This window comes from Microchirus variegatus (genome assembly GCF_963457635.1).
Source record: "Microchirus variegatus genome assembly, chromosome: 6".
Taxonomy (NCBI): domain Eukaryota; kingdom Metazoa; phylum Chordata; class Actinopteri; order Pleuronectiformes; family Soleidae; genus Microchirus; species Microchirus variegatus.
The window spans coordinates 6,761,250-6,905,428 of NC_139807.1; the positions used below are offsets into that span (position 1 = coordinate 6,761,250).

Here is a 144,179-nt window from a genome sequence, read left to right on the forward strand (position 1 = left end):
GGTGACTCTACATTTATTTCCAAAAATAGCTTAGTAATTGTCCAGAAAGGCTTCAGACAAGTAACTCCCTGACATTAGTTTACACTATTACTCTAATTTTGGTCTGACATGCATACTCAACTGTGATGCTTAGTAGTGCTCAATTATTGCATATTGGGCCTTTTAAAATGGGAATTCCACTTTTCTAAATCGTCATTTTCACACACACGTGATTGAAAAGCCAACCTCTCTACCGCAAAATAATCAGAGGCACATTTCACCTTTCCACAGTTTATTTCCTTTTAAAATAATTCATACAAATGCATACAGTCACAAACATATCTTTGTCAGGTTGTCAGTTTTGACCAAAAATAATGATATTTACTGTAGAATATATAATATGTATACTGTATATTGCTACGCCTACTATACCATAAAAGGGACCAAGGTAGGCAACAGTGGACTGTTTGTCACTATCAGGGATGGAATTTCAAGGAGCACTTTGTCGCTGGAGAAAAAACAAACAAAACAAAACAAAACAGTGTGCTGTTGTTAATTGTGGCACTCATTGGTTTGAGTAAGGAATGCTTTGAGTTTATATTAGACTGAAGTACAACTGAAGAGTTTCTCCTCCACACAATGATAGGCATCTGGTGAGGAAAAGATGAAGCATAACGTCCAAAATATTTGCACATTCCTTTCAGTGTTTTGGAGGTTCTGGACAAAATCCCCTGTTTGGTATCTGGCTATAGAGAACTCGACACTAGCTTGGGCTTGTGAAATTTCCATCCCTGATCGCTACACTGACTACCTCACCATGAAGACGACCAGGTAGGCAACAGTGGACTGTTATAACTACTCAGCTGCTGGTAGAAGGGGGTTGAGAATGCACCGTCACTCAGCTGGGCCCGCGAACACCAACAACACAGGAGCTGGAATCGGTAATAAATATTCATCATGGGAGAGACCGTCAGGTGTTTTACCTCTGATGTAACAGTTTCATTTGGTTGTCGCATTGTGGGAATGTAACCAGTAAAAGTTTGGCTCAATTCGCTACCTTAAAGTTCCAGTGAGGACATTTAGGAGGGTTAAATGGCAAAATATTGAACATACTAGCCATAAGTATGTTTATGTAAGTGTGTAATCATTTCATGTTTTCCTTTTGTATCTTTAGCATAAGCATTTTGTGCACTTTAAGAAATTGCCTTGCATTTAGTAGGCCACCATTTTGCAACGCCAAACAGGCCGCCCCTTTACACCTGGCATTAAGATTTCTGTGATCAGAGCGCAATCAGATAGCATCTGACCACTTGTTAGTACAGGTGTAAATACACCCGGGGCACATTGAGGATAGTTATCCGATCTGCCAAACCTCATTAGGAGATGGTCGGAGACACTTTGTGACCACATTGAACAGAAGTTTAAATGCAACGATCTAGCATCTCTGCTAACGTGATAGAGCCGACAAAACTGTGCTGTCTCTTCTGCTTTTGGCGGGGACGCTTGTTACTACCACGTGTACCAAGTGCTATCTGATCGCCACAGACAAGTGTACTTTTCTCATTAAAGCACAAGCTCACTGTGCTAATGAAGAAAGGTGACATCCTTTTCTATTGCACAAAGGCCTCTGTATTCCCTCACACGCTTGGGAAAGTGGGGGTGAACGAAGGAGCCCTTCATTTTTTCCAATCTGAAGTCGCACCATTCAGTGCCTCTAATAATTCTTACACACTGGACCTTTAAGTCAGAGAGTTATTCTTTTTTAACTTGTGTATTTTTAGATGGTAGTATTTGTAATGTTGAGTGCTAGTCACCACCCCTCCTCCCAGTGCTGCTTTTTTTTTTTGTTTAGACACAGATACAACCAAGTCACATTGACACAGGCAGGCAGAACACCATATGTACACATAGACAGAAGCCACAGTGGGTGGCTAAACGGTATACTCAAGAGGGAGCCATCGTGAAATGTTAAAGGGATACTACTGGAACAATTCATACATTCTGACATGCTATCATTAAATATCTTTTATTGTGCGTTTATGATGTCACTCACGGTTTTGTAAAACCATAGTATTTTGTTTGCACAAAGTAGGTTGTTTCTCTTTTAGAGAGCTGTTTAAACGGACAAGCCATGAAGCTCTGTTTTAAAATTATTCTTAAAATAAAGATGATATTGGAGAAGATCAAAACATATAAAAACAAAATTTGATCAAACATCAAGCACACACTATTCCTCATCTGTCCATTTGCATTAACTGTCTTCAAGAGGATGTGAATGTTTTATCCAAAGCTAGACGGACAACTTTTGTGAAATACTTATTTAGCAGCAAGAAGCAAAGCACTGATCCGTCAGTGCTGTGCGTCATTTGTAAACCTCGCTGTAATGAAGTGTTCATGCTCCATTAGCCGAGCAGTTACTGTGTGATTGTGGAAGTACTGGATCATCGCACAAGAAGAAGACAAAGATAAGTACATTTTAGAAGAATCACCTCATGGACGAGCGGCGTTGCCATACAGAGTAATTAACTCAACCAGTCTGTTTTGCAATTTAGAAATTGTGACTGGTGATGAAGTCGCTCGAGCCAAGCATACCATTTTGCCACCTGCCTGCAGCCTTTCCTCCCACAACCCCTTCAATTTGGGAGAAACATTTACATAATGTCCAAGAGCAAAATCACATGCTCCTTTTAAACATGACAAACAAAAGCAGACATTAGATGAACTTAAGATCTTGCTTAAGTTCTTTGTCTAATGTAGTGGAACACAAAAGGCAAGGTCGAAAACAAAAGCACTAGGTGGCATAGCACAAACAAAAGGTGAAAGAAAATACGGGGGGAAACCAACCGCGGAAACTTAATTTCCTGAGCTGGTGTGCAAAAAGCTGCCTCTTTTTTCTGGGATGGGAGCTAGTTAATGTGGGGACAAAAAAATTAAACGTGTTTCAGTTCTCACACCAGTTTGGCTACATAGAGTGATCGCAACTCTTGTTTTTGTGTGAGACTGGGATACAAATGTCAGTAACTTCTTGCTGCAAGTCTAAAAACTGTACACAGACAGGTTACATTGATTTCATAACCTACTATTTGCTCGTACATCAAACTAAGAGAAAGACACAGGAAAGGAGAGAAAGACATGAACGGCTCTCTTCTAACTTTGGACACACTACAGTCTAAGACAGCAGAATTTGATTTCTTTTTTTTTAAAATATTTCCAAATCAAGAAATACGTCTTTTTTTCTTGTTATAGTTTTTCTTAAACTTCTGGCAGAGGAAAATACTTAAAAATCTAGTCATGTTGTTGTGTGAAGAACAAACTGTGGACCTTGAGTTTTACAGTCTTTTTTGGGACTTCTGGGCAGAGCAGAGGACAAACTGTCTTGTGCTTTAGTTACAGCATTTGACAGCTGTCCGCTCCTCATCCTCTTTAACATCATCTTCATCTTCTTCCTCTTTGTAGAGTGGTGAATGGTTTGTTTTGGGACCTCAACAATCTGTAAATCTGATAACTTGTCACTAGGGAACTCACTGCTTTGTCACCGGTTGCCATGTCGAACTCCTCCAGTTACCAGACAACATGGGCAAGCTTTTATGTGTGTGTGTGTGTGTGTGTGTGTATGTGTGGGGCTACAGCTGGTCGTTCGGATGCTGCTCTCTGTCCCCCTCTGGTGGCTTTACTATGTTTTGTCCAGGAGACGGGGCATGAGGAGGGTGTATGATAGCGGGTGGGAGGGTGTGTGTGATGGGCACAGCGCTGGGCACAATGCCTTCAACCGGAGGTGGGAGGCCACCGGCTGGCAAGCTCACAACTCCTGCAGGATACCTGAAGGAGAGAGGCTGAGAGTTAGACTGAGAGCTAGACTGAGATAAGTTACAAACATTTTCTGAAAATGTCACAGTCACAGAGTGTGCTGTATCACAGATGGTCCTTAGTAACATTAGTATGAGTCTTGTATGAGACCAGTAGTCCTCGTGGAGACCAAAACCTGTTCCTAAAGAGGCAGAACCTCATATCTAAGTTATGCTTAGGGCTTACATTTGAATTGTGGTTTGGTTAAAGTTAGGGTTAGGCATGGACTAGTTATGGTTAAGGTTTGGGACAAGGTCTTGTCCAAATGAATGTAAGTCAATGTGCAAACCTATGTGTATACTTATGTTTATATTCTTTGTGAGGTCCAAAAAACTTACAAACCTATCTTTGAGAGGACATTTTGACAACTTTTCTTTTAGGGTTAAGACCTGGTTTTAGGGTTAGGTACTTAGTTGTGATGGTTAAGGTTAGAGTAAGGGGCTCAGGATATGAAATGTTTTTCTGTCTTTTCCTGTTATCTGATGTTATCTAATTTGTCATAGGGTTTATATAATAAAGAAAGGAAGTAAAATTCAATTAACTAAAAATAATTTTGACTGCCAGCCAACTGAATTACAAAGACAAAATCCCTGGTGGCATTCAGCCATGGCAAAATCGTCTGATGTGCAAATATTAAACGGCACTAGAAAGTTATTAAGTAAAGTTTTTTAATAAATTTATATAGCACTTTTCACAGAAATCAAGTGCTGTACAATCACAAATAAAATACTACAGCAAGGAAAAATAAGAGCACATAAGACAGTTGTCATACACAAATTAAAATCAACCCTAAGTAAATACCTTGTCAAAAAAGCTACGTTTTCAACTCCTTCTTAAAAGAATCAACAGAGTCCATACAGCAAAGGGACAAGGGAATTGTGTTCCATAACCCTGGATGCTGCTGCCTGGAAAGAATGGTCTCCGCGAGTCTTAAAATGGGTACGGGGGGTTATCAAGAGTCTTTGTTCTGATGACCTCAGGGGACGTGCTGGGGAGTGCGGCATAAGGAGATTGAAAATATAAGGTGGGGCTTGGCCCTGCAAAGCACTAAATTGATTGGCAGCCAGTGAAAACAAAGGGAAGCTAAAACACTGATGTCATTTGAAAGTTGTGTTATCTTTTATTTGTCTTACCTATAAGCCCCGTTTAGCTCTGGGTGGACAGACGATGGGTCGACTCCTGTCCAGTGGTTGTTCTGGGAGAGAAACTCTTTGTTCACACAGTTTTTCAGACTGTCTGGAATACGACCTAAAAAGAAGAAAAAGTAAGAGTTTGCTGAAGTTTTAAAGTGAGTCCAGTATTCTTGTAACACGGGGAAGGAAGTAGTTATTGTTACTGCACTACATTTCAGAAACAGTTTTTTTTCCCTCCACAAAAGCCCACTTTCTACAGAGACAGAACAGGTAGGCATGATTAAACAGGCCACTGGTAAACAGACCGAGCCACTGGGGAAACCACGAGCCAGAGAATGGAAATAGCAGAAAGAGTGGGATAGGAAGGAGTTACGAGAACAGAGACTGTGACAGGCCCTTAATCTTTGTTTGTTAAAAGTACTAAGATGGATGGTTGACTGTAGCACAACAGCTAAAACATGTCACCAGAGACCTGTGTTTACATATTTCAGTGTGTGTGTGTATGCATTACCTGTAATAGCCCTTCGAATCTCCCTGGCTGCTTCCTCTCTCATTTCCAGTGAAGCCTGTTCACTGTACCAGGCAGCATGAGGCGTACAGATCAGATTGGGGGCATCCTTCAGTGCGCCCTGACTGAAACTGATTAAACCAACAATGAATAAAATCACTGTATATTATATTTTCAGTCATTCAGCAAGTCTCTTTTACAATGTCTATCTTGTATTTTAATCAAGGAACAGTCCAAACCCATTTTGTCAATACGCCAATTAGTTCTACGAGCAGTTAATGTTTATGGTCATTCCGTGTGCGGTTATTGTTATGGTGCATGGCTATGCAAATTAAGTCCGTTAATCAAATAGGAAATTAATGATTCATGTATCTTGATGATCATATAATCTTTCCATGATTTATTGTTAAGCTCTCCATTGTGACAACATTTTATGATGACCCAAAAAACAAACAAAAATTTTTTCTATATGGGGCCAAATAATAATATTTTGGATATATGAATTTGCCATTTCTGAGAGATCAGTGTTTGATAAATGAATAACATTTGAATTCATGTTATTTAAAGCATAAACTGGAGCTTCACTGTATGGTAAAAAAAAAAAATGCTATTATGGTCTTTTTCATGAAAAATAAATCAAATCAAATCATGATGATTTAACATTTTTTGTTGTCCATGGGTCACTGAATTCCTGAAGTATTGCAGAATATATCATCGTAATGCTGTTTCGTCAGGGACTTCATCTTAGTCATATTGTTATTTCTATTATCCTGTGATTCATCGTACAGCCCAAGCATGAACACATCACTTCATTATGAGGCTGGAAGAATGAACAAGAACTAAATGCTGGCTCACTTGGCAGAGAAAACCTAATCTCCTGCTCCCATAAACATTTCCCTAATCACATCAGTCCCGTTTGTTAAAAAAGAGTGAGGTCATTCATTACCTGAAGGGTTCTGTCTCATGAACGTCCAGAGCGGCTCCACGTATCCTTCCCTCCTTCAGAGCCTGAGCCAGAGCCTTCTCGTCTACCAAACCTCCCCTGGCTGTGTTTACCAGGAATGCCCCCTGACGCATCTATAACACACACATATGAGGTGACTCACTCGTTCAGTCCAGTAGAAAAACATGGTCTCAGAACATGGTATATTCTACTCGATTAATAGATTAATAACAGATTGCTAGATAAATTGTCAAGTATTTTGACAAAAGATTAATCAGTTTTTCTGCTTTTTCAGCTTCTTTTACATGAATATTTTCTGGTTTCTTTGCTACATACGACAAAGAAATAATTAAAACAGATATTCGAGGATATAATTTCCATGTTTGATCAACATTTTTTGACATTTTATGGACCAAACAATTACGTTAGTTGCAGCTCTAAAGTATATACACACACATTGTTCCTAATTTTCTGCACCTTGTGCAAATATTTCCAAACATAACGATAAATATTTAATATTTTATTCTTCCTTCCTCCTGTAAGTTGCCTCAGTGTTGTAACTGTGTAGACATAACCTCATTTATCTGTATGTCCCATGGTATCCACTTCTGTAATATTCATGGCCCTGGGTTATTATAGTGGTTTATGATGGAATCAATAAATAAATCATGTATGTGTGCAGTGTGTGCTCCCCCACCTGTTTGATGGTGAAGTCGTTGATCAGGTGGTGGTTGTGTTCGTTCAGGCTGCAGTGTAGAGAGACGCAGTCCGAGTGGAAGAGCAGGTCCTGGAGGAGGAAACACAGTAAATCCAGTATGTTACCATCTTGTGTTTGCACTAACCCTGGTAGAAACACTGCTATAATGCAGATTAAAAGGTGTTGTAATGGTGCGTTCGCTTGCAATCGGAAGTTGGAATATCCGCCTTGAGGCGGGCCCTTCAACTTTTCCAACTCAAGTCAGATCAACCTCTTAAACTTCATCACATGCTTCCCTGATGGTACCACCTGAGAAAACATTAAGCCCTCAAAGTAAGTGATAAAATACAGTAGTGCAAATAAGACGAGCAAAGTCAGCTACAGACTTTTCACAGGAAACAAATTTATTCCCAATCAGATACATTTTCTCTCTCATCCTCCTCTTACTCCCAAGATGGATCGAGAGATAAGGAATAAGCCAGAGGGGTGACGTCACTCCCAGTTCCGACATCAGATAAATGGAATGCACCATAATATTCACTTGTATCAGCCATTTTCAGTCACATAGATTTATTGATGACTGATCAGCTTCTTCACTGGTTGTCACTGCTTCACCAGGCTCCTCTTCCCATATGTTAGATGCAACTAGGATTTTGTGGCCATGTGGACATGTCATGGTTATTCTGACCAATATCCCTCAAGATTAAATATTATGGCAACATCACTATGCTTTATTCTCTTAAAATGACTCTAAAACACTTTGAAATCACCTAACATGATGGTCAGAAACTGAAAAGAGTTGTATTGGTCATCAACTTGGTATAGCAGAAAACATGCTGTCCTTCACTGATTGTATAGTAAAAAATAATGAAATTAAATGTAAAACGCATGGTGTGGCTTGAGGGCAAAGATGTGGCCTCCATGAAATAAGGTCCTTGTCTAAAACATAAAACAAGGCTTAATCTGATGCTACAAAAAGCAAACATTATTGAATTTAAAAGCATCTATACACTTATACTAACACACTTATTGGTGGTAGATTAAATTTCTCCCAATCCACTCTGCTAAATGCTGCACACTAGACCTTTAAATAAGATCATTTAAATACAAGATAACAGTATTTTCCCCGTTGCACATGAAATATTAGTGGTTTTTCCCCATTCATAGTTATCCAAAGTGAAAATGTTGTATTTTTGATTGTTCCATTCCCAGCTTTGACAGTGAGATTGATTGCTGATTTCAAAAGACATTTCCCCAGCGTGTTACCTGTAGTGTGGTGACCCTCTGTAGTCCAAGGGATCTTTCTACTCCGTCAGCCAAATAAGGGTCATAGAAAATCACATTAAAGCCAAAGGCTTTGGCTCGCAGAGCTACAGCCTGCCCCACTCGACCTAGAAACACATGAATACGCATTCAGGCAAATTGCAACTCACATGAAACCTCCATTCAGATGGAACATAAAAACACAGTACTTCACATTTGTACATGTAATATTCCTCTTTTCTTGATTTTACATAATGCTGTGGCTACTCACGTCTGCTCATTATGAGTGGAAAATTTCTCTGACCGTACGGGGGGAAAGATTAGCATTCTACCTCGGGGTTTAATCCGCTTATAGTTTATTGGCACTAGCTCCTCAGGAGGCCAATTTAGCTGAGCTAAGGAGGAAAACTTCTCAAAATTAAAATGCCAAAGAGAGGAAAATGGCTCGATGAAAAACTTTCCACAGCAGGGACTTGTCTGACAAGGCTGAATATCAAACCGAACCAGGGAAAATCAACTACACAATAACCACATTTTTATTTATTTATTTATATTGCTCACCAAGTCCTATGAGTCCCAGCGTCTCTCCTCTGATCCTTGCCGCACCCGACGCCACCTCACGGATCTGCTCCACACTCTGAACCCGCGTGCCTTCCCTCAGAGCCTGGCATGAACATCAAACATCAGTTAATGACATTGCAAAAAATGACCACATTAACATGATCCAGGTGCACTTCACAATTCATAATAATATGACCCTGCAATAAACAACCAGAGTCTAAATCCTTTTGGATATTTTGACCATCATTTTAAAAAACTCCAACTGATTTGAGGAACAAGTCATTTTTACTGTACCTTCTACACCTTACATCAACGTCTTTCAAATACAGCAACATTCTAAAGGAAACGAAACGTTTCAATTTTGCTGATTTTGCCAGTGGACAATTATTATGATTAAGTGTCGAGGAACCAAAACTTGTGATAGGCAAAATGTGCATCTCTAAAAAAGCTATACATTTCAGAATGAAGTGGCTCATTCAAGCCCCAGTTGAGTCGATTCCCCCTTTCATCAGCCGCACAGAGACACACAAACCTGATGCAGCCACGTGGTGCGTCGGTACAAGGTGAGGATGTGGCACAGAGTGGAGTCCGCCGTCTCCTCCACTGACGCTGCTGGCATATTACATACAGCGATGCCTGTGCAACCAGAGAGAGCAGATAAGGATGAGTAATTGCTTTTGGGGCAATTTTAGGGAGCGGGATGAAGTCTGGCAAAAGCTATTTGGGTGCAGGAGAGCAGGCTGAAGCAAGACGTCAGCACTTTTCTTTACAAACACGGCTGGCAACTTTTAAATGGCAGAACATCTTGGTGGAAGGAGATAGCGGATGTTGGTAAAGAAAAAAGAAAGTCAGAGATTTTTACTTGTATGTACAAACAGTACTTTTTCTCTCTACTAATTAATATTTTTTTAGGCAGAAATCAGCCTTTAGACAAGGGCCTGGTTTATGTCGGATGTCATCTTGTGCTGGCATGTTTTAACTGCCCAAACAGACCAACCAGCCACAGAGATGGATCTGCATTTAGCCACTAGGCAGACAAAGAAGAATAACATGCTTCGTAGCATATATATTTGTTTTTCCATTAGAGTTTTTCCATTAGAGTATTTCTAAAATTTTGAAAGTGCATATGAGCTGTAATTCTCATTATGTCTAATTCTCTGACATATCCATCTTGTCTGAAGTGAACTAGTCATGTGTCAAGGTCAAGACAATAATGTAATGTACTTTATTTCTATAGTCCTTTACAACAACCCACAGGTGACCAAAGTGCTTTACAAAATAAAAGCATTACAGACACGCAGCATTAAAACAGACAGCAAAAAAACGAATTCATGAAACATAAACCAAAGCATGAAAATACCAATTAAAAGCACAATAATTAAAATAATAAAAAAATAATACAACTTTTTGCATTTATCTAAAAATGATATGTTGACACACATTTTAGCTTTAACAAATATAAATAGATGAATTGTTCTGAGAATAATAATAGTATTTTTGTATGTCGAACTGTTTGTGGGTGTTCTCACCAAGCTCCCCTGCAGATTTGATGTCAATGTTGTCGTAGCCGCTCCCGATGCGGACGATTATGCGTAGAGCTTTAAACTTCTCCAGGTCTTCTTTCATCAGAGTGATAGTGTGGTACATCAACGCTCCTACAGCCTCATTCAACACCTGAACACACAAACAAACACACATACTCCTTTAGTGCTTCACCTGAACATGTACTTATACATACTGTATAATCCATACTTACTAAAAGAAGATAAGAACTTCATCTGAACAGAGTAGAGGCCAAATAACCAGCTGGTGTTTGCGTAGGTGTGAGCACAAAGTGTTGATTTGTGGAAGCCAAAGTTCACCGAGTCCACCCTCAACAAAGTATTTCCATCAAGGTTTCTTCTTCTTAAAAATATAAATATATATATATATTTATATTCCTGCCTGCCTACACAGAATAACGACATTTCCTGAATATTACCATGGCAACTTAGCAGGAAACGAGATAAGGTGAAAAGAATTGGCTAATATTAGAAGCAGAAGCTCCTTCTCGTGGGATTCTCTGTGCCTTCTCATCAGGAATGACGCTTTGACGGTGAAATATTACAAATCAAAGGGGCAGATAATCTGATCGTAATGCTATAAAGCAGGAATATGTGACTCTGGGGGAAGGGGTGAAAAACCGTTAAAGGATCAATCGGCAGCTTTTAATTGATTCTCAATTCAGCTTTCGTTTCAATCTTTTATCCCTGTATCGTGAGAGTGGGTGAGCGTGAGAGCATGCGGTTCAATTACAATAAAGAAAGCCCTTTTAATTACACAATGAGGTGGCTGCTGCTTACTGGAGAGCCAGACAGAGAGAGAGAGAGAGAGAGAGATGGGATATGAGTGAGGGAGAGCCATCTGTTTCTCCCACACTGTGGCCTACTGAGCGCGCTCACAGAGCGAATGTGCCTGGCAGTCACCCAGAACGAGACATAACCCTGCCAGACATACAAACCCAGTTACATTCCATAGTGGCTGTGGCAAGATCTGACCCACATTTTAAACTGTGCTCTCTGTACGCTGTACTTTGCTTATTTCAACTCTCGGGTTTGACCTCTCTTTGTTTTTGTTTCCTTTGTTTTGATTCCGGGGATCAGTTAAATTATAACCGTTCTGATAAATCTCTTTTCTTAAGTGATAACGCTGCGTTTATGTGACGAAGGAGGAAAGACTAGGTTTTCCCAGCAGGGAAACCAATGATTAATCATTTTGTGTCAACTATTTGTGTTATTTTAAACTATTAAATAAAGCTCTCAGTTTTGTTTTTTTTAAGCCTCTTAAATGTAAATATGTCCTGGTTGCTTTGCTCCATAGAAGAAAGAAATCATTAGAACTGAATCATATTTGTTTGTGGACAAAACAAGACAATTGTGAAGTTTTGAGATGTGGGAACCACTGTCAACATTTTTTATATTTATATCAAGAATAATCAAGAAAAGAATCTACAGATTCATCGATTACGGAAATAATCATTAGTTAGCGGCCCTGTTTTCCAGTCCAGGTATAATTGCTGTTAGAAGAGGTACTAAAATAGTACATGTTTCTTTAAATTTACTGAATAAGTTGACGATTATTAACTGAAAGCTGATCGCGTTTTGTGACACATAATCGTGTGTGTGTGTGTGTGTGTATGTGTACATATATATATATATATATATATATATATATATATATATATATATATATATATATATTTATACATACATATATTTTTTTTCTTTTAATAACATTAGGGCACGGTACCTTCTCGTGGATCTCCTGCGTGGACTGAGCGTCACAGAAGGCCACCGTTGCTACGTCTTTGAGGATAGGCATCTCCACAGTGCAGTCGCGCCCGTCCAGCAGCGCCACCAGGGGGCGCGGGTGCATGGGTCCATTCATGATGGGTGGCCTGATGCCTAGACACAGAAGAAAAGAGAGTAAGTGAACACAAATGCGTTTATTTCAAGGAAGCACCGACTTGACTGCACTCACTCTTTCAGAAATAAGGAAACGTGAACAAAGATCCCTTTTCTGCTGTGCATATATTATTAAACCTGTTTGCTTAGACACACAATCTACACATTATCTAAACATAACTACACTATATGGACAAAAGTATTTAGCCACAACTGTTAACCCTTAGAACACAGAGAATTTAGGCTGCTTTTTTCCATTACTATATTAAAACGTATATACAGTGTCTTATATAATTTTTTTTCAGCACAACCTATAGACAATCAGATTAAGTTATTTTTTTCACCAACTGTGGAAAAGCACCTGAACAAGTACTCAAAATCTTTTAAAATTGTATTGAATTTGTGAAATTCAATTCAAAAATTGCTCGTCTTGTTTTTATGAACAAAACAAAATATATAATATTTGTGACTTATGCACAATTATCACTACTTTTTGAAAAAAATAAATATGTGATATAAAATGAATTATAACTTTGACTCAACAACACATAAGAAAGTCTGTATATGCATTATGTATTATTATTATTTATTATTATATATCTGAGGAAGTTTGCCTGCTCTTCCAAAAAAAAAAAAAAAACGTCCCTGCAGAACTCATGATAATTAGTAGTCATGATAATTGTTATTTGTTTTGTTTGTATTATTTTTAATGAATGTAAAGTGCTTGCCCTGGTGAATAAATAGAGAGTGGCTCTTGGGAGCTCGAGAAATGGGCCAGTTGCTTTCTGAGTATGCAGAAGCTCGAGATAATGTGTCAGTTACTCAATTATCCGGTAGTGGGTGCAGTGTTGTGTTTCATAACTAAAAACCCTTTAAAAACATTACTGCATGGCGTTAACGTTAGTAAAGGGCTTTCGGAGGTGCAGTCATTTACAGTAGACGATGAGATCTGTCAGGAGAGAAATTTGAGAAACTGTCAATAACTCGGTGAATATGAGCTCCTTATAATCTTTACACAGACCATTTGTTTAGTAAATCATCTCTTCAGTAAGCCTGAAGATGAGGCCATAAAGAAGCATTTATCTTAAACTTTATGTCCACAATGTGGGAAAATTGCCTTTGGCTGCTAATGAAAATGTGACATAAATTACACATACAAGGGAAATAAAGCAGTAAAATTTGAGTGCTTTGAGTTCAATTCACTTCTGTTCAGACATGTAATCATTTAGCAATTTATTTGCACTTGGAACTAACACTTTTGTGGATTGTGGAAGACTAAAATTGTCAATATGTTATAATATAATATATATAACAATATAATATATTGTAGAAGACCTGGAACTAGGGCTTGAGACATTAACTCCAAAAGAAAATGTTTACTTCTATGGGTTTTATCTCTTGTTAAGGGAAACTGACTGTGGGAATGAAGACACCTGAAAGTCTCAGATTTAGAGGGAAATCTGAGATGTTGTGATTCTGTTTGACAAGTAAAGTTCTGACACTCGCCTACAGAAACTCTGCAGAATATGCCTCTTTCTGATTCTGCTGATGCTGCGTCGACTCAGCTGCTCTCGACTGTTTTCTCATCTGAGATGTGCCGGCCCACTCTCACAGTTTTCTCAAAAATATATTCCTCCTCAAACTTTGCAGCTTAAGCCTCCACATGGAGCCCGTTGTTCCGACTTCACGGTCTGACATCATGAGAAAGTAGCCAGATTGTTAAACCAGTTATTGAAACTCGGCTTTCTATTTGTCTGTACAATATTTTGAATTCCACTCATCCCTGAAAAAATCAGACTTGTGAACAGATGTTTGGCTGCTTCAACCTCACAGATTAGTTTGAAACAGTATGGGCAGGGTCACATAGCATTGCTCTTCTCCTATAGGAGCTATCATCAGATATTAAATAGTAATATTCTCTGTTGGAATCAGAATCATACAGTATACAACCATTTAACTCAGTAATCTCTTCTCTTCAGTAATCTTTTTCCTGGTATTTCACCTACTTTATGCCACTGAACATGGATGCTAATCGAAGCCACATAACCACTTGTAAATGCAAAGCACAGTAAGTGCTTGAGCTTCTTCTGCAATCAACAGATTTGCCCTTGTTTTGTTTGTTGATTGTGGCCTCATTTACAGCGATATTCAAACCTGACATTTAGCATTGATGTAGGTTTATGTGCTGGAAGTGTGTGATTTTTAGTTGTTGTTATTATTATTCTGCCTCTGGTTGGTGTTCATGAACAGAAACTATGAAACGTGATTTGTTGCCGTTGCCTCCGCCTGTCTGTCACCACAGACATGAGAACAAAAAGAAAAATGCTATATTTAGAAACAGAGTCATGTGGAGCTGATCAGCTTTATATATCGGAATTCATTTGAATCTCGCAGACATTTGTCTATTTTTTTAAAGTTATGCACTGAAGTTTCAACATTTCTTGTTTTTCCGTCCATTTGCTAGAGTGAAAAAATTCGGTCTCTATCTGTTGTTACTGAGCAGATCCCACAAGTAGAACTTTGTGAATATTATGAATAACAACTTATATTAAAAGTTCCCTGGGCTACATGCAGCTGGTTGATCCCCCTCCTCCTCCTCCTCACGTATGAGACACAGTTTCACAAAGTTAAAAAACATTCTGCTCACTAGTCTCGAAACTGTGGTGATTTTCCTTTTCCACAGACTCGGTGGTTTCCTCTGGTTGTTGACTGAGCGTGTGTGCATGCATGGGGAAATAATGTACATAGTGATCGCATGGATTTCTGCTCCACTCTGCTGCACGCAATGTCTGGCATTTGTTTTTTGACAAAATACTTATTAAGCATTTAGCTTTTACATCGTTTTACTGTATATGTCATTTAGATTTGAGGAACTGTTTTAAATAGACTTAGAGGAACTTAAATTTGAGTCTAAATTTAAAAAGTAATTTTTCTTTACAGTTATATTTCAAGCCAGTCTGTACATAAGTGGTAATATAATGGGAAATCATACACACCATGTTCTCAAAGTCCTTTTTTTCTGCCCTGATATTCCTCACAACACGAAACATCACTGACAACTTGTCTCATTTCAGCCCTACTGTATGACGTTTGAAGCACTTCCTCTGTTAATAATCAAAGAGTGGATGAAGCTACAGTAAAGCAAATCTGGCTCATGACTTATCAAAGATCCATCACTCAGTTTCTGCACTGTCTTCTTATCCCAGTCGTCAGATTGCACCATGAAACTTGATCTGATCAAGCAGCCATAGAAGCACAGAGGGAAATCCACTAAGGTGAAACTCAAATCCGGCCCACAATGCCTTATCTGGCCTGGTAAAACATTAGCTTACTGTAATAGAATTTGTCCGGAGGCCACTGCACTTAGACATCAATACAAAATCAATGGTGCATAGCTGAGAAATTGGAATTCAACGAGAACAAAAAAAGAAAAAGAAAAAAAAAGGGAACAGCAAGGCTCCAACACAGCTGTCATTGTACCTCAGATGTGACTACGCTGCATTATACATTTTTTTTTTGTTTTGTTTTGCAAAATTTTGTGCAAGTCAGAGATGTTGCGAGTAATGTGAAGACAATTAAATGTGGTTTTCGCTTGGAATAAAATGTTGAACTCAGTCGGTGGAGTCAGTGGTGCGGCACTTTTTTTTTTTTTTTTTTTTGGGAAAGAAGCAGAGATTCCCCAACATTTCCACAGCACACACTTGGTCAGAGTGAGGGAGGAAATAGCTCTCATTCCAGCTCCAAGCATGACCTTGGAAGGACCAGCACACACTGCTGAGTAGTGCTGTACAATAAAACACTCAGTCTGTTCTCCCTCTGTCGCTCCCACACACATGCACACACACAGGTTTTTGGACAGCTATCTTTTCGAGGACTCTACATTGACTTCCATTTGTTTCTGGATTGCGCAACCAAAGCATTATTCCCTAACCTTAAAAATTCAATTAAAATCTTAGCTACAAACTGAACCAGTTACTCAGAATTGAGTCTCATGAGGACCTAGTCCTAAGAGTGTAAATGCCAGAAAAGGCTTATTTTAGTCACTGTAAATATGAATCCATTCTCTTTTCTCATTCTCAAATTGCACAATTTCAAATGGCTGTTATCGCTCACTCATTAAATTCTTCATTACATTAAATAATTGCTTTCAGCTCAGCTCAGAAACTCTAAAAACTCGCCTCCATCTCGTCCATCTCTATCCCTCCCTTTCTCATAATATACAATACTCCAGTGCAGTCACTCTCTCTCTTTTTACCCCCGTAGCCCCAGGGTTGGGTGACTGCTGGGAGCTCTCACAGTGCAAACAGCTCTTGTCACGGCCAATAGGGACTCGGCTCTATTCAGACTACAATTTACTACTGTATATTTTTTTTAAATATATATTTTCTATGAATAACACAGCTGTAGTTTACAGCTTTTCAACATAAAAGAACGTCTGTCACAGTGGAATTCACACAGTGCTGATTAAGCTTATCAGCTCCAAAATGACTCTCATTGTGTTTCTTAGTATAGCAAGTTTTTTTGTTTTGTTTACATGTTTCTGATTACAGATTACGTCACAACTGGGGGGTGTGGATGGAGCAAACGGCAGAGTAAAGTGAGACGACTTCTTACAGCAGATGTTTGAATGAAAACAGAGAAGCATCCATGAATCTATGAAAAGTAGATTTTTCTGCTAAAAATAAACCTGGACAATCAGTAGGACTTCACTATTTAATTACTAGCAATATAAAGCAGTCTCTGAACAGCTGCCTGACTATTGGCGCTTTTCCATGATACAGTTCTAGCACTGCTCGGCTCTACTCGACTTTGGTATTAGAACTAGTCACGAGCAAATCAGTTATTTTCGATGTGCTGAGTCATTACAATCAGTTAATTAAAAAGATTTGTTTACCGAATCGTTCAGTACACCCTGCATGAACGAAGCACTGAATTAAAATACAGCTGATCCGGTTGTGATTCAGCTCACGATGTATGTGCCTGCGTGTTCAATCGCTGCTGCTGCTGTTTCCGTCTCCATGCAGCTCCAATTACATTTCCTAGATGCAGTCAAGTCGTGCTACGTTAAAAGACAGAGTTACAGCAAATAATTTACCAAAGTAAACAACAGAAACAACATCACAAGACAAACTCACTCTCTTCTTATTCCTCTTCCTAAAAAAACAGATACTGTTTTGGTAATTACTCAGAAATCAACAGGATGTGATACAGGTTTCGCATTGGAGCTTTAAATTAGGCCTCTAAATACAAGCTTACTTTATTGATGATTGATTTGGATTTATTTCATTTTTCAGAGGACTTTAGAACTTTACTAATCATTAATATGTTTGCTGTAATTAGAAACTTAATTACTCAAATTACTCAAAACTAAAAAACAATTATTTTCATGACCTCTTGCGGCCCGCTTGCAGTATCTTCCCTGCCCACTAGGGCTCTGCAGCCCACACTTTGAGAATCACAGTTCGGAGGGATTTGAAGGGCTGCAGCAGCAATGCAGTAGCAATAAATTTTCCTCTGTGATTATTTTTCAATATAAAACTGACCCTTCTGTATAACAGCGCCTCTCCCTGGGACACTAACGGACATGACCTGGTATGGAAATCTGTAATCAGACCAAAAATGACTTCACTGTTTCTGTTTGACTGGTACTTGGAGCTGGAAAAGATGCCTCTGCCAAACAGTGACTGCTGGGACTGCAGTTTTAGAGCCAGTGGGAAATCCCTGCAGCCTGCCTGCATCCAGCTGTCACCAACCAGCTCACAGCAGGAACAGCTGGATTTCCTTCTCAGAGGAACGAGGCAATGTTTTCAGACTGGTCAGTAGAGAGAGAAATCGGCAATAATCATGCGTTTTCTCTGTGTGTTTGTGTGTGGGTTTTTTTTTATACTCATCAGAGACAGACAGTTGCCTGCCAAAATATGCTGCAGGTCCCGACACTGCATTTTTTTTTATTTTTCATAACATCTGTGGGTCCAGTTTGTTGTAACACAATTGTTAGTGCATTTATCTACAGCTCAAATCAGTAATTCAAACAATTACAGACAAATAATGGAGCCATTTTCTGTGGCTCGCAGATGTATTAATTGTGATATTTATTCAATTGTCAAGAGACCACATAGCTGATTAATGAATTATTTAAAACACAATTGAGATCACTAAGTCAATCAAAGTAATACTTTTAGAGCTTCTAAAATGTTCGTTTTTTTAATATAAAATAAATTATTTGTGGCTCAGGAAAACAATTAGCCAGTTAGTCCAATCCTGCAAATAACAGTTTGTTTTTGAATAAAAAAGATGCATAAACGCTCATTCTCACTTTCACAGCCAGAGCAACACAGGCCATTCAGATATAAAGTACGAGGATCAAAGCAAATTGGTCTATTCAAATCGCAGTTCAAACACACAAAACGTTTTCAGTCAGTGCCAAACATACCCACTCAACTAACAGCTGCTGAACCTTTTTTTTTCTCCTCCTCTGTTTTTGTTGTTGTTGTTGTTGTGGAATAAGCTCAGACTTCCTGATTTAAATCTGGTTTCAGTCCCTTTTCTCGACTGAACTGAAAATGAACCCCGGTGATATGACGCACTGCATTTTCAGCTCCAGTGTTTGTGTTTCGCACCGCGGAGGATGGAGGACAGAGGAGGAGAGAGGAAGGAGAGCCGTGCTGTCGGCACCTGTGATCAGTCAGCCGCGTGGAACTCTCAAACAAGCAGCCACCGAAGCCTTGGCACGGCGGATGATTTATAATGTTCCTGGCTGTTGTGGCAGGCAGCAACATGACGTGGTTAAAAAAGCCCCGATATCCGTCTCTCGCTCCCTCAATGTTGCTTTTCTCGTCCTTTCATCTCGTCGTTGCTTCATTTTTAGATCTCCATCTCTCATTTCAGTCTCACTTCTTCTTCTCTATAAGCATTAACTTTTTTCCCTCTCCTGTCCCGTCCTATTCCACTTAAAAAAAACAACAACAACGTTTTATTCTGCTATCATCAAAATACAAAATGTCTTGGCTTAAAAAGCAGCTAAATGTGCAGATGCACACATTTCCCTCTGTGTTCTTGTATTTATTGCCTCTTAAGGACCTTTCTGGCATAGACACAGACTTTGTCAGGACCTAATGTAATGAGGCAGAACCTCATTTCTAAGACACTGGTCAAGTTTAGTGCTACGGTTTAGGTTTAGGCCTTAACTGGTAATAGCTAAAGTTAAGGGTAAGGCTTTAATAAGGCTGTAGAGTCCTTAAAACAGGGGTGTCCAAACTTTTTTTTTTTTTTTTTTTTTAATGAGGGCAATATTTGATCATGTGAAGATTTCCATATACATTCAATGCTTTGTAATATTTTTTTCATTGTCACAATTTTCATTTTTAAATGGCAATGTAACCAAATCTAAGCCACACATTTCGCCTTCCTTTCATCTCCAGACTCAGATAACATAATAACGTAATAGGAGGTGAATGCATGTATCTGTCTGTCACAACTGGGTTTCAAACTCGTGACTGATTTTCTGCTCCACTGCCTCACGGGCCATAAATATTGCATTATTAAACCAAAGCTGCTGGCCATACAAAATCATACCGAGGGCCGAGATTGGCCCACGGGCCAAACTTTGTCTGCCTTAAAAGCTATGCAAATGTGTGTGTGTGGTTATCTCTTTAAGATGTTTTCCGGCATAAACTCTTAACTCTTGTCAGGACCAGTAGTCCTCATGGAGAGGAAAAACCTGGTACTAATGAGAGGCAGAACCTTATTTCTGAGGAACTGGTTATGTGCTGGCCTTAGGTTAAGGATTGAGTTGAGTTGAGTTGAGTTTAGACTGTCCACATTTATGGAAATCAATGCAGTGGCCTAAGAAGAATAGCTGCACAAATGTGTGTGTGTGTGAGAGAGTGTGTGAGAGTGTGTGAGGAAAGGTGAGGAAAGACAAGACATGCACTAATGCACACACACACACACACCCTGCCCAACCCACATATGCAGACGTGCAGGTGCATACACAGCACATTAATGCATGCAGGTTGACATAACTAATATGCAGTGATATATGATCCATACGAGTGCTTACACATATCACACATGACCAGACTGAGGGTATTTTCTTTCTCCTTCACACACACACACACACACACACACACACACACACACACACACACACACACACACACACACACACACACACACACACACACACACACACACACACACACACACACACACACACACACACGGCGTCTTAATCTACAGACACTGCATCAACAGGCCAATTCAGGTTTGTCAGCTTTGTGTTTCCATTACTAAGACGCACCATCATGGAATTTAATTAAAAAAACAACTCAGCACATTCTCTATTAAAATCAGGTTTACTCATTTTATCTTATCACTTTTGTATTTTAGGCAAAGGCCTCATTTTATGAAATATTTCACAGATTCATTTATGATTATTTGTGAGAAAGTGTTTGAATTCATGTCTTTTCCTGCATAATGTGTAAACTGCACAGTCAAACGGTAAATTTTACTCATCTGAGACACTTTCTGCGTAATCTGTGGGGATTTTATTGTGAGAACTGCTGTCCGATTAAAACTGCATAATGTTTTACTGAGTCATTCAGTAGCTTATAGGATAATTACAGGAACTATCATTTTGCTCATTCTTGGGTGCTTTACTTTCATAAACGTCAGTGTAAGAAAAATTTGCCTAAGCTGCTGCTCCTTAGTGGAAACATTACCTGTGCTTTTATTCTGAAAGTGGTTATAATATTGGATCTGACACTATCTATTAAGTATATAACGGACAGAAAATGAATCAACTTTGTCAGGTTTTTGTCACTTGAATGTAAGTCCGTGGGAAAATGAGCTTGTCCCTTCACTTGATTTGAAACGTCAGTTAACATTTTCCTGCCGAGTTAATAATCTCAATCTCTAGTTTCACGTCTTGTTCAGTCGAAGATGATGCCATGTCGTCATTTAGTGGAAAACAGACGGTAAACCATACGGATGATATCGTCTGATAGGTTGACGTGTGAATTTCCGGGTGCATTTCTTATGAGCTTCTTATGGGCAACATCACGACTCGTCTCACAATTAGATGTCACTAATTCGTACACACTGTACTGAATTATTATATTTGATTGTTGGCTCATTATAGTGGATTAACTGTTATTGTGAAAAAAAAAAAGCACAGTTGAGTGGAATTTCAATTAGATGGGAGTCAACGTTCATTCATCATTATTGGATTATTAAAGATGAGAGACATTTCTTTAGTCGATAGAATAAGAGTTTCCAAACTTGTGTCTAATGACCATCGCCGCCCTACTTTATTTCATCATGTTTTAATATTTTTACTTTGAAATTCTCAAAATTCTCATTATAATTTTAGTTATTGCAATATAATGATGGCACAATGATTGTGTTATCATTTTAAGGTCATGTTGCCCACCCCCTACTGACCCCATTTTAGCTGAGTCATGTTTTGGGCTGTTTGTTTTTACTTTATGGGAGAAGAATAGCTTTTAGACAGTTAAACGAATGTGTTTTACCAACTTCATCCGGGTCTGAGTGTATCAGACAGATATCGGACGTGATGCACATTGGCCCTCAGGTCATTTGAGTTTGAGGCCCCTGGAGTAGAGACGTCTCTCCGAGATTAATTAAATTGTCCTTTATCTACAAGTCGCCACAGCAGATCAGTTAATCTCACTTTGATTTACAACAAAAGGTGCGGTGATTTTTCTCTTTCTTTTTTTTTCTTTATAAAGTGACTGCTGCACTGAATGACACTGACTGCTCCAAAGCAGCTGAGTGATATTTCAGCTGCGTGTCTTTTACTCACAGCACAGTGTGTTTTCAGCTGAATTACAGCCTGTCCACTAATTGTTGTTTTGGGATGTTTCACTCCTCCAGGCCTGTTGTGTGTTTCTTTTTCGTATAAGCGATGACACTGTCATTTCGCCACCTGTCCACGCTGTTGTGCCTCTCGGTTACATTTCCATTTATGAATTGAATGCAGCCGGCTAATTTTATAGTGGCTAACCTTCGCGGCGTGCGCCGACCCTTCAAACGTTCGCTTCCTTTTTTTAGCTCGAGCGTTTTCTCTTTTATGCGTTAGACATAATAGACTCTGCTTTTGCAATGGCTGTTACTACGTGCTACGTCTCTTTGGTGAGCACTTACAGCTGTATGGATTTCTAAGTGCTGTCATTTAACCCTGCATCGGTATAGATATGCGCCAGAGAACAGAATTAGGAAAGAGTTAATGTCAAGGCTGCGTTAAAACCTCAGTCTGTCTACTTAAATATCATCTGAAGTATATATCAAGACTTATGGCGCGACAGGATCTGGAAAAAGTGGTCCATGACTTTATCTTTAGTCCATTAGACTGCATTGCTGTTCTCACCGGCCTCCAAAAAAAACAAAAAAAAAAGAATCCATTAGACAGCTGCAGCTGATTCAGAACGCTGCTGCTCTTGTTCTCACTAAGACTAAAAAAAAAAAGTGGAGCACATACCTCCAGCTCTGAGGTCCTTACAAGAATTGATTTTAAAATGTTGCTGTTAGTATACGATAAAGCGCTGAATGGTTTAGGCCCAGAATGCTGACCTGAATCATCCAGACCACTAAGGTCACCTGGGTCAAGTTTGTTTTTTTATGCCCCAAATGTCTGCAACGAACTCCCAGAGTTTAAAGTAAATCTAGCCTGAAAACATAGCTGTTTTGTCACTGCGTTTAAATGAAAATAACGTTTCTTTTACTTCTCTGTTTAAATGTTTTTATTGGGGTTTATCGTGCCTTTTATACCTTTTATGGTGCTGCTGTATTTCTCTTTTTTTTATTGCTTAATGTTGAAAATGTGCTCTACAAATAAGCCTTGCCTCATTGGAGCAATTCTCCAATACCATTTTTTTTACTTTATCTTTAAGTAGATATTATCATTAATGCAACATGTGACATGTCTGAAGCTGATCTGCCGTGTTTTAGATGCTTTTTTACAACTAACTGCATTTCCCAGTGACAGTAGCTACGTTGTGGGATTGTGAGTTTGGCGACATGTCACAACCTGAGCAGTTTCCTGAGCAGATTTTTATCCTGTGATATTAGAAGGCGACGAAACCACCCGGTGGGAGATGGCCTGCAGCCGTTACGCACAGACACATTATTCTTAACCTGTTCAACGGCATTAGATGCACATATCAAGATCAGAAAGTCTGATTTTACAGAAGATACTTGACTGGTGTGTGTTTATGAGTCGCCTGACACTTTTTGAATAGCTTTAGCTATTATTTGTGTACATTTTGTTGGATTCACATGCTTTTCAAATGTCAATCTTCTTCATCTAAGCAAAGCAAGGCTTGAGTTTCAGAATCGTTTAATTGCACGAGTAAATCTTCCATGTGATGTTTGTTGACTAGACTCAAGCAGGGTTTGTTGTTCGTCACACACTGATTACACAAACTATCACATCACCCCGATTATCGCCATGACATCTTTTTGTGCGTGCAGTTATTAGAACACATGGTTTTCCTCTTTTGCTCGCTGTGTCATCACAAAAAAACACATGTTTATTTTCCTTCGCTGTCATGTTTCAGGAAACAAAAGATGAATTTTGTCCAACATCAGCCCCTCCACACTCATACTCTCTCTCACACACACAAGTTGAAATTCAACTGTATCAGTGAAAATGTCAAAGCTAAACACTGCAAAAAAAAAAAGAAAATATAACCAGAAATTACTTGTTTCAAGGTGTTTTTTCTAGTTTGCTTGAAACAAGTAATTTCTGGTTATATTTTCTTGTTTTCTTCAAATTATATTCAGTCTTAATCAGTGATTAGATAAATACACTGAATTAAAGTCAGTTACAGTCGTATATATTTTAATTTTCTGCATATTTCAATGAGGGTAATAATTGTAATATCATTTTCTTCTATACTAATATCACTAAAGTTTCAGTATTTATCCATATACTGATTATATTCATTGTGACAACACACTCTGACTTACAATATATGTATTATAGATATTTATTTTTTTGTCAAATGTTTTGTCAACTTTCACCCAGGAGCAAAAATCTATCTTTACTGACCTGACATTTATTACAATATGAATTTTCTTGATTAACATCCCTAATGCAGATCTGCAGTGTTTATAGTCTTTATATTTATATATATATCTACTCATGTCATGCTGCCGTGTCTGATGTCTTTCTACTCATCATCATAATTCCTGGTAGCAGTAGGTTGTGGGTTTCTGAGGCTGGTGACGACGTGTAACAACACGAGCGGTTTCCTTGATTTTTATCCTGTGACATTAGAAGGCGACCTAACCTCCCGGTGGGAAACTGCCTGCAGCAGCGACCGAGCACAGCCACATTATTCTTTAACCTGTTAAGCAGCTTGCGAGGTGCTTCTGTGGAATCGAGCACTCGTCAAACAAAGGAGCAATAAAACAAAAAAAGATCTGACTTTTTTTTTTTTCAGGCGGGGTGTTGGAAAGGAGATCAGACATAAATCAGCAGCCACGGCTCAGAGGACAAACATGAATGAACTCATCCAACAAGCTTCACTGTACGATCACACCATCATCACAGTTATTGACTGGTCGTGAAAAATCGGTGGTTATTCCTGTCCTGTGACCTTGGCGTCTCTATAGCTGTTGGGCACATGATAATTTGGGGGTCAAGCACAGACGGCAGCAACTTAGATCTTTTGATGTCATCAAGAGACACAGCCCCATGCAGCTTGTTGATGACATCACAGTCTGTGGTTTCATTTTAGGTGATTTTGATTATTATTATTTCATTTTTTTTTTAAAGGTGAGCACGGATTACGGTAATTCTGACGTAGAGTTCTGACGGCCATTTAGTCTCACACCCACCTCCTCGTCCTCCTGCATGCTCCTCCACCCCCCCCCCCACGCCCCTTCTTATTCCACAGCAGCCATACCTTGATCCCATTTTCTACAACAGAACCTTTCAATGGCTGCATTTGTCACCTGTGCGTGTGTGTGTGTGAATCCAGCTCTGTTTGTACATGCACTGTAATAAATTAAGTCACTTAGGTTGCTGTACGTGAGAGTATGTGTGCACATGCATGCCTGTGTTTGTGTGTGTGTGTGTGTGTGTGTGTGTGTGTGTGTGTGTGTGTGTGTGTGTGTGTGTGTGTGTGTGTGTGTGTGTGTGTGTGTGTGTGTGTGTGTGTGTGTGTGTGTGTGTGTGTGTGTGTGTGTGTGTGTGTGTGTGTGTGTGCTTCAATTAAGGTGTAAAAGAAATGACACAATGAAAAGGCAAATATGTGTCATGTCCTTGCTAGCCCTCGTAGGAGACACAGATCTATTTCTGCTGCCACAAATGGAGGTGTTCAAGCAGCCTTCAATAGCAGAGATTTGCCTCCTCACACACACACACACACACGCATGCATGCACGCACGCACACACACACAGAGGGAGAGCTGTACAGAAAAGGCTAATCATTCTTGTGTGCTGAGAGAGAGAGAGAGGCTGAGTGATAGAAAAGATAATGGAGTGTGAGAATTAAAGAAGAGAAGAAGGAGTAGGAGGAAACAGAAAAGGGAGAGGAAGAGAGGGAAGGGGGGAGGGGAGGAGAAAATCCAGAATAATGTACACTGAAATATACACAAATATTGGCACACACACACACACAGACATAGACGCACACACACACACACACACACAGTTTCCTACATGAGAGCAAGAGTACTGGTTGTTTACCTAGAGGCATGCCTTTGTTGAGGAGATGTGAGCTTCCCATGGTGTGTTCCCCCAGCCCGGCCAGCACACACACGCAACACTAACCTACAGTCTTCACACAAGCAGACATGAACAGGAATCCAGTCAGCATATGGCGGCTGTGGCCAGCTACCTCGCTTCCCTTAGTCCTTCTCCCAGCCCCTCAGTGACAAGCATACACATGTGCTCCCCCTCTTTTCTCTCTCTCTCTCTCTCTCACTCTCTGGTTCTCTCTCCCCTCCCTTTCCGTCCCCTTCGCTCGCTGCTTTCTCTATCTGTCTTTACCCCTCCCTCCCTCTCTCCTTCCCTCCCCGCTGTCTCTTGCTTCCTCCCTCCCTTTCTCACTTTCTATAACAGCAAATCACTCTTGTCTGTATGTTTCTCTGCGTGTGTGTGTGTGTGTGTGACACCAAAAAAGGAAAGAGAAATATACACAAAAACTGAATATAAGTTGTGCGACATGTATGGAAGCAAAGGAGTGTGAAAGAGTAAGGTGTGTGTGTGTGTGTGTGTGTGTGAAGGAACAGGGAGGAGCCAACACCGGCCAAAATTCATCTTTTGTTCCCCTGAAAGACAAGAAGGAGGGGGCAAAAAAAAAAGTTATGCAATGACACGGCTGTAGCGAGAGAAGAAAAACTTGTTCTAAAAAGTCATATGCAACCGCAAATATATTGTGACACTGCAAATGTTTATGCTTTGAACAAATAATAATGACAACAGTTTCCAGAATACACTTCATTACTGTGTCATTTTTGTGTAATATGACTTGGATCTATGTTCAATTTTAGCTCTTGAGATCCAGCCTTCTTTTAAAGGGCACATATTATGCAAAATCAACTTTTTAATCATTTTAAATCCTTATATTTGGGACTCTGGAGGTCCTATCAGTGGGCAAAGTGTGAAAAAAGATGACTCATTCATGTTATTGTGGAGATAAAACACACGATGTTGACTTCTGTGCTCACTGGGACGTCACAATGCGCTAAATTCCTGTAATTGTTGTCTCATGGAGCCATGCTTTGTCTGTAAATCACGCGAGATTGCTGGCGAGGGCAACGGTATCCGAAAACCAGAAGTCCACAAAGTCCGCGAAAATGTATTTTCTTGGCTCCACAGTGCAGCACAGAGTCCTACACAAACTTCCAGCCTCAGAGGATTTATCTGTCCAGTGCATGCATCTTATATATGACGGCAATGTGCCTGCTAGAGCCTGCAAATGATCACTTTTCTGAATGCTAACTGCTGTTCGCTCCCAGTAGCCTCTGTGGCTGATGTCATTTCCTGTCCCTTAAGTTTTTCGTTTTACTTTTTTTAAGGTGGACCTAAAGAGATACTACTAAACCGAGCGTTCTGAACAGGGCTGTATTGGCAGGGTGATTGAACTGCTGTGGTGCTTCATCCTTAGGGTATTTTGACCAAAGCATGTCACAGACATGTTCATTAGGACACCAGGGAACTAGTTTAACTTGGAGAAATAGGGTATAATATGTCCCCTTTAAAGCCTTTATTTTTCAAATAAGTTATTTCAAATCCTAATTCCAAAGAGTTGTGTGTATTTATTGTATCTCTTTACTGTTACTTGTATTTCTCATGAGCATAAATGTGGCTTAGATTGTACATTTGTAAAATGTACCGTATGCAATCAGTGTTCCGTTTTTAACTTTTAACACTTTAACCACAGTGATATCAGTGGCCTCTAACTGCCAGGGCCTAACCCAGTTAACAGCAGCGGTGGTTACATCACCTCCTCCCTGTTGGTAAATGTCACACACAGCCAGTGGTCAACATGTTCCAGTCCAAAAAGACTCAGAGGGCTGAGAGAAACTGTTGTTTTCAGTGCTGCTGATGCACTCATTTATAACCATTTAGAGTACATGCTGGTTCACTGTCACACTGTCCTAAATTAATTACAACCATGGTTCTCAAACTGTGGTACGTGAGCTTCCTTGGTACTACTGGAGGAAAATCTGAAATACCGTGGAGTGACGTGACACAAACAAGGTGACGCCTCAGAAAAGAGCGCAGCTCATACCATTGACAGGAGACACATAAATAAGTGGGCGTGTCAGTCATGTGACATCCAGAGCTCTATAAGCTGTTTACAACTAACCTAATGACTCCTTCGCTGGTTGTCGGAGTGAATTAAGTGGGCGGAGCTTTGCCAAAGGTCAATCCACATAGCAGAGCTTGTCGGCGTCAGATGGTTAAGTTTGAAAAACAGGGAAGTGATAAAATCTAGTGTTCACTATTTGAATCACAGCTGACCAGTGAGACCTGCTCTTATCAAACCTGAGCTCGTTCCTGTTTCACCTTAAAAAAAAACTAAACAGGAAACTTTGTTCTTCTTTTGTTATGTGGTAGGAATAGTTAAAAAACACTTGTTGTGTCTGTTACTGACATCACAGCTGTGTGCGCGGTATATCTGTTGACACCAAACTCACTCCCACTCATTTCCTCTTTCTTTTTTACTCCAAGTCATCGACTAAGCTAAAATTGTCTTATCACACAGACTGTGTGATATATATTATTTTCCGATAATAAATAGCCTCCAAGGTAACGCTGTCAAGCGAGGCCGTTGCGTCTTTTTATTTAAAGCTACAGTGCATTCTTTGAAATAGAAATGATTTAATCCATTGCCAAATTATGTCAGAAGATTTTTTTGGGGGGGATCTGTTTTTACTAGATTTTTTTCGTGGTCTGTTCTTATGAGATTTTATTTTCATGGTCTGTTCTTACAAAAAACTGTTGGGGTCTGTTCTTACAAGATTTTTTGGGGGTCTGTTCTTAAAATATTTTTTTTTCCGAGGTCTGTTTTTTTTTTCACAAGGTTTTTTTCCGCGGTCTGTTCTTACGAGATTTTTTTTCAGGGTCTGTTTTTAGGAGAGATTTTTTTGGGGTCTGTTCTCACAATAATTTTTTTTCGGGGTCTTTTTTTACGAGATTTTTTGTCAGGGTCTTTTCTTACGAGATTTTTTTCGGGGTCTGTTCTGTCAAGATTTTTTTTCAGGGTCTGTTTTGAGGAGATATTTTTTTCAGGGTCTGTTCTTACAAGATTTTTTTGTGGTCTGTTCTTATGGGTTTTTTTCAGGGTCTGTTTTACAAAAAATAATAACTAATAAAAACTAGCAAACCTGCTCCAAAAACGAATTAAAACTAACTCAATTTTAAAAATAATATACTAAACTAAATAAAATCTAGAAACTATTATAACCATGGTCAGAAATGGTCCACGTGCCAACAATATGAACATAATTCTCAAATCCCAACTGCTACTTAAACAGCTTACACCTGCATTTCGAGCCCTGTGTGCTGCAGAGAACATCAGCCATTTGCAAATTGAAGAACCATTTGAGGTGCCTAATGTCATGCTCTAATAACCGTGATATGTTAAACTTGACAAATTATGCCAATTCCTCCTCTAAGCTGATTCATTTGCTAATATCTCTGTGACATTTCTCACCAGCGCCTCGTGACATGAAAGGTATTGCCACACATCACAGCGACAGTTGTAACAGGTGTAACAGATGAATTCAAACTGACAACAAAGTGAGAAGCTACACAGACGCATTTATCTTGTCGAACAATAAGGCGGATGGCAACTTCGCTACGCTCCCACCTTTTCTATGCAGGACTTAGATGTCCCCCCCCAGGAAATGGAGGGAACAAGCTTCTAAAATAAGGACAGAGAAAGGAGGAGGAGGAGATAACAAAGAGTGGATGGATGACAGCGCGATAAAGAGAGGGAATGAGAAGAAATCAAATGCACCACAGGACAGGAGTGCAAAGTGATCGATAGAATATTTACTGCTGCTCATGAGGGAAAATGCCCCATAGTGTGTTTACTTTCATGTGTGTAAAAACCAGTGTGGTGTGCACATGTAGGGTCACAGTCACACCTCTCACCATCACTACACACCCATTTTTCTACACGATCTACACTGTCCTCTCCTCTTCAACCCTTCGCTCTCTCCCTTCCCATTTATCGTCCTCCACTGTCTCTTCTCTTCTTCTTTTGCCTCCCGCTCTTCCATCTGCTCGTCCTGCTCTCTTTCCATCCTTTCTCCCTCGATCTCATTCGCACTCCATCATACCCCCCCCCTCCATCACCACCACCACCACCACCACATCTCTTTCACTCTCTTTTTTCCATCTCAGGCTTTTCACACTACACATCTCCACCCTCCTCCTCCTCCTCCTCCTCTCTGTAGTCACTGCAGCGTGTCTAATGGTTCAGCTCCTTCCCAGCAGATCCACCATGCGGAGGCCAGGCGAGTAGCAGCCCCCCGCCCCCTGTCGAAGGCCCTCCCAACTGCTGGCCTTATCAAGACTGACAGCCAGCTTAGACCGAGAGCTATCACACACACACTTGTACACACAATTACAAAGATAGATGCCTCGACACGCACAACGATACAAGCGTGTAAACAGAGAAACACATATACAATCACGGCAGTGGAGCAAGGTGCAGAATAATGCAGCAAAGCATGTGTGTACACACACACACACTATAACACACAGGCTGCTAAATGTGCCGACGCAGGCACATAAGCAGACATCCGTCTGGATGTATGGATAGTGACAGAGCTGCTACATAAGACACCGGAGAGAATAGCAATCTAATCTAGCGTAGTAGGAGGCGTGTACTGCAGGCATGGAAGGATCTAACCCACGTGTAGCAGAGCAGGGAGGGGAGGCTGCAAGAGAAGAGAGGTAGAGGGATGAATACGAGGAGCTGGTGGGTGGAAAGGAGTGATAATAATACTAGAAGAAAGTGATAATAGAGAAGGAGTAAAGTGGGTGACAGATGTAGGAGGAGGGGATAAGAACTGGTTGCAGAAGAATGGTGAAATCACAAAACAAAACGTTAAGCGGCAACAGTTTCAATTATGTGCTCACGATGACAAAGTCATGCGAGAACAAACCTCCTCCTCTGTCTCCAGAGAGACCAACCTTTAATTTTCTAACACTGAAACATCGTAGGGCTGGGAAGACACGCTTTTGATACCCGATTATTTGATTTGTATGATTGTGATTCAGTAATATCCCATAATTTGAAATGTTCTTCTTTCTCCCTAAGCCAAAACTGAGTGATAAAATGATTCTAAAGTCATATTTTTAGAAAGGAATGCACATTGCATGTCAGTCTGACATGTATTTACACTGAATGGAACAGCGGTTTGTAACATGTGCAACAGAATGAACTGCTAATAATGAATTAAATAAATACAAACAAAAAAATAGTGTGTTTTTTTTTTAGCTTTTACATGTTAACTGAGCGAATGCATGTTATACATACGTGTGTGTGTGTGTGTGTGTGTATATAAAATGCTGGGCCTTCTGAGCCTTCAAAATAAGATGTTTCAAATTAAACTGAAAAATGTCTTTTCAAAACCCTGCATTGCAGCTTACAGTGATAATAGAATACTTACAATACTTTTTGAGGTTAATTATCAACTGCTTCTGTCCAAAAAGAATGATATTTTTGTGGATCAATAAGCGTGGACTTTATTTGATGTATAGATTTAGATTTTTTTTTTTTTTTAAAGGAAGATAATTATACTGTATTATTTCTCCATTACGTCAGTGTTGCTAATTATCTCCTTGAGTTCACCTCATAAAATGTCAGGTATTTGTCAGACGTTCCTCACTCTCAGTGTTCAGATGCCGCTGCTGTCGCTGTAAACACTCAGACGATGACTCATTAATTTACAGATATGAAATACACAGTGTGCGAAATAATCTTACATTGTTTCTGTTTAGGAAAAATAAACAGAGGCAGAATAATACAAAAAGACAACAAAAAGTTACACACTACAGCTTTAAATCTTCACCATTTTAACTAATGATTCATACCAAAAAAGAACAGTGTGCTTGGCTAGCTGTGGTTATGTGGGATTATTATCGTCATTTTATGGTTTTATAAAGAACTTTTTGATCTCGGATGTTTGATTAAGTCACTATTTAAGAATTAAAGACCTGGAGTGTTGAACATGGAACGATCTCTGTGGGCGAAATCCATCTTTTAAGAGGCACATTTAACTTGTTTCTCTGCCAAGTTCTTCCATTAATAAATAACACTCCTCCTGTCACACACAAGAACAAAAATCAACACATTCACATGGATTTTTACAGTCACACTTTCATTCCCCTCTTATTTGGCTTGGCACTTAGAAAATAAACACACAGGAAGTACTGGACACAGGGGCCCAAAATAAATCACAAACCTGCTTTGCGTCACCTTCCTCTCTCTGTGTGTCCACTTATCCACTTTTATTCCCAAGGCTGTGGGTGTGTGGAAGAGTGTTGGCCATGCAGCAGTTAATGTACCGATCTGTGCCAGCCAATCAGGACCCATGGCAGGACCTTCACCTCGACTGGGGAGAGAAGGTTCTAGTAGTTATTATTATAAATAATTATAAATAAGCATATTTATTATTATTATTATTATTATTATTATAGCAAAGATAATACATTTTATAATTTAGACTGCAACTAACTAATATTTTTTTCATCAGGAATTTGTTGAATATTTTGTCACCGAATCAATCACTTGTGTCATTCATAAAATGCTAAAACTGAACACTTTTAGTGTTTCTAAACATATTTGTTGTCACTTTTATCATTCTGCTATTGAAAGATGCAGATTTGAGGATTATTATTAATTTGACCACCTCCCCGTTATGCCGTATTTCCTTACTCTTCACTTTTTTTAATACTTTTACTTCTAAAACTTGAGTACATTCTAGATCAGAAAATTACTTTTGATAATTACGTATAGTAAATGTCATATACTTTAAGACTTTTACTATATATATATATATTCTTTCAAAGTAATTTTCTGGTAAGATACTTGTACTTTTACTCAAGTATCCTGTTATCCAGTAAAAATCATAGTGAAATTTAACAGGGCCTTTTATCTCTACCAGACACAAACTTACAGTGCTGACACCGTCCCACCAGGTGGCGGTAGTGAGCGCTGAGGCCGCTCTGAGTTGATGGAAAAAAAAACACAAACAACCACAAGAAAACCACAAAACCAAGATGGCGGTGCAGGAGACAGCATCTCAACTGTCCATGGCTCTCAAAGTCCAGGAATATCCCACCCTGAAGGTAAACTGTGACTGGAGCTCGCATCGTTTTTTTCACGTTACCGACGTACGTGCCGCTGAAATACATATACTGTTCGGTCTTTGCTGGGAAAAGTGGTGGATTTGTTGTCCATTCGAGGCCGAGGGAAGCGAACTTGACAGGGGAGGCTAGTGGTTGCTAGACTCGCTTAGCCAGTTAGCAGCGCCCTTTAACCGCATATGTGTTTGAAAGGCGACAGTAATTAGTTAACCTTTAAATACGTAGATATACGCTGTATAGCTGTGTTCATCCGGTGCTTTTTGAATGATATAATCGTCGTGTCATGGGGTGGAGGGCCGCAGATAAGCTACCCCTAAGTTGAAGCGTGTTGTTTTTGACGAGAAGCTACCTTCACTGTAGATGAGCTGTCAGTTAATGGCGTCAGCGCGGTGCTTAACGGCAGGGACACTTTAACGAAGTAAGTGGTGATTCTTGTTCAAACGGAGCTGGGCACTCGTCTTGGCTGGCTGGCTGGCTGTTGAATTCATTAGGGTTTTGCTGTGGCAAACCCATATTTTCGGTCTTCTACTGTGGTGTAAGGCAACCAGGCTGTGTCACAACACACGAGAGCGAGCATGCAGTTTGCAGCTGCCTGGTAGATGTGTCGGTGGGGGGGCTGGGAAGCCTCGAAAGCCCTGCGAAGGGGGCAGTTAGCGCAGTGTCATCAGATCGCTGCTGTTGCCTGTGTGCACTTCAAAATGGCCAGCGAGAGACATCACAGCCTGCTGCTGCCGCCGCCGCACACACCTACTGTTCCTCCATTCCACACAACGTTACTGCGACACTACCTTTAAAAGACGAGCTGAAGCAAACCCCGGCTTTCCTCCTGCCCTCACCCCGTCTCAGCGAGAAAAGACAACGTCGTTTTTATACAAGGCTCGGCTGTGAGCACCAAGGTATTGACAGCGTTTGTGTAGTAGCTAATGGTGTGTGATGTGTCTGATGTTGCCCTGATTAATGTAACGTGGCGTTAAGTGTTCACTGTGGTGCATGTTTAAACATCATAGCTGTGGTTATTTCTGAAGATGTCTTTGCTTAGATGCTGCAGTAAGGATGGATGGATGGATGGTGGTACAGGAAGGGCACCATTTTAAGACAGGCGTGATGGTTATAATTGGCATCAAATGGGAGTCTACAGCTGGGGGGAGCAGTGGTGATCACATTTGAAGCTATATTGAGCAGAATTATCACGTCACAAGCAATATTGTCTGACACAGATGAAGCTGCTAATCTGTAGGAGTGACACATTACAGTACGTGTTGATTATTATGTCCTTGAAGATGCCTATGCAAAGTAATAGCTCGATGCCACCTTTTCTGTCTGATACCATGCTGATATCTCAACCATGACTATCTACCGATAACAATATCAGTCTGATGCATTAATTGGATGTGGATGCCCTCGTTACTGAACCACAACCAACCATTTAAAAATCATAATACTGTTGTTGGTCTCTTAGTCTCTGAGTAATGTGATATTTAGAGTTTGCAGTTCATAAGACTTTATTTTTTTTGATATACAGTCCAGTGATTTTGACCAGTATGGAACCAATACTCGGTTCACTTATGTATATTTTGGGTATGCACGATATCGGTATCTGCAAATATTGGCTTTAAAATGTATTATCAGATATCGGCAAACACACCAAGATCTGCCAATATGACTACAACAGTAAGACTAATGGGGTGCAGGGAAAACGTGTATACATCAGTCCAATATAATGCATGTTTAGTATGTTTTTCTCAGGCAGGTCAGAGTAAGGTTTACAGCAACCGTTCTCTTGGGCCTTGGTTCACAAACTGTGGTACCTGTCAAGAGTGCATAGCAAATAGAAATATGATTGAATAACAAAAAATAAAATAAGTTTAATAATATAATTAGAAACCCCATATCTCTTGCTCCATCTTAAATCAGATTTCACTGTACCAGTGTCTGAAGTATATGTGAGAAGAATAAAATCTGCCTCCTGTGAAAAGTCCTATTTCCTCGCCCTATTTACACCACTGGATTGTAACGTTGGCGGTACTAGTGTTACGTTGAGAGCTCAATGTTTTCTCAGGTGGTACTTGGTATGAAAAGTTTGAGAACCACTGATCCAGGGAAACGATAACCCAAATATTTACACGTTCTCATTCAACATACCATTGTAGCCGAATCAAGTCGAATATACTTGTCCACACAGGGACATTTTTCTTGGACTGACGTGCTTTCACAGCTGCAGAACAATACACAGCACAACAGAGTCAGCAAACGGCATCCAAAAAAACAATATGCAGAAAAATAATATAACAAAATAACACGGACTAAAAGCCAGTAAAAGTTACAATAATTGCACCTGCCTTATAATAGTATAGTATAGTATAGTAATAGTATAATAGTGTCATAGATGTTGGAATTAATGAGAGCTTGAGATGGTTTGTAACACCTGCCTGAATGTAATGTATCACATTCAGTCAATAGAATATGTGCTGGATTGTTTTAGTCTCATCACATAATGATCTGAAGCAAGGGATAATTTTTTAGTTGTTAATCTGACTGTATTCTGTTGTCATTGAAATGCTGGACATTTATGATATCGAGTCTGTATTTCTAAGGCAAGTCGAAATTGTCCTTCAGACTGTAATCACCCAGGAAATGTCATGACTTTTATCAATATACAGTGTTACTGTTAAAGGGGGACTTACTAGAAATCCTGAAAGACAACCACTTACAGTGTTGGCCTGTAACTGCTCCCTGTAAATATGTTTATGGCTGAATTACATGGTCTCATGGAAGTCATGGTTGTGTAGAAAAGTGCATTAACATGCTGCATATAAGCTGTGTTCATCGCTTTGTAAAAGGGAATTTTATTTGTTAAAAATATGGTTTCTCCTTATGTTATTAGATCTGTTGAAGATTTGTTTTTGCCCAGATGTTTCAGTTAACTGTTTACAGATGTGGACTGTAGGACTGCAAAGATTGGTTGATAATTGATTGATTGATTAAGTAATTAAATTAATTTGTTTGACTCTCTTTTTCCCCCAATAATTAAAACAAGCTTTTACACTTGTCTGGGCTTCTTTGCCCCGTATTAAGAAAGAAGTCATGAGAACTGAATGATTTAGGGCGGTGGACAAAACAAGACATTTGAAACAATTATGCTGACACTGGTCGACATTTTTTCAACATGTTATGGGCCAAATAACGAACCAATTAATCAAGAAAATAATAGACAGATGATTATTGTAGGGGAAGAAAATCGTTATTTGGAACTTGGTGATGATGTAGTCGATGCTTCGCGGACCTTAGTGGACATCTGTGCACACTGTCTTCTCTTTGATAGTCAAGATTTTCATTGTCACACCAGTATTGAAGTAATTTAACAGTATTTAAAGATTTCAAGTCAATGCTCACTTTACAGGCTATTGCATGAGGCGGAAAACATTGACGTTTGTGCTGAGCTCTTTTGGGTGAGTTGTTGTTTTAGCAGTTTTATGGCCAGGAAGAAAGAAAAGGCCTCTGAGCGTGTTGGCGTGTGTTTTTAGGCTCCATCCTTTCCCTCTCATACAGCTGCTATGCACATTCCTGTGCAAAGTAAGCCTGCAGTTTCTGCCAGCAAAACACTAATGAATATTTAGTAGTGCATACTCTGTCATGGTTTGAGGTTCAATTAAATGTCTGAATCACAGGGTCACAATCTTGTGCACAAACACAGCTTAGTTTTCCAAATTCTAGCTGAGCAACAACATCCATCATGCATCATAATTTTTCTCTCAAATCTTAGTGAGCTGTGAAATGAACTGGCTACGAGTTAAAACTGAGGGTGGAAAAATCACAGTGAATCAAAGTTCTCCTCTTTTAGAAATAAGAATTACATGACACTGTTGTCTACCAAGTAATTTTGTTGTAGCACAGAGAGGAAAAACACTTTGCTATATTGTTTGATTATGAATCATTTTCTCCTGATTCTGTTTCTTTCCATCTTTTAACCCTAACCCTGAACATGTTTTTTCACAATACAAAAAAATACAAACCACAGCCAGTTACACATACTGTATCCTTAACTGCAACTACTGTAGCCTCATGTGAAGGGCAGAGCGTATGTTATATTTATTTGTTTATCTTCTTTTGAGTCCTTGTGTGGATTATTCTGACAGAATTGTATTTATTTTGAAGGAATAAAAGGTCTTTTGCACCTCGCCTATCAATACACACAAAAGCCATCTGACTCAATCAGCCACAGGTCATTTTCATGCTGAATGCATCATAAATATCCATTTGCTTTGTCTTCGCAGGTGCCCTACGAGACTCTGAACAAGCGATTCAGAGCAGCTCAGAAGAACATCGACCGGGAGACGAGTCACGTGACAATGGTGGTCGCGGAGCTGGAGAAGACCCTGAGCAACTTCCCGGTGGTCGACTCTGTGGTGTCGCTGCTGGATGGAGTGGTGGAGAAACTCAGTGCCCTGAAGAGGAAGGTGAGAGATGCAGATGTTACACATAGGCACACATTTATTTAAATAAGTAATGTACAAAGGGATGAGTTTCAGTGTTTTAATGTCGTTTTTAATGCTGGAATGCCAACCACAACATTCATTGCTTTTTCAGAAGGTGTCCCACCTTTTCTGGAAATAGGGTATAAATGTTTAATTGTATTTTAATTGGCTAAGGCCTTACTACATTTGGGAACTTGGAACTTGGAACTTCATCTTAGGGCTGTCACTTTTCCCAAAAAATTATTTTCACATGTTTGATTACTGCATGAGCTTGGATAAAAAAGCTCCACTCTCAGCGCCCTCTGCTCTATGAAATAGTAATACTACGTCAAACAGTCTTATGCACTTACAACTTCTATTGGGTCTGAGGACAAATTAGGACCCTTCAGACCTGTACTTTTTGACAGTTTTCTAATCCATTATTGTTAGTGTGCACTGGCCTCATTAAACTAGCACTAGTTTCGGTCCCAGTACCTGTGTACTATACCAATAGTATCCTACTAATAAACACGGGTCACCCTCCAGCTGTATAAGGAGCCATATAACTCAGCCCTGTTGACAACAGCACATTACTGTGGCCGTGGTTCCTTCACAATGGAATATGTGGTGGGTTGTTGGTGTCCGAGGTGGAATGCCACCTGGCTGGTTTATAAAAGGAGAGAAAAAAACAGACAATTGAGACAATGCTGCCGGTATTTTTTCCCCCAAACCTGGCCCAGAATGTTGTTTTACACTAAACATACTGCACTTTGTGTCGAGAGTAGTCAAAAAGTCACACATGGTTTGCAGTACATTGCCTTAAAATGAATTGGACCAGAGAACAGTGGGCCTGTATAATTGAATCCTTAAAAGGCAGTGTGCATGGAACATTGCACACAGGAATGCAGTCATTCACTCAGTTGTAACAACATTATTAACCACTCTTTCCTGACTGCTTTGAGACTGCAAATTATTGTTTTAAAGCAGTTTTATAAATTTGTTTTTTTATGGTTGTGACGCCCAACTAACCAGAGCAGTTTATCTGCAAATCTTGAAGTAGCTGCAGGCCGTGTAGTCTTGGACACTAGACTTGGGCAAATATCTCAGTCTGGACATTTCTCTTTGTTGAAGGGCAGGTTTATAACCTGTGATGAGAACAGTGTCATTTACTTTTTTGTTCATTTTCTCAGCACAAGCAAGTCTCAAACAACGAACAAGTACAGTTAGGCTAATGAATCGGGTTTAATACAAAATTGAGCCTCCATGCTTCGTATTCATATTATTGTGTGTGTCTAGGCTGCAGAGTCCATCCAAGCTGAGGACGAGAGTGCCAAGCTGTGTAAACGTCGCATCGAGCACTTGAAGGAGCACAGCAGCGACCAGCCGGCCTCGGTCAATCTGTGGAAGAAGAAACGCATGGACCGCATGATGGTGGAGCATCTGTTGCGCTGCGGCTACTACAACACAGCTGTTAAACTGGCCAGACAGAGTGGTATAGAGGTAACTGTCTATGTGTCAATATTGATATTTGAAATGAATACTTGCTCAGTCTGTTTTGAAATACAGGTTAATGTGTACACATATTTGTGTATTTGAGTATAGTACTACTACTTGACTTCAGATTCTCTAATACTCTAATTTACTCACATTTTTAAAGGATCTGGTGAACATAGAGATGTTCCTCACAGCCAAGGAGGTGGAGGAGTCTCTGGAGAGGCAGGAGACGGCCACCTGCTTAGCCTGGTGCCATGACAACAAGTCTCGCCTCCGCAAGATGAAGGTACAGTGATTACTTTCCAGGGGCCAGATTTTTGCCTCAAGAATATGAAAAAATTATTTGGACTGAAATTTCTTGCTCTACCCAGGATCATTTTATTAATCTTGACAGTAAAGTTGCAAGGATGTACCATGAAGCCGATGTTATGACATCCGTACAAAGATTTAAGACGTTTTTTACATTATTGAAATGCATCAGACACACATAAAAGAGATGTCAAGATATAGAGGATTCCTCCATGTCCAGGGTGAATAAGTAGTTAAATGGTGGAAACTCAAATACATTTAGATTTTGTCTCTTTTTTTCCAACAGAGTTGTCTTGAGTTCAGTCTGAGAATCCAGGAGTTCATTGAGCTCATAAGGCAAAACAAACGCATGGATGCAGTCAGGTACTGAACATTGAAACACCACATAGCAACTCTTCCACCTTAAATCCTTACGCTAACAAATGGTTCCTGTCCGGTCTTACATTTCTTACTTTTTTATGCCTGTTTCAGACATGCAAGGAAACATTTCAGCCAAGCAGAAGGCGGACAGTTGGATGAGGTTCGACAGGTGATGGGGATGCTGGCCTTCCCATCAGATACACACATCTCTCCTTACAAGGTAACAACTATGCTCTTGAATTATTCAAAAGACTTAATTTGGTCTGACCCACTTCTGCACGTGGACCATGAAGGAATATTGAATTATACTTGTGGCTGCTACCATTCACACATGACATGAAATTAATGAAATGTCTCTATTATTAATACCTCTAGTTATCTGTATTATTTCTGATGAGAGGCACATGACAGAGGTGTGGCTGGCACTGGTGCCTTTTTGTTTTTGAAGTTGCTATTTAGGCACATGTCTTCCTTGTTAACGTTAAGCAGGAGAGAGCAAGTGATGTGATTCCTGGGAGAATGCAAATTCCAACATCTCTGTCTTTCTCGCCAAAGAAAATAAAGAATAAAAGTCCAAGATCCCAAAGATAATCGCTTATCCAGATGCAGATCGTGCTGCATATCAATGAAAGTGGACGACATGGGCGGAGCGGCTCTTACAAGTTGCCCTCATATCTTAAGCAGCACATTCGGTCCTTGAATTTGAGGGAATCGGTCCTGAAAAGTCTTTGAAAAGTCCTTGAATCCCAAGGTGTGGGAAGCCCGGACTGAATTCCCAAGGAGCAGTCTATTGTACGACCGCAGTAGCGACACAATTCATTTCAGCCAAACCAAACTATGACAGGAGCCAGGCGGATGCAACTGTAACTCTGTGAACAGACAATGGCTATGATCAGTTGAAATATGGTTAGTGTTCTGCAAACACAGACTCAAACAGAAGAGGATCGTTAACAGCTTGACAAAAAACAGTCGGCCTAAATGTTTCCCCTCAGTGATGACGAATTCTGTGCTATCAACAGATTTGTTTATACATGATGAACAACACGACTCTTCAAATTGTGGTTCATAAATTTCTTAAAGGTACATTAATAAATTACTAATATGACATTAAGTTTTGATGAATGCAAATACCCCACCCCAGACTGTTTCATTTCAGCTTTAGAGATCAGGCAGATAACGTGCTATAGCAGCAGAGCAGCCACTAGATGGCCCCCTTTGTCCACTTAAAATAAAAAAGGTGCTTCTTGTGCCACTTCACAATATGCTTGGACATCAGGTTTCAAAAGAGGTGTTATTGTTTGATGTCTTATGAGAAATATGGTTTTACTATGAGATTAAACTCCTTAATGTCAACACAGCTGAATAGAATAGAAGGTATTTAGCTATCATGTCATTTAAAAACTACATTTACATTCTACACAAAGGATTATCACCACATAGTCCGTGTTTGATGAGTTAATCACAGTTTGCTCAAATCATCAGTCATTTGTATCGATCCGCACATTCTGCAGTGACCTAAAAGTCCAATATGTCTTTTCCTTTTTTTTTCTTTTTTTTTACCATTCCATCAGGATCTTTTGGATCCAGCCCGTTGGAAGATGCTAATCCAGCAGTTCCGGTATGACAACTACAGACTGCATCAGCTTGGAAACAACTCTGTCTTCACTATAACCCTACAGGCCGGTCTGTCCGCCATCAAGACACCGTATCCTGCCTTACTCTGCTTTCAATATTCAGTCGTAACCCATTCGGACCGACACAGTAATACAAATGTGTATTACTATAAACCATGTCGAACTATGACGATGGTTGAATACACGTTGGTTGTCTGGCTTTGAGCACTGGTGTGATTCAGGTGTATACTTTAACATCTGTCCTGAGTGATCTCATCACACGTGGACAACACACACAGTCTCAGTCTAGGTCTAATCCCATTAAATGCATCCTGAATGCATCTTCAGATCCGATCACAAAAAAAACAAAAGCTGAGCTGCATGAACAGAAAGAGAAACATCCTCTGACCATGTGCAGTTACACAGTGAACTGAAAGTTTTTCCCAATACATTAATTTATTTGTTGCCTCCACCATTGTATTAACACTGGTGATCACATGACAAAAACACACTACTGTACACTGAGACTTGCTCAAACATCATTTTGTTCTTGTGAACAGACTTAACATCAGTCACAGGAGACGCATCCAAGGCCTATTTTAATGTGAAGTGTGAACAGTGTTATTCAAGTGCCTTTAAAGCACCTAAGGACACTTTATAGAAGATATAGTAGAAAATAATAAAAAACAATAAAATAGAGAAAAGTAAAATAGAACAATGTAATGTACAGAGAGTTTGCTGATTTGAACAGTTTTTAGTTTCAGTTTAAATAGAGGGAGATAGTCAATGTCGGGTGGGAGTGAATTGCAGACACAGGGAGCAGAGCTCCTCATGGTGCTGAGGCCAGCGGAGGTGAGCTGGATGGAGGAGGATGAGCTGAGAGAGTGGAAGGAGGTTACAGTGTGGAGGAGATCAGACGAATGTGGAGGAGCGAGGTCATGAATGGCCTTGAATGTGTACAATGGAATTTTGAATTGTATTCTGAAATTGACCAGGAGCCAGTGCAGCTGCTGTAGGACTGGAGTGTGAACGAGGGGGTTTTGGTGATGACTCGAGCTGTTGAATTCCTTAACATGTCCATTTCAGTCAGTGCTACAAGGAAGACGGTACCTCTAAGAACCCAGACTGCCCGGTGTGCAGTAAATCTCTAAACAAGTTGGCACAGCCGCTACCCATGGCCCACTGTGCCAACTCCAGACTAGTGTGTAAGATCTCTGGGGAGGTCATGAATGAAAACAACCCTCCCATGATGCTTCCTAATGGATATGTCTACGGCTACAATGTGAGTGCACCGTGAAATGAACTAATTATCTTTATACAATTTTAAATTTCACAACTGAAGCTCTATATTCTCTGCTTCTATTTCCCAGTCCCTTCTGTCCATCCGCCAAGACGACAAAGTGGTGTGTCCCAGAACCAAAGAGGTCTTCAACTTCTCTCAGGCTGAGAAGGTCTACATCATGTGATCACTTGGATAACCCCCCCCCCCCCCCCCCCCCCCGTCGGATTATCAACACATGATTGATGATCGTCATCCATCGCCCATCACCTGGCCTTTTCAGAGAGGCACTCGTGGAGCCCCCTCCCCCCACCCACACACACACAAAGAGACACACCCGAAGTACTCCGCCGTCTCTCCCAAATCAACGATTGACTCCCTCTCACCCTCTCCTTTCAATTGTATCACACAGAAACTGGGGCTCTACTCCATCCTGACTTCTTTCACTGTGGCTAGGAGTTGTTTGATCTGATTCATTCAAGCACATAAACTACCAATACTGTCATTACCTTTTTCAAGCCTTCACTCTGAAGATTAGAGACCAGAGAAAAGGACAGAGGGGCTGAAAAAGGGCTAGGTCGTTGTTGGATTTTACTACATGAAATAAAATCTTGTTGAGGTTACTTTGCCTTTTTTCTCCCCTTTGGTAAATAATGTGTCAGGACTGTGTTAACTCACTACTTTTAGATTTGGGCATTTTTGGACAGACATGGCTGCCTGGTCTCATAGTACCATCTTCTTATGTGATGCATGCGGTTTGTCTTCTAGCCATGTGCGTGTTGGTGGACTGTCGAGGCCATAAATGTGTCCTTTAAACTGCCTAATTGCATTATTGTACCCCCCCCCCCCCACACACACACACACACACACTCACACCTTGGCTGTGAAACCAGAGCCTGATTGAGTTGCAGAAGGCTCTTTTTCAAATGTAAATAGTAGATAGGATTTGGTCATTCTCATGTGTAAATGTGGGTTTTTTGGGGGAGGGGGGGGACATGTAACGACAACACAATTCAACCGTTTACAATGATTGCTTTGTGAACTGAACACAGTTTTTTTTAGGCTCTTAACCTCATGTAGCCTTCAGTATCCTCACAATAACCGGTAGTTAAGTGTAACTTATGATTCCCGGGGAAAGCTGTTTAGTTTTACAAATTTGATAATGTTAATTATGGTGCATTTATAACCGTAGTGACATTTCTCAACATTCGGTTTCTGCAACCATCTCTTGCTTACTTTTAATGAACAAATTGTCTTCCTTTTTGTGTGTTTGCCATGTTCACTTCGACTCAAGTCAGTTTTATGAGTTAATTTTTAGTGAATAGAAAATATTAACTGTCTTTCGAGACACGTTACTCGGATAATTCAACATTACTACTCAACCCATTCTGATTAATTTCCCCCCTTCTGCATATGTTTGAGTTACGTGTGGAGTTTACTCCACAGAAACAGACAGTGCATCACCTTCATCAGCGATAAATGTAGTTTCATGCACAATATTTTATATATTTTATTTGTGAAATTTACCAGAGACGGGATGTAAACCTGTGCAAAAAGAGCAGGACTGTTTAATCAACGGCATGACAAAGGACAAAATTACACTTGACAGTTTTTCTTGTCTGTATTAGATGGACGGACTGGGTACAGCACACGATTCATGAAAATCTTGAATGTGGACATGAAAATGTACTTAATTATCAACAGATGTGCAACTCAGAAATGGTGAATTAGTATAAAAGTATGGAAAACAACACACAAAATGATCAAAAACTGTTAAATGTTTCACATGAACAAGGTCAGTATTTTTATTTTATTTTCATTTTGTTGTTTATTAAAAAGTGAAAATATTTCTAATTTGTGTCCATACCTGATTTGGAAGTGTATCTGTAAAGACGCGTGTGTTTTTGTGTTGGTAGAATAGATGAGGGATTGTCTCATGAGAAACATGCCTCATAAAGATTTCAGTGAACTTTGATTTCAGTGTTTCTTTCTTTGCCCCGTGGCCTCTAAAATCAGCTGTACCGTCTCCCCCGGTGGGTGGGACAGGGTAAATGGTCCGCTTTTGTGAACATGGAAATGCAAAGTGTTTTGTTTGCTCACCTGAAACTACTCAAATCTGCTTGATCGAAGTGTGTTTGCATTTTGTGTGGACATTGGTTTGGTCTTGAAGTGAAACATAGACATACAGATTTTACACTGTTATTCGATTGACTTTCTGTTACACATTTTATGGCATGCAAGTATAAACTAAGGCTTTTGGCAGCCTGCAATGAACTAATCACTTTAATTTTAATGTCAAATATTGAACAAAGTTCTACGTTTCCACAGACTATTGGTTTGACCCAATGGACAAAAATCCAGAAAGAAAACATTAATATTTATTTGTCATTTAATTGTATGTCAACAAATCTTCATTATTAAGTTTTTATACCTATATTTTCTCATTATAAAACATTTAAGTAAACTATATCAAACTAGACCACTGCTGCAACGCTCTTCATGTCGGAATTCTGTAAACACATTATTCAAAGATGGTTTATCATTTCATTTTAGTGGTTGTGAGTCAGTCTGTTATTACACAATTATTTATTTGTGTAGTATCTTAACCCGTATTTTTAAAATAATTTTAAGTTATTAAAAAAAAAACTATTTCTGCAATTTTACTTAAATTGGAATTGAATTGAGAGAGGGACGATGAAAGCTAATAAAGGTTACATTTTAGAACTGTCAATATCATCATCTCTTTCGTGGAAAACATTTTTAAGAATACTTTTGCAAAAGCACGACGTTTCTTCTTCTAATAATAACAATTTCCGGCAGACTGTATACTTCGAGGTTGCTTTGCCCTCTACCGTTTGAAGATAATAATGCAGTTCTACAGTTCTAACGTCTTTATCGCATTTGTCTCATTGATTGGAATTAAATGAAAGGCAACAGAAACTATTTTTTTTAAGAATAAATGCCTTTAGTGTTGTTTGATAACTCAAAAGAAACCATGATAGCGTTTGATTCCTTTGATTCGGATGTGAGAGGGGGTGGAGGAAGAGAGACAGTAGCGCACCGGAAGAGGTGGTATCACTGTTGAGCTTCATCTCCGGTATAAAAACAGCTGCGTTCTTTACTCGGCCACCATTTTGAGATTTACTCACGCTCCAGTTAAGTCTCGCCTAGTATTACAGCGTGTCATTGTTTCAACATGAGCGACCAGCTTTGCAAACTTTTCGTCGGTGGACTCAACGTGGACACCGACAGCGATGGCCTGCGCAAGCATTTCGAGAAGTACGGTACTATCACCGACTGCGTCGTCGTCGTGAACAAGCAGCTGCAGCGGTCCCGATGCTTCGGCTTTGTGACCTACTCCACGTCGGAGGAGGCTGACGAAGCCATGAAGGCCAGGCCGCACACCGTCGACGGCAACGCGGTCGAGCTGAAGCGCGCCGTGGCGAGAGAAGACGCGAACAAACCGGAGGCCCTCGCCAAGGTGAAGAAAGTCTTCATCGGCGGCCTGAAAGACGAGATCGAGGAGGAGCACCTAATCAATCATTTCAGCCAGTATGGTGAAATCGAGAAGGCCGAAGTCATCTCGGAGAAGGACACCGGGAAGAAACGAGGCTTCGGCTTTGTCTACTTCGCCGAGCACGACGCCGCCGACAAAGCCGTTGTAGTGAAATTCCATAACATCATGGGACACAAAGTTGAGGTAAAGAAAGCCCTCTCCAAGCAGGAGATGCAGGCCTCAGGCAGAGGCGGCATGTCGATGGGCGGCCGGCCGGGTAGAGGCATGAGAGGAAATCAAAATGGCTACGGCGGCAGGGAGTATGGCGGAAACTACAACTACGGAAATGGCGGAGGCTACAACTGCGGCGGCGGTGGTGGCGGATACGGAGGATACGGCGGATATGGGGGCGGCTATGGAGACCAGGGAAGTGGATACGGTGGTGGAAACGGCTACAACGAGTTTGGAAGCGGTTATGGCCAGCATTCATCCGGCTATGGTCCCATGAAGGGAGGCCCCTTCGGCGGCGGCCACCAGAGGAGCGCTGCTCCATACAGCAGAGGCGGCGGCGGCAGTGGGTACCCGAGGGGGGGTTATGGCGGCGGCGGCTACTAGATGACACTTCTCAACGGAAAACCACCCATCCCCCCCAGCCACTACACAAACCCCCAACCTGGATTCGAACGCCAAATTCAAAATCAGTTACGGGGCGTCTGCCGTGAAACCCAACCATGGCAGAGATCAGGACACAAAGAACCCCCACTAACCTCAAAAACCCAAACAGGTAGGAAGGTCACTTCCCAGAGAACCTGTTAATAACGAGCAGCGGCTGTTGCCGTTCAACTAGGACACGAAGAATAGAACACAAAATGGCCCCTTTTATGTACCCACGTTGCGGCGTGTGGCTGTCGTTTAGATTTGATTATTTTTTTATTTGCGTTCACTTCGTTTTTTTCTTCATTTTGACAAGTTTCGATGTAGGATTGTTTATGATTTTCTTAATATTTACCTTTTAAGCCATTAGAATAGTTTTCTGTTTTTTCTGGAGTAGGTGTGTTTTTCATTGTATGAGGATAAGAAAGCATGTTAATGTGATTTTTGGATTTCAGCTGTTCTACTACTCATCTACCTGTATAATTACTTACTTGGGTCATTCAGCAAAGGCGGGAACGTGATACTGCAGGATCCAGTTTCCTTGTTTCCTTCCCCGTGTTGTATTCAAACTCAACCGCATAGTACTAGATTCAAAATATTGTTCATTTTTTCCCGTCTACTTGTAGCAATATATTGTATATTGTATACTTTCATGTCTGGAGAACAAACCTACTGTTAAAAACACTTTGATATGCTTTATGTATGTTCATTTTAAATAAAACGTTATACCACTTAGATTAGTTATTTTACTTATTTAACCAGGCTTCCCTCAAGTTCATCCACAGGTTTTTATAGACGGCCTCATCATGATCTTTAGTTACACGGCACCTTTACCACAGTTTATCCCCTTACTCTCAGGTGGGTGAAATTAATGGTTGTAGTCTACCCACAGCCAATGCATGTAGGCTTTGTAGGGTTTGACCTATTTTCTTTATATTGTGTTTATTTCTTGCTAACTTATCTTTTATATTTTCTCTCTGAATACATATTTATTTGTGGACGTGGGGGCTCTGATATTTATCTTTGATTATTCCTACATTTAGGTGTTCTTACTCGTATTCCTGTAGGCTATCCCAGCCAAAATAGCCGTAGCAGTTTGTTTGTAGGATACATCAGGACCCTGTTGATTACCTGGGGTCGATTGTGATAGAAGTCTGAAATATCTCTTTAGGATATCCACATCCAGCAAAATAGGTATGTAAATCAACCTGTCTTTACTCTGTGTTGGTCAGCCATGTAAGGTATTTATTTCTTCTAAATGGTGCACAACTGTGCCATTATTTTATCTTTTCACAAATGTACTTAAAATATTTTATATAGCTAATTTTAAAGTGACAACAAAGGGGGGTTAATAATTTGACCTTAAATTAACAAAGTGGGTGGAAGGAGACTCGCATTTTGTTCCACTATTGGATAAGATAATGGAGCAAGTAAATTAGTCTCTTCCAGAAAACATTCTCTGTTCAGTTTCTCATTGTGTCTCTCTCCCATCTCCTCCAGGTTGCTATGGTAACCTGGACACGAGGACATTACCCTGAAAACTGTCGGGGTGCGTGTCTCATCGCTGGCGTGGACCACGATCTTGTGTCTTCTCCCACAGGTGAAGTTTCACATGGGATTCCACTGTGGTCATAACAAGTTTGATTGTGTACAGGTTTTAATCTTTTTTTAAGAATCATTTTTTTTAACAATGGTATTTTTATGGAACAATGCTCTAGTGCAGCGAGTCATCTCACAGACCCACAAAATTGGTCTGGTTGCTCAATGTTTGAACAAAAAGTGACCCTGGCCCTGGAAGTTAAGGCGATGGCATCCACATTTGGATATTGAGTGAGAATGTTTTACTTCTGTTTTTACTGGCCCAAACAGGCTAATTATAAATAAAATTATGAGCATACAGTCGTCTTGTGAAGTCTGATTTATCAAATCGGCTGAACTGATTTCCCAGAGGTTTGCTTTTGAGCATTGAAGTTTTTAATGTTTAAAATTGCCTTGTGCTTTAAAGAAAGTTTTAATCTTCTGAACGAGTGACTACAGTCAAATACAGATGTACTCTTATTTTTATGAAAAACTTAAAATAAAGTTATACCTGATTGTGTGACACTTCTTTTGAAAGGTCTGTTTTGTATTGATACATTGGCTGTTGTGTATGTGGTTGAAAATAGTTGTACAACAGCTTTGAGGTAACATGGCTGCAGACTAGTTTCTTAAAAGAACAGTGATGGAGAAACCTGTGCTCCCTGCCATAAGTTGTATAATCCAGTGTCTTAATTACTTACAATACTGCAGGGCTGCCACTAATAGTTTCCATAAATGGTTAATCTAAGTAGTAACCTAAAAAAAAGTAGTTTGAACTAGCTCTGTTAACAATTTTCTCGATAAACATCTGGTCCATTAAATGTTAAAACGTTGATCAGTTTGTCAAACTTGGAAATGAAAATGATAAGGTTTTAATGATTCCTTCATTAAACGTTCAAACCTAGGAAATGAAAAGCTTCAACTCGGTTCATCGATTATCAAAATGGTGGACAACTGATTTGGTATCGATTGTTTCAGCTCCAGCTTGGACCATAAAATGTTCTCCAAATCTCTGATTTAATTGTATGGAGCAAGAAATCTTACAATAAAACCAGAACATCAATAAAACGCACAAATTGCTAAAAATAAATAAAATTGGTATCTGTTGCATTCTTGCAGTACATTTAATAAATCTTAATGCTTGAAAATATCACATTACCCTAACTGGAGAATAACTCCAGAGGATGTGGTTTGGCACCTTTTCCAGTTACCATGGTTGTCTGGATGCAGAGAATTGAAGAATCTAAAGATTAATCTTGATAGATTAAAAGCCATACAAAAGTTTATTAACAAGTTTACATGTCCTTTTAAATGCAAAAAGATAATGCAGAACAGAACAGGCTCTCATTAAGACCATGATGTGAAATGGTTGTTTCTGTGCTTCACAGACCACTCAAAGTGGTGATGGAAAACTATGATTTCCTTAAAGTTTACATAGTTTTCAATCCAAAATTCAAGAGACTACAGATCAGATGTTGCATCTGCTGCAGTTTTTATTAAATTGTCTTAACCACCTTGCTACAATGTCTGATTTTTAAAAAATGGCTTTATTTACATGACAATCGAGTGTATGTTATGTTTTTGTGTCACGTTTATTTTTTTATAGGACAATGATGTTTCTGGTGATCCAGTAGGGAAGGAAGAATCTGTTATCTTGGCTGTGCTTTCTTTTTTTTCCAATGACTTCACAATAAATCTATATATTTTATATACAAAGCGATCGTGTCACATTATGTTCTTTCTTTGATCATTGTTTGATGGCATGTATCCCTTGATCACTGTCATCACAAAGGGGTCACAATAAGGTTGATTTATTAGTTTAATTATGTTTAAGAGGTTTGTGAGGACCACGTTTATCAATCTAATTGTGTTTGTGCTTTGGGTTACTGAAACGTGTCCAATGGTGCTTTAGATTTTTGTGCTTGTACAGGCAAGAATCTTGAACGGTCTATGACAATGCAATTCTTACTTGGAGTGAGACCAAGGATGGTTGTCTCTGTTCACTCTTAGGTCTGGTTTCTGTTTATCCCTGTGTAGCAACCAGTGTGGCAACTTTGAAATGGTCCTCCCGATTGACACCGTTAATACAACTGTTACCAGAGCGCAATACATGAACTTCCTCATAACATGCAAAGTCGATTTTTTTATACACAACCTGTTGACCTGGTTTAATGATCAGTTTTTCTTTGATGATTCTATACAACATTACAGGTGATAATAACGTACACATACTAGCACTGGTATACCAATGTCAACCACTGTACCTTATGAGAGAGGAGAGTTTCACCCATGGTCAAAAGACTCAGGTCTGTCTACCTAAACTTGACAAATTCTAATTGTCACAATTAATTTGCTCTGAAATTATATAATTTAACTACAGTTAAAACATACCACACTGAGGAATTACTATGTTTTAAGTAAGGGTTCCCCCCTTACTAATCAACCACTCTGGTCAACGTTATTCATCAAAGACTTTAAAACTAATGTGCTTTGTTGATATTTTTGCTTAAAGTTCCACTTTATCTAAAGCTGTGGGACAGCACATTATGTGTGCAAAATACACTTGTCATTAGCAAAGAAGTTGTGCTTACGTAAATAACGTATTAATTTTGGATAACAGTTTGGTGTGAAATAGCCCATTGTAATTGTGCTAAATAATTAAAATAGTATATCTGTTGCTCTTTGTTTTGTGTCGGTTGTGCGGTGCTAAGCTAAGGGAGATAATTCGTACTTATTATACTACATGAGACAAATTGTGCTAAAATGTATAATTTTTTGTTCAAAGTAGTAATGTATTTGATATACTCGCTATAATCTAAGAACAACGCTTTCAATTGTTGAAATCCGCGCCTCGAGCAAAGGAATTGGTATTTCCGATTGTACTTGAAGGCGGCAGCGGCGAGTATCGCTCTCCAGCCAATGTGGGTGTTGAGTTTTTTTCAAGGCGACCAATCAACGCGTGCTACGTATTACGTCGGCGCGTGAGTCACACGGAACGCCTCGACGTCGTCCATTGAAGAAGAAGAGGAGGGACGGTCTACTTTGTCCCCCTCCATCCACAGCAAAGATTCAGTCATGTCGGCCCAACTTTGCAAGCTCTTTGTCGGGGGACTGAACGTGGAGACCACGGGAGATGGCCTCCGCAGCTACTTCGAGCATTTCGGGACGCTCACCGACTGCGTCGTGGTAATGAATCAACAACTCGGGCGCTCTCGTTGCTTCGGTTTCATCACCTACACGACGTCGGACGAAGCCGACGCAGCAATGGCGGTTAAGCCACATGTTATCGACGGCAACAACGTGGAATTGAAGTGGGCCGTAGCCCGGGAGGACGCCAACAAGCCAGAGGTCCTCGCCAACGTTAAGAAGATTTTCGTCGGCGGTGTGAAAGACCACATGGAGCCGAACAACCTGAGCGACTACTTCTCCCGGTTCGGCGTGGTGGAGAAGGTCGAGATCATCTCCGACAAGCAAACCGGCAGGAAGAGGGGGTTCGGCTTTGTCTTCTTCGAGGATACCGACTCCGCCACCAAGGCGGTGGTGGCTAAATTCCACAACATCGAGGGCGAGCAGGTGGAGGTGAAGAAGGCTCTGACCAAGCAGGAGCTGTCCACCGGTGGCGGCCGGGGAGGAAGAGGACGCGGGAGAGGGATGCAGAACAATGGCGGCGGAAGGGGAGGAGGCGGCGGTGGCTACAGAGGAGGCTACGGCGGCGGCGGCGGGGGTAACTACGGAGGTGGCTACGGCTACGGCGGCGGTTATGGCGGGGGATACAACGGCGGAGGTGGAGGCTACGGGGGCGGTTACGAGGGCTACGAGGAGTACGACAACCAAATGGGTGGCGGGTACAATAATGGTGACTTTGGGGAAGGCTATGGACAGCAGCACGCCAATTATGGTCCAATGAAAGGGGGCAACTACTCCTACCGGAGCGGTGCTCCTTACAACAGAGGAGGAGGCGGTGGTGGCTACGGCAGAGGAGGAGGAGGCGGAGGAGGCGGCGGCGGTGGAGGAGGAGGAGGATTTGGCGGGGGTTATTAATTATCTCCCTCCATTTAGAAATGTTCATAGGGAAATTCTGATTACAACAAACTTGAATTTACACACGTAACACAGTCCCAGGTGGGGGTGAAGGGTCTGTGCTGTTCAATTAAGAGACTGTGCCCATCACCCACACAGGATGAATGGGATCCTGGCCCCATCCACCTCCACCCGGAACCCATATGTCCTCTTATTCCACACGTAATGGACTTTACTACTACAATTTAAATTGTACATGTGTTATGTTTTTGTTTTTTTGGCGGGGGGAGTTCTTGTTTTTTGAAGCATTTGTAAAAACGAAACCAATGTCAGTCACTGCTTCTCGACTCAGATTTGAGTTTGTCTGTCTTGCAAACCAGCCATGTGTTACTTTTGCATCATGAACTCAGGGTTTTAAGTGGAGTTGGTGGCAGTGTCGGGCAGCATGGGACTCAGTTGCTTGAGTTTCTTGATCTTAAAACACTTGTGACTAAGTATTCTTTTGAGGGGGGGAAATGTCTCGTGCTCATTTGTTGATTGTAAATTTACCTTTTTTTCCGCCTCTCCCGTCCCACTTAGGCCTACAGGCTTTTGTTTAAATTAAAACTGTTCTGAAAATCCATGTGTTCAGTTTGCCCCTATGTTGTATTCTGCTTTTATTAAAGTTTTTAATGTTTTGAAAAGCTATCTAATCTTGCCGTTTTAATTCGTGTCCAGTGGAATTGCATTGCAGTCCCCATGTGTGAGCTTGTGAATGTAGTTCAGAAATTGACCACGAGGGGGGAGTGTTGCCTGCAAATTGCCGGCCTTTCATGTTCATCGGCCATTTTGTCCTGCCAAAGATGATCAGCTCTCTTCCTGTAATTGTAGCCTGGGGAAATAATTGATATGGTGGTTTTCAATGAGCAAAATGTAATTTTGGAAGAATTAAATTGGCTTCTTATTCATTAAAGGTGCTTTTTGATAACAGATTTAATCCACTCTGGTCCGAATGAGTGAAATTTGAGTAGTCATGTCCTGCATGCAACAAAGCATTGATTGCATGGTTGCACCTACACTCATGTTTTAGGAGACAACTTTACAATACATGCCTTAGTTGCGTTTCCCGTATACACAACTTCAATCAGGGACTGTTGGCCCTCTACAAATAACTTTGATCGCTATTAACAAAACAAATAAGATTGTGATAAGTTAATGTGAGACGGCCCTATTCTGGATCACACAAAGAATAATGCGGAATGTCATCACTATCTATACTCCCTACAAGCACTTTATTAGGTAAACACTAGGTGGCATGAGTGACACTCTGATGTGCATTTATTTTAGACTGTTAGGTTGACGGATTAAACCATAATTTTTATATGATAATTTATATACTTTCACTATTTTTGTTTCAGGAAAAATGTCATTGATTAAAAAAGAAAATGCATATATATATATATATATATATATATATATATATATATATATATATATATATATATATATATATATATATATATATATATATATATATATATATATATATAGGGGTATATAGTTTTTAAAATGAACACTGAGGTGAACCGTCGCTCCACGTGTGTTAAATCCTTATTAATATTGTTGTCATCATAATTATTTTAACAGACTTCTGTCAATTCAAAAAGCAACAACGTCGTTGTTGTTGTTGTTGTTATTATAATAGTAACTCCTACGTAGAGACCAGCCTCCAGCGTAATAAACTGCGTATGTGTGTGTGGACCATCTTTTTTTTTTGTCGGAGTGATTCATCATCCCGGTAGTAGAGGATCTTGGTGCAGCCAGCGCTCATGCCTGCTGTGCTCTGTGGCTCTGGGAGGAGGAGGATGGACGGTGTGTCGTTAGGGTGAGTTGAATCGGTGGATTGTTTATTTTTATTTTAATGCTTTAATTCGCTTGGATAACAGTTTAGGCACATGGCCCACTGACAATAAACCCACCACGACAGTGACAAGAACACTTTTCCCCCCCGACCCTCGAACTCAAACTAGCCTTGTTGACCAATTAGCTTTGGTAGGTTAGCTAGCATCGGTGGGCTGCTGAAATCCGGACTCCAAATGTAAATGTGGGGGACATCCATTGGAGTCGCATCTTACAGACATTTAACCGTGTCCACATGACGTTATGACCTCTATATGAGTAGCGAATAGTGTTAGTTAATGGAATGCTATCATGTATATATTAAAATTAGCAACGCTAAGAGGGAGCTAACCTGACACCGCAAACTCAAAACAAACACATTTTTCTACCGAACTCCGTTTATTTATTTGCTTACTTGACACAAAGAAAGCCACTCTCTGAGACCTGTTTTGCTGTTATTTCGTTCACACCCTTCGTTCCCTTGTTTTGTCCTCGCTGCTGGTTCTACACAACGTTCCCACCGGTCTTTTGTTGTTCTGTTCTCATAATAATCTCATAATAATCGTATTTATTATGAAAGTACAGATAGCGTATAGTGGAGCCAGTCAAACAAACACTACGATGAAAGTAAGCGTAGATTAGTGACACCTGCTCTGAGCTCAGCGTGGAACACATAATAATTAGAACATGGGGTGATTGTTACCTCCACCACTGACTTGATGTTTTGAAATGATGAAAACTGTCTGATAATGTAGGTTATGGCCCAAAATAAGATATTAGTAGATATTGGTGGTGAATAGGGACTTGACATTATACAATATTGTCATTTCATTGATATTATCATATCATTTTCAGAGGTTCACAACACTGACAGAGATCCACACTGTTTCTCTACATAATCCCTACATGTACAAGCACAACAATGTAAAAGCTTGCTAGATTGCTAGAGTAAAACTTTCAAATAGGCCAGCAAGTAATTATTATTTTCCTAATCGCTTAATCTGTTCATTTTTTTAATGTATCAATTAGTTCTTTGGTCCACAAAGTGTCAGAAAATGTTAAGAAACCAGAAAATACTGTTTCAAGAAGGCACTCAAACAAACCATTCGACTATCAACATCAGTTACTCATTGATTAATTGTAATACTGAAGTATATAAAAGTGTTTACCTCCAGGGGATTAGATAAAGATGGACCAATATATGTAGATAGTAGTTCAGTTGCGTCTATCGTAACGCCTGAAGTGAAAAATGTCAATTTGTCATTTTGTGAATTAAAATAATTCACAAAATCCTTATACATTTAGGCTCTACGGCTACATCTGACTTCCATGGCAACCAAAGCAGATCACGTTGAAGAAGTGAGGATTATTAAAGGAGATTGTATGGGTCAAATGGTGTTCAAATGTTTAGAAAAAGCAAAAATAAGTGTTCAGACAAGTGTCAGGTACTTGGACAAAAGTCTTTTCTGTCGGCACAACATGGATGGACAACAGTGAAACTACTTAATTAAATTAGATTTAGTTATTGTGTTTTTACTCAAGCTTTGTATGCCAATCTACGAGGTATTTAATCGGATATAAAGCCTCTTTTTATAATCCAATAGATTAACCAGTAGACGGTCTTGCCTAACTGTTGGGTCCCCATCTATTTTCCATTGATGCAGACACTGCCTCTCATGTCTTACCAGTCTGGTGTCCACACCGGCCTCACCACGTCCAAACTGCACCACGGACTCGGAAGAGGACATGGTGAATGGAGGGATGCACACCTTCAACCAGACGCATATGAGGAAAGCTTTCCAGCTGATGAATGAACTGAGGAGGTGTGTTACTGAGAGTCAGTTTTTCCCCCCTACAGATGAAGTTGAAGCCAGCATGTTCATGTCTTTTACGCCAGTAGTTTTCAACATGCAGCGTTATCTGTGGGTTTGTCTGACAACGACAGTGCAGCATTATAGTTCTCATACCTGAAGTGATTCATTAAAATGTTTCAGTTCAATAGAAACCTTTTCAGCTTTGTGTAGCCACTCAGTGATAAATATCAGGTTCGAGTTCTTCTCCCAGTGACCAGATTGTACTAATACACAACTGTACCATGAGCTGAAATCTTATTTAAGAAGAGTTTGCTACTGCTTTCTCCTGAAATACTGAGAAAAAAAAAATCTACCATGTACTGGATTTTCAAAAATTCTCTTGATTCACTGTTCTATGTTTAGGTTTTATTCCATAGATTGATCAGTAAAGAAATCTATTTTATTGATGCATTACAAAACTAAACATTACTTTACATTATGGTGCTTGTTAGTGTCCTAAAGCCAAGCAAGTTGAGATGAAAATGGTATACTCGTCTTGCAAGATAGTGATACTGGGATTGCCCGTGTGTCCTTGGGCAAGACACTTAACTCCACGTTGCTCACAGCAATTGGTATGAAAGATGTTTGATAGAAAATATCCTGCACATAGACGCGCTGTATGAATTTGTGAGTGAATGGATGCATGCAGAGGTTAACTGGATGCTCTAAGTTGACCAAGTGCCCTTTTCCTTGCTTCTGTATGCATGTTTAGATTTAAATCCACATTCTGGCACAGCTGTAAAGAAATGCTATGTGGGAAAAGTAAAAGTTTTCTTTCTTTCCACTCCACCCTTCAGTAAACAGATGCTGTGCGATGTCCAGCTGCTCGCAGGGAGCGTTGAAGTGCCGGCTCACAGGGTGGTCTTGGCCTCCTGCAGCCCCTATTTTTGTGCCATGTTCACAGGTGAACACACACACACACACACAAACTGCTGTCTGCTTGATATTGTTGTCGAAAGTGCTGCGTGTGCTTGACTGTGTGTTTCTCTGTATGCAGGCGATATGAGTGAGAGCAAGGCCCATAAGGTAGAGATCAGAGCGGTTGACGGACAGACGCTGAGAAAACTGGTCGATTACATCTACACCGCTGAGATCGAAGTCACGGAGGACAACGTCCAGGTGTGTGTTTGTTTGTGTTTACAAAGAGTGTACACATGGAGGGAAGGGAGTGCGAGTCAGTGAAAAGGTTTTCCTGTTTTTATTTCACTGTTATGGCTGCGTTTACCTTGTTTTTAAAGTTTTTAGAGGCAGCGCACAGTTAAATGTCCTTGTTGTCGACGAGGAAACGTCTTGCTGCTGTTGTCTTGACCTTTTTCTGGGCGGACCGTTGTTTTTGCTAGCTGGTATGAGCAGTGTTTTAGTTGGAACTGGAACTCTAAGAAACATGCTCACAGAAATTGTGTGAGGGTTCTATGAATCTAAAAATTTCTTGTTAAGTTGTGCAGCAGAATAAGTAGAGTAGTTATAGTTGTAGTCACAGTAATTACCATAAATTTTAAACCTGTTTTGCTGCACAACTTATTTAGAAGTCATACATGTTGGGATTGTTGGGGTATAATGGATGTTTAGATAAACGGGACACAGTGTGAGCGTGGTTTTACTCTGATTTTATAGTTTTTTTATAGTGTTTTGCTTGTCACCAGGGTCGTCCTCTTTGAAGTCCTGACCACTGTAATGTTTTGGTTTTTCAGTAAAAGTTCAGAAAAGCCAGAATGAACCTGCCTGAAGGAGCAGATGTTTACTACACGGGATGTAAAAGCTGGTAAAGGTTATGAGTCGTGCTTTGCTGATAACTCACTGGACTTGTTTATGAGTTTGCGGCATTAACTCGAGGAAACTGCATGGCTCTCCTGCAGGGTTGAGTAAATGCACCAGGATCGAGCTGCAGTCTGGATACTTCCTCCGATTATTAGCACAGGAAGTGTGCATGGAGAGAGACAGGAAATCCTCCCACTGTTAGCTGTGTGCCTGCCTGATTGGTTCACTTACATACATGTGATGTGCATGTTTTGACTAGAGGCTCGTATTCAGTAATCATACATTCTTCAGACTGTTTTCACTGTACAACATACACTCACTGACCACTTGACTGTATCATTAATACCCATAGAGCGTTTATTCTTCCATGCTGATAATGCACCAGGTAACAAAACAACCAAGAATGAGCAGCAAACAATTGTGCAGAGTTGAATGTATAGTATGGTAGAAGATATTGTTAGAGTAAAGATTGGCCACATCCTGTATGTGCTCAGTGAGTGAACAGTTTCACCAATTTAGCAACATTTATACCATACCTTTCAAGTGTGCTGGGGAACAGCTGTAGCGATTCATAGATCAATCAGTTATTAAATAAATCAACAGTGGTCAGTTTGAGTGTTGCTTTTTTATAACCATATGTTTTTGGTTTTGCATCTTTTCAATCAAACAAAAAAGGGAAAAGATATCAAACAGTAACCTTTGAGAAAACCATCAAGTTGAAGTTTAGGAAATGTACCTTCTTTTTTTTTTTTTTTTGCCATTTTCTATTATTTTATGGACCAAAAACGACTAGTTAATGGTTAATCCAGGAAATAATCTACGGATCAGTCTATAATGGACATGATCATTTATTGCATGTTATATACATATTAGGCTATTTTCTCATTTAATTTACTTTAGAATTACTTAATTTTGCACACACACACCAGCAGCATCCTTTTTACACACCAGTAGTGAACACACACAAGCCTTAGCTGTAGCCAGGGAGCAATAGGGATTGGATGCCTTGCTCAGGGACACGTCAGCCCTTGTCCCGTCCTGTGATGTGAACCGGCAACCCAGTTACGAGCCCAATTCCTTTTCTCTTGGCCATGGGAGGTTTGGGAAACATCAACCAACTTTTTAAAAACTCTATATGGACCAAACAACAAATTGATCAATAGATCAATAGAGAAAATAACCCAAAGATGAATCATTATGTGACGGACGTACTTGGACCTGCACCATCAGTCATCAGATCACCCAAACCCCAGGTTAATGCCAGGAATCAGTGTATGTATGAACGGAGCAATCATGTATGTCCTCTCTTCAGGTCCTGCTGCCAGCAGCGAGTCTCCTGCAGCTGATGGATGTTCGTCAGGTCTGCTGCGAGTTCCTTCAGTCTCAGCTTCACTCCACAAACTGTCTGGGCATCAGAGCCTTTGCTGACCTGCACACATGCACACAGCTCCTCAATCAGGCCCACGCATACGCTGGTAAGCTTCTCGCTGCTGACATCTCTGCCCCTGAGTCATCTTTGGTGGAGGTGGTGGCTCTGTTACGTAAAAGTTGATTTCAGCAACAAAGGAAAAAGGTTGATTTTAACTCTTCATGTTTGTGTTCTCTTAGAGCAGCATTTCACGGAGGTGGTGCAGGGGGAGGAGTTTCTGGGCCTTACTCTGCAGCAAGTGTGCAGCCTCATCTCCAGCGACAAACTCACAGTCTCCACGGAGGAAAAGGTCAGATGGCACAGTGCAGACACACACACTTTGATAAAAAGAAAAAAAAAATCCATGAAGGTGGAAGTATGTGAGAATTGTGTGCATCAGGGGTTTTCCTGGAGCACGGAAAATAGAAACAATGACTAATCACTCAAGTTTCTTTGGAAGCGAGAGCTGTCCTCTAATGGTCGATGCGCCAGTCAGGAATATTCCAAGTAAATTTGCATTTTCTTAGCTGACTCATTGTCGCTGCCTCTCAGTGCACATGGCAATGCAGGGACAACAGTTTGGCAAGCATGGACTTAGTAGATCGAACTTTGTCCTAAAATGACCAAGCACAACGCCAGGCTGTGTGATACCCTCTGCTTTAGAGTCTGTCTGGCAGCGCTGTAGAGAAACTCCTCTGCACTGTAGGATTTTATAGCTCAGCTGTGACAAAGGGGCCAACTTGTTCTCTCGCTGACTGTTTGGAAACGTGGGAGTTGAACATCCCTGGTTTTAAACAAAGACATAAAACACAAGTTCTTAGAAGGGGTGTAATGGTTTGTGTATCTGTGCTGTTCTGTGTGGATCTGTGAGCGCTGTGATTCAACCGTTATCTTCATCCAGTACCCACTATGGGTGGGTCAAAATGTTGATTTGGGGATATATCGTTGTCCTTCCTCGTGCAATACGATAATCGATACGCCAGGGCAGATATCGATACTTTAATGAATATATTAAGGATTTCTAAAGTAAACAATCCCTTCCAGTTTCACTCACCGGGCGTTGCTACTTCATGTCTTCTCGCAGCGGCACTGCTCAAATGAATGAGGGAAACTTGGGCTGTAGATACCTGGCTGAAACCCCCAGCAGTCTAAACATCTGGACTTGGTACAGTCATATTGGCACTTGATGAAGCTTTATAGTTGTTTTACATGTCTTTGGCCTGCAGACAATTGTCCACTGTTAGACAGTCAACAGGAAGGATCTGAGGTAACATCTGTGTGTCTTCCTGTTCCCAGGACATGGTTGTGTCCACTAAGTGTCAAACGGTTGCAAGTGATTGATATTTGCAACTTGGTGTTGTAAGCATGAAGCTGCAGAACTGGGGGATGTTACCCCACCCACAGTACTACCTTATGCCACTTTATATTACATTATCTATGAGTCTTAAGAGTAGTTTATATGAGTCTGGATCAGTAGTAGCACACAATGCTGCATAAATGTTTTAGAAGGGTGCCAGTTTCAGTTTATCAGGCAGCTCGTTCAAACCCTAAGACGGCCCTGGGAGTCGTTGAATATTGATCGTCTTCCCTTCATCTATCATCGTCTATGTGCCTTTGTGCACAACAGGAGCCGCACTCTGGGCCCTTATTCGCCTCTTCTCCACAGCCCGACAGGAAAGAATCAAGTGTGAATGTGTGTAAATCAATGCATTTGAAGCAGCAGCTCCATGACAGGGTGTGGTGTCTTCACCAAAGCCTGTTTCAGACCGAAAGGGCTGTTTAATGCTGACATCCAGCTGGGAGTGAAGTACCAGCAATCCATACTGGTATTTCACTATGAAAGCACAGTATCTACTGCATTGATGCATTTCACACAGACGGTTTGATTGTCAAGCTTGTGAGAAGTGCCGTGTCCATGGGGATTTGTGGGTGCTTGGAACATGTAAATGGTTGTGCAACGTCTGAAACCCCCCTCTTCACACCTTTTCAATGCCAGAAAGCCAACTTTCCAAACCTATCAGCCATGCCCGATATCATGCTGTGCTTTGATGATAAAATTAAGCTGAAATGTACAACTCTTCTATTCTCTGTTCTATCCCAAAATGTTCACAAAAAATACCAGAAACCTAATGTTGATGAGTCACTGCATATCTAGGTCAAAGGAAATGACTTGCAGTTAGGAATGAAAACTAACTTTAAAAATTCACTCTCTTTAAAGCTTACACAGTGTGTGTGTGTTATGTACATTCGCTGTGTTCTTGTGTGCTCACTCATGTCTCTCTTTGTTACCTTAGGTATTTGAGGCTATGATATCTTGGATAAAACACGATAAACCCGCTCGTCTAGAGTTTATGCCCAAACTGATGGAGCATGTCAGACTTCCACTGTTGTCCAGGGATTACTTGGTGCAGGTAAAATGATCATTCATTATTTGCCTTCACTGAATTCTTCTTCATTTCTTCATGTTACTAACACAAAGGTGTAACTAGCTTTAGACATTATCAGTAGTCTGTTTGCTTTACAGGTTCACTAACAACCATATCTGAAGGTATTAATGCAGTATCACATTTTTATTTGATTTATTTATGTTTATTTACTAGGGATAGATACATTATACAGATAATTGTACAACAGTCTTGTGTTTGTTTATGTTTTCATCGTTATACCCCTCCTGTCCACTAGGACTGCACTTCATGTTATCACAGTTGTAGTGTTAAGCAAAAAAAAAAAAAAAGATGAAGAAATGAAACGTCTCCCTGTTTCAGATCGTGGAGGAAGAGGCTTTGATAAAGAACAACAACACCTGCAAAGATTTTCTTATCGAAGCAATGAAGTATCACCTGCTGCCGGCAGACCAGCGGCACCTCATCAAAACAGACCGGACCCGACCGAGAACACCCATCAGCATCCCCAAGGTAAACGAACACACACAGTACTTTTACACACCTAGTCTTTGGTAAACAGAGTTGAAGGGGACATATTGTGCAAAATCAACTCACAATGCGCTAAATTCCTGGAATTGCTGCCTCACGGAGCTCCGCTTTGTAAAACATGCGAGAATGCTGCCGAGGGCTACGGTATCCGAAGACCTGAAGTCAGTGAAAAGTTCTATTCTTGGCTCCACAGTGCAGCAGTTGAAGGGGACATATTATACAAAATCAACTCACAATGCGCTAAATTCCTGGAATTGTTGCCTCACGGAGCTCCGCTTTGTAAAACACGCGAGAATGCTGCCGAGGGCTACGGTATCCGAAAACCGGAAGTCCGTGAAAAGTTCTATTCTTGGCTCCACAGTGCAGCACAGAGTCCTACACAAACTTCCAGCCTCAGAGGATTTATCTGTCCAGTGGATACATGTTATATGACGACAATGTGCCTGCTAGAGCCTGCAAATGATCACTTTTCCCAGTAGCCTCTGTGGCTGATGTCATTTCCTGTCCCTTTAAGTTTTACTTGATTGAACTGCTGTGGTGCTTCATCCTTATGGTATTTTGACCAAAGCATGTCACAGACATGTTCATTAGGACACCAGGAAACTAGTTTAACTAGGAGAAATAGGGTATACTATGGGACCTTTAATATCCTTTAATAAAAACCTGTATCCTGATGTGCATGTGTGTGTTTTTACAGGTGATGACTGTAGTCGGCGGTCAGGCTCCTAAGGCAATTCGCAGTGTGGAATGTTACGACTTCCAAGAAGATCGCTGGTACCAAGTCGCTGACCTTCCTTCAAGACGCTGCCGAGCAGGTGAGGAGCATGACTTTGCACTTTGTTTACACCAGGGGTCACCTAGCGCTTCCTGAAGGGTAGAGAATAATATGCAGGACAACTATATTAAAGTAGACATATTATACCCTATTTCTACAAGTTAACCTAGTTCCTTAGTGTCCTAATAAACATGTCTGTGACATGCTTTGGTCAAAATACCTTAAGGATGAAGCACCATAGCAGTTCAATATCCTCCAACGCAGCAACAAAACAGCCTCCTCCTCGATATGTTTGAATCAGCTTTTTGTCACTGACACAGTGCGACATCGTCCCTCTACTCTTCCAGGTGTTGTGTCCATGGCAGGCAGTGTGTATGCGGTCGGCGGCTTCAACAGTTCGTTGCGTGAGAGGACGGTGGACGTGTACGACGGCGGCAGAGACCGGTGGACCGCTGCGGCGAGCATGCAGGAGAGACGCAGCACGCTAGGAGCTGCCGTGCTCGGGGATTTACTGTACGCTGTCGGCGGCTTTAACGGAAGTATAGGTAAATTACTGACACCCACACACTCGCATACACACTTTTCTCATATCATATCACATGTTTAATCATGTGATTTTGATAAAAGTCCACAGTGTAACATGTAGGAGGCAGAAATTTAATATGTCACTGCCTTAGGGACGGTTGTCACATTTTACACAGTTTTCATTCTTTGTATCATTTTGGCTGTGCTCATGCATAGGGAATGAAATTTGGCAAGATTGTGTATTTTTATTCAATCTTGTTATTTCCAGTACGCTGTGTACAAATAAGTGTTACACTCGTACCGTTAAATGCGCCATTGAAACCCATTCAAACTGCACTTCCTTTAGCAAGCATGATACACATGCTTTTTTTTATATATATATGTGGGCTTTTTCAATCTGGGCTTTTTCCTTAGAATTTATGGTGGCATCATGACAAAAACCTGGCATTTAAAGGGTTAAAATCTTGTAATCTTGAAAAAAGAAAACTCTTATAAGATATCAATAATTAGGTCAGGTGTAGGTGAAAAAATCAGCTAAATGAAAATAGAATAGAATTTTATATGTGTGTATATATATATATATATATATATATATATATATATATATATAATATGGACATTTTTTGTGCTTAGTGGTACGAGTGTGACTTCTACTAGACCTGGGTCTAAGGGTTAAGCCTTAAGGGTTTGTTAATCACTTAAAGAAAAACTGTTTGTACAAAGCACTGACTGACAAACCAGCTTTTAGCTTACTATGCAAACAAAGAATGACAGCATGCTTTCTGTTATGTGAAGGCCAAAGTTAAAAATACAAGTTGTATATTTCAGGCCAATGTGTGGGACTTTAAAACAACACAAACAAAATAATGATGGAAAACTTTTCAAACTATTCCAGGTGCTACAGGTTGAAGTAACAGTTGATTGTATGGTCTGTCTAAGCACTTCAGTTACTAGTTGAAAGAAATCGAAATGTGAGTTGTTTTCCCCTTGTGTGCAAAGATCTGGTTTTAGTCGTAGGAAAACAATTTCTAGATATTGTTTTTGTAGTGAATGAAATGGACATTAGCAATGTGTGTGTGCACGGCAGTGGAGATGAAGTTAGACAGAGTTTCCACATGGGAGAGAGTAGTGTTGACGGTAAACACAAGGAACAGGGCAGACATTTTCTCTTTCTCTTTCTCTTTTACACACACACACATAAACACATTTTTAACATTTACAACATTTACATGTTGTGCTTTATTTTGTTCTCTTTTATGTTTTGTCTCATCCAGGTTTGTCCACAGTAGAATCCTACAACTACAAAACCAACGAATGGACGTACGTAGCCTCCATGAACACCCGACGCAGCAGTGTTGGTGTAGGCGTGGTTGATGGTAAGAATAAAGTGTGTGTGTGTGTGTGTGACCTGATGTACTATACTTTTACATGACCTGTTGTAATCAGGTGTGTTTGTTTGTTGTTTTTGTCATGCATGTTTGTTTCTACTGGCTGTAATTACCCCTAGGGGACAATAAAGATTCTTTGAACTTAACTCCTCAAAATTAAGTATTCAACTGTGTGTGTTTTTGTGTGTTTGTAGGCAAGTTGTATTCAGTAGGAGGCTATGATGGAGCGTCCCGTCAGTGTCTCAGTACAGTGGAGGAGTACGACCCCGTCACTGACCAGTGGTGCTACGTAGCTGACATGAGCACACGACGAAGTGGAGCAGGTAGGTACACACACACACACACACACACACACACACACACACACACGGTCTTATGAGTGAGTGCTTCTGCCCCTTTTTTAGTTCAACAGCACATTTACAAGATACTTACATTCATACTGTACTGTAGCATTTTGTAGTTAGTGACAGTTAGAGTTTTCTTGAGTAACAGTGCCACCTGGTGGGTGGTCTGTAATTGTACAAAATATGTTTTCTTTTCTTCTTTAAAAAAAACAAACAAAAAAAAACATTTGCATAAACATACAACTTCTTGATCTCACCATCTCACACTGGTATGTCCTCATCCATGTCCAGGTGTGGGTGTGTTGTGCGGTCAGCTGTATGCAGCAGGAGGACACGATGGACCTCTAGTGAGGAAGAGTGTCGAGGTCTACGAGCCACAGACCAACACATGGAGACTTGTCTGTGACATGAACATGTGTAGGAGAAATGCAGGTGAGATTACACCCTCTGACTCGCATCATCCAGTGAATCCATTATAGGATTAGTTTCACAATCGTGTCTTTGCATGTGTCACGTGTCTGCCTATGTTTTTGTATCCGTCCCTACAACAAAAAAATTAACCATAATAAATAAATGAATAAAACCAAAAGCTATGTGGATTTTTGTGGGAGATGTTTAAAGATGTTGGTTAACTGTCTCTCCTCCAGGTGTTTGTGCCATTAATGGACTGCTGTATGTGATCGGAGGAGACGACGGCTCGTGTAACCTCTCCTCTGTAGAGTTTTACAACCCTGCCATTGATAAGTGGAGTTTCATCCCCACCAACATGAGCAACGGGCGAAGCTATGCAGGTACAACTCAAGCTACATCCAAACAACTCACTTTATATTTGTTTTTTTTAAAAGCATAAATTCTGCAATGGCATTTTCGAGTACAAAAACACGGCTGTAGTCATACTTTAGTATGTCGTCCAAAATTTGACCAAAAGGTCATATTTTAGTATGTCGTCCAAATTTTGACTAGGAAGTCGTACTTTAGTATGTCGTCCAAAATTTTTACTAAGAAGTTGTACTTGAGCATGTCGTCCAAATTTTTTATCAAAAAGTCATACTTTAGTATGTCGTCCAAAATTTGACCAAAAGGTCATATTTTAGTATGTCGTCCAAATTTTAACTAGGAATTCATACTTGAGTATGTCGTCCAAAATTTGACCAAAAAGTCATATTTTGGTATGTCGTCCGAATCGTTTACTAAAAAGTCATACTTTAGTATGTCGTCCAAATCTTTGACTAAAAAGTCATACTTTAGTATGTCGTCCAAATTTTTTACTAAAAAGTCATACTTAAGTATGTCGTCCAAATTTTGATCAAAAAGTCATAGTTTAGTATGTCGTCCAAATTTTTTACTAAAAAGTCATACTTAAGTTTGTCGTTCAAAATTTGACAAGAAAGTCATACTTTAGTATGTAGTATGTCGCACTGTGTTTGAAGGAAGAGGAGGTTACAGGCAATGTTTTCACTGTGACATGATATTCAGTGACAGGCAGCATGTGGCCCGAGGACCGCATGTTTGACACCTCTGGTCTACAGTATGTAGTCATCTTGTCTCTCTCTTTCAGGGGTTGCAGTGATTGACAAGCCGTTATGACAGCAGGCGTCGCAGAGCCTCAGCTTTGCATCAGCGTCCAGTAACTCAAAGGAGAAGTAACGCCTGTGATGATAAACTCCACGGTCTCAGTCCTCGGCTCGCAGATGGACCGCGACGAGGGGGAGGGGTGGGGCATATGGCGCTCGCCCACGACCCGATTCTGTTGCCCCGAGCCACTTCCTTTACAGACCCTCGAGAGCTCTTCTGCTACACTAGATACAAGAAGCAATATCTGCAGGAGTGCAGGGTTAAAGCGAAATTGTCTTAGTGAGAAGTTCTTTGTTTTTTCACATGCCAAGCACATAAGCAGCTGTATCAGCTGATAGAAGACTTCCACAGACGCTGGGTTAAAGGTGAAGTTCCTGTGATGGACTGGAGGGGGATGAGTACTTTGCAACACCAGCTCAGTCACATGACTGCACACCCATCGCGGTTTGTTACGTTTCAGGAAGACTATCCTGGAAGTGAGCCAATTTTTTACATATATATAAAATTATATATATATATATATTCTGAGACTTTGAACTGTTGCTACAATATAAAGAGTGATTCTGAGAAAAGCGCCAAGTAAACTGATTTCAAGAATGTTGAAAGCATATCTTATATGCAAAGTTAATATCCTATTTAATGTTCTGGGATCGTCTTCTGAGTCTGAAAAAGTCATTTCTGCGGCTTCAGAGATTCCGGACTAGACCTGGATCAACGCAAACGGGAGTCGCGGTGCCTTCAAACGGGACTCGGGAACACGTGTTTAAGCGTTTTATTAACAATTACATATGACTAAAATTGCAATATATTACTTATCATCGACCAAGAAATTCAGTTAACGTGACGTGAACTCTTTTAACCCCAAGCTCATCAGTCAACTACAGTGGCCCACACAAAATGAAGTGACTGTTTACACTGAACAGTATTATGTTTACGACAAAGTCAACGTGAAACAGATAAGACGGAAGTGGACGTAACAGTAAAAGTAGCCGAGTGTCAAAAACCTCATTTATACCTGGGATTAGATGATATTTTTTTTGACCTGTGGGAATATCTTATGAGACCAGAGTGGACTCGCAGACATGGACGTCAGCCTTTATGCTTCAGCGACTCAGAAATTGAGCAAAATAAATGAGAGGTAGTTGGTTCACCCTCAGCTCGTGAAAATCCCTTTAAACACCCTTAAAAACAACGAAAACTCGGCTTCCATTTGAAGGCACCACTGATTGTTAGTGGTTACGCTACTGATGCACTCAACACTTGCACTGACTGATGTGGACTTACTCATTCACTCATTCATTCACTCTGAATGAAGAGGAACTGGAAAACTGACCTGCTGACAGATTTGTTCTTGTTTAAAGTTGACGCTTTCATCAGAGATTGTAACAATAATGTGCCAGTTATTATAATCAGAATCAGTAAAGTTTGTTTTTTAAAATCACTGTTTCTGAAATTCAGCTGTAAAATGATATTGTAAAAAAAAAATGCAGGTTTAAGATTTTCTATTTATTATTTGGTTCCAGTTGATGATGGAGCGGTTATTTCTTTTTTTAATGTTATTTCATTTTCTCCTCCCGATAATGTTGCATTCGTTCAGATGACAGTGGGATTATTTTAGATGTAGCGTATTCCGCAGACTGACTGGTGCTATAGCTTTAATTCTGTGAAGAAAATACATTTTATTGAAGGTGTTTGATGGAGTTATTTTTCTTTTTTCTCATCCAACTTTTGTCTTAAATCATCCAGAAAAATCATAAAAAACAACTACAACCTGTTGCCATTTTCAAAGCCCCTCAACAAAGCAGTATATTAAAATTTTATAGATTATACTGTTGTTTTTTTTGTCAATTTACAGGCCATGTGCTTCTACACACAAACATTTGATTCATGTTTTGTATTTCATATGATTTCAGTGCCAAAAAAAGTATATTCCAGTTTTTGAAAAAATATCATGGATTTGTAGTTTGCTGCACAAAATCCTCAGTATAGTTTCTGTTTTAAATAATGTTATTTTATTAAAATTCACAGTCAAATTCTGGGTTTTAACATCCAATATTACAACTTATTCGTACATGTAATTAACACATTTATTAGAGCACCACCCAAAGCATTTGACAAAAAAGTCATACTTCAGTATGTCGTCCAAAATGTGACAAAAAGTCCTACTTTAGCATGTCGTCGACCTCAATGTCATACTACACTATTTCGTCCAAAATCTGAAATGTTTTCTGAAAAAAAAAATGTTGGTCCAAAATTTTACCAAAATGTCATACTATACTATGTCAACCAAAATGTGATAATTTTTTGAAAATTTTTTTTTAGCCCAAAATGTGACCAAAAGGTCATACTATACTATGTCGTCGACCTCAATGTCATACTACACTATTTCCTCCAAAATCTGACCATTTTTTGAAAAAAACATTTTGGTCCAAAATTTGACAAAAAGGTCATACTATACTATGTCGTGGACCTCAATATCATACTAAACTATTTCGTGCAAAATCTGACCATTTCTTTGGAAAAAAAATGTTGGTCCAAAACTTGACAAAAATGTCATACTATACTATGTTGTCGACCTCAATCTCATACTGCGTTATTTCGTCAAAAATCTGACAATGTTGTGAAAAAAAAAGTTTTGGTCCAAAATGTGACCAAAAGATCATCCTATACTATGTCGTCGACCTCAATGTCATACTACACTATTTCCTCCAAAATTTGACCATTTTTTGAAAAAAACATTTCGGTCCAAAATTTGACAAAAAGGTCATACTATACTATGTCGTCCAAAATTTGATAATTTTTTGAAACATTTTTTTTAGCCTAAAATGTGACCAAAAGGTTATACTATACTATGTCGTGGACCTCAATGTCATACTTAATTTGATAATTGTGCGTTGGTGTGTCACCAACGCACAATTACCCAATCTTACTGTCATTCAAATTTGGACAAAAAAGTCATGCTAACAATGTCATCCAGAATATGGCAATTTTTTTGCTCCAAAATTTGCCAAAAACGTCATACTATACTATGTTTTTGAAAAAAATGTTTTAGCCCAAAATGTGACCAAAAGATCATACTATACTATGTCGTCGACCTCAATTTCATACTACACTATTTCGTGCAAAATCTGACCATTTCTTTGGAAAAAAAAATTTGGTCCAAAACTTGACAAAAATGTCATACTATACTATGTCGTCCAAAATTTGATAATTTTTTGAAATTTGTTTTTTTAGCCCAAAATGTGACCAACACGTCATACTATACTATGTTGTAGACCTCAATGTCATACTACACTATTTCCTCCAAAATCTGACCATTTTTTGAAAAAAACATTTTGGTCCAAAATTTGACAAAAAGGTCATACTATACTATGTCGTCAAAAATTTGATAATTTTTTGAAACATTTTTTTAAGCCCAAAATTTCATACTACACTATTTCGTGCAAAATCTGACCATTTCTTTGGAAAAAAAAATTTGGTCCAAAACTTGACAAAAATGTCATACTATACTATGTCGTCCAAAATTTTATAATTTTTTGAAATGTGTCTTTTTAGCCCAAAATGTGACCAACACGTCATACTATACTATGTTGTAGACCTCAATGTCATACTACACTATTTCGTGCAAAATCTGACCATTTTTTGAAAAAAACATTTTGGTCCAAAATTTGACAAAAAGGTCATACTATACTATGTCGTCAAAAATTTGATAATTCTTTGAAAGATTTTTTTTAGCCCAAAATGTGACCAAAAGGTCATACTATACTATGTCGTCGGCCTCAATGTCATCCTACACTATTTCGTGCAAAATCTGACCATTTCTTTGGAAAAAAAAATTTTGGTCCAAAACTTGACAAAAATGTCATACTATACTATGTCGTCCAAAATTTGATAATTTTTTGAAATTTGTTTTTTTAGCCCAAAATGTGACCAACACGTCATACTATACTATGTTGTCGACCTCAATGTCATACTACACTATTTCCTCCAAAATCTGACCATTTATTGAAAAAAACATTTTGGTCCAAAATTTGACAAAAAGGTCATACTATACTATGTCGTCCAAAATTTTATAATTTTTTGAAACATTATTTTTTAGCCCAAAATGTGACCAAAACATCATACTATACTATGTCGTCGACCTCAATTTCATACTACACTATTTCGTCCAAAATCGGACTATTTTTTTAAAACTATTTTTTGGTCATTTGACTTCACTGCTCAATTTTGACCACAGGAGTGGTCATTGAAATCAGTGGTTTCTGTAGTGTAGTGGTTATCACGTTCGCCTCACACGCGAAAGGTCCCCGGTTCGAAACCGGGCGGAAACATAGTTTGCTTCTCTTCTCAATATAGGCAACAGCAATCGACACATTCGGTCAAAGTGTGTAATCACCAACGCACAATTACCCCATCGTCAATCAAATATGGACAAAATGGAAAAAAATGTTTTAGCCCAAAATGTGACCAAAAGATCATCCTATACTATGTCGTCGGCCTCAATTTCATACTACACTATTTCGTGCAAAATCTGACCATTTCTTTGGAAAAAAATTTTTTGGTCCAAAACTTGACAAAAAGGTCATACTATACTATGTCGTCAAAAATTTGATAATTTTTTGAAACATTTTTTTTAGCCCAAAATGTGACCAAAACATCATACTATACTATGTCGTCGACCTCAATTTCATACTACACTATTTCGTCCAAAATGGGACTATTTTTTTAAAACTATTTTTTGGTCATTTGACTTCACTGCTCAATTTTGACCACAGGAGTGGTCATTGAAATCAGTGGTTTCTGTAGTGTAGTGGTTATCACGTTGGCCTCACACGCGAAAGGTCCCCGGTTCGAAACCGGGAGGAAACATAGTTTGCTTCTCTTCTCAATATAGGCAACAGCAATCGACACATTCGGTCAAAGTGTGTAATCACCAACGCACAATTACCCCATCGTCAATCAAATATGGACAAAAAAGTCATGCGAACAATGTCATCCAGAATTTGGCCATTTTTTTGCTCCAAAATTTGCCAAAAACGTCATACTATACTATGTTTTTGAAAAAAATGTTTTAGCCCAAAATGTGACCAAAAGATCATCCTATACTATGTCGTCGGCCTCAATTTCATACTACACTATTTCGTGCAAAATCTGACCATTTCTTTGGAAAAAAAAAATTTGGTCCAAAACTTGACAAAAATGTCATACTATACTATGTCGTCCAAAATTTGATAATTTTTTGAAATTTGTTTTTTTAGCCCAAAATGTGACCAACACGTCATACTATACTATGTTGTCGACCTCAATGTCATACTACACTATTTCCTCCAAAATCTGACCATTTATTGAAAAAAACATTTTGGTCCAAAATTTGACAAAAAGGTCATACTATACTATGTCGTCCAAAATTTTATAATTTTTTGAAACATTATTTTTTAGCCCAAAATTTCATACTACACTATTTCGTGCAAAATCTGACCATTTCTTTGGAAAAAATTTTTTTGTCCAAAACTTGACAAAAAGGTCATACTATACTATGTTGTCAAAAATTTGATAATTTTTTGAAACATTTTTTTTAGCCCAAAATGTGACCAAAAGGTCATACTATACTATGTCGTGGACCTCAATGTCATACTACACTATTTCGTCCAAAATGGGACTATTTTTTTAAAACTATTTTTTGGTCATTTGACTTCACTGCTCAATTTTGACCACAGGAGTGGTCATTGAAATCAGTGGTTTTTGTAGTGTAGTGGTTATCACGTTCGCCTCACACGCGAAAGGTCCCCGGTTCGAAACCGGGCGGAAACATAGTTTGCTTCTCTTCTCAATATAGGCAACAGCAATCGACACATTCGGTCAAAGTGTGTAATCACCAACGCACAATTACCCCATCGTCAATCAAATATGGACAAAAAAGTCATGCTTACAATGTCATCCAGAATTTGGCAATTTTTTTGCTCCAAAATTTGCCAAAAACGTCATACTATACTATGTTTTTGAAAAAAATGTTTTAGCCCAAAATGTGACCAAAAGATCATCCTATACTATGTCGTCGGCCTCAATTTCATACTACACTATTTCGTGCAAAATCTGACCATTTCTTTGGAAAAAAAAATTTTGGTCCAAAACTTGACAAAAATGTCATACTATACTATGTCGTCCAAAATTTGATAATTTTTTGAAATTTGTTTTTTTAGCCCAAAATGTGACCAACACGTCATACTATACTATGTTGTCGACCTCAATGTCATACTACACTATTTCCTCCAAAATCTGACCATTTATTGAAAAAAACATTTTGGTCCAAAATTTGACAAAAAGGTCATACTATACTATGTCGTCCAAAATTTTATAATTTTTTGAAACATTATTTTTTAGCCCAAAATTTCATACTACACTATTTCGTGCAAAATCTGACCATTTCTTTGGAAAAAAAAATTTGGTCCAAAACTTGACAAAAAGGTCATACTATACTATGTCGTCAAAAATTTGATAATTTTTTGAAACACTTTTTTTAGCCCAAAATGTGACCAAAAGGTCATACTATACTATGTCGTGGACCTCAATGTCATACTACACTATTTCTTCCAAAATCTGACCATTTTTTTTAAAACTATTTTTTTGGTCATTTGACTTCATTGCCCAATTTTGACCACAGGAGTGGTCATTGAAATCAGTGGTTTCCGTAGTAGTGGTTATCACGTTCGCCTCACACGCGAAAGGTCCCCGGTTCGAAACCGGGTGGAAACATAGTTTACTTCTCTTCTCAATATCGGCAACAGCAATCGACACATTCGGTCAAAGTGTGTAATCACCAACGCACAATTACCCCATCGTCAATCAAATATGGACAAAAAAGTCATGCTAACAATGTCATCCAGAATTTGGCCATTTTTTTGCTCCAAAATTTGCCAAAAACGTCATACTATACTATGTTTTTGAAAAAATGTTTTAGCCCAAAATGTGACCAAAAGATCATCCTATACTATGTCGTCGGCCTCAATTTCATACTACACTATTTCGTGCAAAATCGGACCATTTCTTTGGAAAAAAAATGTTTTGTCCAAAACTTGACAAAAATGTCATACTATACTATGTCGTCCAAAATTTTATAATTTTTTGAAATTTGTTTTTTTAGCCCAAAATGTGACCAACACGTCATACTATACTATGTTGTTGACCTCAATGTCATACTACACTATTTCCTCCAAAATCTGACCATTTATTGAAAAAAACATTTTGGTCCAAAATTTGACAAAAAGGTCATACTATACTATGTCGTCCAAAATTTTATAATTTTTTGAAACATTATTTTTTAGCCCAAAATGTGACCAAAACATCATACTATACTATGTCGTCGACCTCAATTTCATACTACACTATTTCGTCCAAAATCGGACTATTTTTTAAAACTATTTTTTGGTCATTTGACTTCACTGCCCAATTTTGACCACAGGAGTGGTCATTCAAATCAGTGGTTTCCGTAGTGTAGTGGTTATCACGTTCGCCTCACACGCGAAAGGTCCCCGGTTCGAAACCGGGCGGAAACATAGTTTGCTTCTCTTCTCAATATCGGCAACAGCAATCGACACATTCGGTCAAAGTGTGTAATCACCAACGCACAATTACCCCATCGTCATTCAAATATGGACAAAAAAGTCATTTTAACAATGTCATCCAGAATTTGGCAATTTTTTTGCTCCAAAATTTGCCAAAAACGTCATACTATACTATGTTTTTGAAAAAAATGTTTTAGCCCAAAATGTGACCAAAAGATCATCCTATACTATGTCGTCGGCCTCAATTTCATACCACACTATTTCGTGCAAAATCTGACCATTTCTTTGGAAAAAAAAATTTGGTCCAAAACTTGACAAAAATGTCATACTATACTATGTCGTCCAAAATTTTATAATTTTTTGAAATTTGTTTTTTTAGCCCAAAATGTGACCAACACGTCATACTATACTATGTTGTCGACCTCAATGTCATACTACACTATTTCCTCCAAAATCTGACCATTTCTTTGGAAAAAAAAATTTGGTCCAAAACTTGACAAAAAGGTCATACTATACTATGTCGTCAAAAATTTGATAATTTTTTGAAACATTTTTTTTAGCCCAAAATGTGACCAAAAGGTCATACTATACTATGTCGTGGACCTCAATGTCATACTACACTATTTCTTCCAAAATCTGACCATTTTTTTCAAAACTATTTTTTTGGTCATTTGACTTCATTGCCCAATTTTAACCACAGGAGTGGTCATTGAAATCAGTGGTTTCCGTAGTGTAGTGGTTATCACGTTCACCTCACACGCGAAAGGTCCCTGGTTCGAAACCGGGCGGAAACATAGTTTACTTCTCTTCTCAATATCGGCAACAGCAATCGACACATTCGGTCAAAGTGTGTAATCACCAACGCACAATTACCCCATCGTCAATCAAATATGGACAAAAAAGTCATGCTAACAATGTCATCCAGAATTTGGCAATTTTTTTGCTCCAAAATTTGCCAAAAACGTCATACTATACTATGTTTTTGAAAAAATGTTTTAGCCCAAAATGTGACCAAAAGATCATCCTATACTATGTCGTCGGCCTTTGACAAAAAGGTCATACTATACTATGTCGTCCAAAATTTTATAATTTCTTGAAATTTGTTTTTTTAGCCCAAAATGTGACCAACACGTCATACTATACTATGTTGTCGACCTCAATGTCATACTACACTATTTCCTCCAAAATCTGACCATTTCTTTGGAAAAAAAAATTTGGTCCAAAACTTGACAAAAAGGTCATACTATACTATGTCGTCAAAAATTTGATAATTTTTTGAAACATTTTTTTTAGCCCAAAATGTGACCAAAAGGTCATACTATACTATGTCGTGGACCTCAATGTCATACTACACTATTTCTTCCAAAATCTGACCATTTTTTTCAAAACTATTTTTTTGGTCATTTGACTTCATTGCCCAATTTTAACCACAGGAGTGGTCATTGAAATCAGTGGTTTCCGTAGTGTAGTGGTTATCACGTTCACCTCACACGCGAAAGGTCCCTGGTTCGAAACCGGGCGGAAACATAGTTTACTTCTCTTCTCAATATCGGCAACAGCAATCGACACATTCGGTCAAAGTGTGTAATCACCAACGCACAATTACCCCATCGTCAATCAAATATGGACAAAAAAGTCATGCTAACAATGTCATCCAGAATTTGGCAATTTTTTTGCTCCAAAATTTGCCAAAAACGTCATACTATACTATGTTTTTGAAAAAATGTTTTAGCCCAAAATGTGACCAAAAGATCATCCTATACTATGTCGTCGGCCTCAATTTCATACTACACTATTTCGTGCAAAATCGGACCATTTCTTTGGAAAAAAAATGTTTTGTCCAAAACTTGACAAAAATGTCATACTATACTATGTCGTCCAAAATTTTATAATTTTTTGAAATTTGTTTTTTTAGCCCAAAATGTGACCAACACGTCATACTATACTATGTTGTTGACCTCAATGTCATACTACACTATTTCCTCCAAAATCTGACCATTTATTGAAAAAAACATTTTGGTCCAAAATTTGACAAAAAGGTCATACTATACTATGTCGTCCAAAATTTTATAATTTTTTGAAACATTATTTTTTAGCCCAAAATGTGACCAAAACATCATACTATACTATGTCGTCGACCTCAATTTCATACTACACTATTTCGTCCAAAATCGGACTATTTTTTAAAACTATTTTTTGGTCATTTGACTTCACTGCCCATTTTTGACCACAGGAGTGGTCATTCAAATCTGTGGTTTCCGTAGTGTAGTGGTTATCACGTTCGCCTCACACGCGAAAGGTCCCCGGTTCGAAACCGGGCGGAAACATAGTTTGCTTCTCTTCTCAATATCGGCAACAGCAATCGACACATTCGGTCAAAGTGTGTAATCACCAACGCACAATTACCCCATCGTCATTCAAATATGGACAAAAAAGTCATTTTAACAATGTCATCCAGAATTTGGCAATTTTTTTGCTCCAAAATTTGCCAAAAACGTCATACTATACTATGTTTTTGAAAAAAATGTTTTAGCCCAAAATGTGACCAAAAGATCATCCTATACTATGTCGTCGGCCTCAATTTCATACCACACTATTTCGTGCAAAATCTGACCATTTCTTTGGAAAAAAAAATTTGGTCCAAAACTTGACAAAAATGTCATACTATACTATGTCGTCCAAAATTTTATAATTTTTTGAAATTTGTTTTTTTAGCCCAAAATGTGACCAACACGTCATACTATACTATGTTGTCGACCTCAATGTCATACTACACTATTTCCTCCAAAATCTGACCATTTCTTTGGAAAAAAAAATTTGGTCCAAAACTTGACAAAAAGGTCATACTATACTATGTCGTCAAAAATTTGATAATTTTTTGAAACATTTTTTTTAGCCCAAAATGTGACCAAAAGGTCATACTATACTATGTCGTGGACCTCAATGTCATACTACACTATTTCTTCCAAAATCTGACCATTTTTTTCAAAACTATTTTTTTGGTCATTTGACTTCATTGCCCAATTTTAACCACAGGAGTGGTCATTGAAATCAGTGGTTTCCGTAGTGTAGTGGTTATCACGTTCACCTCACACGCGAAAGGTCCCTGGTTCGAAACCGGGCGGAAACATAGTTTACTTCTCTTCTCAATATCGGCAACAGCAATCGACACATTCGGTCAAAGTGTGTAATCACCAACGCACAATTACCCCATCGTCAATCAAATATGGACAAAAAAGTCATGCTAACAATGTCATCCAGAATTTGGCAATTTTTTTGCTCCAAAATTTGCCAAAAACGTCATACTATACTATGTTTTTGAAAAAATGTTTTAGCCCAAAATGTGACCAAAAGATCATCCTATACTATGTCGTCGGCCTCAATTTCATACTACACTATTTCGTGCAAAATCGGACCATTTCTTTGGAAAAAAAATGTTTTGTCCAAAACTTGACAAAAATGTCATACTATACTATGTCGTCCAAAATTTTATAATTTTTTGAAATTTGTTTTTTTAGCCCAAAATGTGACCAACACGTCATACTATACTATGTTGTTGACCTCAATGTCATACTACACTATTTCCTCCAAAATCTGACCATTTATTGAAAAAAACATTTTGGTCCAAAATTTGACAAAAAGGTCATACTATACTATGTCGTCCAAAATTTTATAATTTTTTGAAACATTATTTTTTAGCCCAAAATGTGACCAAAACATCATACTATACTATGTCGTCGACCTCAATTTCATACTACACTATTTCGTCCAAAATCGGACTATTTTTTAAAACTATTTTTTGGTCATTTGACTTCACTGCCCAATTTTGACCACAGGAGTGGTCATTCAAATCAGTGGTTTCCGTAGTGTAGTGGTTATCACGTTCGCCTCACACGCGAAAGGTCCCCGGTTCGAAACCGGGCGGAAACATAGTTTGCTTCTCTTCTCAATATCGGCAACAGCAATCGACACATTCGGTCAAAGTGTGTAATCACCAACGCACAATTACCCCATCGTCATTCAAATATGGACAAAAAAGTCATTTTAACAATGTCATCCAGAATTTGGCAATTTTTTTGCTCCAAAATCTGCCAAAAACGTCATACTATACTATGTTTTTGAAAAAAATGTTTTAGCCCAAAATGTGACCAAAAGATCATCCTATACTATGTCGTCGGCCTCAATTTCATACCACACTATTTCGTGCAAAATCTGACCATTTCTTTGGAAAAAAAAATTTGGTCCAAAACTTGACAAAAATGTCATACTATACTATGTCGTCCAAAATTTTATAATTTTTTGAAATTTGTTTTTTTAGCCCAAAATGTGACCAACACGTCATACTATACTATGTTGTCGACCTCAATGTCATACTACACTATTTCCTCCAAAATCTGACCATTTCTTTGGAAAAAAAAATTTGGTCCAAAACTTGACAAAAAGGTCATACTATACTATGTCGTCAAAAATTTGATAATTTTTTGAAACATTTTTTTTAGCCCAAAATGTGACCAAAAGGTCATACTATACTATGTCGTGGACCTCAATGTCATACTACACTATTTCTTCCAAAATCTGACCATTTTTTTCAAAACTATTTTTTTGGTCATTTGACTTCATTGCCCAATTTTAACCACAGGAGTGGTCATTGAAATCAGTGGTTTCCGTAGTGTAGTGGTTATCACGTTCACCTCACACGCGAAAGGTCCCTGGTTCGAAACCGGGCGGAAACATAGTTTACTTCTCTTCTCAATATCGGCAACAGCAATCGACACATTCGGTCAAAGTGTGTAATCACCAACGCACAATTACCCCATCGTCAATCAAATATGGACAAAAAAGTCATGCTAACAATGTCATCCAGAATTTGGCAATTTTTTTGCTCCAAAATTTGCCAAAAACGTCATACTATACTATGTTTTTGAAAAAATGTTTTAGCCCAAAATGTGACCAAAAGATCATCCTATACTATGTCGTCGGCCTCAATTTCATACTACACTATTTCGTGCAAAATCGGACCATTTCTTTGGAAAAAAAATGTTTTGTCCAAAACTTGACAAAAATGTCATACTATACTATGTCGTCCAAAATTTTATAATTTTTTGAAATTTGTTTTTTTAGCCCAAAATGTGACCAACACGTCATACTATACTATGTTGTCGACCTCAATGTCATACTACACTATTTCCTCCAAAATCTGACCATTTCTTTGGAAAAAAAAATTTGGTCCAAAACTTGACAAAAAGGTCATACTATACTATGTCGTCAAAAATTTGATAATTTTTTGAAACATTTTTTTTAGCCCAAAATGTGACCAAAAGGTCATACTATACTATGTCGTGGACCTCAATGTCATACTACACTATTTCTTCCAAAATCTGACCATTTTTTTCAAAACTATTTTTTTGGTCATTTGACTTCATTGCCCAATTTTAACCACAGGAGTGGTCATTGAAATCAGTGGTTTCCGTAGTGTAGTGGTTATCACGTTCACCTCACACGCGAAAGGTCCCTGGTTCGAAACCGGGCGGAAACATAGTTTACTTCTCTTCTCAATATCGGCAACAGCAATCGACACATTCGGTCAAAGTGTGTAATCACCAACGCACAATTACCCCATCGTCAATCAAATATGGACAAAAAAGTCATGCTAACAATGTCATCCAGAATTTGGCAATTTTTTTGCTCCAAAATTTGCCAAAAACGTCATACTATACTATGTTTTTGAAAAAATGTTTTAGCCCAAAATGTGACCAAAAGATCATCCTATACTATGTCGTCGGCCTCAATTTCATACTACACTATTTCGTGCAAAATCGGACCATTTCTTTGGAAAAAAAATGTTTTGTCCAAAACTTGACAAAAATGTCATACTATACTATGTCGTCCAAAATTTTATAATTTTTTGAAATTTGTTTTTTTAGCCCAAAATGTGACCAACACGTCATACTATACTATGTTGTCGACCTCAATGTCATACTACACTATTTCCTCCAAAATCTGACCATTTATTGAAAAAAACATTTTGGTCCAAAATTTGACAAAAAGGTCATACTATACTATGTCGTCCAAAATTTTATAATTTCTTGAAATTTGTTTTTTTAGCCCAAAATGTGACCAACACGTCATACTATACTATGTTGTCGACCTCAATGTCATACTACACTATTTCCTCCAAAATCTGACCATTTCTTTGGAAAAAAAAATTTGGTCCAAAACTTGACAAAAAGGTCATACTATACTATGTCGTCAAAAATTTGATAATTTTTTGAAACATTTTTTTTAGCCCAAAATGTGACCAAAAGGTCATACTATACTATGTCGTGGACCTCAATGTCATACTACACTATTTCTTCCAAAATCTGACCATTTTTTTCAAAACTATTTTTTTGGTCATTTGACTTCATTGCCCAATTTTAACCACAGGAGTGGTCATTGAAATCAGTGGTTTCCGTAGTGTAGTGGTTATCACGTTCACCTCACACGCGAAAGGTCCCTGGTTCGAAACCGGGCGGAAACATAGTTTACTTCTCTTCTCAATATCGGCAACAGCAATCGACACATTCGGTCAAAGTGTGTAATCACCAACGCACAATTACCCCATCGTCAATCAAATATGGACAAAAAAGTCATGCTAACAATGTCATCCAGAATTTGGCAATTTTTTTGCTCCAAAATTTGCCAAAAACGTCATACTATACTATGTTTTTGAAAAAATGTTTTAGCCCAAAATGTGACCAAAAGATCATCCTATACTATGTCGTCGGCCTCAATTTCATACTACACTATTTCGTGCAAAATCGGACCATTTCTTTGGAAAAAAAATGTTTTGTCCAAAACTTGACAAAAATGTCATACTATACTATGTCGTCCAAAATTTTATAATTTTTTGAAATTTGTTTTTTTAGCCCAAAATGTGACCAACACGTCATACTATACTATGTTGTTGACCTCAATGTCATACTACACTATTTCCTCCAAAATCTGACCATTTATTGAAAAAAACATTTTGGTCCAAAATTTGACAAAAAGGTCATACTATACTATGTCGTCCAAAATTTTATAATTTTTTGAAACATTATTTTTTAGCCCAAAATGTGACCAAAACATCATACTATACTATGTCGTCGACCTCAATTTCATACTACACTATTTCGTCCAAAATCGGACTATTTTTTAAAACTATTTTTTGGTCATTTGACTTCACTGCCCATTTTTGACCACAGGAGTGGTCATTCAAATCTGTGGTTTCCGTAGTGTAGTGGTTATCACGTTCGCCTCACACGCGAAAGGTCCCCGGTTCGAAACCGGGCGGAAACATAGTTTGCTTCTCTTCTCAATATCGGCAACAGCAATCGACACATTCGGTCAAAGTGTGTAATCACCAACGCACAATTACCCCATCGTCATTCAAATATGGACAAAAAAGTCATTTTAACAATGTCATCCAGAATTTGGCAATTTTTTTGCTCCAAAATTTGCCAAAAACGTCATACTATACTATGTTTTTGAAAAAAATGTTTTAGCCCAAAATGTGACCAAAAGATCATCCTATACTATGTCGTCGGCCTCAATTTCATACCACACTATTTCGTGCAAAATCTGACCATTTCTTTGGAAAAAAAAATTTGGTCCAAAACTTGACAAAAATGTCATACTATACTATGTCGTCCAAAATTTTATAATTTTTTGAAATTTGTTTTTTTAGCCCAAAATGTGACCAACACGTCATACTATACTATGTTGTCGACCTCAATGTCATACTACACTATTTCCTCCAAAATCTGACCATTTCTTTGGAAAAAAAAATTTGGTCCAAAACTTGACAAAAAGGTCATACTATACTATGTCGTCAAAAATTTGATAATTTTTTGAAACATTTTTTTTAGCCCAAAATGTGACCAAAAGGTCATACTATACTATGTCGTGGACCTCAATGTCATACTACACTATTTCTTCCAAAATCTGACCATTTTTTTCAAAACTATTTTTTTGGTCATTTGACTTCATTGCCCAATTTTAACCACAGGAGTGGTCATTGAAATCAGTGGTTTCCGTAGTGTAGTGGTTATCACGTTCACCTCACACGCGAAAGGTCCCTGGTTCGAAACCGGGCGGAAACATAGTTTACTTCTCTTCTCAATATCGGCAACAGCAATCGACACATTCGGTCAAAGTGTGTAATCACCAACGCACAATTACCCCATCGTCAATCAAATATGGACAAAAAAGTCATGCTAACAATGTCATCCAGAATTTGGCAATTTTTTTGCTCCAAAATTTGCCAAAAACGTCATACTATACTATGTTTTTGAAAAAATGTTTTAGCCCAAAATGTGACCAAAAGATCATCCTATACTATGTCGTCGGCCTCAATTTCATACTACACTATTTCGTGCAAAATCGGACCATTTCTTTGGAAAAAAAATGTTTTGTCCAAAACTTGACAAAAATGTCATACTATACTATGTCGTCCAAAATTTTATAATTTTTTGAAATTTGTTTTTTTAGCCCAAAATGTGACCAACACGTCATACTATACTATGTTGTTGACCTCAATGTCATACTACACTATTTCCTCCAAAATCTGACCATTTATTGAAAAAAACATTTTGGTCCAAAATTTGACAAAAAGGTCATACTATACTATGTCGTCCAAAATTTTATAATTTTTTGAAACATTATTTTTTAGCCCAAAATGTGACCAAAACATCATACTATACTATGTCGTCGACCTCAATTTCATACTACACTATTTCGTCCAAAATCGGACTATTTTTTAAAACTATTTTTTGGTCATTTGACTTCACTGCCCAATTTTGACCACAGGAGTGGTCATTCAAATCAGTGGTTTCCGTAGTGTAGTGGTTATCACGTTCGCCTCACACGCGAAAGGTCCCCGGTTCGAAACCGGGCGGAAACATAGTTTGCTTCTCTTCTCAATATCGGCAACAGCAATCGACACATTCGGTCAAAGTGTGTAATCACCAACGCACAATTACCCCATCGTCATTCAAATATGGACAAAAAAGTCATTTTAACAATGTCATCCAGAATTTGGCAATTTTTTTGCTCCAAAATTTGCCAAAAACGTCATACTATACTATGTTTTTGAAAAAAATGTTTTAGCCCAAAATGTGACCAAAAGATCATCCTATACTATGTCGTCGGCCTCAATTTCATACCACACTATTTCGTGCAAAATCTGACCATTTCTTTGGAAAAAAAAATTTGGTCCAAAACTTGACAAAAATGTCATACTATACTATGTCGTCCAAAATTTTATAATTTTTTGAAATTTGTTTTTTTAGCCCAAAATGTGACCAACACGTCATACTATACTATGTTGTCGACCTCAATGTCATACTACACTATTTCCTCCAAAATCTGACCATTTCTTTGGAAAAAAAAATTTGGTCCAAAACTTGACAAAAAGGTCATACTATACTATGTCGTCAAAAATTTGATAATTTTTTGAAACATTTTTTTTAGCCCAAAATGTGACCAAAAGGTCATACTATACTATGTCGTGGACCTCAATGTCATACTACACTATTTCTTCCAAAATCTGACCATTTTTTTCAAAACTATTTTTTTGGTCATTTGACTTCATTGCCCAATTTTAACCACAGGAGTGGTCATTGAAATCAGTGGTTTCCGTAGTGTAGTGGTTATCACGTTCACCTCACACGCGAAAGGTCCCTGGTTCGAAACCGGGCGGAAACATAGTTTACTTCTCTTCTCAATATCGGCAACAGCAATCGACACATTCGGTCAAAGTGTGTAATCACCAACGCACAATTACCCCATCGTCAATCAAATATGGACAAAAAAGTCATGCTAACAATGTCATCCAGAATTTGGCAATTTTTTTGCTCCAAAATTTGCCAAAAACGTCATACTATACTATGTTTTTGAAAAAATGTTTTAGCCCAAAATGTGACCAAAAGATCATCCTATACTATGTCGTCGGCCTCAATTTCATACTACACTATTTCGTGCAAAATCGGACCATTTCTTTGGAAAAAAAATGTTTTGTCCAAAACTTGACAAAAATGTCATACTATACTATGTCGTCCAAAATTTTATAATTTTTTGAAATTTGTTTTTTTAGCCCAAAATGTGACCAACACGTCATACTATACTATGTTGTTGACCTCAATGTCATACTACACTATTTCCTCCAAAATCTGACCATTTATTGAAAAAAACATTTTGGTCCAAAATTTGACAAAAAGGTCATACTATACTATGTCGTCCAAAATTTTATAATTTTTTGAAACATTATTTTTTAGCCCAAAATGTGACCAAAACATCATACTATACTATGTCGTCGACCTCAATTTCATACTACACTATTTCGTCCAAAATCGGACTATTTTTTAAAACTATTTTTTGGTCATTTGACTTCACTGCCCAATTTTGACCACAGGAGTGGTCATTCAAATCGGTGGTTTCCGTAGTGTAGTGGTTATCACGTTCGCCTCACACGCGAAAGGTCCCCGGTTCGAAACCGGGCGGAAACATAGTTTGCTTCTCTTCTCAATATCGGCAACAGCAATCGACACATTCGGTCAAAGTGTGTAATCACCAACGCACAATTACCCCATCGTCATTCAAATATGGACAAAAAAGTCATTTTAACAATGTCATCCAGAATTTGGCAATTTTTTTGCTCCAAAATTTGCCAAAAACGTCATACTATACTATGTTTTTGAAAAAAATGTTTTAGCCCAAAATGTGACCAAAAGATCATCCTATACTATGTCGTCGGCCTCAATTTCATACCACACTATTTCGTGCAAAATCTGACCATTTCTTTGGAAAAAAAAATTTGGTCCAAAACTTGACAAAAATGTCATACTATACTATGTCGTCCAAAATTTTATAATTTTTTGAAATTTGTTTTTTTAGCCCAAAATGTGACCAACACGTCATACTATACTATGTTGTCGACCTCAATGTCATACTACACTATTTCCTCCAAAATCTGACCATTTTTTTGGAAAAAAAAATTTGGTCCAAAACTTGACAAAAAGGTCATACTATACTATGTCGTCAAAAATTTGATAATTTTTTGAAACATTTTTTTTAGCCCAAAATGTGACCAAAAGGTCATACTATACTATGTCGTGGACCTCAATGTCATACTACACTATTTCTTCCAAAATCTGACCATTTTTTTCAAAACTATTTTTTTGGTCATTTGACTTCATTGCCCAATTTTAACCACAGGAGTGGTCATTGAAATCAGTGGTTTCCGTAGTGTAGTGGTTATCACGTTCACCTCACACGCGAAAGGTCCCTGGTTCGAAACCGGGCGGAAACATAGTTTACTTCTCTTCTCAATATCGGCAACAGCAATCGACACATTCGGTCAAAGTGTGTAATCACCAACGCACAATTACCCCATCGTCAATCAAATATGGACAAAAAAGTCATGCTAACAATGTCATCCAGAATTTGGCAATTTTTTTGCTCCAAAATTTGCCAAAAACGTCATACTATACTATGTTTTTGAAAAAATGTTTTAGCCCAAAATGTGACCAAAAGATCATCCTATACTATGTCGTCGGCCTCAATTTCATACTACACTATTTCGTGCAAAATCGGACCATTTCTTTGGAAAAAAAATGTTTTGTCCAAAACTTGACAAAAATGTCATACTATACTATGTCGTCCAAAATTTTATAATTTTTTGAAATTTGTTTTTTTAGCCCAAAATGTGACCAACACGTCATACTATACTATGTTGTCGACCTCAATGTCATACTACACTATTTCCTCCAAAATCTGACCATTTATTGAAAAAAACATTTTGGTCCAAAATTTGACAAAAAGGTCATACTATACTATGTCGTCCAAAATTTTATAATTTTTTGAAACATTATTTTTTAGCCCAAAATTTCATACTACACTATTTCGTGCAAAATCTGACCATTTCTTTGGAAAAAAAAATTTGGTCCAAAACTTGACAAAAAGGTCATACTATACTATGTCGTCAAAAATTTGATAATTTTTTGAAACATTTTTTTTAGCCCAAAATGTGACCAAAAGGTCATACTATACTATGTCGTGGACCTCAATGTCATACTACACTATTTCTTCCAAAATCTGACCATTTTTTTTAAAACTATTTTTTTGGTCATTTGACTTCATTGCCCAATTTTGACCACAGGAGTGGTCATTCAAATCAGTGGTTTCCGTAGTGTAGTGGTTATCACGTTCGCCTCACACGCGAAAGGTCCCCGGTTCGAAACCGGGCGGAAACATAGTTTGCTTCTCTTCTCAATATCGGCAACAGCAATCGACACATTCGGTCAAAGTGTGTAATCACCAACGCACAATTACCCCATCGTCAATCAAATATGGACAAAAAAGTCATGCTAACAATGTCATCCAGAATTTGGCAATTTTTTTGCTCCAAAATTTGCCAAAAACGTCATACTATACTATGTTTTTGAAAAAATGTTTTAGCCCAAAATGTGACCAAAAGATCATCCTATACTATGTCGTCGGCCTCAATTTCATACTACACTATTTCGTGCAAAATCGGACCATTTCTTTGGAAAAAAAATGTTTTGTCCAAAACTTGACAAAAATGTCATACTATACTATGTCGTCCAAAATTTTATAATTTTTTGAAATTTGTTTTTTTAGCCCAAAATGTGACCAACACGTCATACTATACTATGTTGTTGACCTCAATGTCATACTACACTATTTCCTCCAAAATCTGACCATTTATTGAAAAAAACATTTTGGTCCAAAATTTGACAAAAAGGTCATACTATACTATGTCGTCCAAAATTTTATAATTTTTTGAAACATTATTTTTTAGCCCAAAATGTGACCAAAACATCATACTATACTATGTCGTCGACCTCAATTTCATACTACACTATTTCGTCCAAAATCGGACTATTTTTTAAAACTATTTTTTGGTCATTTGACTTCACTGCCCAATTTTGACCACAGGAGTGGTCATTCAAATCAGTGGTTTCCGTAGTGTAGTGGTTATCACGTTCGCCTCACACGCGAAAGGTCCCCGGTTCGAAACCGGGCGGAAACATAGTTTTGCTTCTCTTCTCAATATCGGCAACAGCAATCGACACATTCGGTCAAAGTGTGTAATCACCAACGCACAATTACCCCATCGTCATTCAAATATGGACAAAAAAGTCATTTTAACAATGTCATCCAGAATTTGGCAATTTTTTTGCTCCAAAATTTGCCAAAAACGTCATACTATACTATGTTTTTGAAAAAAATGTTTTAGCCCAAAATGTGACCAAAGGATCATCCTATACTATGTCGTCGGCCTCAATTTCATACCACACTATTTCGTGCAAAATCTGACCATTTCTTTGGAAAAAAAAATTTGGTCCAAAACTTGACAAAAATGTCATACTATACTATGTCGTCCAAAATTTTATAATTTTTTGAAATTTGTTTTTTTAGCCCAAAATGTGACCAACACGTCATACTATACTATGTTGTAGACCTCAATGTCATACTACACTATTTCCTCCAAAATCTGACCATTTTTTGAAAAAAACATTTTGGTCCAAAATTTGACAAAAAGGTCATACTATACTATGTCGTCAAAAATTTGATAATTTTTTGAAACATTTTTTTTAGCCCAAAATGTGACCAAAAGGTCATACTATACTATGTCGTGGACCTCAATGTCATACTTCACTATTTCTTCCAAAATCTGACCATTTTTTTTAAAACTATTTTTTTGGTCATTTGACTTCACTGCCCAATTTTGACCACAGGAGTGGTCATTGAAATCAGTGGTTTCCGTAGTGTAGTGGTTATCACGTTCGCCTCACACGCGAAAGGTCCCCGGTTCGAAACAGGGTGGAAACACAGTTTGCTTCTCTTCTTAATATCGGCAACAGCAATCAACACATTCAAAGTGTGTAATCACCAACGCCCAATTACCCCATCTTACTCTTGTCCAAATTTGGGCAAAAAAGTCATGCTAACAATGTCATCCAGAATTTGACAATTTTTTTGCTCCAAAATTTGCCAAAAACGTCATACTATACTATGTTTTTGAAAAAAATGTTTTGGTCCAAAATGTGACCAACACGTCATACTATACTATGTTGTCGACCTCAATGTCATACTACACTATTTCGTCCAACATCTGAAAATTTTTTGAAAAAACATTTTGGTCCAAAATTTGACAAAAATGTCATACTATACTATGTCGTCCAAGATCTGATAATTTTTTTAATTCGTTTTTTAGCCCAAAATGTGACCAAAACGTCATACTATACTATGTCGTCAACCTCAATGTCATACTACACTATTTCATCCAAAATCTGACAATTTTTCTGAAAAAAAAAGTTTTTGGTCCAAAATTTGACCAAAACGTCATACTATACTATGTCGCCCAAAATTAGATAATTTTTTGAATTTGTTATTTAGCCCAAAATGTGACCACAACGTCATACTATACTATGTCGTCGACCTCAATGTCATACTACACTATTTCGTCCAAAATCTGACCATTTTTTTAAAACTATTTTTTGGTCCAAAACTTGACAAAAATGTCAATGTCGTCCAAAATTTGATAATTTTTTGAAATTTGTCTTTTTAGCCCAAAATGTGACCACAACGTCATACTATACTATGTTGTCGACCTCAATGTCATACTATACTATGTCGTCCAAGATCTGATAATTTTTTGAATTAGTTTTTTAGCCCAAAATGTGACCAAAACGTCAAACTACACTATTTCGTGCAAAATCTGACCATTTCTTTGGAAAAAAAATATTTGTCCAAAACTTGACAAAAATGTCATACTACACTATGTCGTCCAAAATTTGATAATTTTTTTTAATTTGTTTTTTTAGCCCAAAATGTGACCAAAACGTCATACTATACTATGTTGTCGACCTCAATGTCATACTACACTATTTCGTCCAAAATCTGACAATTTTTCTGAAAAAAAAAGTTTTTGGTCCAAAATTTGACCAAAACGTCATACTATACTATGTCGTCCAAAATGTGATAATTTTTTGAATTTGTTTTTTAGCCCAAAATGTGACCAAAACATCATACTATACTATGTTGTCGACCTCAATGTCATACTACACTATTTCGTCCAAAATCTGACCATTTTTTGAAAAAAACATTTTGGTCCAAAATTTGACAAAAATGTCATACTATACTATGTCGTCCAAAATTTGATAATTTTTTGAAACATTTTTTTAGCCCAAAATGTGACCAAAAGGTCATACTATACTATGTCGTGGACCTCAACGTCATACTATACTATGTCGTCGACCTCAATGTCATACTACACTATTTCATCCAAAATCTGACCATTTTTTTAAAACTATTTTTTGGTCATTTGACTTCACTGCTCGATTTCGTCCACAGGAGTGGTCATTGAAATCAGTGGTTTCCGTAGTGTAGTGGTTATCACAAAACGTCATACTATACTATGTTGTCCAGAATTTGACAAAAACGTCATACTATACTATGTCGTCCAAAATTGGACAAAAACGTCATACTATACTATGTTGTCCAGAATTTGACAATTATTTTGAAAAAAATGTTTTGGTCCAACATTTGACAAAAACGTTATATTATATACTATGTCGTCCAAAATGTTATGATTTGAACATCCTACCTGTGTATTGTACCCTCTTTGGCATTATAATACCTATAGTCGTGAGCACTATCATAAGTTTCCGTAGTGTAGTGGTTATCACGTTCGCCTCACACGCGAAAGGTCCCCGGTTCGAAACCGGGCGGAAACAACATTTACTTCTCTTCAGCAACAAAAATTAACGAAGTGCACGAACGCACAACTACTCCGATCAATTTTAACCCGGTTGACGTTCCATGGACGACCTCGACTAGTGTTCAACAGTGTTTGTGTGCGTTTCCTCCAGGTACCACCAGAGGGCGCTCACGTATCACAGTTTGGGAACAATGGGGGCGTCGAGATATTTCGATTTTAGGAACGGACACAGTGAAACATGCAGCAGCCCTTACTTTTTTTTCCACACGGGGAAACAGCGCCCCCAACATCTCGCTAGTGGCCAAACATATATTACACCCACAGAGAAAGAACCCACGTGTTGTCAGGGAAGACAGAAAGAGGGTCAAAACCTGACGTACAAACATTTGACAACACTGACATACATTAACAAAAAAAGACTAACGAATGTACAGAAAATTACAACGTCTGCCAATACAAACACAAAATAAACACATTTTAAAATTTTGAAACAGTACATTTGACACTCGAAACAAATACATCACCATACCACCATACCACCATAGAAAAACCCAAGAAGAAGTTTGTTTGTTGAAGCTCAAAACACAATTGGTCTCTTAAACTAAATAAAAAACTGGGGTTTCTGTTGTACTTACAGCAGAAAACCGAATCCAGTCCAGTCCGTCCTTGAAATCCAGTCCGCAGCAAAGAGCCGGAATCCTGTTAGCGGTTAGCTAGTGGTAAGCTAGTGGTAAATAACCTGTAAAAGCAGCAAATGTGAGCGTTTACTTACTGATAAGTAGACAACTTTTGATATTGCCGTTAGTGGTGAAACACAGTTCGACAAAAAAGAATATAAAGAACTTACGTTAGAGACAAACTCTTTGACGGGAGACAACGCAAAGTCCCAGCTTTAGTAAGGAAGTTGAATGTTGCCGCCAACTGGTCAGCCAATCAGAAAGTAGGGGGCGTGAACGCAGGGGTTGTTATTGGGGGCGGAATTATCACGAGACAATCGATCCAGGATCAAATAAAGTAAATCAATTTACAAATAAAACAGTTTTTAAGATTTAAAAAAATTATTATGGTGTATGTACTTTACTCATTCATTTTTAATTCATCAGGTCATAACATCGTGTAAGTGTAGTTTTTATAGATTTGATGTCTTCTCATTAGTTTTCTTTAGTGTCTCGGAATGTTTATTTTATGGCTGTTTTGTCCATAAATAACAGAAGATAAAAGTAAAGATAAAAGTTTAATATTATTTTAAGTTTCTCCGAAGCAGGGTGACATCTTCACGTGTTTTTCTCTCTGAACAAACAAAGAAATGTACTTTTACCTCCAAAGATTATGAAGAAATGCATGAAATCATCACATTTCATGTGCGGAAAGAAACATTTTCAAAATTGTCAAAATCAGAACGAGGAGAAGTGATGTGGCAAGCTTGTCGTCGTTTTTTATTTTCATGTGTAAATGTCTGTTAATGATTGTATTTTCTCATCCGTTTTGTTAATGAAGAAATAACAGAACAACAACCAAACAAAACAAAAAAAAAGCCATTCAGAAAGTATGAAAACATTTACACACAGTACAAACAATATATTATTGTGATAAAACACAGGTAACTTGCGTGGAGGAGGAGGTGGAAGAGGGAAAACACAGCAAAAACCAGTGTCAACTTCACTTAATTTCAACTCTGACAAACAAAAACACCAGTTCTGTTAAATATGAAAGTCTGCATTTTCTCAGAAAAATCACACAACAGACTTCAAAACGCTAATATTTTAAAGTGTCGCCTGTTTTCTTGCAGGAGGAGGAGCCGACATCATTGACAGTGACCTCTGCTGTGAACTCCACACGTGTGTGTGTGTGTGTGTGAGAAACATCCATGCACGTCAGATGGAATAAGTGTGAGATTTAAAAAAAAATAAAAAATCTTCACACCGACACAGAATACGTTTAGTTTTACCGTTCTGTCGCGAGCAACTGACTGATGCGCCAAAGAAATCAAAAGGTTGAAATGAAAACAGAAGAAAACCTCTGCAGATGATGCTTCCACTTTCCTTTTTCTTGCTTTTTTATGATGATAATAAAAACTTGGAATGTTTTCAGATACAACACATTGATATGTTAATTGGCTTTTCAGTCCCTCTTCACCGGTTTGTTGCGTAGTTTTGGTTTTTTTCAGTGGCGCCGACATGAACATTATGCTGTGTGTGTGTGTGTGTGTGTGTGAGAGAGAGAGAAACAGGAAAATGTAAATGGGAAAAGTACCTTAAATATTGATCAAACCCATTTTTTTTTTTTAAAAACCTCCACACAGTTTTATTATTGCTGCTTCTTCATGGCACAAATAACACAAACAATGGTGACACTTTACATCACAGTGCAGTAACAAAAAACAACGCAACATCCTGGTAAAAACCCTGTGTCATTTCTATAGAAATAACCAAGTAACAGCTTAGTAACGACAAGTTAGTAGAACATAAAGGAGTTGAATTTCAACTTTTAATTTATTAATTCTAGTTCTCTTTTACGAAGCTTTTACCTACATATTACTTTAGAAACAACTGCGATACTCTCTTCATTACATCGTTATTAACACACTGGAAGTTGCATGTGAGATAATAACAAATTAGCCTCCAATACATTTTGACTATATTGTTACTCGGGATGGCCATTTCAAGCAAAACTGCTTTTCGATTGTTCGCTCGGATCATTTGTCAATATTCTAAACTGCAGCAGCACATTTTGTGAAAGTAACGCAGGGTTCAGGTTTCAAATCGCAGGAGGCACAATATTTCTTTTAGGATAAAATATTGTCCTGATCTACACACGCGAGAAACAAACAAACATTTGTTTCTGCACAAATATCACACAGTAATCACTTTAAACGTGTCGATCAAATGAAAGTGAGAATAATTATGGAAAAATATTACCATTTTCCACCTCATATCGCAATTTCGGTCAAAAATAATCAGTCCCTAGTTCACAGCACGTGAGCTAGAGATGTGATGCATTCAACGACCCTGGTAAATTTTGGGCTCCACAGCATGTTGACTTTAGAGGAGCAGCTTCAAAAACCCACATGCAGTCCACTAACAAAAATGCTTGCTGCTGCTGCCACCTAGTGGTAATAAGACTGGCATAGGAAGATTGTATTATCTTTCTTTTTAAATCAGTGCAATCATTGACTTTTTAAATCACCAAACAAAGAATCGAAAACAATCAGAGCCGTCCCTTATTGTTACTGCACCGTGACAATGACATGTGTGACACATGTATTTTTGCCCTAGTATGTTCTCATTTGCCATGCAAGCTCACTACAGCTCTGTTTCTATTTTAACTTACTTTTTTTTTTTTTTTTACAAAGAGCAACAAAAATAAATCAGAAATAGAGCGTGTTCGTTTGATTAGCCACACACACGCACACACACGCACGCACGCACACACACACACACACAGTGCCAGACTAACTTCTACAGCTGTTTTTTTTTTTTTTTTTTTTACAGTTAGTAAGTAAATACAACAGGATTAATATTCTTATTATCCTCATTATCACACAAAAAAGTAATGATTATGGTTAAGTAATAGCAGTATTTATAATGATTTCAAAATAAAAAAAAAAAAAGAAAAGAAAGAAAAACATTTTCAGGGCATCACAAATATAATTAAACCAAAGGGGGCCAAACGTAATGTTTGAAATAATTTAAACATTTCTGACATTCATTCCTTCGGGTGTGTGTGTGTGTTTTTTTTCTTTTATGTACAGTATATATTTATATTTATATAGAAGTAGTGCTTCATTTTAAGAAATAAAAATGAAAAAAAATTAAAAATAAAAAGGGCTGCATTCTGTGAACGCTGTGCAAATAACATTAACTCAAATGACCTCCGTTTCCATGCCGACAAACATACGCTCACCCTACCCTCGCCTGTTTCGTTTGTATGACGTCAACTCGCAGGCAAAAAAAAAAAACAACGACCGCTAATTCTCGCCGTCCATCGATACAGTAAGAAAAGCACATTTTTGAACGTTTCAACGGCGACGATCCAAATCAGCCACCAAGGTTCTGACAATCGAACTTTAGCCACTTCACTAACGCAACCGGCCCGACATCAAATTAAGCGACTGTTGGAAATTGTCGTCTTCCCGCGTTTGAAACTCATTGGCATGTATCAAACTTCAAAATGGACTCTTCTTCTTCGTCCTCCTCACCTGCTCTCGTTTCTTTTTTTTTTTTTAACCTGCCAGCAGGAAATAAAACTCGAGTGGACAAGAAACACACCCGAACTTCTGCTCGGTGAAACGTCCTCGGCTCTTTCTCTGGAAACATGAAAGCTAACGGTTCCAGTCAAACAAGACATCCACAGATGTTTTAAAATCAGTGCTGACAGTGAACGCTGCCTTCTCTTCTATTACAATTATACAACCTTTTTTTTTTTTCTTAAAGCTAAAAATCTCAATCTCCATCTTGTAAAAATATCACCGTCTCAGACGACCTTCGAGAGAAGAAGCAACAACATGCGGAAAAAAAGCCAACTCTCACGTCTTAATCCTTTTTAGATCCCGTCAGAAATATCTAAATCACGAGGATATGACGAAAAGACAACTCTGAAGAAAGAAAGGAAAGTTTTTTTGTCCGTGCGAACATCTTCCCGAACAGAAACGGAACCAAAACGCTGAAGAACAACTGAAAAAGAAAATGAGAATCACACTGGGATTTCTTCCCTTTTTAGAACACGACAGAGATTTTTTTCATTCAACATAAACAGCAGTGTCTCTCAAACAAACATGTATGCCTATATGTTTTTTTCTTCTTTTTCTTTTTTCAATAAAACACGCAAAAAACATGCGCTTTAAATTAATTTAAAATCAGTCTGAAGTGTTCAGGATGTGAAGACGTTCAATCGTCCAAAAAAAAGAAAAAAATCACCAATATAGCCTCCCTCGCGTTTTTAAAACCGTGACTCCGTGAAACAAGGAGAACTGTCCCAAACTAACAAAAACAAACACGTGGTGTCTTAAGTGAACAGTGTGTGTGTGTGTAAAATGCCGATCCTTGCGCTGTTCAAATGCGATACCTCAGCAGAAAAAAAAAAAAAAAAAAAAAAAGAAACGTTCCTGAAATTTAAAAAAAGAAAAAAAAAGTTTTGTTTCCTCAGAAGACGAGGACATGAGACGCGAGAAGTCTGATGAAGACAAACACGATGAAGGTTTTTTTCTGTTGTTAAAATGCTGCTGCTGCTGCTGCTGTGTTCGGCTGATTCTGAGGTTTCACTGAAGGTGGCGCTGCAGTCACGTCATGGAGAAATGACTGAGTGTCATTTTGCATCTCACACATGTTTCAGGCTCTCCGGGCCGTTTGTAAACTCGAGCAATTTGTGAAGACGATGGACTGAACTCGAATTACACTAAACATTGAAGCTTCCTAATCGTATTTACTCTTTGTTCTAATACTGACGCTGCCAACAGCCAGTGTTGGACTGCAGTGTGATGAATGTTGTAAAGTTAAATTAGTTCCTCTTCCACCAGAAAGTACTTTTTCTGTGGAAAAGGAGAACTGCACAGGTGACATGTGAAAGTCCCTTCCCTGTGAACGCACCTCGACCTCGCTGTGGACGCGCGTTTTTGTCCATGACGTGACCGCAGTCGCCTTAAACTCATCTCCATGTCGTTACTGATGGAAAATCCTGGCTGCAGTGACTGGTGGCTGATGTGCGCGCTGATTGTGTTGAAGATCTGAGGAGGAGGAGGAGGAGGATGATGAGGGCTAGATGGGGAGGGCGGGGCTAGATGGATTTGGAGGAATCCTGTTTGCTGATTAGGACTTCCAGGAGGCGGAGTTTAGCCTTGATCCTTTTGTATTCTCTGTACTCCTCCAGCATCGGCACCCTGTCCTCCTTCTGAACATTTCTGCACCAGAGAAGGAGAGAGAGAGAGAGAGATTTTCAGTTTTCAGCCACCTGTTTTTCTGATTCTTTTCTTTTTTGGCTACAGAAACTATCCACTTGATTTGTCTCCTTGGAAGTAACTTTGAACATATTTTTCTGATAATCTGTGTCTAGACGATGATGCGTTTTTCATCTGTTCCCACACTAATACACCTAACCGTGTGTGTCACGTGACCAGTCAGGCTCACTGGGCGTGGGTGTATCCGTGTAAACAGGAATACTTTTTAAAAAGTAGTGATAATGAGTCTTCTGATATGAAGAAGTGAAAGTATGTGGACGATTATAAACCCATCATGAAGTGAACGCCGGTCTTTGACGTCTCCATCTCTGCCCGTCAGGACCAAAAATACGGCGTCAGAGTTCTCTGTAAACGTCTCTGTTTTTGGGCACTCAAACACCAAAGTACAAAACCTTTTCCCTTAAATTAAAGCCAGCACCTTTTCAACAACAAGGTGATTGAAAGTAGATTCCATGAGCCTGTGAAATTACTATTTACAAACACCGGATTGTTATCGGAATGTTTGGAATCAGAATTATGTGCCGAGTGTCGCTCTCACACCTACCTTCCATTATGCTGATAGAAATCTTCCTCAAACTCTCTGATGGTCTTCCTCATTTTCTTCTTCTCTGCTCTGGCCTTCCACAGCTGTTCCAGCAGCTCTGGCCTGGAGGACAAAGACACGACACAGGGACACAGTTACACTACAGATGTAATGTATTTAAATCACATTATTTATTCTTTTTGTCCTTCAATGGTAACCAATTCTATCGAGGGCAGGCACCAGCTGTTGGAATCGGGTCCAGATGAAGAGACCTGAATGTACGAACCTGACCAGATAAAGGAGATTAAAGGTATGTCTGACTTCAGCTGTGAGCTCACCCACGCATTGAACAGATGAGACTGTAATTTGTCCTCTCACCGCAGACATTTAGACCTGTCGCAGTGCTGGTATCATTAATGGACACCAATAACTATTAACCTTATTCTGAATAAAACATTACATGGATTCTGATGTTTAAAGGAGTTGCTAATAGAATACATTTGCGTTAATTTGAACCCTAATCTCAGACTATGACTCAAGTGTTACATCAGTCCAGTAATTCATTTCACTATTCACACCCAGGTTTATCTTATGACAACATATCAAACCTCTTTCCTGAAAAGATGGCTGTCATTATTTAATAAGTAAAGACATAAAATAGTCCACCCTGCTGTCACATTGTGAGGCTGTGCTTTCTCTTTCACCTGACATCTACTGTCACACAGTAATAATCTCTTTTTAAAAAAGCAGTCACCATAGAAACATGAGGATATTACCGAAATCAAACACTCTGCCGTGGTAGAAATGTGTCTTTACTTCCACAGAACCCTTTTTTTTTTTTTTTACAGTGAGTTCAATTTAAGATGCAGCAAATTTTGACATAATTAAATAATTAAAGCACTCACCATCTGTAATACTTTAAGTCATTTGAGTGACAGTAAAGACAGGAGCTGTCTGTCAGGATTAGCTACTTGAAGGGGACTTCGACAGTCAAAGAAACAAACACACTGCCCGTTTGTTTACATGTGCAGGACTGTTTGTGGTCGCCCCTGATTTAATTTACATTCTCTGCTTCTGTAAGAAATTAAATTTGTCGAGTAGATAAACAAGAGGACTGTCCTTTAAGTCATTTACTATGATGGTTGGGCTGTAATTATCAGATACAGAACTAAAACAAATGAAAGACAACAGATTTTCCTGTAAATATAAACGTTGTCCTCAGACCTGAGTGTTTGTGTGTTGTTTTTTTGCTCTTACATGGATGAGGCGTTGGAGCTGGAGAGTCGCAGGTCCAGTGCCAGCCTCCCTGACCCTTCCTCCAGCTTGGCTCTCATTGAACAGTCGCTGTCGGTTTGGCTCTGGCTCCTCACTTGCCTGTCGGTCGGTGACATGAGGTCCACGGCCATGATGACGTCGGGGCTCTGCATTTCCCCACCACTGCTTTCTTCATCCTCTTCCTCCTCCTCCTCTTCGTCCTCATCCCTCTCCTCCTCCTCCTTCTCGTCTTCCTCTCCTGCTCCACCACAACCGCCGCTGCCGCCTTTCTGCTCGTCGTCCTCCTCCTCCTCTTTGATCTCCTCCCAGAAATGAGCGGTTTCACCTTCTATGATTGGCTGGAGGGTCTGACTCCGCCTCTTGCTGGAGGGGGACACCTGAGGTGGGGGTGGATATTTACACAGGTTTAAAAAGCAGAATGTGAGTGACTATTTTATTTGTATACTTATGTTGTTTAAGTGATGTGTCATTATCCAGTTTTAAAGGTTCAGAGTGTCAGAAATAGTGACATCCAAAAGTGAGGAAACTTTGCACATGTGTGAAAGCATGTCCCTCTTCTTGGTTTGAGTAGTAAGTTTTTACTTTAAAATGTGAAATGCACGCTCTGGTTGGTTTGTCCGCACAGGCTGCTACAGAAACAGCAAGGTGTAGTAATTCAATTTCTGCTTATAAATGGTACACACTGGCCCTTTAAGTTCACCTAACTTAAAGTAATAAAGTCAAATTTATCCACTTAATTAAATAAAGGACAGCAGCACAAACTACTGCATTTGCACAAAGAGTTTTCTATGGAGATAATGAACGTAATCATCCAAATTAATCTAAGTTAAATTCTAAATTTGAGTTGAGTATTTTGCTTATCGTATAAATGTAATGGTGTGTTGGTAATGTGCACGTACTGTGATAGGTGTGATGCTGACTCTGGTGAGCATCTGCTTGACCAATCTGTAGCGATCATAGAGAGGCTTCACCACCAGACGCTCCTCTCTGGTCACCTGAGAGACAAAGAACTAAAGTTAAAGATATGTTTTAAATTGTTTTGGTTAAAAATACATGGTGTTTTTTTTAAGAAAAGGGAATGTTTTTGAAGTTACCGGTCGACCGTGCAGGCCTTCATAGTGCAGCAGGTTCTTCTGCAGGACAGTTTTCTCACAGGACAACTGCTCCTTTGTCATCTTCTATGGAGACAGAAAAACGGACACAGTTGGTTAATACAGATAAATTTACCTTTGCACGCCATCTTTTCCGATTCCCGATGCGTCACTGAGACGAGAACTTCAAACGAATCAAATGTTAAAATGTCTCATGACATAATGGCGCCATCTTACTCTCTTACTTACAATCTTATTTTTGCCTAATTTTTCCATTTTCTAACACAAAAAAAAAATCCCACTCCCATAAATCCTAACCACCACCACTTATGATTTAGACTAGAACACACTTGACTCACAACAACTCACACTTTAATTAGCACATGGAATCTTTTAAAACATGCAAGTAGCAGCACAGCTCCGCCCAGCTAATTAGAGTAATTAAACACCTGAGGGTGGGGATGGTTACCAACACAACACGACCCTGAGGCGAATTTGCCATCGACAACCGCATGAAGATGAAAAGTGTCGTTATACTTCACTACAGTCTGTGCTGTCTGCCAAAAACAATCTGTCAAAATAACTAGTATAAATCCATCACATCCTTGGACTAAGGAGGAGTAATTCAGTTTTTCACTGTGTAAAGACTGGAGGTGTCAAACGTAAGTTATGTAAATTACAACACTAGTAACTAACTAATGAACCACATAGTTCACCTTGATATCATCGGGCCAGCCGTCCTCCTGCTTCTTCCCTTTGACTCTGCGTTGAATTAAATCCAGTGTTTCCTCTCTGGTGGGGTGTGAACCCTTAACCTCCCCCGCTGCATCGTGGGCACCTTGATCCAGCGTGGAGCCAAAGCTTTTGGGCAAAGTGTTGCTCCGAGGACGAGTCTGAGGGCCGAGCTCGCTCTCTGCGCGGTGTTTGGCGTCTGTGGATGGAGGGTTAAGGTGAGTAAGACGGGTGTACAAAAAAAAAGAAAAGAAAAAGAGGGTGGAGGAGACAGAGGGGCGTGATGTGTAAATGGAAGAACCAGCACAGGGAAATGTGGTTGAAGAAAATAAGAGGATGAAACCTCAAGTCTTCACATAGAACATCCTTGACTGAATGATCAGACAAGCAGGAGGTAAAGAGACATCTGCAGGGGTGAAAGGTGAGGACCTCACAGTTATGATAAAAAACGTGCATGCTTAGAAAACACACACACTCACACACGCACACACTAACACTCAGAACAAAAACACGCCAAGTAAAAGCCCAAGTACATCAAGCAAACAAATACCCTGTACATTACAGTATTTCACACTGTTCAAAATGTCACTACTAATGAATACACATAGAGACATAATGCTAGTGAACTTACCATCAGCCTAAAAACACAGATATGGGGTTTTAATTTACTTAGTTTCAGATAAATACCAACGATGCTTTGTTTTAGGTGAGAAAAATAACAAAAAAAACAAAAAACAAATCAGAAGTGTTTTGTTTTTTTTGCACTCTGTCAATCTTAACGTGAATTTATCACCCACCACATGTCCCTCAAGTTATTTCCCCACTTTTGTCGTCTTATGTAAACATTCAGTGACAACATGCTCTTTCAACATGAAACATCAAAACAAAGAAGCAAGATGCTCTCACAATGCCTCCTCAGGGTTACTCTCAGGAGTGTATGTAAGGTCTACTTACTGAGGGGTTGGTACTTACTGAGGTGAAACGGTCTACAGTTCAGGCCTGAGTAGGGGTGGCGCGGGGGGGTGAGTGTGTGATGGGGAGGAGAGCAGAAAGAGGAGGAGGAAGGGGAGGAGGGAGCATGGTGGCGTCTGTGTGAATGGAGCAAAGCCTGGTGCCTCAGCGTGCTTCTGGGTAAAAGGTGGTGCTGGCGTCCTGGTTGGCCGATCAGTCAATCAATCAATCGGTCGTTGGCCGATTGGAGGAGGAGGAGGGAGGAAAGTGGATGTTTGCGTTATTGTTGTTTTTCAATTTTCGATTTGAAACAGTGAGAGAAATGTTTTCGGCCACTCTGTTCTCCACAAAAGGAGAGCCGTCACCTCGCAGAGGCGAGGTGGACGAGTGTCATGGGGTTTGTTCTGTGTGATGAAACAATGGGATTACCCTAGAGAAACTGCACAGATTGACTGCCATTTGTTTGGGTTCTATTTCATGCTTAGAATAAATTCGTAAGAATGAAAATCAGATTACCAAAGTGCAAAAAAAGAGGTTATTTTTTCCAAATTATTTATTCCCACAGTTTCATCTCACCAAACTCGCCTCAGGTAATGAATGTGGGTTTACAAGGACGCACCAGCACACTGGAGGGTGGGAGCCACGCTTATGAAAGCCACGTCAACCCCTGGCATATGCATGTCTGCTTGTGTGTGTTAATCCAGCATACATGCAATGTTATTACACAGGTCAAAGGTTAGGAGTGGGGAGGGTCAAGCTGTCCAACGAGGAACAGGATGGCACGCAGACACTCTAACCCTGACACACAAACACACACTCGCTCACACACACACACACACGTTCACAGGAGTACGAGAGAGCGGGTCTACCTTTAATTTGCCTCCGTATCTTGGTGAGGTCGGTCATCCATTTGAGGACTTTGGGGTTAGCTGCCTTGTCTGCATGAGAGGGCTGTAAAACAGAGGAGGAGGGGACAGGAAAAAGTTGTAGTTTGGGGTAAAAAGTATATACAACAGCAATGTTGGCTCATGTTTTCTAAATGGTAAATTATCGTTTCAGTGGACTCCTGGTAATCTGATCCAGTTTGTGAGTTAATTCTTGATTTAAAATTCACATTTTATATTACTAGTATACTGGCATGATAAACAAACACTGGAAGAAACTTTTCTGTGAGTGACAACATGTCAGGTTTACTGCCTTTGCCAGACAAATTAGGGATTTGTTAGCTGGAAATGCTACAAGCAGCTGTGAGCAGTACTTTTAAAAGAAATGTCTTAAAAACAATACAATCCATGCTATTTTTTTCTTCAATGTATACTTTTACCTTATAGTTCTTCTCCTTCTCAAACTGCTCTTCAAATTGTTTGATTTTCTTCTTCAGGTGCTGTAGCTTTTTGGTGAGTTGGTGAGTCACTGCATCTCCTCCTCTCATTGCCTCTTTTGAGCCAAACGAAGCTCGGCGTGGCCTGAGAGCGACACAGGAAGCACAGGTTTGAGTAAAATACACGACACATCAGACATTTTGCACCTGACTTAGACCTCGGTGCCTGCGCCCCGTCCTACCTCTGCGCTTTGGTCGGTGAGGTGACTTCTGGGTCCTGCTGAAGGAAGCGCTGGGCACCATGCGCGCCAAAGTTGAGGAAGCGTCGAGCCAAAAGGTGAGGGTGGGAGCGAGAGGAGGAAGGGGAGGCTTCCTGCCCTCCCTCCCCATCCTCGTCCTCACCCTCCTCTTCCAGGGGCAGTGGGGGGAGAGGAACCATGCGACCAGCCAGTGGGGAGAGCTGCGCCTCTCCACTCTCATTGTCATCGTGCCAGGATTTGTAAGCTGGGATGGGGTCTGGAGAAGAGACAAAATGGAGTAAAGAGCAGTCAGAGCCAATCCCCCAGCGCTCGGGGAAGGAGAGGAATTAGTAATTTAATTTGCACGTGAAGTAGGCGGTGAACATCTAAGAGACACAAAAGCTGATGTGGGCGACAACAAATTCATTGTCTTCTTCTTTTGCTCCCTGCTGTTTCACTCGCTTACTTTCAGTACAATGCAAATGAGCAGTGGAGGAGGGGGAAAAAAAAGAGGAAATAAAAGGATGAAAGAGGGGTCAGAAATATAATAATAATAATACACAAATGAGGCACCTAGAAGTAATAGAAGGTAAAAGTCTTGATCAATCTGCTTAGTGCGGGAGCAAAGTGAGGAAAGTAAAATCTGTCCTTCTGCCACCTGATGGTATTTACATGCAGGGATTTATTCATCATTAGTATCACATAAGCACATTTAAAACTGAGAATGTGTTAATTAAGTCTCCTTAATGTGACCAAATCAGCAAGCAACCACGAGGCACGATGAAAACAAGTATGGTTACACGGGTGGAGGGTCGGGTAGGCATGAAGCTACTTACCGTGGCCTTCTTTTTGCAGGTGCATACATGAGAAATCTATGTGAGGGAGGTGGAGATGGGAGGGGGGCGACGCTGTTTTCGATGAACGGCGACAAGGTGGAATAAAAAGGGAAGAAGAAGAGGAATAGGAATGAGGAACAGGGGGAGAGAGAGGCAGCAGAGGAGAGGAACGGTGAAGTCAATCATTCCTCAACATTCATTCTTAGCAAGTGTGTTTGTGTGACATTCAATATAATTACAGAGAAATAGGAGGATAAAGACAGCTCAAAGTTTTCTTTCAACAACTTTCAGCAAATGTTGTGACATTTTATGAAACAAACAACTTATTGTTGTTACCGTTGTCGATTAATCTGCTTATATCACTCTGTCTGTCCAAGAACAAGCATCTTTGGTTTCCCGGTAAATAAAGTGTGTGTGTGCGCTGGTTTTGCAGAGACAAGAGAGATTCCTACCGTCCCATTGGTTGTCGGGAAAGAGTTGGAGGTGGGGGTTCTTGCCAGAGTTTGGTTGGCATGGCAACAAGTGATTCCTGTTGGTCTCGCTGGTGTTGGCGTTCTGATCACAGCAGCATGAATCTGTGTCCTGGTGAGAGAGAGAGAGAGGGAATACAAATCAGAGAATTGAAGGAATAACGTAAACGAAGGCAAATAAATAAAGATAATGATATAAACTGTGAATAACTTACACAGCTTATGGTGTCAGTCTGGTCCATGTTCTCACAGGGTTGATTGTCCTGCCTGAAATGACAGACATATTTAATTTTATTCAAATAAAAATGTACTATTACTGAAACAAACACAGGACATACTTTTTCAATAGTTTTTGCTCTGAAATCTTGAACCGAGCTGATTTTTTTTTTTTACAGTGTAATGTATTAAAGAGTGGCTTTGAGCCAATTGTGGTCCTGTTTTTTAAAAGTTACACACTGCAGGGATGATGTAGCCTATGGTGTTTCCCATACACAAGTTCTATATAATCTGTGCTGCACTCTTTCCCTCTGAACTGCCTTAGTCTCCACCCACAATCACAAGAAATCATCCAACCTGTAGGAAACACTGGTGAAATGTATACTGCGTTAAATGACAGGACAATGTAGCGTGACTTTAACATGAGAGGGAGAACGAGATAACAAAGATCCGTATCTAATGCAGCGGAAAAACAGCTCTGGCTGACATGGCATTTCAAATTGGATCACGTGAAGTGATCGGCTCATGACAACATCACTGCTTCTTGTTCACACGTTTTTAATGATAAGGATTTTCACGCTCTCTCTGGAGTGTCCTCTCTCCACATCGCGCATTCTCTCAATTATATATAATCACACCTCACATAGATTAAATCTAAATGTACTCAAAGAAATGATCCTTGTTGTTTTCTAAAAAACAAAAGTGAACATGAGCGGAAAGCAGACTGTGAAGCCGGCGCTGTGGCTCACCTGGCAGTGTTGATGTTGTTCTCAGCATCTCTGACAGCCTCTGCATCCAGATCCATTCCTAAGCTCTCAGTCAAGGTGGTGTTAGAGTCCAGTGAATCCTGCGAGAAAAAAAAAAACAGCAACTAATTAAAATAACTCAATGCAGAAGTCAAAGCAAATGACCAACGCAGAGAAAGAGAAAATAAAGAATGTGTGAACTTGACGTCAACGTAAACTTGTACATCCCTTTTCTTTTTAATTTCACATGATGTGGGAATATATACTTTCACTTCTTTAAATGATAATACAAACATAAAGTCGTTACAAAGAAAGGGGGCAATGAGGTAAAATCTACATTAACATACTGTGTAACTATTTTGATAATCCAATATCACTTTGAGTTCTTTTTTAGAGACAGAAACAAGTTTTTCTTTGATGCTATACGACAGGAAACTGAATATCTAAGGATGACTGAGTGACATTTTTCAGCATTTTCATACACTTTCAGACAACAAATTGATTCAATGTGAAATACATTATCTACAAATCAACTGATAATGAAAACAATCATGAGCGGGCAGCCCTTTTATATACGTTGAATTAAAGCTCATCACCTTGTGACGAGCTCATCACACTGAACAGCGCCTCTTTTCAAATACACACTGTTATATACACCAACATATATATTGATGATGTGTGTGTGTCTGAAACAGACATGCTGTTGTCTCCGCTCTCCTCCCCGGTAAAATTCTTGCAATTGTCTCGATCAGAGAAGAACAAAGATGGACTGTGGTGATAATATCAAACAGTCAGTCATGGAATGAACCAACAGACTGAAACAGGAAGGAGGTTTGTTACGGAAAATATGCTGCCATCCCACACAGCAAATGCTCTGGGTCTGAGCTCTGGTGCGGTTGTTTTTGCGAGAAATCCTGATGATGTAAAATGTCACATTTCTTTCCCCTTTTCAATTTCCATACACAGACGAGACAGTTATACTACAGGCATAGAAATATTCCCACCAACATTTACTGATGTGATGATTATTCTAACAGATAGTGGTTGGTAAGTTGTGTGTACAGTTAATTTTTATTCAGAAATTGCTTTCTTTTATATATACACAACAGCATATATTATTCAATACATATATTAAAATCTTTGCAGTGTGTTTTCAGTGTGTGCGATATGCAACCATAACTATGTCTGTTGATGTAAACTTTAAATGTGTGTATTTCCCACATCGAATACAGACCTGCGTGTCCGTTTGGCTTTGTTGCACGTGTTCCTCTGTCTGCGTGAGTGGGGTCTCCCCTTCTGTGTCACGGGGACTGTCCTCTGGTTCGGTCTGTTGCTCCCCGTCTCCATGGCAACCCTCATCTGCAGACTCACTGGGACTCACTCTGAAAAAATAACATTCAACCAGATTAAAAAAAAAAATGTATCAACGTATTTAAATAATAAAAAAAAACATTTCCACAGACAGAAATCCGTTTCTCTGACACTGTTTGGTGGAGAAGAGACGTCTCACATGTAAGTCACGATGCCACAAGCATCAATGCTCTTATTGACCAGAGGTGACTTGGATATAAAAAGTACTGTATATCGTAAAACTGTCATGCATGTGTAGAATATAAAACTTCTTCCGACAACGATGACAGCTGGCAGACATTACCTCGTCTAGTTCTGAGAATCACTGGAAAGATTTCAAACAACATTATGCTTTGAGACAACTTATCCTGTGGGCAGCAAATAAAGGTGCCCTTTTTAGCATGCAGTGTAAAATATTAACGGTGTCATGTCTCCATAATGTTGTCTTGTTTTGTCCTTGAGGTGACTGACACCGAACAGCTGCTGCCCTCAAATCGACTACTTACTAACATCACTGTTGTCAACATGTTTACTGGTAACCTGAGTCATTTGGTTGGCTTTTAACCTTTGTCTTCAATGTTCGCAATGCCAAACATTTTTTTTTAAATAACTTGATGCCACTTTCAGCCCCTGAGGAATCTGTGTAACGTGTGTTTGTAGCGCCAGGTGCAACAGCAAAGTTTTTACTGCAGGTGTTGCTTTTCTGTATGTGTACGCCCGTCTTGTGTTAATAGCAGTGAACGTGCACTCTCACCTCTGGCTGTCATAGTTGCTGAGGCCATGGTCGATGGATGTTTTTAACTCAAAGAAGTGCTGCTCCACTGCAGCTCTGATGGTTCGCTGTATTATCCTGGGGAAAAAGAAAACACAAAGTATATTTATTCATTCATTTTTTTTTTTTACTTATATTCCTATGTGTTTTAATTTTTATAACAGTGTATGGTGTGTTAATGAGGCTAACGTCTGTAAACCTGAAGCCTTGAAAGTTTACTCTGTTGTGATGTTTCATTTGTGACCGGTCACAAGACTGCAGAGAACTCAGATGACTCAGATGCCAACAGTGATGAGTATTATTGTACATGTACCTCACAAAATAAACACAATTTATGTTCACCCCTTTTCAGCCGTGTCCACAGAATTACATAACCTAAAGTAAACAAATACCTATGTTTAGGTCCTTGCAACATATAAGGACACTGTGGTCTGTTGTTATTAGGTTCTTTAACAATAACAGGCATTTACTAAAGGCCAAGAACATTTCAAACATTTGGAAAGCATAACCATTAGAGGAGATGACATAACAGCCTATAAAAGGTAGAAGAACCACACTTTCACCTTTGCGCCACTGACTTGAAGCAGCTGATCCCCAGCATCTACTAGGATTTATTTAGCTTGTTTATTTACTGGACCATGTCCGTGTGTGTGATTGTATTGAATTCCTTAATCAATCACTGTGACATTTTGCATATGAGATTTTTTTTTTCTCTCTCTCCTCAAAATCAGGAAGACGGTAAGTTGAAAAAATACCCAGCACTGTCCAACTCTTCCATAGCAACTGTGCCCCTGACGGCTTGCTGTAAGTCATCTTATCATCCAGTGGCAAATCTACTCCAAAATTGGCCCATGTGCTAAAAATATGGTGTAATGGTTTCTAACAATGTAACATGATCTTTATTGGAACGGGAGCTGGAATACAACTCTGCTCGTGTTTCACTACTGTGCCCATTTAAGGTAAAAACTCATAAAGGCGCTGGACCCAAGTCAAATAATTGAGCGCCGCCAGTTTTACACATTTCCCTGGGCCACATGCTCCACTTTCACCTGCAGCAACAACTCTGCCTCTCACTGCAAAAAGCTGCACTACCAATAACTATCTATCACACGCATGCAGCCACACGTACTTGGAAAAATACACACACAGCCCAGAGAAGCACAGTGTGTTTTTGCCTCACGAGAGAGGAAAGGCCTTTTGAACACATCCTGGCTGCCAGACTGGAGTAAGGACATTATTTATACTCAGGGACAGAGGACTGTCAAAGCAGCCAAGGCCCCTGCAGTTATCTAAGACACTTTTGGGAATATGGCAAACAATTTTTTTTATGACTTGCTAAGAAGATTCATGCCAGTATGAATATTCATTTTTAAACGTGTGTTCAGAAACTTCATTCGATTATGGAGTAGCAGGGTGTGATAGCAAAGTCAATGTTTGTGAGGTAAGGAGCCAAACTCCTCTTGGCATATTAAAACAATGACAAAGACACCTTGGAGGAAAAACAACGCTTATGCTTAAACCAGAATACTGATTTGATGAGTATTTTTTTTAGTAACTCCAACTCCAAGCTCCATTATGTCTGAACACATATTAGGGCTGAACTGTTGGCTGGACAATAGAGCTTTATAATGTTGGTGGTGTGTTAAATATGTGCTTTAATTGAAACTGCAGTCTGTAATTTCTAAAGATAAACGTTTTTCAAATCAGTTAACACAATGCTGACAAAGCCAATCAGCTCCACACAACTCTCGCTGTGTTTCTAAGTATAGAGGGGTTTTTATGTCACGTCGCCCGAAGCTATTACCACACTGAACACAGAAGGTGATTCATTCTATGTCCAGACAGATGAAAGCAACATCAACATTGTGCTGGTAAGAGTGAGTCAACTGCAAACACAAAAGTCAATTCTTCTGCCCAGAAAAAAACCCAAAATCGATCGTTTGGTTTAGTAATTTGACAGGATAAATGCTTCAGGTCCCCGCTCATCCCTCATCAGTCAGGTCTGATAGTATTACCTGACAAAGCCCACTTTGAGATGAAGGACAACACAGCGGCAAAATAATAAAAAAAACACAAAATTGTGTAGCAGATATGCACTATATGGAAGTAATATGGATAAGTATTAGGACGCCTGACCATTACACCAATAGGAACTGTAATGACATATTCAAAAACATATAGAGGACTTTAAAGTTGGTCCATTATTTGCAGCGATAATTTCTCCTCAAGACTCCTCAAGATTTTAAAGTGTTTCTATGGGAATTTGTGCCCATTAACCCTGTTGAGCATTTATGAGGTCCCGGTTCCAGTTCATCTCAAAGGTGCTGGAAGGTGTTGAGATCAGGTCAGTCAAGTTCTTCCACACCAAACTCTTCAAACTATGTCTTTATAGTCATTGCTTTGTGCATGTTGGAATTAAAAAGGTTGTTCCTCAAACTGTTGCCACAAAGTTGGAAGCATAGCATTGTCCAAAATGTCTTGGAATGCTGAAGCGTCAAGTTTGACCTTCAGTGGAGATAAGAGGCCGAGCCCAAAGCCTGAATGAAACACTTGAATTCAACACATAACTAGGTGTGGCCACGTACTTTTGTCCATATAGTGCATCTACAGAAGTTAGCGTGTTAACCACTTAGCCAAAATAGTACATTTCTGACTTCACACAAAGTGAAAACCAATTTTCTGGCAATATGACTGCAGTGACATGCGCGGACTCACTGTAACACGTCACTTCTATAACACACAGAAAGCTTAAAGTCATGTGATTTCTGAGTTCATATCCTTGAGGCTTGGACGGCACCAAGTCATGCAACGCCCTTTAGTTTCGCTAATGAAAACAAAAGGTCTGCTTTCCTCTATATATTATTTCCTCTTTGCCTCTTGATTTTCCACACACTTGACGCTTCTCAGCACTGCCTCCTCTTCTTCTTCTGTTTTAGTTCCTGTTGTTTTATCTGCCTCTTGAGCAGATGGTCCTTTACTCCCTCTTCACGCTTCAGCTAATTAAAAGTCTCTCTTTTACCCTACACTTCCCGTTTCTATAACACTCCTGATAAAAATGTCAGGATATAACCACTTGTTTTCAGTTCCTTTCCTCTCAATTAGACTCACAAAAACTATTCATCATGTATCCATATTTTGGATAGCTAGAGTTTGAGGTGTGTGTGCAGATGAAGTTCCTGTGTGTGTTATTGCGAGTAGATAAAATTGCTTTGTGTATGTACTTACTCAGCAGAGTCAGCAGGCAGGATGGGTATGGAGGAGAGGTGGGAGCTGTAGAGACGGAGAGAGGGGAAAGGACAACATGGTCAGAACATCACATTCTCCTCGACGCCCTTGGCAAAGTGACACAGTGACCTTGGAGGGCACAAGGATGGCAGCAGAAGACAAAACTTTAAGACAATGAAAATAATATTGCATCTGCGCGTGTTGGATCGAGTGTTGAGTACTTGAGATGAAAAACAAAACACACACAAGTGTTCGAGTCTGTGGCGCCACACTGGGTGGGCAGATTGTTATTTAGGCTACTGCTTCGCTGCTGATCAGGCAGGAGGGTGTGTGTGTGTGTGTGAGATGGCACATTTGTTTTTCAATGTTCCTCAACAAGCAAGGAAGTGTGCGTGTTTATGTACGAGTGTATGTGTGTAACAAGGAGGTGGCTGAGATGTGTCTGTTGATTCGGAAGCCTGCCACTGACCTTAAACAGTCAGGGACAGTAACGTCAGGAAACCAGAATTATATAACACCCCAACACAGATATACATGAGAATGCAGTTGCGCACACACAGGTTTGCATAACTATTCTCATTAACTGCATTGACTTCCATTCAAGAAAGAAAGAACAAACACACTACTATTGCAGAAAGAAAGGTTGGAGGAACGTCAATATAGAAGGAATTTCTGATGGAAGATATTTTATTCTTTGTCCATCTTTTCTTTTAGTTCTTTCCTTGTTAGTTGCTATTCTTTATTCTACTCTCTTCAGTCCTTTCATTCTGCTCTCCTTTATCCCCATTACGATGCTTTCTCCGTATTTTGATTCTTCAAGTTTTTCCAATGATTCCGTCTCTTTTCGCTCATCACTTTCATGCTCCCCAACCACCAAATCATACCGTCTCTACTTTTTGATTATTTTTTCTCAAGTTCACCCTTCTTTATCTTCTCACCACGATTGTGTTTTTGTTTCATTGTCCTCTCCAGATGATAGAATAGAATCTACAGCATGTCATTTATTATTCTACAACATCTTACATGTTCAAATCAGGATTTACATTACATTGTTTATCCCTCATCACTTTTCATGTTAGTCAACATGATTAAGAGTAATTTAAATGCTCACACACCGCACAGGCTCCCTACAGCAGTGGCTCAGACAACAACCTGGCAGCAGGCTCATCCGCTGAGCTGATTTTTACAATAAGGGACCATGCTGTGTAGCTTGTTAACAATAAGTCTTTGACAGGTCCCTCAAGAAAGTTGCATAATCTCCATGGGCCTTAAGTAACAAAGATAACATCTGACCTCACACTATTCTGTCCCCTAAGGACTTGAACTAAAACTGCTCTTGGGTCCTTTGGGATTTTCTCGTCCTCCTCAGGCTCCCAAAGCAGAAATGATAACATCTATTTAAGCCCTGAAGGACCATAGAGAACAGGCTTTATACAGCCCTTCAGGGTCCAGTATTTCTTCCACTGGAACACTATGAAGGACAAATTAGATAATGGAAAATATTGTGTCCATGTTGCAGCAGTGAGTTGCTTTAACAAGGTTTAGATTATGTCTACGGAGAGTTTATCTTGCAGCTGTTGTCTGCATTGTGCCACATCTACAAGGTTGACCCGTGAGCACGAGCTAGAGAACAGAGATGTCTTTCCAATGGTCTCTGTGTAAGGTTGATAAGAACATCTCTTGTCCTACACGCACAGTGTTGGAAGCAGCCAGGGACACAGATCTTATAAAGTCACACCTTTAGCTCGTAATGTTGGCAGTAATACTATAAAACTTATGATAGGGATCAAAGCAGAGCATTGTGAAATGGTCAAAGATTCATTTATCAAGTTATAAGACTGATAATGGAAGCCTCATTTCACCTCCAGATACTATAGGGTTATACACTAATAAAAGTTACCTGAGGACAGTCAGGACTATATTTTGTCAAAAGATACATTTCTAATGAACAATTATTCCTTTTTACCCTACAGATTATTGTTGTCGTTGATAGTAACTTCATGATCGTGATTTTAAATTCTATCTGTCTGTTAATTAAAGATATATTGGCTTATTGCAAGAAGTAAATAAATTGTCTGAAATGGTTAGTTGTTTTGATGTATAAAGAATTGTCTTTGAGATGTGTCCTTCACAACTGGTGCTGTCCTAAGTTGCTAAAAGTGTGAAAATGCCTGTTTTAGTGTTGCGAATAAAGCCCTGCATGCACTGCAGAGTCATTTTGCCATCAAGTGAATGCCAATCTGACGAATGAAAAACCCATTTTAAGCTGGGATTAAACTGGTTCTTCAACCAGTGGTACTTGGGTATCAATAAGAGTAGCATGAGGTGAATCTTTGTATATAAAAATGTGTTTTAGTGTTTAGCTACAGAAGCGATTTGGGAGGAAGGTATGTCTGAGGCTGTGTAGTACTCTGGGGAAACGTTCCGCTAGGAAACCCAAGGTCTTGACATGAACCACACACCTAAACACTGTTGCAGTTCAAGTACAAGACTCTAGAGGAACACTTTGAGGAACACAACAGATAGTTTAGCCTCCAAATTCAGCAGATCTCATTTCCGTCAGTCGTGCGTGGGCCTCACGAGTCAGAGGACCTCAAAGTTCACTGTGCAATTGTCTAAATATAGAAATTCCTATTTCTGTTCCACTCAGTGATTTCCAAGATTCAAATAAATCTGGTTTAGTCATGATTTCACATGTCGTGCTGCATTTAGATATTGTGGCAAATGATCAAGTCCTGATCAGATGTTGCGTAATCAACAGATTGCAGTACTGTTTGTATGTCACAAATATAGGCCAAGAGTATCAATTTTACACAGCGAAGACTCTATAGTGCAGAGCTGCGTATCAGGAGCGTCGTCTCAACTGGCTGACTGACTCAACAGAAACAATAACACGGTTTGAGAGTGACTGTGTATTCGTCTGCTGCATTAATAACACAAACTAAAAGACAACAAATTGTCACATTACTTACAACACTGACTGTGTCAATATAAAAGGTGAGTTTGGGGTTAGTTGTGATTCTGCAGAAGTGCTGTTGTCAGCAAAGCCGATTCTGCTCTGTTCTGGCTGGGAGGTAAAGACTACTGCAGTCTACGCATCCTTCTCTCACACACACAAATTCATCCCACACGTACGCTCAAGAAACCATATTTCACTGCTTTAGCTTGCAACAATGTAGTAAAGTAAATATACTTTTACTTTTGTAAACGGTTCCTTCCGTAACACAGAAGAATCAAAAGCATCATCTTAGAACTCATACGCAGCTTCTTTCTGCCTCTGATAAAGTAAATATTTATACACAAGTCTTTCCTTCATGCCGGGGCCAAGAAACTCTCACATACTCGTACAACAGATGTTTGCCATCGAACCATCTATAACACAGAGATGGCCGAAGATTCAAGACGCGTGTTTGGTTTTCTGACACTGCTCACTGGTTTGCTTCCATCGGCTGCCTTGCACATGGGACCAAATGACTAATACGGCATTTCATCCATTAATTTCCCCTTGATTATTCTGCAGACATTGCAGAGAAATTATGTGTTTTGTTTAGGTGACCCAACACATCTTCCGCAGCCCGATCTCCACACCCACCCCATTAATTCCCTTTTCCTTTTCATAGTCACAAGGAGATATCACATGACTGCTGATAGCTTGCACAAGAGCTGTTTTTTCTATCACAAACCATGTTTACAAAATCAATTCTGGTTTCCAGTGTCAAATAAAAGTTCATTTTAAGGATTCTTATGGTATATGTGTTTAGCGAATCAGGATTTTTGATTCATTTATTGAATGCTTAGTCAACAAAATAACTTTAAAGTCTATTTTACAGCTACGACTATGAATTGTTATTTTTTCCAACCTACAATCCCATTTTCTATTGCATGCAATCTCTGAGAATATTGATATTGCTGCTATCTGACCATCTTAATTGATCAATAATCTGAGAACTCATGACAGGTCATTTCTATAATAAAGTATGTGAAACAGCAACTTGCTGAAATTAGACTTAGTCAGACTAATGAAAATATTTTCTATCATTACAGCTCTACTCCAAATTTAACAATGACAAAATCATCTGATATGAGCAATTACATTAATACAGAGGGTTTACATCGAGTATGAGAGCATAAGATGTGGTTTCTTCTATAAGCAATGACCGTTATACTAAAATGTGGAGTGGGTATCGAAGCCCAAATTTGAGAAAAACGGCTGCTCTTTGCATCAGAAACACTGACACATTCTCAAGCCTCAGAGCTTTCCTTATAGTTAGATTACATAACATAACATAACAACAGCTGTTAAGTAAATGTCATAACCCCCTTCTCTTCATCTTCACCTGCTCCACTTCTATTCCTGACGAAAACACACACTCCCCCTCTTCTCTCAGACCTCTTTCATTTATCCCTGGCAACGGACACGACACAGTCCAACAGTCCATATTTTTCCTACAATCTTACATTCACTGTAAAAAAAAAGGATTACAAATCTCAGCGTGGTTTCATCAAATTCATTCGAACACTCAAAAGTAAATTATTGTTCATCCATTCACCCAATGTGATGCCCCTATACATCTCTTTCACTCAAAACTGCTCATTCATCCATCCAGCCATCCAGTAATGTATTCCAGTCAGACTACAGGAGTTATATAAGACTTGTGTTTACCTCTGCAGCAGAATGTCACAGGCCATTCTCATTTTTCCAGTTGTCTTTTCTCTCACTTTGTTCTGTCCTTTTTCTTTAGTTTTTTTGTTTTATGTCAGTGGATACAGCTGGTCAGTTGTTTCGGGCTGATGACCCCCTCTGTTTCTGGTGGGATGTTTCCACTGTTCAGTCAACAAGCTAACATGCGGGTTCTTGAAAATCCAATCAGTTTGAAGTTATCTTGACTTTTAACCAACGTCAGCACGGCTCTTCCTTCTGCGTCTCTCCTCAGCTCAGATTGTGTTTCTCTTGGTATCTGTTCAGTCTACAAGACGGACCGGACCGCCTTGTATCCGGTGTTTAAGTTATCCCAGTTGAGCACTTTGAGGAGACAGCATCAGCACCAGCGGGTCTAGAGGCAGAGGCAGGGTATCGTCTGGGTGCATTGTGTGGTGTCCTCTGAATGTGTGTGTGTACGAGTGTGCGTGTGTGTGTGCGGGTGTGTGTGAGTGAGGGTGTCTCACTCTGCACTCTGTAAAAGTGCTGCAGTAAACATCCAGACCTCTGCTCAAATATATGAGCCTCTGACGCAACCAGGCAACAAGCCCTGTGGGACCAATCAGAAAGGAGGAGCTGACGTTGAGCTCCAGTCATAAAGAGGGAATGAATCCTGGGAGCCAATCATCAGGGAGAAAGTGGGAGAGCAGTTTTTTTGTTTTTTTTCCCTTCATTCAATGTTGTGACTATATACTCAGCAGTTTACAGCCAACCCAGTGGACTGTGTAATGGTGTGTGCGTCTATATACACAGGCATTCACGTACACACAAGATGCACCTTGGCACCATAGCAACACAAGACACACACACACCTGCAGAGAAGCATTAAGACATTTGATATATTATTGGCCCAGAGACTGATAATGAAGGGAATGAAATAGAGGGAGCATGGAGTTTATCAGTGGTTCTCAACCTTTTTGAGTCGCGACCCCAAATTTAACATGCACGGCCATCCACACACACACACCGGTGTGAACGCATGATGGGTATGATGGATAAAGCACTGTCCGCGGTGCTGAAACAACGCCGGATCAATACACCGTTGGCTACATCGCATTTACATATCAGACAAGCACTTACGATCACACTTCAGCTATTCGTTTTTATTTAGAAACACTTTTGGATTTTTTGAAAAACATACAGCAGCATCAAGAGGGTAACTTTTCACGCGAGTAATAGACCGACAATTGTCGCTACATCCCATCGTATTGCTGGTAGTTGAGCCGGTTAAAATGTAAACAAATAACGCAAACTTTCTTTCTCTTTTTAATGAAATGAAACGATAACTAGGGATGGGAATTACACGGCATTTTGAGAGTTGACTGTCGAGGTTTAGTGTCAAATTTTGTCTAGTTTTTTTTTGCGGGGGTGGAAACAATTCTTCACTGTACTAATTAATTTTAAGCTCAAAAACATGGCTGTACTGTCCAATATTGACCATCAAAGCAGCGCTAATAAAAATGGGGCAAAAAAAGGGAAAAACTCTCCGCTGTCACGGATGTATCTCCAGATGGCGGTCAGGTGGTGAAAAGCTGGTATATCCAGTGTACTTTTTTGGCCCAACCGCTCGTCGTCATACTAACGCCTGATCGGACGCTACATGAATTTAGATTTTTTTTTTTATATATATATATATATATATTTTTTTAAATTTTTCCAAAATGATTTGGTGATCCCCAGAAATCATCTCGCGACCCCAATTGGGGTCGGGACCCCAAGGTTGAGAATGGCTGGGGTATATGATGGACACAGGGAGTTAAAGGTCAAGGTTCTTTACTCACATTATCTGTTACTTTAAATTAGACAACAGAAGATTAATAATAATAATACAGTAGTGGTAAACACAATGGCATCTCAGAAGGTCACCAATTTAAATCCTCGTTCGACCACCTCCGTGTGGGGTTTACATGCGGGTTTTCTCCGGGTTTCTCCCACAGTGGAAAAAACATGCAGAGGTTAACTGGACACTGACCGTCAGCGTTAACGTGAGAGTGAATGATTGTTCATCTCTTTACATTTGCCCTGTCCAGGTTGTACCCTGACCTTCAACCTATTGTCAGCTGGGATTGGCTCCGTCCCCCTTGACTCTCGTGTGGAGGATAAAGCGGTAGACTACGAATGAATAAATTGCTTCTTTAACTCACTTATCGGCCAAAAAAATATCCTTCAGAGACTTCAATGTGATCATGTTAAATCACTTTGGGCTGTGTGATACTAATCAGATTTAGGATCTAATATAGACGTTTTTCCTTCTCTTAATTATAGACGGAATGTAGCTTGTGAAGTGATTTATATTAACGGATGAAAAATTAGAATAATTCTGCTAAACAGAAATTAATATTTGTTAAGATCCTGTTACTTTAAAAATGACATTGCAACACAGTGAAATTAATTGTGGTATATGAAATATGCTTGAAAATTACAAATTAAATCACTAAATAATATCCTAATTGCTGAAAGAGTATCATTTGAAACTGTATTATGTTTCCTGTCCATATTCCATACTTTCTTTGAGGGAAGAATGAGGACAAGGAGGAATTAATTATACGGAAGCTTGATCACATTATTGAGACAGCTTTGGCTACAGTTTGGTCTGAATTCGCCCCATCACATCTTACTGTGGTTGAGTAAAAATGAATAAAGTCTATCTTCTGTTTTTAACAGAACTCAACTATATTTCTAAGAGGCTTCAAAGCAGCAGCATGTAAGAATCACAGTAATTATCTTTCCTTGGTGATTTGGGAATGCGAGTGCTTATTAGAAAATCAAGCTGGATGGCTGTTCCAGGACTGAGAGTGAGAACTGATAACGCATGTAAAAGAATGGTGTTATCTAGGTCAGTCACTATATCATATTACACTTTGTGCCCAGCGTTTGAACCAAGACCTCAACACAATTGGGAAATGAAGGGTGAGAGAAAGAGAGAGAGCATATAAAAGGTAGGGTGAACTGAGGGACAGAATGGCAGGAGTTTTTAATTAAACATTAACTCCAGTCGAGTTCAATGTTAGAAAGATTTATAAGTCACATCTGAACGCATGGAGGAATGAAAGCTTTTTGCATGACACAATTTTAGTTCAGTGTATCATACTGGCTATTTTAAAACACAGAGGTGGCATTTTGGGAGTATTAAAACATTATTTTTGGAAAATGGGTCCCAGAGGAAAAAAAAAATCTGTAAAATGCCACCCTTGCATTTTTGTCTAAACCTACAATTTGACACAACTGTTATATATATATATATATATATGCTCCTGGTCTCTTTCTTCCATCGACTGCACCTCCCTCTTTCACTTTCTCTCCCCCACCTCTCCTCTGTCCCCCATTTTTTCTTTCACCCTGACCAGTCGAGGCAGATGACCTTCCTGGGGTATTTTTTCTCTCCACTGATGCCTCGTGTTTGCTCATTGTGTGACCTGTTGGGTTTCTCTTCTCTCTATAATATTGTAAAGGTTTCTACCTTACTATGTACATTGCCTTAAGATAATGTATGTTGTGATTTGGCACAGTCAATATGCAACTTTGGAGAAACAATATCCACACCTCTCTTTCCTAACCCTTAATCCTGCCAGCTTTATGCACACACTCCAGGTCTTCTTCTCTGTATTTGCTGGTTTCTTTGGTGGCAGAATTAAAGCACCACATCTTTTAGAGTTGTTTTGGGGGCGACATGTTAGAAAAGGATGTGTTTTGTGTGTTTTACAGAAACCTTTAAAAAGAAAAATATTGTGAAGGGAAAGTTTCATCTCCTTGTGAATTAAAATGCCGGTTTTAATGCAGTGCTGTGTTAACGTATGAATGTATAAATGTATTTGAGTGAACGACAAACTTACACTTTTAAAAAAGATCCAAACTTAAGAGTAAAATTAATTAAGATTAAATATAAAAGGCACATTTTTTACTAAGAAAATTCTAGACCTAATCTAATACATTCTAAACCTTTGGACTACAATTTAAATCTCGTTTCCTTGGGTCTTGTTGGTCAGGGAAATAAATAATAATTTGTGATGAACTAGGTCAACACACCCACAGCTGATGCTCCTGTACTGACCCATATACTGTATTTGTCACTGTGTAGGCAGGCACATTATACTTGATGGATAAGCATATTATGAACCAGGGCCCAACTTAACTGCCCTTGACTTAAAATCAAAAAGGATGAGGCACAAAATGTAGATAAACTAGATTGTGATAGATGACGTGTAAAGTGCACTTGACCAAAAACAGATGAGTGGACATTCATCATGTAGTTTGTGTGTGCACATTTTGACGGCAGAAACGGAAAAGGTATCCGCTGTGCATCGTGGTGTCAAATTGGGACATAAAAAATGTCCACAGCCATGTATTAATAACAGGAGAACCTTTTACGAGGTACAAACCTGGTTCATTGGAACTCGATACAGAACAGACGTTAGTCATGGTAGAATTGCACGACAGGAGGCAAATTGAAGACAAGTGTTTTGTTATGTGTCTAAATGCTTCCCTCTGGCCGGAGCTTTTCCTTCGAGGTCTGATATTGCAATTCCATTCAGACTGAGAAATCAATAAATGGTTGCGAGGTGGGGGTGTTTTCCAGTCCTCTCGCCCTTTTCTTGCCCCTCGACCTTCTTTGTACTTTTATTCTCACTTCCCTCCACAAGTATATCCCTTGCTTTTGCCCTGCATCTCCTCACTGTGTGCAGAAGTGGCCCCTACGCATCCCTGCCACTGTATATCAGCAGCCTCATCAAAAACTGATTTCCATGGTCTGCGAATGTTGAGCACGGCACAGGGGAGAAAGTAGTGACGGTGGAATGAGAGAGATGAGACGAGAAGTGCCAAGGATTAAATATAGATTTGAAAGGCATCAGCATCTTAAGTGCATGTTTGTATGTGTTGGCTGACTCTATTAAGACTCTATTAACGGAACACAGCAACAGCCACAGACAGACTTCCCTGTCTGTCAAGTGCGAGACAAACAAATAGAGTCATTAGATAGGAACTTTCACTCTCTACTTCTGAGCTGTCACAACCAGTTATGTGTCAAAGAATAGCTGATAAATGCTGAACAATGACAACTCAATTCAGGAGTACAAGCGTACACTGACTCATCAAAACCCTGAAGACACTACTCAAGGTTATTTGGCAAAAACATTTGTGAGGCAGTCAAGGCAACGCTACGCAAGGAGGGAATGAATTGTCGAATACATGAAAGGGCCAATAAAATGAAATAAGATGCTACCATGACATAGCACATTTGGAAAATGTCTCATAAATTGAACAGGTGTGACATTTTCCTCACACAAAAAGTGTATTTTTGTATGAAAATAACAATCGAAAAACCACCACAACCCCTGACATGACTGGCAGTGATATGACTGATATTCAGGCAAATGACCTGAACAGCAATAAATGGGGGGGACAGACAAATTAAACTTTTGAAATGTTTCGTGTCAGAAAACAACATGAGCAATTTAAGCAGATGTGTTTTGTAAAGCAGTGGCTCACCAATGATTTAAATAGCATCGACTCTAGGGTCTACTAATACAGCTATAATCCACCAGACCAGACACTTAGATTAGGCGAGGTCACATAGATGATTGCTCGCAGAGAATTTATACCAACTAGAACAATCACATTAATCTTAATGATCAAAACAGTCTGAGCAGCGACGGTGCTGAATAAATTGCTTGATGTAACCGTCCTCCATCTCCATCAGTAATGACTAAATCTCTGAGAGCAGTCTGACCACCAAAGTGCTACAGCTGCCACATAAACCCCCCGACGCCCCACCTTCCCCCGCAGTCCACACACGCACAAGGGGATTTCTTTTGCCCCACAAATACTTAACTATTAAACCACTTTGAAAGTATGCAGACAATTTTGCACCGATGACAGACATGCACACGGGAGCCTGAGCACGGTTCTTCTCCGTGACCTTGTGTATAATGTTTTGTTCATCTTTATAAATATAATCCGAAAATAAGGACACCCTGACAGCTGACAGCACATTCAAAACTTTGAAACTGACGACTCAAATCATTGAAGCCAACTATAAATCCAGGGTTTGGCACAGTTCAATAGGCATATATGTTATGAAGTGTAAAACTGTGTGCAGATGGATTATGGATTACGGTCCATAATCGTCTTAGAGGCGACTAGGAAAAGCCACCCCGCACACACATGGCCGACAGATTTATTGTTTAACACCACTTTATTTTAGGCAGTTGGCAGTTTAATTAAATTGTTGCAATATAGTGCGGTTCAGACCTATTTTATGTCATGACCTTAAGGTTCATTTTTTTTTTTACTTTTGTTTTCTAAAGTTTACTTTCGTACACCTCTGATAAGGATTTAAGAAATAATTGTGTGATTCCGACATGAAAATTAAACCGTTAGAAAAGAAAGCTCTCCTGTCAACTAATTTGTGTATTACGACATTACAGTCTCTCCTGTCTCATAATGCCAGAGATTACAGTACATGGTGTAAAATGTGGAGGTGTCTATATACAGTAGTCCGGGTATCGTGCTCAGTAATCAACTTAAAAGGAGATCAGCAGATTAGAAGAACCAGACATCACCGTGTCCCTGCAGGGGATTGAACTCTCGTCCTTAGGTCTGTAGTCTCCATGTGCATGTCAGATGTTTGTCTTCTGATTGGTTACCAGCCAATGATCAAATCATCAGAATCACACTTGATCTTTCAGTGGGGCCAAGTGGAAACTGCTGTAACTGTGACATTTTAAAATGGATTTAATCCGCTACCATTAGCATGTAATTGAAATTAGTTCTGATAATCCACCAATTATCTTACAAGTTTTTACATTTTGTTCTTTATGAGCTGTGGTGGGATGAGCTTCATAACTCAAAGTGTTAAATATGTAAAAGCTGTAAAACTATCCGTAGCAGTAGAAAACAAAGGAACCAAATTGAATGATTGAAATTGATTCCTCTGAAAGACGGTACACTCCATATCTGCAGTGTCTAGGTCTGAGCCTTTGGTCACATGCCACAAGCTTTTCTCCGTCCCCTTGTGAAATGGCTCAACATTTCTTTCATAAAAATATATATATATATATATATAAAAAGAGAGTAATTATATCTCACCTGGTTGCAGGGCTGTCATCGGCGTGAGTGTGTTGTGGTGAGTCGGAGGAGGAAGGACCCTCGTCCCCGTCCTGAGGCAGCTCTTCACATTCTGCCTCACACTTGTCATCATCCAGCAGCTCTGTGATCTGTAGACAGAAATAGAAAAGGACATAACAAAGGTTACCACTAAGTTAAAAAAAACATTTTAAATTCAAATTATAAATCAAAGAGGGGGACAGGGATTTAAAAAAAAAAAAAAAGATATATATACATATCGAAAATATAAAAGTGCTTGAATGTCTTGTGCTATTTGCAACCTTACTTTGAAAAATGCCCTTTAAAAGCCAACGAGATAATTCGATAAATGCAGCATTAAAAGCAAATGTTATTAATCCCCTCTTATTTACAATGACATTTAACAGCCTGAAAACAGACATTAGAGTCCTGTTATCGTAAATATTAACCTTTTCTTTAGCTTTCAGCTCTGTTTACTCGAACTTAATTTGGCGAAATGTCTTCAAATAAAAAGTTTTAAGATTCTAAGAATTAAAAAAAATATTATCTGGAAAAAAATGCGTCCAGACGTATTCAAAGAAAGGTGTCATGTTGTACATTACTGATTTGCGGGACGCATGTGCGAGATAGGAACAAGACGTCACAGTTTGTGCCGTCACACATATAAATAAAAAGGAAGCCAATCGGTAACACACTGACACAAAAGATACGATGAAGAGATAAGAGATAAAACGGTAATGAAAGAATAAGGAATAAATAAACATTTATATTTTTGTTGAAGAGAGAGAGAGAGAGAGAGAGAGATAGAGGGGGGTGAGCTTGAAAAGCAGAGGAGGGAGAGAAGAGGGAGGAGATGAAGGGCTTAAAGTACGGTTCAGTGGTATATCATTTTCATGGTGACTTAGCAATGTACCCATACATGACAGTCACATTACAAATTATGTAATAGGGTAAAGACACCCACCACGATATACCATCACATCTATTTCAGTGCGAAACATAAAAATAAAACATTTAATTACAGATGTGAGACACGTTCTTTTAATAATATTCAAGGCAGACTTGTACTGTAATACATATTTTAGTGTGGGTGATATATATATATTACAGTTTCAAGCTACAACACAGCCTATATTATCTTAAGACACTGTGCCGAGGAAAATACAATATTACAGAGAGCCCAACAGTTCCCATATTGAGCAAGCACTTGGCAACCATGGAGAGAGAAAAACAAATTGCTTTAGTTAGCGGAAAACATTCAGCGCATAATAAAGGAAGGCAGCAAGTGTCTTAAATTGATTTTCGCACCACATAAATACATATAGTTATATAGCTTAACCCTAGTTTAAAGTCGGAGGTAATGGCCGTGAATTAAGGGCCTGAAAGAGGCATAAAAAGGGTGGTGAGAGCCAGAGGAAAGAGAGGAGAAGGGAGTGATGGAAGGCACAAAGTAATGAATCTGACACTAAGAGAGAGGGAAGGAGGGAAAGCAAGGAGGGGAGGGGAGAGGGAGAGGGAGAAGGGGAAGGTAAACGCTATAGAGAGAGGGAGGGAGAGGATTAAATATGTAGACAGAAATAACTCATCATAATTCAGACAGCTGACAGGATAAGAACAAGACACACAAACAGAAATCCTTGAGTGTGAGTCCACCAATGATGACCAATAACTTTTTTATTCTTATTTCATGATATTTTTTTGGCTATTTATTCAATATGAACCGACTGAAGCGGTACAATCATGCCATTTCTACCGTAACTACCATAACATAAATGGGAAAATCTCTGTTAGAAACTGGGGTTAAAAGGTCACCCTGTCCTTTCCTCGACTCTCCCTCATTCCCTCTTCTCAAGAAGCAACTCCATCTGCTGCTGTCACTGTGTTGTCGCTATGGAAACACGATGGGCTGTCAGGAATTTCTTGCATCGCCATGTGCAGATTAGAAAGGATGAGTCACAATATGTGTGTGTGTATGTGTGCGCGTACTGTGATGTTAATCTTCGCATGCAGCGGTCATTCAAATGTTAGCTAAATTAAGAGATGATAAGAAAGATGAAAATAATTATACATTATGACATGTGCGCACGCCACCATTTACAGCCCTTGTGAAATAATAATTACTATTAAGGGGCCACATCACCCAATAAAATATACAGTTTATACTAATTTCCAGAGATGAATGTGCTATTTGATCATCAGACAGTGGATCTGAGGCACATGAAAAAAAAAAAAAGACAAAAGTCAACATTAAAGTCCCTTCCTTCAAAGAAAACAAAAGCCCTGCACTCCTCTTCACTGTGTTTCTAACAATAAGAAGACGTTTTAATGAGTAAAAGATCTGAAAAAGTTAAATAAAAAAACAAAAAAAAAACAGCCCTTTAAATTGAAACAGCTCTTTAAATATATTAATTATTCTACTTGTCTTAACAACTCAACCTAACATTGAACAGAGCACTGAAATGATCAAGGCAAGTCTGACCCCCACATCATTATATGAAATGTAATCAAAGTCATTCTCTTTTTTTTTTTTTACAAAGAACAAAGGATACCATGAATACAACCAACTACACACCAGTTTCAAATAACACATTCTATCAAAGCCACTGATCAGTGACGTGGAAGCCCGAGTCTGAATATCACCTTATATAAAGGAGTCGATTTGTGTAGATGGACAACAGAGCCTGACATTAAAAAATAGAGAAAGCATGTATAACTTAAACTATAGCCTTGAGCATATATACAGTGCTACGTGCTTGTACTTAGTAACTTCACTCTGTATAGTGTGAATGTGTGTGTACTGGAGGGGGTGAAAACACGAGCTAAAAAAAAAACACCCTGGAAGAAAAGGTTGTGAGCTTCACCTTGGTTTAGTCCAAAACTGAGAAAAGAACCACTGTGTTAGTGAGCCAAGGGAACAGAACATTGGCAAATGACATTAGTTAAACATGCCCTTTAACAGTGGCCTAAATCTGGGGCTCTTAACTCCACTAGCTTTTATTCTGCTGCTAGTTCAGTCATCACCAATATGATCAATAAGGTTTCTGTTTTTTATAATAATAAAATCATGTTGTGGTGAACTTGTTTTTTTAAATCAATCAACTAAAAAAAACCCAACCCAAAACGATTAAGGATAATGTTTTAAAAGAATCCCACATCCAAATGAGTGTAGCGAGAAAAAGATTTTGCCTTCAAAACGTATTACTCAACCCTAACCCCAGAATTTGAAAATAAAAAAATAAAAATAAACGTGTGTTTAAGACTGATTAGTTGCAGCAGTGCCACTGAAGATAAATCCTCTGGTCTAACGTTCCTGCAGAGAGTGAACCATGTGATGCAGCTCTCATCCTGTCAAAATGTGTTGGCAACTGATTTACAGACGTACATTCTCTAACCACTCAACGCTTGCAGTCAAAGTAAATATGACAACAAACTGGCTGTGTGTTTGAAGATAAAAATGGGGGTTCATTCTATTTGTCCAACTACAGAGATTATAGTATATATCGTCATGGCCGCCAAACTAGGCCATCACCTCCTCCTTTAATGACTATTATGTTCTAACGCAAATGGATTACTATATAATTTACCTGACATTATGCAGGATGTTTCCTGCAGCTGAACATCTCACGTCTGTTAATTAGCCCATTCGCCCAGTTCTAATAACATGACTGAGCTCCAGATGTACTTGACTAAGTTGGCACAGGTGAAGAAAGTGAGCACATTCTGATTCCTGTTTCTGCTTAGGTTAAGCAAACTGTTCTAGGAAAGTAAGGCTATGATTAACAGACTCATTAATTTAGCAGACAGGCCCGCCAGCAGTCCTCATACATACAGTACATAATCCTGCTGGCTTCGTTTATCTGACGACGGAATGGGTTTGGATCATTCCGACATCCATTTACACCCAGTAAAATATGGATTTCTTCACACATCACATGATAGAACAGTTTCTCTAAGAACATACAGGAGGACAGTGATGATGAGTTTGTCTTGCAGACTCTACTTGAAGTTTTTGTTCCTTGTGGCTTTCAGACCGATGCCAGCTCTTACACCACAATGTGAGCCCCAGATTAACACAAGCAAGATTAACGGCATTAAATTGCCGTGACCTTTATGTAATGAAGTTTATTATTTAAAATGGGGCTTATGAGGCAAAGGCCTACGAGTCATTGGCCAAATCAAATCAATTGTACAAGCTATACCTTGTTTTCCCTACAACCGAGTAAACAGTAGCCCCAAGACACAGAGATGTGACGTTGTTAAGAGAGGACAGTCTGCTCGCTTTTCATGTTCACTACAAACTGCATCCTCACTGTTGCGTCAATCTACTTTGGGTTCTTATATTCATTTGCAATAATAGATACTGAATGAAGGTGCAATGTTTTCTTATCTTTATAATCATGTTAAAATTCTATTGAGTATATAATTTTAAAAGACAACGTGAAGTGTTTTATTATGTCCACACGGTGTTTTCTACCTCGAGTACATTCAGAGGAAATGTGTGCCGAGGAATCAAAACTGACTCTCTGATCATCAAGCGCCTGTAAAACCAAAAACATCACAAAAACAAAAACACACCAACCTAACCCTATCAAAGCAAGAACAGGAACAAGCCTCAGCTGTTGTATTCTCATCCAAATAACATAATTCCACCAACACTTATTTTGCCAACAAACAAACCAAAATCCAGCTTGGCACTTCACAGCGTTTACTGACCCTGCCAGCATCAACGAGTTTTACAGACTCTGTTAAAACACTGCATTACCATGTGTTTGTGTTTGTATATATATTTTAACATGATTATAATTACATCTGGAATTAATATATCTCCAGTCTCTGCACTGCTTGTCTTACATCTGATTCTAATATAAGAGACTAAAAGAGATGGCAGGAACCCTGGTGTTTGTTTACTTATCATTTCATCTCACCGTTTCTGCATCAACAGGTGCTTTAAATATTGTGAGGAATCTGGAGATGTGTTCACTGGTTGATGGCTCCTCTAGCTGCCTAGCTGGAACTACCTTGCTGGTTCGGAACGGTCGGATAAGATCCATTTTTCCACCCATGTAGCTGTAGCTTGACAATTACATTTAACCAATGTTTTCCAGCCCACATCTGGGGTCGATTTCCACCAGTTGATCACACGCCATCACTAAACATCTAGGATGCATTTACACCTGTACTTTAATGTTATCATACTCAAGGTATTCACAGTTTACATCCAAATAGGCCATAAAAAGCTACCCTTCTATCCTTCATGTCATTTCTTAATATAAAATGTGTTGTGAGTATTAATTTTTTTTTTTAATTTCTTTTCTGTGAGAATGTTTTTATTTACTCTAAATTCTAATTCAAGGCTTAACCGAAAACATGAATCATGTGTGAGGGGGAGATAATCCCCTTCATGAGAGTCTTGTTCACAGAGAGCCATCCCCATGCAGCGCAGGGGCTGTAGGTGTGAGTTCCATGGTTACATCATCACCGGCTTCTTTTCTTATCCCTTCCTCCCCGCATCATCTCTCCCTTTGTTTCTTCCTCTCTACTCTCTCTTGCACTGTTGCTATTTCTCCCCATCTTCCTGTCTGCATCTCTCCCTCTCTGAAAAAAAACAATTTCCATGCCATCTCTCCTACATAAGATTCCAAGTTCAGTGCTCAAATTATTTGGTTTTTTTCTACAGCTTTCCCTCAGTCTGCTTCTTCCTCTTTTATTCCCAGTCATCTGACAACCAGCCAATAAAATTTAGAAATGGCAGAAAACAACCAAGAGAGATAAGGAAATTAAATTAAGAGAATTAAATTCAATGAGTTGCATGGAAGAGATATTTTTTACGACAGTTAGTTGCTGTACTGAGCTCAATTTCAATCAAATTAGCTATTGTTTTATACACTACAGCTTTTGTAAGAGCTTAGCGTTTGAATAAATGGGGACATGAACAATAATGACAATAAAAGCAAAGCAGAGTTTCTTGATGTAGTGGAGTAGAAAACAAACAAATATCATTTGAATTTTTGAAAACGATTATAAAAGGAGGGAATCTGTGAAACAAAAGGCTAAAAAAAAAAAGGCAGCTTTCTTAAACAATGCCATAAAATGGAACAGGACATAGAAAGGTGACCTATGGTACCCATTCAGGACCGCCTTGTAAGTTAAAAATTACCAATGGTACTGTTGGCGTAGTGGTGAGTTTGAGTTGCTGGGTAACAGGGGAAATGCCTTTGTACTCATTTAGGCTGGCTGTCAATCTGGAATTCTTTGAGCCTGTGTTTGTTTGCACACTTCAGAAAAAGATGTATTATATTTTTGTAGAGAAAGGGGATTCATCTCAAAAGCAGGCATATATTTTTTTATTATTATTTTGAATATATCAAGTGCGGATACTGTATATTCACATACAAGTCTGAAAAAATTGCTCTTCCGCAGATCTGTTTATAATGGCCATGTTTGTCTGTTCATTCCCCACAATGCAGGTGCGAGTTTGCCACGTGATGTTGAAAGTCTACTGTTGTACCACAACTTTTTTATCCTTCATTTTTATTACAGAAGGATTTGTCTGGGTTCACTAAATGTTCTCTCGGTATATTCTCAGAATTTTCACCCCTGACCTTGGTAGAGTTCAATGGCACATTCTAATATTTGGACGTCATTACCGAGGAGGAAAAAACGTCCAAGAAGAATAAACAAAGATGATGATTTTGATATGTTTTGTAATTCTGGATGCCTTTGCTTTCATTTTAAGAATATTAACAGTGAATTTGTAGATTTACAGCAATTGCTGGGCAATTTTTTCCATATTTATTATTTTTATTTTATTTATCATGAAATGATATGATGAATTAAGAAAAATTAAGAAAAGTCATCAATATAGCCCAGTTTTAATTACACAACTAATTTTGCTTTACCACCTGCTGTTATTGCAACCCCTGACTCCACACATAATACATGCTATCTACAAGCGATATTACCTGTCAAAGTTGTGTTCCTTCCTGCTGTGTAAAGCTAGAAACTACAAACAGGAAATGCCAAACCCGGAAGTCTCTCACACATATAATTGTGGACATCTACTGACATTTGTGTTTCTGTTGAAAATAAAGTCTATAAAAAAAAGACAGCGGATGAAAGGATTGTAATAGACAAAGGAGATGAGCAGTACCTGTTCAGTGATGGAGCTGTAGTCGTTGGTAGTAGAGACATCATCATCCTCCGAGTCAAAAAGGCCCTCCTGGTTGTCCAACAGTTCTGCCAAGACTCTGCTAACAGACTCCTGGTCCCGGATGTCCTCTCCTTCTGTTGATAAACTAGAGGTGGAAGACAAAAAAAAACAGCTGTGTTGATTGTGCAATTCTAAGTAGGTGATATTTCCTGTGTATAAGTGTGTATCAGTGCCTATGTGTAAAACACAATGATTATGTTTATCTATTGTTTAATGGCCCTGTGCATGCATCTTACTGGAAGATGTCTGGTCCGAAGACGGCGGCCAGCGCCCCGACGTTCCAGCTTTCCTGCTGAAGAGATGCAACGCTGGACAAGAATCGGCACAGGAAACGCAGCAGGCCGTAGTTCAGTTGGGGAAGCTGCTGCAGCAGGTACTTCAAGTTTCTACACAACTCCTCCTCACTGCTGTAATCTAAGGATGTTGAAAAAAGACAGAGAACTTGTGGTTATCATTGTATGTGGATATTAACATTTTAATTAACTTCACTGTACACCTCTTTCTTAGTGTTACAACCATTATTAGCTTCGCTGGAAAAAGGGTGTTGGTTTACAATTACTACTAGTACGAGTACATTTTACACATACTGTGTTGTATGTTCCTACATTCCTACATTTTTCTTTTCATTACTGTAATTGGAGATGCTCTTGAGTAAATTATAGGTCACCCAGTACTTTGTGTTCCTTCACAGTTGAACACACAAATTCATATTTAAATAAAGAGTGCAGAGACCGATAGGATGGTGTTCAATACTCCAAAAAGTTAAATTAATTAAAATAGGAGAAGGAATTTGAGCTTTATTCCAATTATAAAAGAAATGGAGAAACTGTAAAACCGCCCTGCTATAACCCGCATGACAGCAACAGGGAAAACACTCCCATGAGAAGGGAATTAAAGCAGATTATGATGGACAAAAACTACTGTATGCAAAAAGGATAGGGCAAAATGGAGAATTAGTGATTATAGAAAATACCCATTAAACTTTGCATTAAATAATGCTTGTAATTGCTAATGTTTTTGTGCCTGGATAGTTGGTGATCGGGATTACACAACAATGGTAAAGAAAAATGACAGAAAAATCAAACAAAGCAACAAATGAGATTCCTCAGTCCATTAAATGATGGTGGAGTGAGTCAGTTAAGATAAACATACGATACATGACAGCAATAGGAGTTGAGACAAAGTCACACACCTTGGTGTAGCTGTAATATGTGTCCCTGTATCGCTGTTGGAATAACGGGCTCAGGAAGCTCCTGCAGGAAGAGTCGGAGCAAACTGACCGCTGACGCCAGGTCGGCCTCCTTCTCTAGTTCCACCTCTTCACCACTGTCGTAGCGCTGCCTCAGCCAATCCACACGCTCCGCGTTGCCATTAACCAGGAAGAGACCTTCCAGGTCCAGATGGCCTGATGACACCGGAATTACATGGTCATTATTATTATAATAAGGAAAGTGCCTCATTCCTTATCTAAGGAATAACAGAAGCATGACCATACTGTCCAATATTATTGCAAGTGCAACAACACCAGTAAGTGTTGTGATGAAAAGGATCATCAGTAACACTTGAACCAGTTTTTCTGTTTTCTGTTCATCTTGCATTATATTGTTTGTATTATGTACTATGACACATAACTTTCTGGTTTCTGCTTTCTGGTTGTACTTTGACAATTCTTGATTTGATTTATATACATTTAAAAATTACATCAGGAAAGTAGTACTATCTTAAAAAAAAAAAAAAATCCTTGTCTCACATTTAATTCCCTTTTTACTTTTCTGTAACAGCATGCCAGAGAAACACAATGTTTTAAAAATGAGTCACTTTTCACATCAAAATGTCAAGTAGTGTCAACAATGCCTGTGTGTGGACATTAACGCTTTTAGTCGCAGACTTTTGAGTAATAATTTGCTTGAAAATGTTATTTGCAGGAACACAACAAAATATTTTTAAGCATTTAGTCTCTCTTCAGACAAAGTAAGGCATTTAATCTGTCACAGATGCCACAGCTTTGGTCTGACACACCTTCAGGTGCTTTAAATGTTCCATCTTTGCCCTACACGCAATTACCTTGTTGCCTTCCTGCTTCTACAAAAACCTCAAGCATCACACAAAAATAAAAAAGAGAGATTAAAGTCTTTTCACTGGCTCAATAACTTCTGGACTGGCAGCACTGCTGCTGCCAACAGGGCCCCCGGGGGAATTAAGGACATATTACATAACCTCATGTCGCCAAGCAGCCCCAGGGTCAAACAAAACAGTGGCCTGCTTCACTGGTCACTTGAGGGGACACTTCTTTCCAGTAGCTCACAAAAAAAGCCACTGGCTTGACAGGTTTTACAAGAAAATGTCTTTGTTTTGAGACAGACCATGCTTCCTGCATGATGGAAAAGTTTTTTTTAAGTGATAAACTTGTCAGTGTAGATATACTGTATGTTTCCGTGCGTATTGTTTTAATCCTGAGGCCAACTAAAATAAAACATATTTATGTATGTCCAGAATTTTTATGGCTCCGTTGATGTGCTTTTAAATCTGAATGTTTATTACTTGTTCATCTTCCACTATTGCACGTAATGTATTGGCTTTTAATTATTTTATTGCATTTGTAGAAAACATTTAAATGGTTATGACCACTAATATAAACAGAGAAGGTTCTAATGAATGTTTATGTGCTATGCCATTTACACCTTATATGAGATGTACAGTAATTTTGCACAGACAATATAGAGAATAGGATTTCATAAAACCAAATTAAGTTTAAAAATAATTCAGTCGGTCAGTTTTGTAGGCAGTACCATTAACAGATAATTTCTGGCTTTGGCTTGCACGTTAACTGATGACATAGAAAAGCAACCAATTATATCCTCTCATCCTTAAGAGCAGAACATCTGAAACTGCTAACCTGCACTTATACGAGAAACTGACCCAAGGAGATTCCGAGCTCCATTGTTAAGCTCTTCTGTTTTCACAAGTGGGATCTGCAGTTGACAGCATTGTTATAAGGAAGGAAGCAGACCTGGTCTGCCAGTATGGTTTGGCATGGTGGAGCATTCAGAGTTCATCTTATCACATAACCTGGGTCTCCACTCGTGATATATTGTGGTATACTGTGACAGCAGGTCAACAGCAGCTGTGTCTATGTGTGTCCGAGAATAGACCTTCGCAGATGGTGCGTGCAGTTGAAGCATCCGCAGAAGCTGCGTCCACTGCAGCAGTAGGTGCTGCTTACACTACATCCTTGTATGTGTTTTATCTTAGCTCTGTGTGAGTAGCGATCACTCACCATGCTCCTCAATGTAGTCGACGATGTGTTTCACCAGTGCAGGAACCTCATGGCCATTGATCGTGTGTGTGCGCGACACCTCCTCCAATGGAACGCCAAAAACACGCGTGGTGCTGGCCGAGCTCCCGCCCTCATTGCCTGGCAACAGAGACACGCTCTTCCTCATGGCCTCCTCCTCCTCCTCACCACAAACCCGCCAAGACCTCACGTCTAAAAAAAACAAAAAAAAACAAAGAGAAGGAGATGGGTCAAAATTATTGTTATTGTTATTTTTAAATAAGCTTTAGTGAAGGAAGTCTGACTAAGAAAAACATCAAAAACATCAAGACGGAGGAAGAGGAGGAGGAGGAGGAGAGGAACAATAAGATAATGATCTGCAGAAGCTTTAACACATTTTGCACCTCAGCTGTGGAACCCTTTGCCTGAATAATCTAGGCAGGCAAATTAATTATCATAATTTAGACATGATCCTTAAACTCACTTTTTAATCATTGGTGTAGTTATTGATGTTACATTTTATATTTCCCTGTTTTGGCTAGATTATATACTTTGTTTTGGCTAGATTTTACGACTCAATTAGTTTCACACTTTCATTATTAATTTTATTTTATTTTAAATCATATAACTTTAAGGCGCTATACAAATAAATGTTTTATCCTAATTATTGATCCTTTAGCAGGAGGAGGAGCACAAGTGTAAAACATTTAGCCAATCAGCCAATTATGTGGCTTGCAGTTCAATACACAAGTCTCAATCATGCACATGGAAATCAGGGGTTAACATCTACATCTTGGAGTCTCAAGAGCTTCATAATTAGTAATTTATTTATCAATTCAAACATTCCCAGTTTTGGGATGAATAAAGTACGATCTAAAGTCTATCTTTCTATCGATCTATAAAAACTATGTGGGGGGAAAAACAGCAAGGCAGCTACTCTACAGAAACATCTAGTTGCAGAGAAATGCCAGACTGGTTTGAGCCGACAGAAAGGCTTCAGTAACTCAGATGACCACTTTTTGCAACTATGGTGAGCCGAAAAATATCTAAGAATGCACAACATGTCAAGCCTTGAGCCAGAAGTGCTTAAACAGCAGACAACCACATCAGGTTTCACTGCATTCAGCCAAAAAAAATTAAAGCTGAAGCTGCAATAGGTGCAGGCTCCTCAGGATTTGACAGGTGAAGGTTAGAAAAATGTAACCTGGCCTGATGAATGTCTCTTTCTGATGTGAAACACAGATAGTACCATCAGACTTTATCACACAAGTTACATTTAATTAACTACGCTTGAGTTGTTACAGCATAGCATAGAAACAAAGTGGTTGCATGAAAATGACTATGAGTTCTCTGAACTTTGTTGGCCCCTGCATTCATTTAATCTAAATTTACAATTGGGATGTGGTACAAAATGAGATTTGCAGCATGAATGGGCAGCTGAAAAACAGATTGAACAGAAACTATAAAAGCTTTCCGACATCTTGTGCAATCCACAGCAGAAATAATTAAAGCTGTTTTTAAAAGCAGACAGAAAATGAAGTATGATTGGTGCTCCTTAAAAAAATTATCTTATTTATTTTATAAATAGGTTTTAGGTTAAGTAAAAAGCATCGTTGTGGATGTGCTGCTGCTATCAGGCAGGGATAAGGAAGGAGGTGACCCATCCGTGCCAAAAGATCTTGGACAAATGTCTTTTTTTCTAATACTTTTCCAGTTTTCTGTTGCTTAATCTTCATTTAAAAGGGTGATTATAATCCCATTTCTTACCTATCACTTCAGCATTTATGCATTCTAATTTCATCACTGTTTATTGCAAAGAAGAAACCGTCAGTGGAATAAAAATCTATTAAGATCGAGAAGAGGAAGGCAAGAAACCGCAACCATCACTTCTATTTTAAGTCTGACTTTGACAATGGTTATTTGGTGAGTAATCTCAATGGAAACAGTGGCATATGGCATCCAGTCTATTCAATAAGGAGGAGGAACATGTTTATCAGAAAATCTATACTGTAAAAAAACATTACCAGTATATCTAAAAAGACAATTATATTAGTGCTAGGTGATTTAAATGTCATGCTTAATGTTTAAAGTAATATGCCATGTTTTTTTAAGATATATGTGAAACTGTAATCATGAAGTCACTTTTCTACTTTTTCTTTCTTAGTGGGTTTTCATCAAAATGGATGAGACGTTTCCTTGACTTCACCTGGTTCACACTGTTTTCTCTGCTCTGCCGTCTGTGTTTGTGAGTGGGTGGGCGCATACTCACCGTGAAGCAGTGAAAGTGTGTCCTATCCTCTCCTCCCCTGGCCAGTAAACCACTGAATCATCTATGGCTGCTTCAGGTTGTGGCAGAAGATGAGCCGGTAGTTCCTCATTGACGGACCGCTAATCCCTCGAGCAGGATTCTCTAGTAGCTACACAGGGCACAGACACAGGAGAGAGAAACATAGACTATTAAAATCCCAACAGAAGACCCCAGCACTCATATGGCTCTGCAGTACATAACTGTAATCAAGCTGTGATTCATATATATAGTAGATAATATAATTCAACTGCATCATGTTAACCAACAATGACTGTTTATGGTTCTTAATTATAATGGCTACATACATCAAGTAATTATAAGCAATTGCAACAGAAAGAATTGACGCAATCACACATGAAAATGCATATTAAACTGTATGTTAAAAATCAGGTAAACTGTGAGACAACAAAAAACAGAACTGCAAACAAGAAAACAAATCAAAGCAAATATGTGGACTCCAATTACAAACATGCTTGACATTTTGATTCTAAAATCACAGCCGTGTTAAGACATGACTTGGAAGTGAAATAGTTTTTGGCCAAAATGGTGACTCACCACAGGACACACCCTGTCCGAGACAAAAACAAGTTCTTCACACTCAAGTACATCGCAGAATCAAAACAATTAAACCAAATTAATGATTTGCCTTTCCATTGAGATGATGCAACAAGCCAGATTGATTCACAAACGAAGGCTCTCTTTTTGAGCCATCAGGTTGCCGAAGAGTCTGCTGGAGGTCTCAGCATAATAATTGTCCTCCTCATACATGTCTGAACATGTCCATCTAAAGTGAAGTGTCACTTTGAATCAGACTATTTGAGGCTAACGTGTTAATTGCTGCCACTTCAGTGCATGTGTGTGCATACAGAGAGATGTTTCACGGATACTCAATACCTGAATGAAAACAAGTCTCTTACTTAAAGCAAAGCAGTCACCTGAGACGGTCTAGAAAACAGATAAGGTTGTTGATGAAAATGCCTGCATGTGCCAAGAGTTGACATGCCATATAATGGAAGAATGTGTGTCAGAGTGCACATGGAGAGAGAAACAGTACTTTAAGGTTATCCGTGAGCATGAACTTCTCTTTTTTTGGTCAAATGGCTACGTGATAAAATATCAACAACACAGCTTTACTTTTCAGTTTTACAGAGGAAGAAAGATTCTGAAATATACAAGGAATGAACAACACAGCAGAACTAAGTGAACTCATCAACATAAATTAATTCATAACTTAAGTTGGATATAACCATGGAAACCTAAGATTAAAATGTCCACATGAAAATTAATACATTGAGGAAGTTAATTGTCAAAGAACTTCACAGTCTTGAGTTTCTGGAGTTTGATGAAGCTCGTTTACTGGTTTGTAAATTAAATTGTGGTGTTTTAGCTGTTACTAATTATAAATATATTATATTAATTCACCACATTGATATACTTCTTGCCCTGCTCTGCAACACACACGATGAAGTATTAAGCTCTAGGTAAACCACAGTCATTAATATGCACACATGTACCTGATGGTGCCAGTGTAGGTTTCGTACTTCCTCTCTTTTCAGAACAAGTCTCTCATTCTTCCTTTTCTGTTAGAAAAACCCTCTGTCCTCGTACACCTTCTTCCTTTCATTCACCCTCACGGTGCCTGTTAAACAAGCTATCTGACCTACTTAAGATAGTCTGCATTACCTCTGCCTCAAGTGGAGTAGAGTATGAGCTGACTTAAGAAATACACCGATACCTTCACCTCTCAGTCAAAAGCATCTATTTTTACACAAAGTGTAAGATCACTAGTACTCAGCCCCCCCGAGCCCTCTTTAAACATCTAATATCAGATCAATTCAAGCCAGAACCAAGTACGTTTCGGCAACTATCACATGGGAATAAAACCATGTGATATGAAAGCAATAGATTAATTAAAATGCACACTTCCACTGGCGGGAATTACAGTACTTAGCCCTTACACCAACATACACTTTTAGCTTGTAACCATTTGTGCTGAACACAAAACCCAAATGCTTGCCGACATGAAGGTCACTGCAGATGTATAAAGCCAAGGCTGCTAATAAATTCTCATATTTTAATAGCTCCAGAGGAGAATGAAACCACAGCAGTGTTAGGGCAATACTGTTTAGTTGGTCTTTAATCTTTCTAAAGCACAGGCAGATTCAATGCTCACATCATCTTCTTTCTGTCACATCAAAATGCATTAAGAGGAGATTTGTTCAAATGTAACCTGTACATTTGTATGACTCACTGCATCACAAACACTATGACAGAAGTTGGAAGGACAGACTCTGCTTGAATGAAGGAAGTTGAGTAAGTTAATCAGTGTGGTAACTACCAAGGCTTCCTTAGGGGGTCATTCAAATCATGACTGAAACTAAGGCGGATTAATTAAATGTCATACTATACCATTTTTTGAAAAAAACTTTTTTGGTCCAAAATTTGCCAAAAACGTCATACTATACTAGCCATCCACAATTTTCCAAAAATATCATACTATACTATGTCGTCCAAAATTTTCCAAAAATATACTTGACTATGTTGTCCAAAAATTGAAATTTTTTGAAAAAAAGTTTTTTAGTCCAAAATTTGACAAAAACATCATACTATATACTATGTCGTCCAAAATTTGCCAAAAATGTCATAATATACTATGTTGTCCAAAATTAGTCAAAAGTCATACTATACTATGTCCAAAATTTTACAATTTTTTTTCATTGATAATTAAATTAATTGTCAACTATTTGATAATTGAGTGTTTTTAAGAATAGTTAATAAAACCAATAGCTACCCTTTCCTCACTTAATTGGCACTAACTGCGAAACTCATCTGAACTTATTTCAGTCTCCAATTCAAAAACCCTTTCTTAAAACCAACCGAACATGAGCGTGTATGCCTCTTTAAAACTACTGAAATAATGAATGTCTCTCACAGTTACGATAGCAATGTAAAAATTACAATTTTAGCAATCACACTGCTACGCTTTAACAGAGAGTCCAGGACAGTGACACCATGAGAGCGGTGGACTCAATGGTCCGTAACCAGCACCTTGTCTGCCATGAAAAAAGACCCTAAAAGGCCTCTGGTGAGAGGATTTTTCTAGTAATGGAACAGTATAGAATGGCGGTGTCTGTGTTTCTTTCTGCATGTCTTAATCCCAGATATGCTTGACAACCTCCAGCTCAACAGTGGAATACATTGTTAGAAAGGTAAATGGAGAAAGTTAAGACAGTGCTGTTAAGAGACGGGACTGAAACTTGAGTTCCATTAGGGAAAAGGGGACAGTGGAGACTATGAGAACAACTCATTTCAATTACAAGACCACTCAAGAACATGCAGGTGCATTTTTCAGAGCTAAATTTGTAAAACTTTTTTACATGAGTTTGTAAAACTCTTCAAAGAGTTTCATCATATTAGCAGAACATCAGAAAAATCCACCAGGTCACATAATGACTCATCAGTAAGAAAGTGACAACAGTGTTTTTCAACTCCAAACCAGCAAATACTTCCTTTAAAACTGGAGTAGCTGACTACAACATATGCAAAAGGTTGCATGAAGACTATGGGAAAATCTTGTTAAGATCGACGAGTTGTAAGAGACAAAGATCAACTTAAAAATGTTTCAGAAAGAGACCAAAACAAACCTGCAGCTATCATGATCATTATTTAAAAGCATGCCGTGAATGTTAAACACACAGCAACAGAACAAACATACTAGAGAGAGATGATGCAACACTCCACCAAAAACTGGAACCAGAATCCACAAAAACAAACCCTGATGTTTGAATAATAGTTAAGGCCACTTTACATGCACATAAGAGCACAAAAACACTGTCATGTTATGATATATCTGTAATCTCCCAAAAGCCCCAGTTCTATCAAAACTAAGAGCACGATCAAAAGAACATGGTTATAAACAACTCTGCATTTTTCCTCTAACTTACATCATGTTTTTGAGAAATCTTCAAAAACTAAAAATAAATCAGAAGCACCCTATCATGACTGGCTAAACTGGACAGACAAAATCTGCTGTATTTGTAGAAACTGCTGAAATTGGAGAAAGTGAGAGAGGAAGCTTAGACTGAAAGGTCTCCCCCCTTTCAAAAGTTCAAACTGATCAGATTCCCTGAGTGAAAGCCTTCAAACCCTCAGGTCAGTAAACATGTATCTAGTTAGATTACACAAGATAACACATGAAAAGGAAAACACTATTTGGTCACAAGAGAAACCTTGATCTCCTGGCTAAATCTTAAAGATGTGGGGAAAAAAAGGCAGAAAAACACCTCTGTGCAGAAGAGGAACCCAGTGACCTCTGCCCTTTGGCCTCAAAATTCCATAAAAACATCAGGGAGAGAATGTACGACTGGTACTTCTACATATCTGCCATATCTACGCCATGTTACGAAGACATTCTCCACGCACAGATCCCGTGACCCTGACTGACAGACCAACTTCCTTGTTCTCGGCAGTATTAGCGTGACCTGACACACATTCACACAAGTAAACGCACACCCAAACAAAATGACACACATACAATTCATGAAGTCAAATTCAGTCCAAAGCCACTCCTGACATGTTAACTACAGAGACAAACGGTGGACTTTATCATCTTATCTGTGAAGCAGTCAAACCTTATCAGGTACAGATAATGAAAAGATCAAAGAGACAGAAAAAAAACATGCAAGACAATCATTTTGACAGCTTTCAAGTCACAACTGGACAGGAGAGCGTGGATATGGGGCTGCCAAAATGTAGTATTTATATCTATTTTAGAGGAAGTTTTACTTTAAAAGGAAAAGTCCATGGATTATCTCGCCTCACTGAAACTTCCCTATCTGAATTAGAATGAAAGTGATTTTTTTTAAACTGACTTTTAACTTGAAACATAAACATGCCAAATACAGATTGTGTTAATGGTTTAATTTGCAAGAAACCATTTGCACAACAACTAATAACAGCTACTATTTATTTAATGGCCATTCTCACTTTAAAAATAAATAAAAAAATTAAAAAATGAATCATCCTTAAAGTGATCAGGCCAACCACAACCACTTATCTAAAAGAGCCAGATTGGATAGGATGAAACAAATGCCATGGTGGCATTTTCATTTACAATGAGGATTTATTGTGGCACAGTGGGAAGCAGTGTTGTCCATCTTTCCAGACACATTTGCAAATGTGAGGGGGGGGGGGAGAAGAGAAGAATACTGAGAAGGGTGAAAAGATGGATTAGCAAGGCAGATTCAAAAAGCTAATCCTAAAATTAGATTATCTATACATATGTATGCACACTGACCACTGGGGCATAATACCCACATGCCAAAACTGTGAACGTGTGCAAATGACAGCCTGTAGACTACAGTGCACCATTGAAGGAAATGTAACTCCAATTGAAAACCACACACACACACAGATACAAACAAACACACACCCTGTAAAAAATCCTGAGGTAAAATGTGGCAATTGTTGACACAAAACCTGCCTGAGCACATTTCCAGCTGACTGCCATCAGAACTGAGCCATTTTCTTCGACTTGGCAGTAGGCCAAAGGTGGGGACTAATTATGAGGCCATTGTTGAAGAGAAACTGTTTACAAATGTGGATGAGTTATGTAACTGTATTTCAGTGTATCTGCAGGGTTTCAGATCTGCAAATATGTTGATATGAAAAACATTTTTTGTCTGAATCTGCATTCAGATTTGCAACTATATTGAGTTTGAAATGTCTAGACATGTCTAAAAGTCCAAAAACCAGACAAATGTGTGTCCATCACTATCATAAAAGGACAGCGTAATCAATACATTCTCCCAATAAAGATAATGGAATATATTAATATAGGGTTGGAAGTATTGATTTGGATGCAGAAATGATGCAAACCTGCAAAACACTGAGTGTTAGCATTTGTTTTGGAACAGTAATTTGTGTTGCTGGTCAAGTAAGGCTGGAGAGCAAGGTTGCAAATCCATAAAGAAATAAACAACAATAGGTAGAGAGCCTGGCAGAGGAAGATTGTAAGCGCAGAGAGAAAGGAGGTAACAGGAAAAAAAAAGATTAAGTGGGAGGGAAATGGGGAAGCGGTGAATCCAGCTCTCGCCCTCGAGTCAGTAGCAGCAGTTTACTGTCCTAGCCTAGTTAGAGCTGTTCCCTTCAGCCTCGCCCTGTCATTGATGAATTAATAACCACATCTTCAGAGGACATGGGCTTCTTCATACCTTGTCATCTCTCTTACCCTGACTGAACTAGAAAAAGATTCCCTTTATTTATATGGAAGATATTATGGAGCTGCACAATGCGTCAAAAATTGATGATCATTGCGATATTAACACTGTAGATATTGCAAAAACATGCTGGAACTGCAATACATGTAGGTTGTTTCTCATGCTGATTTTGTTTGGTCTGAACAATCACACCATGCACCAGTCACACCATGCACATGTTCTATGATAGGAAAATTATGTAAAAAAACAGCAATATAAAAGCAATAAAAGATATGGCATTTAACAATGTTACACTGCAACAATTAGTCAGTTCATCGATTGACTGATTGACAGACAATGAACAAAAACCTTTTTTCGATTTCAATATTATCTGTTTTCCAAAGCAATCTATCACACTTTGTAGATACTAATTTGCTCAGCAATTTATCAAGAATATAATAATAAAAAAACATGTATACCAGTACAGCCAAAGCCTTCTGTTGCTATTGGTTATTTGTCAACACTCACTTCTACTGCCAGGGTGAAGTGCCCTTCTAAATAACATCTGCTGAAGAAGGAGTGAGTTTCCCTGCGCTGGTAAGCCTCCCGTCTTGAGCCTGCTTCTCTGTACTCCAGGTTATCATAATCTGCCAAAGCCTTTCATGTCACTCTCCACTACATTTAGTACAAGGGCCTACATGACATGTAAGTGCTGTTAAGGAGAACCAGTACAAATATCCACTCTCTGCAAGCCCGCGTGGCTGTGACACTGCAACAAGCTTTAACGCCTACACTGGAAACAAGCGCAACTCTGTGTTGGCAACTGTGGGAGTGGAGGCAAAGCAGCATTTTGTTTGGGACATTTGCATAAAGTTTGCCAAGTTGCCATCTTGTCCGTCTTTTCTCTGTGGCGTTTTTTGGTATCGAATCAAAGAATAAAAAGGTAAAAAAAAAAGGTTTCAACCCAAACACTAAACTGTCCGATCACATCAGCTTCTCTCAGTGCATTCCATGTGTGGACACTGTATTTGCATGTTGGCTTCACAACATTTGCCAAAAGGCCCTAATTTAAATAGTGTTTGGCCTGTAAATTAGGAAACCCTTGTCCTTGTTTATCACAAACAAATTTTATGCAAAACACAGTAAAACCTACAAAGAATGAACATGTCAATAAGCATTATAAATATAAGCAGTGCATAATACTGCCTTAATAATTATTTAAACACTTTTTGTAATAATGCTTGTATAACCATTGCCAGTGACCCATGAGAGGTAAAATACTAAACTCCAAAATTGTGTTCCATTCATGTCATACTGATACACTTAGAGGCAAAAGTATGTTCAAAGGATGTTCCCTCCAACAACAAAGCAGTGGGATGTTCACAGTACCATTAGGGGACCACTGAACAGGTGTGACGCCAACCTTCACAGAACCTCATCTGTAACAATGACATTGGGCTTTATTGATTTAGTATTGATCTGTATCACCTCACCCTCTTGCTTCGTCTCACACTGATGGAAATTTCCAGACCACTGCACACGGAACACCAAGCAAGAATGCTTCTTGTTGTCTTCATATTTTATACAACATACAAATTAGAGCTGTGCAAAAGTTGTGGTGGTGGTTACGCAATAGGTAAGTCAGACTACAGCTAATCAATGAGGAAATCTCTGTTCATAAATACCATTGAATAAACAGTCGGTATGAGGGCTGCATGAAAAATCAACACTAAACAAATAGGCTACACAAGAAAGACTTGTCATTTCCATCTGCGTGTGTGTCCGTATGTAAACAATAGATCAACACACCAGCTGTGAGATTATGCTGACAAATGAGCACACAGTCAGTGACCAAGCAAAGGGTCAGTTCAAAGGATCGTCTCAGTCATTATAAAAGAAGTGTTTCAGGATGATCCCATTTGTTTGTACGCCCGTCAGGTCACGTTAAATAACAGCTGATGACTGCCGAGAAAAAAGCACTACAAGAGTGGAGATTAGAGCTGTCACTTTTCCCATTACACATGCTCGAATACATATTACGCAACACACTACACAACAGAAGATATTCTGATAATTTGACGTTTCTCTTCAGCATGTGCACACAAACACACAAAGTGGTGTAGAACCAGTAATGCTCCTCCCTTCATGGAAGACATTTAAACTACTTTTGTCCTCCAGTGTCACCAAAAAACATCATAACATCAATGTCATGAGTCTGATACACTTGTAGGCTGCAGATTTTTAATCCAAATTTGCTGCAAACTTGAAAATACCATAGCCCAGGTGACTGAGAACATTCACAGACAAGAGAAGAGGGGTAGATGAGAATGACTCACATCCCAGGAGAGAGGGGTGATTTCTCATTGAAGTACAAGACAATCCAGTGCGCCTTCTGTGCAGGGATACACTCACAGTGGAAAAAAAAGGGCTAATCTGAGCATCATTACAACAGTTAACATGCAGCTACACTGTGCTGCAAGGACAAATAAAGCTATTAAATACACTTTAGTGTTGTTTGATTGTCCAAAAACACACAGACTGTTATGCGTGCAAGTTTTCCAGTGACCAAGCTAATATCTGAAACCTCATTCGGGAGAATTACTCTACTCTGCAAAAATGCCTATTACGACATGCGTGTGTAAAACACTTCCTGATATTCTGTGAAAGGTTTCAGGACATTAAATGTAAAGAAAAGAAGCTGAACATACAGTTTGGTAAGCTGCTTAATGTGGAAGTAGCTGGTGTATCTGAAAATCTAGTATGGAATAATTTAAATGCAAAGCATATTGAGCTCAGCGGAAGTTCAGTACAACAGCTGTCAAAAATTCTGGGGTTTTTCCAATTTTGACAAGGCGTGCAAAATAGTTTATATCTCCGTTTGTGACAACCTTCTGTTGTGAGCAGTTCTTTTTAAAGCACTCATTTTTTACTCGAGACTGGTGGACTGAAAGCTGGACAACCAGCTTTGAGTACCATCGTGATCCCTACACCTGATCAAACCATGGCATCAGTGGAAAGGGTAGAGCACTCCAAGTGTTAAATCATTTTGTGGATACCTAGAAAATACCGAAAATATAAATGGTCTATTGTAACAAAGGTTCCCTACTGTGGACTAATTGATAAGTTGACTCATCCTTGAAGTCAAAAGTAGCTCAGGAAGGAACTTTATTATATTTAATCTCAGTAAACAATGACTATGACATGTACTGAATGTATCTCAGGGAGAACTAGCCAATTAATGTCAATAAAATTTTCAATAATGAATTGATTAAAAAGACAATCTTAGAAATATCTAAGATATCTATGCTTCTTTGGTTTTCATTTGGTACAGTAGTCTGACAAGGGGGAAAATGATGCTGCAGCTTGTAGAAATAAAGACTTTGCAGTCCAATTTTGTATCTTTATGTCTGGTTTCACAGATGAAGAATAAAATGCATGCCAAAAGGAAAC

At 39.0% G+C, this 144,179-nt stretch overlaps 6 protein-coding genes across 8 annotated transcripts in view; 4 read left to right on the plus strand and 2 right to left on the minus strand.

Annotated features, from left to right (window-relative positions):
- Window positions 1-3,066: 3,066 nt before the first annotated feature.
- Window positions 3,067-26,246, minus strand: LOC310928490 (C-terminal-binding protein 1). The gene is made up of 11 exons (XM_083891044.1): window positions 26,091-26,246; window positions 12,219-12,373; window positions 10,460-10,604; window positions 9,463-9,566; window positions 8,931-9,033; window positions 8,373-8,497; window positions 7,107-7,196; window positions 6,413-6,543; window positions 5,470-5,597; window positions 4,959-5,073; window positions 3,067-3,798 (listed from the first exon to the last, which is right to left on the minus strand). Exons 1-11 carry the CDS (start codon window positions 26,128-26,130, stop codon window positions 3,603-3,605), a joined length of 1,332 nt encoding a protein of 443 aa, XP_083747170.1. The 5' UTR covers window positions 26,131-26,246; the 3' UTR covers window positions 3,067-3,602.
- A 6,870-nt stretch (window positions 26,247-33,116) lies between these two features.
- On the plus strand, window positions 33,117-44,720 carry maea (macrophage erythroblast attacher, E3 ubiquitin ligase). Its single transcript, XM_083891690.1, has 9 exons — window positions 33,117-33,218; window positions 37,511-37,693; window positions 38,987-39,190; window positions 39,348-39,470; window positions 39,780-39,856; window positions 39,965-40,073; window positions 41,425-41,558; window positions 42,553-42,748; window positions 42,837-44,720. The coding sequence occupies exons 1-9, from the start codon at window positions 33,150-33,152 to the stop codon at window positions 42,930-42,932; spliced, it is 1,191 nt and encodes a 396-aa protein (XP_083747816.1). The 5' UTR covers window positions 33,117-33,149; the 3' UTR covers window positions 42,933-44,720.
- Window positions 44,721-45,783: 1,063 nt separating this feature from the next.
- On the plus strand, window positions 45,784-50,143 carry LOC310928547 (heterogeneous nuclear ribonucleoprotein A0-like). 2 transcript variants are annotated; one of them, XR_014592862.1, is made up of 2 exons: window positions 45,784-47,025; window positions 48,396-50,143. XR_014592862.1 is itself a non-coding variant. In XM_083891119.1 (1 exon), the coding sequence occupies exon 1, from the start codon at window positions 45,942-45,944 to the stop codon at window positions 46,854-46,856; it is 915 nt and encodes a 304-aa protein (XP_083747245.1). In that variant the 5' UTR covers window positions 45,784-45,941; the 3' UTR covers window positions 46,857-47,632. The 2 variants fall into 2 exon arrangements, 1 of the variants encoding a protein (XP_083747245.1); XM_083891119.1 differs by lacking the exon at window positions 48,396-50,143 and having other exon boundaries at window positions 45,784-47,632.
- Window positions 50,144-51,542: 1,399 nt separating this feature from the next.
- Window positions 51,543-52,514, plus strand: LOC310928770 (heterogeneous nuclear ribonucleoprotein A0-like; the record flags this gene model as incomplete). Its single annotated transcript, XM_083891411.1, has 1 exon — window positions 51,543-52,514. Exon 1 carries the CDS (start codon window positions 51,549-51,551, stop codon window positions 52,512-52,514), a length of 966 nt encoding a protein of 321 aa, XP_083747537.1. The 5' UTR covers window positions 51,543-51,548.
- Window positions 52,515-54,318: 1,804 nt separating this feature from the next.
- Window positions 54,319-68,609, plus strand: klhl3 (kelch-like family member 3). Of its 2 annotated transcripts, none has more exons than XM_083891567.1 (15): window positions 54,319-54,357; window positions 56,060-56,194; window positions 57,022-57,128; window positions 57,222-57,343; window positions 59,295-59,457; window positions 59,591-59,700; window positions 61,685-61,801; window positions 62,156-62,305; window positions 63,021-63,138; window positions 63,446-63,643; window positions 64,898-64,999; window positions 65,206-65,334; window positions 65,647-65,787; window positions 66,003-66,146; window positions 66,914-68,609. In XM_083891567.1, the coding sequence occupies exons 1-15, from the start codon at window positions 54,338-54,340 to the stop codon at window positions 66,940-66,942; spliced, it is 1,785 nt and encodes a 594-aa protein (XP_083747693.1). In that variant the 5' UTR covers window positions 54,319-54,337; the 3' UTR covers window positions 66,943-68,609. The 2 variants fall into 2 exon arrangements, with proteins under 2 accessions (XP_083747693.1, XP_083747692.1); XM_083891566.1 differs by having other exon boundaries at window positions 54,323-54,357; window positions 56,036-56,194.
- A 23,266-nt stretch (window positions 68,610-91,875) lies between these two features.
- Window positions 91,876-144,179, minus strand: part of fam13b (family with sequence similarity 13 member B) — a 55,110-nt gene continuing 2,806 nt past the window's right edge. The window contains exons 2-23 of the mRNA XM_083891239.1: window positions 134,494-134,641; window positions 132,228-132,437; window positions 130,143-130,355; window positions 129,187-129,364; window positions 128,891-129,035; window positions 121,744-121,871; window positions 109,959-110,003; window positions 106,716-106,811; window positions 105,846-105,993; window positions 104,615-104,712; window positions 103,865-103,916; window positions 103,632-103,761; window positions 103,180-103,251; window positions 102,347-102,620; window positions 102,108-102,249; window positions 101,653-101,734; window positions 99,817-100,031; window positions 99,104-99,187; window positions 98,909-99,004; window positions 97,992-98,386; window positions 96,756-96,857; window positions 91,876-96,154 (exon numbers count right to left, since the gene is read on the minus strand). Coding sequence (XP_083747365.1) covers window positions 96,031-96,154; window positions 96,756-96,857; window positions 97,992-98,386; window positions 98,909-99,004; window positions 99,104-99,187; window positions 99,817-100,031; window positions 101,653-101,734; window positions 102,108-102,249; window positions 102,347-102,620; window positions 103,180-103,251; window positions 103,632-103,761; window positions 103,865-103,916; window positions 104,615-104,712; window positions 105,846-105,993; window positions 106,716-106,811; window positions 109,959-110,003; window positions 121,744-121,871; window positions 128,891-129,035; window positions 129,187-129,364; window positions 130,143-130,355; window positions 132,228-132,393 — 2,985 coding nt within the window. The 5' untranslated portion in view covers window positions 132,394-132,437; window positions 134,494-134,641 and the 3' untranslated portion in view covers window positions 91,876-96,030. The remainder of the gene's footprint in view (window positions 96,155-96,755; window positions 96,858-97,991; window positions 98,387-98,908; window positions 99,005-99,103; window positions 99,188-99,816; window positions 100,032-101,652; window positions 101,735-102,107; window positions 102,250-102,346; window positions 102,621-103,179; window positions 103,252-103,631; window positions 103,762-103,864; window positions 103,917-104,614; window positions 104,713-105,845; window positions 105,994-106,715; window positions 106,812-109,958; window positions 110,004-121,743; window positions 121,872-128,890; window positions 129,036-129,186; window positions 129,365-130,142; window positions 130,356-132,227; window positions 132,438-134,493; window positions 134,642-144,179) is intronic.

Coding starts and splice junctions, on each gene's coding strand:
- LOC310928490 (XM_083891044.1), bottom strand. CDS start 26,130: ATGGGAAGCTCACATCTCCTCAACAAAGGCATGCCTCTAG. Junction 7,197..8,372: donor AGAGGGTCACCACACTACAG/GTAACACGCTGG, acceptor TTCCTCCTCCAG/GACCTGCTCTTCCACTCGGA. Junction 5,074..5,469: donor GATTCGAAGGGCTATTACAG/GTAATGCATACA, acceptor TCTTCTTTTTAG/GTCGTATTCCAGACAGTCTG.
- maea (XM_083891690.1), top strand. CDS start 33,150: ATGGCGGTGCAGGAGACAGCATCTCAACTGTCCATGGCTCTCAAAGTC. Junction 39,191..39,347: donor CCAGACAGAGTGGTATAGAG/GTAACTGTCTAT, acceptor ACATTTTTAAAG/GATCTGGTGAACATAGAGAT. Junction 40,074..41,424: donor CACACATCTCTCCTTACAAG/GTAACAACTATG, acceptor CCATTCCATCAG/GATCTTTTGGATCCAGCCCG.
- LOC310928547 (XM_083891119.1), top strand. CDS start 45,942: ATGAGCGACCAGCTTTGCAAACTTTTCGTCGGTGGACTCAACGTGGAC.
- klhl3 (XM_083891566.1), top strand. CDS start 54,338: ATGGACGGTGTGTCGTTAGG. Junction 62,306..63,020: donor CACCCATCAGCATCCCCAAG/GTAAACGAACAC, acceptor GTGTTTTTACAG/GTGATGACTGTAGTCGGCGG. Junction 65,788..66,002: donor CATGTGTAGGAGAAATGCAG/GTGAGATTACAC, acceptor TCTCTCCTCCAG/GTGTTTGTGCCATTAATGGA.